This window comes from Sus scrofa, chromosome 3 (assembly GCF_000003025.6).
Source record: "Sus scrofa isolate TJ Tabasco breed Duroc chromosome 3, Sscrofa11.1, whole genome shotgun sequence".
In the NCBI taxonomy this organism is placed as follows: Eukaryota; Metazoa; Chordata; class Mammalia; order Artiodactyla; family Suidae; genus Sus; species Sus scrofa.
This window is the reverse complement of record NC_010445.4, coordinates 120,049,323-120,176,172: the sequence shown is the minus strand read 5'-3', so window position 1 is coordinate 120,176,172 and position 126,850 is coordinate 120,049,323. Positions and strand designations below refer to the sequence as shown.

Here is a 126,850-nt window from a genome sequence, read left to right as displayed (position 1 = left end):
CAGTCATCAAGACAGTGTGGTACTGGTACCAAAACAGACACACAGACCAATGGAACAGAATAGAGAACCCAGAAATAAACCCAGACACCTACAGTCAATTAATCTTCGACAAAGGAGGCAAGAATATAAAATGGGAAAAAGTCTTTTCAGCAAGAGTTTCTGGGAAACCTGGACAGCTGCATTTAAATCAATGAAACTGGAACACACCCTCACACCATGCACAAAAATCAACTCAAAATGGCTTAAAGACTTAAATGTAAGACAAGACATCATCAAACCCCTGGAAAAGAACACAGGCAAAACATTCTCTGACATCAACCTTACAAATGTTTTCTCAGGTCAGTCTCCCAAAGCAACAGAAATAAAAGCAAAAATAAACCAATCAGACCTATTCAAACTGACAAGTTTTTGCACAGCAAAGGAAACTATAAAGAAACCCCAAAAGACAACTTACAGATTGGGCGAAAATAGTTTCAAACGATGCAACTGACAAGGGCTTAATCTCTAGAATATACAAACAACGTACACAACTCAACAGCAAAAGAGCCAACAGCCCAATTGAAAAATGGGCAAAAGACCTGACAGACATTTCTCCAGAGAAGATATACAGATGGCTTTGGAGTTCCCGTCGTGGCTCAGTGGTTAACGAATCCGACTAGGAACCATGAGGTTGCAGGTTCGATCCCTGGCCTTGCTCATTGGGTTAAGGATCCGGCGTTGCCGTGAGCTGTGGTGTAGGTTGCAGACGCAGCTCAGATCCCACGTTGCTCTGGCGTAGGCCAGTAGCTACAGCTCTGATTCGACCCCTAACCTGGGAACCTCCATATGCCACGGGAGCAGCTCAAGAAATGGCAAAAAGATTAAAAAAAAAAAAAAAAGATACGCAGATGGCTAGCAAGCACATGAAAAAATGCTCAACATCACTGATTATTAGAGAAATGCAAATCAAAACTACTATGAGGTACCACCTCACACCAGTCAGAATGGTCATCATTAATAAGTCCACAAATAGCAAATGCTGGAGAGGGTGTGGAGACAAGGGAACCCTCCTGCACTGTTGGTGGGAATGTAAATTGGTACAACCACTATGGAAAACAGTATGGAGATAACTTAGAAAACTATACATAGAACTACCATATGACCCGGCAATCCTACTCTAGGGCATATATCCGGACAAAACTTTCCTTGAAAACGACACATGCACCCGCATGTTCATTGTAGCAATAATGAAACAACCTAAATGTCCATCAATAGATGATTGGATTAGGAAGATGTGGTATAGATACACAATGGAACACTACTCAGCCATAAAAAAGAATAAAACAATGCCATTTGCAACAACATGGATGGAACTAGAGACTCATACTAAGTGAAGTAAGTCAGAAAAAGAAAGACAAATATCATATGATATCACTTATATGAAATCCTGCTGTATAGTACTGAGAACTACATCTAGTCACTTATGATGGAGTATGATAATGTGAGAAAAAAGAATGTAAGCATGTATGGGTGACTGGGTCACCTTGCTGTACAGTAGAAAATTGACAGAACACTCTAAACCAGCTATAGTGGAAAAAATAAAAATTATTATAAAATCAAATTAAAAAAATAAAATGCTGAAAGGAGGATAAAAACAATAAAACCTATTGCAGAGTATAATACATAGAAATGAAAAATACATTTTCAGAGAAGCACACCAAAGGCACACAAAATAAACGGAAGCAACATGTTAGCATTGTTTCCGTGTGGAGTTCCCATTGTGGCTCAGTGGGTTAAAGACCTGAAATTGTCTCCATGAGGATGTGGGTTTGTTCCCTGGCATCACTCAGTAGGTTAAAGATCTGGCGTTGCGGAGTTCCCGTCGTGGCGCAGTGGTTAACAAATCCGACTAGGAACCATGAGGTTGCGGGTTCGGTCCCTGCCCTTGCTCAGTGGGTTCACGATCCGGCGTTGCCGTGAGCTGTGGTGTAGGTTGCAGACGCGGCTCGGATCCCACGTTGCTGTGGCTCTGGTGTAGGCTGGTGGCTACAGCTCCGATTCAACCCCTAGCCTGGGAACCTCCATATGCCGTGGGAGTGGCCCCAAAGAAATAGCAAAAAGACAAAAAAAAAAAAAAAAAAAAAAAGATCTGGCGTTGCCCCCAACTGCAGAAGAGGTCATAGATGCAGCTGGGATCTATCTGGTGTTGCTATGGCTGTGGTTTAGGCCAGCAGCCACATCTCTGATTCCACCCCTAACCTGGAAATTTCCATATGCCCCAGGTGTGGCCATTTAAAAAAAAAAGGAATTGTTTCCGTGGACTGTACCACAACGTCTTATCCCCAAACACAGTGGCTTAAAATAGAAACAATCATTTTCTTATTTGTCAGGCTTATGTGGGTCAGGAACTTGAGAAGCTTCACCTGGTTGATTCTGGCTGGGGGGTCTCAGGCAGCTGCAGACACAGGATAGCTTGAGCTGAAAGAGGTCCTAGGGGCAGCTGGGAGCTGATAGAGCATCTCTCTTCTTCCAGCCTCAAGGCTTCTCCACATGGGCTCCTCTGTGCTTCCACGCAGCATGGCGGCCTCAGAGCGGTCATACCATTTACCTAGGGTTCAAGTCGCCAGTACAAGTATTCCTGCCAAGAAACTGGAAGTTTCATAGTCTTTTCTGACCTGTTGGAAGTCAGGAAGCAGCACTATTGGTCACAAGAAAGCCACAAACCTAGTCACAGTCAAGAAGGAAATTTGTCTCTATGTCTTGATAGGTTACTGGCAAGGTTCTAGAAGAACACCTGACAGGATTAATGTTGCTTGGAAAATAACACCACACTCTGCCCTGTAGCCACAATTCACGCCTCTTTCACATACAAAATGCACTTAACCCCTCCCAAGCAACCATTAGAGCCTCATACCATTGACCTTAGGGGCAGCTTGAGGCCCCAAATCTCATCATCTAAAGCCTCCATGATGGGGTTCGTCAGAGCCAGCCCACTGAGTACCATTCTTTTTGATCCCAAAGCCTGTGAGCCCAGTGGATAGTGGATAATTATTCTCCCCAACACACCCCAGGACACTGGGATGGCAAAGCATAATTGCAATAGACACTTTAAAAAAAAGGAAGAACCAGAAAGCTCACAGCAGCCTCTAGTTCGTAGCAATTCTGAAATTCAGCCATTCAGCCAGGTACACCTTAGAAGTTCCCTTTTTTTTTTTTTTTGTCTTATGAGGGCCACACCCCTTGGCATCTGGAAGTTCTCAGGGGTCTAATTAGAGCTGCAGCCGCTGGCCTACACCACAGCCAAAGCAACACCGGATCTGAGCCCTGTCTGCAACCTACACCACAGCTCACGGCAATGTCAGATCCTTAAACCACTGAGTGGGGCCAGGGATCATTGGTTTGGAGGGTCACTGCCTCCTAACCCCCGACACTGTTCAAGGGCCCAGTGTATTCTCCTCAGCAAGTTCCACTGCCTCTACATTTCCAGTCTGGACCCTTTTCTCCCCACCACTCTAATCCCAGTCACCATAACCTCTTACCTGGATCACTGCAAGAGCCTCCAGCTTGCCTCTTTCCATGTCTGCCCTACTCTAATCCAAACCTAAGCCACAGCGGTCGGAGGGCTTCTTTGAAGATGCTTACCAGACCTGGTCTGAAAACCTGCCCAAGACCTCAGTCTTGCTTCTGCCTGCCTCTGAACCTCATCCCACAGGCTCACCAAGCTCTTGGGCATGAAGTTCATTCTCACTTTAATGCCTTTGCGCTTATTTCCTCTGCCTTGAACTGTTAACCCTACATCTTTCCATAGCTCTTCTCTCACTCGTTCTGGGTCTCTGCTTAACCATTACTCTGCAGTCTTTCCTTAACACTTCGTCCAAAATGCCACTCCCCTCCCAACTCCTTACTCTGCTTTAGTATTCACAGCAATTACCATATGGCACTATGTTTCTCTAACTAGACTTTAAGGTCCATGAGGGCAGATTCCATATTACAGTAGGATTCCCAGTGCTTACAACAGTCACTAGTGGAGTTCCTATCACGGCTCGGGGGGTTAAGAACCCAACTAGTATCAGTGGGTTAAAGGATCCGTTGCTGCTGCAAGCTGCGGCATAGGTCAAGGATGCAGCTCAGATCTGGCGTTGCTATGGCTGTGGTGGAGGCCGGTGGCTATGGTTCCAATTCGACCCCTAACCTAGGAAACTACCTATGCTGTGAGTGCCATCCTAAAGACACACACACCCACAAAGTCAATAGCACATGGCAGGAACTCACTCATGTTAACGAATTACTCTTTATATCCTTAAACTGAAGTAAAACTAGGCAGCAAAATGATTAGTGAGTATTCTTACGCCGCTTTAGTTCCTATGGATTCTATCCAGAGCCCTAGCCAAAATGTAATAGGCCAGGTATCAATATTATATATAATTAAGCAAATTTCATTTACTGACTCAAAGAAACAACTGACTTAAAGAACAAAACATGTTCCAGTTAAAAAACATAGGCATTTAGTTCATGAAATACTCCTAACTGCTTAAACTTTTGGAACTCTTAAGTTTCAAATTAATTCTTCTGAAAATCTAAGTTAGGCAAAATATAGGCCTCTATGTAGATGAATAAACAAGTCATAAATCTCACCAGGAAAGTGACTCAGGATGTAATAATTTGTACTCATTTGTACCACATCTAACTTGTACTCAGAAAACTTAATCAGGCACTCTGGGTCACTTGTTTTTCACCATAGTCAGCAACAACTCTGATCCAATTTGTGAGTCCCAAGCAATAAAATGGGGACATTTTGATCTCTCTCTCTCTCCACATGTATGTGTGTATGTATAATTTACCCAGCCCAGACATTCTGAAGATATGCAAAAAGGCACCAGGGGATGAGAGTAAGGGAGGAGGGGAACTGTGGAAAGTACTTAAGAAGGCGATGCCTGAATCTTTAGTGTTGATTATCAGTATGAGTGACAGTATCATTTACATTTTGGCTTACTAAAACTAATTACATTTTGAGAATGATTTTAATCATGTCCACTCCAAAGACCTAAGAAGATAGGATTTAAGAGCTTTTCTTCCTCGTTTCGCAGGACTCAGTTCAGGCAAAGCTATCCAGATTAGAAAGCAGGAGTGGAAGAGTGTATGAGGAATTCAAGTCACTATTCACAAACAGGCTCAATTTTGTCAGTATCTTCCCCAATTCACAAAAGCATGAACTTAAATGCATACAAATTTAAAGCTTTATTTTAGAAGTTAAACATATTTCAAAAAAGCAATCTTTGTATTCTAATTAATATAACCATTAATTAGAATATTGAGGATATTTTCACTTATGATAGTTGAAACCAAAATTTTTTGAGGCCAAAGCAATGAATAATCTTCAGCTCAACAAGAGATGCTTGGCTACCTGAGGATTCTATTTCCCATTCTGTATAAAGAACAACATTCAAAAACTATCACAAAAATTCAGACACCGAAATTATTTAGCTAATAAAAGTTTATGCATTTGGTATACTCTATTTCTTTTTTATATGAAAAAGCACATGTATGTTAAAATAGTTTTGATACAAATGAATTATAAATGTAAAAAAATCAGACTTTGTATTGTAAATGGAGGATGTTTAAAACATTCAGCACACATTTCCTCTTTCTGTAAATTTTTAATTTAGAAAAGCACAAGTTTTTGGACTTCACATCTGCCAACTGATCTCAACTTAAGACTAAATTAGACTCCTTCCCCTCATCAAAAACAAAATCCAGTTTTTCTCCATAACTATAAGTGCCGCTGCTTTTAAAATACTGCCTTTTTCTTAAAATACTTTCTTTTCAATTTCATAAATATTTATTGCTAGCAATATAGCAATTCTTCTTGTTGGGTATTCATGTCTTTTTAAAAAGGTTAGCACTACTCCTAGTATCAAACATAGAGAATACAAACACGAGTTCGACTCATACTTTCTTTAAAAAAAAGTTCATAAATACCACTGCTTGCAACAGGCTATATTTCATCATTCTAAGAAGCACACTTCTTAACTCTAACTCAGGATGTGTCTTATAACTGACATAAGCTCACCATCAGCAGCTGGGCCTTTGGCTCCCAGCTACTTCTCTGGTCCAGGGGGGCACTGCTTCCGCTGCTATTTTTCCAGCCCTTCTTCTCAGCTTGGTCTGCACAGTCCCTCTGGCCAGTGCCCTCTCTCAACTAAGCCAGAGCTTGGGAGGCCTTGGATTGCAAACTGAGGGACTTTAAAAGCAGGCCAGCATGCTGCAGGCCAGGGTGCACAAGTGTGTCATAACCCAGTTCCAACAGGGATGTGACACTTAGCTGGGTGGGCGATGGACTGAGAGAAAGGCACTGTCGCAGAGCTGGCAGTGCTTTAGTGTTCTGAGAAAGTGCCTTATAAAGGGAGAGCATCTTAAATGTGATGAAACACAGTAACTAAAACTACAGCTCAGTCTGTAGCTTCATCTCCAGGGTTCAAGGTGATCTGTGCAGTCTGACCAAAGTTCTTACAGTCCTGTGTAGACCCCTCATCATTAATAGGCACAAAACAGACACCAAATTCACTGTAAGCTGGTCCTCATGCCCAGCCCGCATGTGCACTGCCCCACCCCTGCAATGAGAATAATGTCATATTCTGGAAAAGCAAAACTAAATATAACCAAGTGCTCAAACTTTTATTTTAATTCTTACAAAATACTATAGAAATGAACCCAAACTAAACAGATATGTACATGTACATTATGTACAAAATTTTAAACTTCTGAAAAAGAATCTATAAAATAGATGGTTAAAATAAAAAACAAACAAACTTAAAAAGATTTAAAACCAGGACTATGAAATTGATTTTCTCAAAGTAAAGTAATAGTAATTTTAAATTGCTGGTTGTGGTTGATCTTCTAGGCTTATTTACATGTTTCATTATGGTTGGATATATATAGGAGTTTCTTTTACTTTAGAATATCTTCGGTTTCAGTTTACTTCATCAGATAGTCCCGAGTGTTTTTCCCTTTACACATCTTTCTATATGAGGATATGGCACATGAAGTCACAAATCAACTCCGGTCTTCTTCTTCCTCTTGAGACACAGGTCGGAAAGGCAACGTAGTTTGTCCTCTTTCAGGATCAGACATTCGAAGAATTCTAATCAGTTTACTTGGTGGAAGTGAACTAAAGGAAGCAAAATTAATTATTCCAATCTCCAAGGAAATTTTTTCACATTAAAAAAATTTCTGGGAGTTCCCATCATGGTTCAGCTGTAACGAACCTGACTAGAATCCATGAAGACACAGGTTCAATCCCTGGCCTCACTCAGTGGATTAAGGATCTGGTGTTGCCATGAGCTGTGGCAGACGTGGCTTGGATCCCCCATTGCTCTGGCTGTGGCATAGGCCAGCAGCTGCAACTCCGATCTGACCCCTAGCCTGGGAACTTCCCTATGCCACAGGTGTGGCCCTAAAAAGACCAAAAAAAGTAAAACTATCTCATGAAAATATAAATCTGAATGGCTGTGATCTGCTAATAGAGGGATATGTCTAATAACTGGAATTCTAGGAGAAATATAATTTGCAATAAGGAAATAATTTGTTTTCATTAAAAAAAATTACCTTCCTGCTAAATGCCATGGGTTTTCAGTTTGGAGGAAAAAGAAAATAATAGAGATTTATATATGAACTATTTCTAACCCTTATTCTTTTTGTCTAGCCAGGAAGGAATCACTTGGATATTTCCAGCCACAGTAAATTCCCATGTGATCAAGTGACCACTTCAGAGACAGAATCTCAACCTCAAGTGACACAGAGCCTGACTGACACCTTAGAGATACCCAATAAATGCTGACTAACTTCAGGGTAGAGTTCTTTATTTAAAGACTGGTACCTGTGAGTCACCAGGAAGAGTTAAGACTAGGGAATTCATGAATTGTTTCTTTCGTCTAGTAGAATTACTAGAATTACATTGGGTGGTTATGATAACCACAGAAGTCAGATTCAAAACGTAAGTATTAACAAGTCAGTAATCATATTCAAATGAACTTGCCTCTGTTATTACAGGAGAACACACAAAATTTTAAACATCTAATAAGGAAAAGGTACCTTAAATCTCTGGAACTAGTTTTGGGCTAATTTTTCTTTTACTGGTCATTTATGCAATTGCACTTTTAAAAATGAAGATTATGGAGTTCCCGTCGTGGCACAGCAGAAGTGAATCCAACTAGGAACCATGAGGTTGCGGGTTCAATCCCTGACCTTGCTCAGTGGGTTAAGCATCTGGCACTGCTGTGAGCCGTGGTGTAGGTTGGCAGCTGTGGCTCCGATTGGACCCCTAGCCTGGGAACCTCCATATGCCGTGGGTGTGGCCCTAAAAAGCAAAGATAAAGATTATAAAACATGCGTTTCCCCCTTTTATATACCCGACACATATATATGTGTATATATTCACAGCAGAGTTTTACAAAGTTACCTCATGCTTTGAGGAGTAAGCAAGATAAACTGTCTGAAGCGCTGGGAATCTGCCATCTTGAGTATCATGTCCATGGCAATTCTCCGGTTAACCATATCCTGGGGAACAGAGGCACAAGTCAGAGTGGCTGCCGTGTCAATCATGCTCTCATGAGAGCAGATTCTGCTGGTTATTACAAACCCCCTGAATTTTTATCCAGGGATCATCCACCATCCCATCTATGATGCCAAGCAATTCAAACAGGGAAGGATAATACCTAAAATAATTAGTGGAAAATAACTGAATTACAAATTATCTTCCAGGTAATTTCTATAGTCAAAGTATTTTTTTTTTGTTTGTTTGTTTTTGTCTTTTTTTGCTATTTCTTGGGCCGCTCCTGCGGCATATGGAGGTTCCCAGGCTAGGGGTTGAATCGGAGCTGTAGCCACAGGCCTACGCCAGAGCCACAGCAACGCGGGATCCGAGCCGCGTCTGCAACCTACACCACAGCTCACGGCAACACCAGATCGTTAATCCACTGAGCAAGGGCAGGGACCGAACCCGCAACCTCATGGTTCCTAGTCGGATTCGTTAACCACTGCGCCACGACGGGAACTCCCAAAGTATTTTTAAATATAGTTCCCTGCCTCAAATATATTTAACAGTTAATCAGGAAATAGTCAAAAGATACAACTAGATGTTACAGAATAAATCAAACTTGCACAGTAATAGTTACTCAAGAGAACAGCATCAAAAGTGACTAGCTTCAAACCTATTAAATTGAGCCTCTCCAGTATTCCCTCAATGATTAAGGTGCTGTAAAAACTCTGTCCTCCTTCGCACCCTCTATGGTGTGTGCAATGTGAACCAATGTGATCTTCCGACCAGGGAGCAGGATGAAAGCCTGGGGGAGTGGACAGCAAACAATAACAACAAGCAAGAGGAGAGGAAGGAGCAGAGGGGATTTTAGATGAGGAAGAGACAGAGGGCAGACAATGTGTAACAAGGAAAGAAGAATCACAGACCACTGGTTTCACAGGTCTTGGGGTTGGGAGTGGTAATCTGCCACTAATCCAGGAAAAGAAAGACTTTGAGTGGAAAACAAGTTCCGTCTGAGACAGGCTGAGCATGACATGTGGTTTGCTCATCAGGTGATGTTTAGCAGGCAGCTGGGCACATGGGTCTAGAGGGCAGCAGAATGAGATGCTCAGACTTGGTGGGTACCCAAATGCAGGCAGTAGACTTTGGGACTGCGTGCATGTGTGTGTGTGGAGGCGGGGTGAGTGGAGTAGGTAGAATATGATATCCAAGAACATTAACAACAAAGACGACCGCAAACATTTAAAGGTGCCTGGATTAGGGGAGGCGGACTGGCATGCTGGGAACAAAGAGAAGTGTGAAATGGGTAAGAAGGCACAGTTTGAGGGCTGGAAGATAAGTCTGTGGTGCCAAATCCTTTAAAGAATTCAAGTTCATTGATGATTTTTGCTAAACAAGTTTTGCTCGAGTATTGCCGTCTAAACCCAGATGACAGCAGGTTTAGTAACGAATGAGGCAGGAAGAGGTAAGGAGAATGATGAACAGCAAAGCGGGAGGACTTTCCATGTGCCTGCACACAGAAGCACATTTCCCAGAGCACCTCACTGGAGCCTCACTCTAAGCCTATGGGGTGGGTGATTCATAATCTTATTTTATAGACGCAGAACCTGAGGCCCAAAGGAGAACAGACACTTTATCCAAAGTCACTTGGATAACTGTGACAGAGGCAGGTTAATCTTCAGTTCTTTAACTTTCAAGTCCAATGTTCTTGCTCCCCCTTCTTTTGAAAAGTGTGGCTGTGCAACATGGGAGAGAACAAACTGGTGAGTGGTGAGAGCTGAAGCCAGGGTGGTGAGCTGGTTATACTTCCATGTTAAAACGGAAGAGGGAAATAAACTAGAGAAAAGGCTGAAATCTAGGACAGGGTCCCTGACAGTGTGCAAAGAATGGTAATTTTCTAGTTCTTCTCTACACTTAACACAGGCGAAGTGTCAGAGCAGGATCTTTTCTATTACGGGTAAAACTAATTCCTTCCCTAATTTGTATCCCAAACAATCAAAAAAAATTAAGAGAATTTAAAAGTTAACACTACCATGTAGACATCAAACTCATCCAGGCATCTGAAAGGAGATTCGGCAATGGACCAAAGAGAAAGAATGAAGCAAACCGTGGAAAAAGAACGTTCACCGCCAGATAAAGACCTCATGTCATTGAAAGCGGCTTTGCTTCCCTCTCCAGGCTGAACCTTGAATGAGTAAACAAAAAACAAAGTATAGAAAATCAGATTAATTTATTTACAAAAAAGATTAGCTAGCAATAGAAGGATGGATTTATAGTAAAAACAAACAAAACAAAATCACGTGGTGATGTGAAAATGACATCTATTCCATTTAAAATATTTTACAGTAAAACACTGAGCTGTGTAGGTGGGTTTTTGTTTTATTATAACATAATCAAATTGAAAACATTTCCTCACCATAACCAGATCTAACATAAATCTACCAAAATTCGAAAGGCTTAATAATAAAAGTGCCAATGTTTGGCAAAGGTTAGTGATCAAAATAAGTTATTTAAACTAGTTTTCCCATTATAGTTTTTTCCCCCCTCTCTAGCTTTATTGAGATAAAACTGGCATATAACATTGTTTAAGGTACACGGCATAATTTGAAATACATATACACAATGATTACCACAATGAGGTTAGTTAACACATCCATCAACTCACATAACTACCTTTTTGGGGGGTTGGTGGTGAGCATTTTTGAGATCTACTCTCTGAGCAACTTTCAAATGCACAATATAGTATTTGTACCGGCATAAAAAGAAACAAAGACTGATGGAAGAGAACCAAAAGCCCAGAAATAAATTCATGTATATACAGTCAACTAATATTTGACAAAGGAGCCAAGATACACAACAGGGAAAGGACAGTCTCTTGGATAAATTGTGCTGGGAAAACTGGATACCCACATGCAAAAGAATGAAACTGGATTCCTATCTTACACCACTCGAAAATCAGCTCAGACTGGATTAAAGACTTAAACAGAAGACCTAAAATTGTAAAACTCCTAGAAGAAAATATAAGAAAAGATCTATTTACCTTAAATACCTTGTACCCTATGATCATCCTTACCCATCTCCTCTATCCCCTCACTGCTGGCAAATACCATTCTACTCTGTTTCCATGAGTTTGGCTTTTCTAGATTTCACACATAAGTGAGATCATACTCTATTTGTCTTTGTCTGACTGACTTCACTTAGCAATGCCTTCAGGATTCATCCATGTTGTTGCAGTCGGCAGGATTTCCTTCTTTTTCTTATGGCTGAATAGTAATCCATTGTGTGTGTATGCACATATATGCACACATATTCATATATGACATACACACACCACATTTTCTTTACCCATTCATGTGTCAACCGACACTTGGGTTGTTTCTATGTCCTGGCTATTGTAAATAATGCTACAGTGAACATAGGGGTGCAGCAATCACTGAGATAGTGACTTTATTTCCTTTGGATATACATACAGAATTGCTGAATGACATGGTAGTTCTAGTTTTAATTTGCTGAGGAACCGCCATACTGTTTTCCATAGTGTCCACACCAATCTTATATTCCCAGTGACAGCAAACAGAGGTTCCCCTTCCTTCAAATCCTTGCCAGCATTTGTTTTCTCTTTTGGACAATAGCCCTTCTAGCAGGTGTGAGGTGATATCTCATTGTGGTTTTGCTGATCATGAGTGACGGTGAACACCTTCTCATGTACCTGTTGGCCATCTGTCTTCTTTGGAAAAATGTCATTCAGGTTCTTCGCCAATTTTAAAATTGGATTGTTTGTTTTGCTATTGAGTTGTATGAGTTCCTTATGTATTTTGGATATTAACTCTCTATCAGATACATGGTTTGCAAATATTTCCTCCTATTCTGTAGGCTGCCTTTTTTTTTTTTTTTTCTTTGGTCTTTTCAGGTCCTCACCCGTGGCACATGGAAGTTCCCAGGCTACGGGTGGAATTGGAGCTACAGCTGCCAGCATATACCACGGACACATACACACAGGATCCAAGCCGCATCTGGGACCTACACCACAGCTCATGGCAACACTGGATCCTTAACCCACTGAGCGAGGCCAGAGAATGAACCTGTATCCTCATGGATACTAGTCAGATTCATTAACTGCGGAGCCACAATGGACCTCCCTGTAGGGTGCCTTTTTATCAATTCTTTTGGTGAGCAAAGGCTTTTTAGTTTGATGTAGTTCTACTTGTCTATTTTTGCTTTAGTTGCTTGTGCTTTTCAAAGCCAAAAATATTATTGACAAGACCAATGTCAAGGATCTTCTTTCTTATGTTTTCTTCTGGGAGTCTTATGGTTTAAGTCCTTAATCCATTTCAAGTAGACTTTTATGAGTGGTTCTAAGACAGAGATCCAGAGTTCCCGTCATGGCTCAGTGGTTAATGAATCCGACTAGGAACCATGAGGTTGCAGGTTTGATCCCTGGCCTTGCTCAGTGGGTTAAGGATCTGGCGTTGCCGTGAGCTGTTGTGTAGGTCACAGATGCAGCTCGGATCCCACATTGCTGTGGCTCTGGCATAGGCCGGCAGCCACAGCTCTGATTAGACCCCTAGCCTGGGAATCTCCATATGCCGTGGGTGTGGCTACAGAGAAGACCAAAAAAAAAAGAGACAGAGATCCAGTTTTCTCAACACAACTTACTGAGGAGACTATCCTTTCCCCCATAATATGTTCTTGGCTCCTTTGTCAAATATTAGTTAGCCTTATATGCACAGGCTTATTTCCGGGCTCTTGATTCTGTTCCACTGGTCTATGTGTTTATTTTTATGCCAGTAGTTCACTGTTTTGATTGCTACAACTTAGTAACAAAGTTTGAAATCAGGACATGTGAAGCCTCCAGCTCGTTCTTTTTTCTCAGGATTGCTTTAGTTATTAGGGTCTTTTGAGGTTATGTATGAATTTTAGGATTGTTTTTTCTTTCTGTGAACAATGCCTTTGGAATCTAGATAGGGACAGCACCGAATCTACAGATAGCTTTGACAATATGGGCATTTTAACAGTTAATTCTTCTGATTCATATACAAGGGTTATCTTTCCATTCATTTTTATTTTTAATTTCTTTCATCAATGTCTTATAGTTTTCACTGTATAGATCTTTCATTTCTTTAAATTTATTCCTAAATATTTCATTGTTTTTGATGCTACTGTAAATGGGATTTTTTTTGTCACATTTTTAAGTGCCAAGATAACCTTTCATTACTTGAATTATAGTGACATCTAGTGGTTAAACTGCTTTAAAATTAATTACTGAAAGTCAAAAGATATAGGACCAACTTAAAACAGGCTCTCACGTGGCCAAAAAACAGCAGCAATGAATTGAAATGCATAAATTTAAAAAATTTCTTGAGGAGTTCCCACTGTGGCTCAGAGGGTTAAGAACTCGACAGTCTCCATGAGAATGAGGGTTTGATCCTGGGCCTTGCTCAGTGGGTTAAGGATCTGGCATTGGTGCAAGATGCAGCATAGGTCACAGAAGCAGCTCAGATCAGGTGTAGCAATGGCTGTGGCGTAGGCCTGCAGCTGCAGCTCTAATTCGACCCTTAGCCTGGGACCTTCCATATGCCACTGCATGTGGCCATAAAAAGAATAAGTAAATAAAAATAAGTGAGTGATCATGGGAACAATAAAAAAAGCGATTAGTGAGATAATGCTTTTATATGATTTCCTGAGAACACAGTATAAATGAACTTGGAAGGAATTCTATTTCATTTTGACAGAATTCCAGATTTTTTATACACACACACACACACACACACACGCGCGCGCGTGCACGCTCAGGGTGAAAAAACAGAGTACCAACCAGTTTTATCATGTGTTTTAACAGACACATTCTACAAACAACTATTTGAAAAGTTATATGGTTCTCAAATGAGCATTTGCTTATTTTTTAATCTTCTAAGGGTTATTTAAAAAAACTCTGAATTTAAACTTAACACTGAAATTTTATATTTACCATCAAAGTCTGAATCCTCTATGAAAATCCAAGTGAAAAGGCAACATTAACATAAGCAGCAAAACGCCAAGCCAAACCAACTCAACACAAAAAAAAGTCATCATAAAAGAACCAAGTTACAGAATGCAGTCTTTTGCACCAAAACTGCATTTTTCTATCAGTCTAATAAATGAAGCCCCAGATAAATCATGGAGATCTAAATTTGCTCCCTGGTTCTATTGGTAAATCTATCATGGGACTTCAGGCTCAGTTTTCTTGTTTGTAAAATGAAGACTACCTAACTTAAAAATTCTTAATGTAATAATATTCTTTTGATTAATGGGGACATTGATGGTTTCAGTTGTCTTGTATTGCTACAGTTCTAGAAACAGATTATCCAAACACCTAATACTTTTTTTTTCATTTTTATTAAAAAAACACAAAGCTTAGGTGTTCAGTTTAAATAACTTTGACATGTACATACACACACACATACATCCAAGTAACTATTTCTCAGATGAAGACAGAACATTTCTAGCATCTCAGCAGATTCCCTGTATCCTCTCCCAGTCACTACCAACTCCTAAAAGGTAACCACTATTATGACTTTAATCACCGTAGATGAATTTTACTGGTTTCTAAATAGTTCTGAAAAGTGGAATTGTTTTAATAGACCCTGCAAGACAGGTTTCCAGATTAGTTCTGCAATATTATACTTCTGTTAGCAAGGAATGAACCTTAAAAATCCACACACTCAGGAACACAAGGTATTATCAGTCTTGCTGATTTTGGTCAGGCTAACAGGAGTGTGATAGTAATTTATTATGGTACAAACTTGCATTTCTCTGATGATCACTGATACTGAGTACTTTTTCAGGTGCCTACTGGCCACTTGGTGTATTAATGAAGTTCCTTGGTATATTAATAAGTTAAAATTTATCTAATTTTAAATGCACTGCCATTCTTTTTCTTAATTATTATTATCTTTAAAAAATGTTAGATATGTATCCTTTTTTGTATATGTGTGTTGCAAACTATTACTTATTCTAAGTATTAAAACGGAAGTATAATATTTATGACAACTAAAAGTACTAAGCAAATATTCGAAAAGTTTATTTAGTGGGTAGTTGCTCTTGACATACTGACTACATGATTTTTAACGCTATATCCCACACTTCCTCCTTTAATTGCATGTGACTATGAAAGAATCTGCACGCAGAGACTCACAAAGTTGAAAGTGGTGGCTTTGTTTCTACAGAAGGGGCTAAATATAAGAATACCTTTCAAAATAAGCGGTACAAAGACAATCACGTGGGGTAGAATATTCACTGAGAATTTTTTTCTTGGTTTCCTATAGTGAGACCAGAGAATATGGACTTTCTATAATGTCTCACATAAATGCTGTAAGGATTATAAGAAAGAATGAGTGGCATGAAAATAAAAGGTAAATATCTGTCAATGAAAACAAAATTCCTAATTATCAGCATAAGAAAATAATGAAGTTGTATGGAAAAAAAAAAAAAAAAAAAGCTAAACTAGTAACTTCAGTCAGTAAAATTATTTAAATTTTGAATACTCGGCAAATACTATCTTAACAATAGGTTCTTCTATTTTCCCAATGACAACAGGGGTAAAAACTTACCCATCTATCATCAAAAAGAAAGGCGGCAGCTAATTCCCCAAATGATTAAATGCAAAGAGTTAGGATACTTACTGATATAGTAAGAGTTTCATTCTTGTGGTCAAAATTCATTTTTCCACAATAGGCCCGCTGAGATAATAAGTTGTCAAAGTATAATTTGCATCGTAAAGTCAAACACCTTGAAAAAAGAAATTGGGAACATTAAGAAGAATACAAAGATACCGAACTGTATATTCATCATGATCTTTTAAACAGCAATGTAAGACCGGACGAATATATGCCAAGATGTTAACATTGGGTGAATTTTAGGTGATTTTTGCCCATGTCTTTATATTTTGTTCATGTCTCCACATTTCTACCACCCCATTTCCTTTTATAATAAACATAAAGTAATTCCATCCCAGGTACAATAAAACCCATTATATTTTAGCCAGTCCACAGGAATCTACTGATTATTCAATGTATTTATATCACCCTATACAGAAGACATAAATCTTGTCCTTGAGAGGACTGCCCTCTAGAAGTGTCAAAGAGAATGATAAACAGCCTATTCACTTGCCTGTTTCCCTTTAACTTTATAGCAGCAAAAGGGCGAGCGCAATCTCCACATCACGTTGTGTCTGTGATACCTTACACGCTGCCTCACAGCGCAAACTCCACTTATTTATCAGATGGCACTCTGCTGTAAGGAAGACCTTTCTTGTTTTCCTCAATTATTTATTTACTTACTACCCTTCTATTTATAAAGATTTAGTCACAGATTCTTACTTTATTCATTGGGTTACCACCCATTACTGTTCTTATTAATTTGGGTCTTCAAATTGTCCCAGTTTTGCCAATGGGAGCTCCTAAAAGCTGCCTCTTACGCTCTTTCATCATGACTACATTTTGGGGGGGCACTTCCTTACTTTCTGGTGTATCAAGAGGCTCATCAGTACCTTCTCTGCTCAGATCTGATATCATCAGCCATTTTTCCAAGGAGCCTTGATTCCTTTTGGTGAGAAATGGTATTTAGAAAATAAGATCTGGGTAACAGGTGACTAGCTATTTTTCTTAACATCTTTGTTTCTTGATGAGTCTTAGGTTCTTTTCTTCAGAATAGCTATCATTTTATTCTTTTCCCTCTCAATTCCCTTTCTATACTGTATTAAATCTCCACATTAGAAAATGCCAAGAGCTTGGGTTTTCTTTTGCTGCCACAACAACTACTGCTAGCTGGTTTTCAGAATTTACTGTTAACTTTTCTACCTTTCAATACAGACATGTATTCTTCAAGTGCTTCCAGTCATGGGGTGTCTAAAAGAGACTGTCCATGTGAAACGGCAAGGTTATAGAGATAAAACTGTTAAAAATTTTGACCATTTTTTACTGTACTCCCAAGACTGTATAAATAATACAAAACATACCATAAACAATATAAATATCATATACAAGTATTATATATGATATATGTATATGTGTGTGATATATGTATATAAATATTGTATATGATATATGCATATATATGCATATAAAATATAAGCAATATAAAACACAGAGATAATAAACTATAAGACCAATGCTTTTACAGAAAATACTTTATATATATAAAATTTCTAATTAATGATATAAAAACAAATCTACTGCTTCTTGAAAAGGTATAGTAATAGGCATTAGATTTATTCTTCTGAGTGAAACAACTAGAGAACTGGACAAAATGTATGAAATGAGCTTTCAGACCCTGGATATCAGACACTGCCGGCAGTTCAGCCAAAAGGATCTCTGAAAGATGGGAAACAAACAGATCGAGCCCAGGGGATGTCCCCAAATTACTGCTTCTGTTAAGAGTAAAAGGGAGTGGAAAGCCAAGCAGAGCCTAGAGGTCTCCTGGTTTGAGAAGCCAGAGCTGGGGGCTTGGCGAGGCCAGGGCCGCTCCGGCTCAGGAAGCAGAGTCCAGAGAAGAAAGGGCAGCACAGAGAGAACTCTAGAGAACCCAGAGAGGCTGGGCGAGCCTCGGGCTGAGTCCCTTCCTCGTCAGTGCTGGTGTGAGGACACTGCCCAAGACTGGTAAGAGAAACACCCCAAAGCAGCAGAAACAATCCCGAGGTCACCCAGAGCCAGGACTAGTTCACATTCCCACAGGCACGAGTGGAATATAACTCACAGGGTATCAGTAGAGCACTCAGAAGAGCACGGGTTCACAGGTAGAATAAAATTGGTCCTTGACCAAAGCCTGCTCTGGTCTCACCTAAAAACTTAAAAGCAGCCTCAAAAGGATAAAATTAAAAACTCTTTAATTCAAGTCCTAATAACATGCTTATAAAACTGAAACACACATTTCAAAAACTAACCTACAGTTTAGTTAAGGAATATGGTCAAACATGCAAAGCCTGTTTCTCATCATGGCTTCATCTGACTTCCCCATATGTACTAGAGCTCACTAAAATTTTTTTTCCTATGGTCTTAAGACTGTACTTTTTGGTATAAAGGCAGATAAAATCATGTTACTAAGGGAATGCCATAGGGAAATTTGAGGTTAGGTAGAACGATTAGGGCTGCTTTGGATTCAAGTATATAAAGGGTCAACCCTGGTTTATTTCTCTTGTGATTTTTAGCTGGGATCAATCTATTCCTGTGAGTCTGCATGTTTCTGGGTATGTTGATAATATTGTTTCACTGATCTGTATTCATTCATTCAATCAATATATATCAAGTTCCTACTGTATTTCGGGCACAGTAGTAGGTACTGGGGATACAGCAGCAATAACAAAACAGATTCTGCATCCACACAGCTACAACTTTCCCGCAGATCATGGTAAATCAACTGAGAAACTAAACAGATCCCATGGAAACTTGCATCCCTCAAGAACATGCAATGTTCAAGAGTGAAAGAGGCTGTTTCAGGAACCAACGAGCTCCAAAGGAAGCAGAGTCTGAACAGCCATCCTTGAGTTTTCCAGTAATCTAATGTAGTGAAGGTTAAAAAAGATTGCTATAAACGTCCCTTCAAATCCAGAATTCTCTGGTTAATTTTAGGATCCCAGACACTAAACATTTTTTTTTTCCCAAACGAATCATGCAAGTTGTTTTAATTTAATATATTACTCTTTCTAAAGGAGAATGTGATTAACAACAGCAACAAAAGAGCCAAAAATGTAGACGTGGTAATATTTCTTAATGTACTTACCTTCTAAATTGTTGATATGTTTTGTATCTATGAGTCATTATTTCTTCCAGTAATTTAATAAACCTTTTTAAAGTCCTTACTTTGTTATCCAGATCAAGATAGGTTTCTTTTGCTTCTTGATACTGCCTATTTTATGAATAAAATATTAAGTAAATAAATACCAGTCACTGAAACATAAAGTAAAATCTCAAATACATTTAATACTACGAACAGGGAATGTAGGGAGTGCTGAGGGGCCCAGTAGAAGCAGATTTCATAAATCTCAAGACAAAATACGCTATTAGAATGACAGTGTATTCTGACTGGGGAGAGCTGTAAGACTGTTTGGGCAGAAACAAAGTCCAAGCCCCAGAGAAAACAAAGAAAGGGGGTGAGGAAATGCCCAAATGGGGCCCGGAGTGGCTGATCTTAAGAGAATGCCAGCAAATACAGACCTTCTAAAAAGGAAGGGATCACACTGGAAGGCGAGAAACATTCCCCTTAGTGACAGACGCCAAGCAGGAACAGAAGAACACAGGGTGAGCATTAGGGTCCCCCACCTCAGCCTCAACAAGGCAAGGTCAAAGAGGTCAAAGAAGCAGGGCTGTGGAGTGTAACAGCTCATTGCTTAGCAAGGGAAAGAAAGATCCTGATGAAGTATGAAGAGCAAAGCCTGGCCACAGCTCTCAGTTATCTGCCCTATCCTCCTTCAAATGTCAAGCCGAGGAAAATTCAACTAATTAAAAATATGATTAACAAAAAAAGCACAAGACATCCATACGAAGATATTTATAGGGGGGAAAAAAGGAGCTGGGAAAGAGCTGTGAAATTCTCCCTAAAGACAACAAAAACTTGTTAGAACAATGCTGCCAAAAGTAGATTAAAATTATAATTGAACAGCATAAATTAAAGCAATAGAAAACAAAACATGAGACAAGTGCTCCCAGGAAAGAATACCTCAAAGCAGAAATGTAAGAATAGATAAAGCTAACAGATAGGTAAAACAACAAAAAGTCACAACCAAACAAGAGGAGGAGAAGCAAAAACTTGCAGAACTGAAGTGGGGTCACTGAAGTGTAGACAAAACAAAAACAAAAACACAAAGCTATGAAGACAAAATGAGATGATGCATGGGGCAAACAGCCAACACAGAAAACATCAACAGACACAGAGATCAGAAATGAGAAAAGCAAACAAAAAAAGGGGAAAAAACAGATAGAATGGTTAGACAAAAGAAAACTAAAAGCAACAAAGGATATGCAACACTTGTATAACTGAAGACCTCAAAAAAGAAAACTAAACAACAGAACAGAAAATATTTGAAAATAAAAGAAAACATCTAAGAAACAAGACAAATCTACATAAGAGCACTGTGGGAGTTCCCACTGTGGTTCAGCAGATTACCAACCCAACTATTATCCATCCATGAGGTTGTGGGTTTGATCCCCGGCCTTGTTCAGGGGGTTAAGGATCTGGCATTGCTGTGACCTGTGGTGTAGAGATCACAGACATAGCTCCGAGCCTACACTGCTGCAGCTGTGGCACAGACTGGCAGCTGCAGCTCCCATTTGGCCCCTAGCCTGGGAACCTCCATATGCCATAGGTGTGGCCGTAAAAAAGAAAAAAAAAGGCAAAAAAAACGCTATGTATACCAAGGTTAGGATCAAAGAACTTGACATTATGGTTAAGTTAGAGAATTTAACATATGAAAATCATAAGTAGATACTCAAGAGAAAAAAGATTTTACACTAGGCTAAATTTTCTTTCAAACTCAAAAGTTAGAGACAAAAGAAATATAAATAAATGGTCCTTAAGACATGAAAAGATGTTAACTACATTCAGAAGTGAAATGCAAATTAAAATTACACTGAGGTATATATATATTTTAAAGGAAATATATCCATCAGCAAAAAGAATCTAAGAAAATAACAAACTATTTAGGCTGTAAGGAAACAAGCACTCATTGCTGATGGGAGTGAAAAAAAGGATAAGCCCTAGAAAGAGGAATCTGCCAAAATGGAGTTTACCCTATTAAAACACACACACACACACACACACACACACACACACACACAAAACACCTCTAAATACAGACAAAATGATGCACGTACAAAATTATTTCTTGTGCACCATTTATAACAGCAAAAGATTAAGTTAAAACTTAAAAACTCAACCATCTACCAGTAGGGGAGCGTTAAATACTGTGAAACACACACACACACAAAAACAATGAGAAAATACCTATGTAATGACATGGAAAGATCTACAAAATACATTATTCAGTCAAAGAAAGCAACCTCTCCTGGGATAGACCATGATGGAAAATATTAAAAAAAAAAGTATAGATGTTTATGACTGAGTCACTTTGCTGTATAACAGAAATTGGCACAATACTGTAAACCAACTATACTTTAATAAATAAACAAAATATATTAACAAAGAAAGTAACCAAAAACATTTATACAGTGTGCTTTTCATATCTGCAAGGATAAAAAATAATAGACACTCATATCTTGCATTTGCATAAGAAACACTGAAAGCATATTTAATAATTAGATAAGTAAAAGTAAAAAGCTTTTCATTGCCTGCCTTTTTATACTCTTCCCCTTTTCTTCCCAGTGTTTTTGAAAACAGTATCACTCCTCTTCCCTGCCTTGTTTTTTTGGTCTTCTTTAGGGCCTCACCCTCAGTATATGGAAGTTCCCAGGATACGGAGGTCGAATCGGAGCTGGAGCCTATGCCACAGCCACAGCAATTCGAGATCCAAGCCGTGTTTGCGACCTACACCACTGCTCATGGCAACACCGGATCCCTAACCCCACTGAGCGAGGCCAGGGATCGAACCCGTGTCCTCATGGATGCTAGTCGGGTTCGTTAACTGCTGAGCCATGACGGGAACTCCTCAAACTGGTGTTTTTAAGGCCCTTAACATAAACTGCCATAATGGTTTTCAGAAGGGCCTGTTAACAATAACATCTAACATACTATGTATTTTATATTTTCTGTTTATTATGGGTTATCTCATTTAATCTTCATAACTCAATATGGTAATTACTATAATTATACCTATTTTATAGATGAGAAATATAAGGTTCAGGGAGATTTTAGATAACTCTCCGAAATCACTTTAGTAGGTAACAGAATTGCAATTCAAACAGAGGTTCTCTTGCTTCAGAATCTGTGCTCTAAAGATACTAGAGCTTCCATTTTCACTAGTAATATAAAAATATCCATTTCACTGAAATCCAGCTGACATGAAATATGTTTTTTCATCTGTTTATACAAATGATTCCTAATTGTTTTAATTTGCATTTATTTGATTACTTGTGAAACTGAATATTCTCACATCTATGTGAATCTTATAGATAAAAAAATTGGCATTTATATTAAAATGTCATTCTATAATAAGTTCTGTAGTAATTCTGAAGGAAAAATAGTTTATTATTAATAATACATGTATGAAAGACTAGTTTAGCTATAACTATACACCAAAGCAACAATCTATCCAAATTTAAGATTTATACACAAACATTATTTTTTGTCTCAACAATATATATATGGATAATATCATAAAGTAGAAAAACTAGCCATCGCTTACCTCATTATTTCCTCTCGATCTCCATGACTAGCATGTTCTGCCTGTATCTTCTGTCTTAATCTATTAATTTCTTTGTCTAGAATTGATGCAGATTTTTTTACTTCTATCCGCTCTGGGCAGATTTGTCTTGCTTGTGACATTTTCTCCTAAGATAACAGATGTTTAACTTTAAAACTCTTCTTTGATATTACAATTCACTGTACTACTTGTGCCAAAATATGCAAAGTAAAATTCTGAACTTGTGTTTAAGAAATTTATTTTAACTACATTTAATATCAATGTCGTTTCTCTCAGCTTTATATTCAGAATACATTCCAGAGCCATCAAAAATCTTCAAGAGAAAATTGCATTAGTGTATACAACTTTAAGAATTTGTAAGATCTCCACAACTTACTAGCGAAACAAATGTCAAGCAGCAATTATGAAAAGTTTGGCATCCAGGGTCCTCAGGTCAGACACAGTTTTCCGTGCGTTTTAGTACCCAGTATTTATATTCACAGCATTCATATAGTAAATCTTAAACAGGCAAGGCAGTGGGTTAAAGAGTTTAAATTATTTTCCTAAGACAGGTAAAAGCAAAGCTATAGTCCATTTCCAACTGTGGCTTACAGTTGTCAGCAAGGGTTATCTAGAAAGTGGGAGCCGAACTCCAGCCCAGCTCACACCAAAGTTACTCAGAGGCAGGAGTGCCTTTTTCTGACATAAAGTGGCTATGCACATGCCAAGCTGGGCATTTAAAGAGCTCTTTTAGAGGATGGAGTGCCATTTTCCAAAGCACTCAGAGGCAGGAACTGCCACAGTCCTGTCTACATCTATGTCATGTAGGACTACGAAGCCCCCATACTTTGAGAGTCCCTAAGTCTTTCGTCTGTTTACTCACCTAAAACAGCTGTTACTTCATACAAAACAGACATTCATCAGATAACTCGTCTATGTTTGGAAACATGACATAAAGAAAAATACCTTAATAATTATGACTAAGGTTGTAAACGAAACATTAAAAAAGATGGATAACCTCTAGTTCTTTTTCTTTCATATCTAGCTCCCGTTTCTTTTTATTTAAAGTATCCAAATGTTCTTTTTGCTTGTCTTCATAATGCCGCTTCCCACGTTTTTGGTTATCCACTTCAGAATCGGCAAGGTTTAATTCATCCTGTTTAAATAAAACCAAAATAATCTATAAAGAAAAGATTGCTTTAAAAAATCATCAACATAGATATAAACTAACTGACAACTCAGTAAAGAGGACAGGATAATGCTGCTTAAAGAGGCAAGTGTTAAGGGGCTCAGGTCTGTGTCTCAGTAGAAGTGAGGTGTTCCCCAGATTAAGAAGTCACATTATCATCTTCTAGTTCTTAAATGAAGTCTCCGTTTATTATGACGTTTTCAACTTTATTTTGGTAAACAAGGTAGCTTCATGAGAAGCCACATTAGCCTGAAAAGACTTAAAAACAATGCAAGTGATAGAAGTTACAAAGGTAACTGACAGAGAAGCCAAAGGGGTCAATTACATCAGGAAAGATTTGTGCTGGTTAATCGTTTCTCCTAAGCAACTTTAGAAAGACTTGACTTATAAACTTGGATGAAAAGAACTATGGGTGTTGATGTTCTTTTCTCCACGTTTATCATGGTTTTTGCTTTGTCCTTGTATATTTAACAAATTAATGCCCAAGGTAATATCAAAGTTAAAACTAAAAAGGAACCGAAAGAGTATTTCCTGTAACTTCATTTTGTTGTTGAAACAGAGACCTAGAGATATTAAAAAGAGACAGTGGCATTCACCTTGGTTTTGGGGTGAGGACTAAAATGGATTAGATCTAAAGTTAAACTCTGTAGCCCTAAATCTGTAGAATTTCTAACCTTCAAGAAAGCACAGCCTTTAAAGAAATAGACTTAACGATTCACAATAGCCAAGACATGGAAACAAATGTCCACTGACAGATGACTGGATTAAGAAGGTGTGGTACATAATACAATGGACTACTACTCAGCCATAAAAGGGAACAAAATAATGCCATTCACAGCAACATGGATGCAACTGGAGATAATCATACTAAGTGAAGTCAGAAAGAGAAAGACAAACACCATATGATGTTACTTATCTGCAAAATCTAAAATATGGCACAACCCCATCTACAAAACAGAAAGAGACTCACAGACATAGAGAACAAACTTGTGGTTGCCAAGGGGGAGTGAGACAGACTGGGAGTTTGGGGTTAATAGACACAAACTATTACAGTTAGAATGGATAGACAACAAGGTCCTACTGTTTAGTACAGAAAACTATATGCAATCTCCTGGGATAGACCATGATGGAAAAGAATATAAAAAAAGAATGTATATATGTATGTATGTATAACTAAGTTATTTGCTATATAGTTATTTGCTATATAGCAGAAATTGGCACAACATTGTAAATCAATTACACTTTAAAAAAAAAAAAAAGAAAAAAAAGGCTAAGATGCTAGAAGGGACAGAATCATTTAAACATTTTATTCTCTTTGATGCCTAACTAATAATTTTAGTTATGTAATAACAATAGATAAATTGCTAAATACATATTATAATCACTTGTTGCATACAACCCTGTATCAATAAATTTTTAAATTATATTTAAAAAATATAAATCATTAGATCCTGGAATTTTTAAAAGCAGAGTCATCCTCAATCCAAACAAACAGTTATTATCTCTATTAGAAGCTGAGAGGCCCTCCTATTTCAATAATGCAGATCATCTATCACCATAGACTTGATGTGGGTCACACTCCCTGTACAAAAAATTTAAATTGCAAATAAAGCATTAAGTTTGCAGTGTAAATCAAAACAAACGGTTCAAAGTGAGAAAAATATTCCCTAGCCAAGATATCAATGGCTACATATTTGAACTGAGTATCCCACTCCTCAGCACCCCTCTGACACAAGATGAACAAATGTCCTGACAGCAAACAGGTTACATCCAGAAGCTGCTAATACCTCATGATGACAGTTTCTGAGGAGTTAAATTATTTTGTTAGCCAAATCTTCTTGGTCCTGTTGGCTAGTGGCATGTGATATTGCAAAGGAAGACCCTCTTGGCTCCTGGCTGACTGCATGCAGAGTCACTGCAGGACTCACCTCCCGGCTTTCACTTATGTGCAACCAAGACAGAGTTAAGATCAAGAATTACTGCCTTTTGCTCATATTTTCTGCTCTTGCACATATTTACAGACTCTCAATTCCAAGAGTTGCTTTAACATAGAGGTCCTTAAGAGGACAAAAAACAGCTTATTATTCGTTTTCTGATTTTAAGTTATCTGGGATAATTTAAATGTTAATTATTTTTCTACATTGTCTTAGCAAACTCCATCATTTTGATTTTAAGGTACCCTGTTCAATCCTTCAGTCATTTAATGCTTTTCCCTTCCTTACAACTTCATTATTAAAGTTTTATATTCTTCCTAATCAGTTAATTCACCAGTCTATTTTCCTATTTTTCATTCTCATCTCAAATAGAAAAAAACAAAACCACTCTGCATTATAACAGCAGGCAGGAATCACCACACTGTAGGAAGGCCACCACGAACAGGGAAAATTTGTTTCTATGCAGCTGCTCCTCTAACTTCCTTTAAGAAATTATTTTTTCTAAAATTGCCAATGGAGACAATTACAGTAAAGTTTACATGCACGTAAATTCTTTTAAACTTTTAAAATATCTAAAAACATTCTGATTCAAAGAGGGTAATTTTCCTGCACAATATTCCTCTCCTTATTAAAACATGCTATTAATTCTTTTCATTGTCTTATAAATAAAATTTGAAGTTCTGAGAATACTGAGCCAGTCATTTAAAATGAGAATAATAAGCTACTGATAGCGAAGCTATTAAACAACCTAGTGAAATTTACAGAATTTAATTGTTAAAATTTATTTCCCTAAATTTGGTTTCAAAAAGCATTTGTTTTCTTTTGTTTGTTCGTTTGTTTTGTCTTTTTGCCTTTTCTGGGCTGCTCCCACAGCATATGAAGATTCCCAGGCTAGGGGTCTAATTGGAGCTGTAGCCTCCGGCCTACGCCAGAGCCACAGCAACACAGGATCCAAGCTGCGTCTGCGACCTACACCAAAGCTCATGGCAATGCCAGATTCTTAACCCACTGAGGGGGGCCAGGCATCGAACCTGCGGCCTCACAGTTCCTAGTCGGATTTGTTAACCACTGAGCCACAACGGGAACTCCAAAGCATTTTTTTTTTTTTTTTTTAAAGAAGCCAACTGAATTCAGGCTGGAATTATAATGCAGGTATGTTAATAAGTAGGAATTGGGTGGCACTTTATTTCAAGTTGGCTTTTATATCAACTAATCCTTCAGCTATTGAGGAAAGGTGGGGTAAAAGTAGAGGCAAACACAGAAACAGTACAGACAGACAAGCTGTCCCAGACTCTGGTTCTAAAAGTAGAAACAAAAAAATCGCATAATAAAAAGGGAACAAAAGCTAAAATCTTCCAGGAGGACAGAAATTTAGCAATTTATTCTCCTTAAAAGCATTAGCAGAAATACTTAATCCTAATTGATCTGATGATGAAAATTTGGTTTTCATTGTAGTTTTGTATGATTATAGCTATATTTAACCATAAATTCTATTAGGGTAATATCTAGCAAATACACTGTGGATATAAAACTAAAACATAAAAAACACCTATGTCAGAATAACAATAATATATACCTTAAGTGGATCTGCTTGTTCTGACAGCTGATTAATTTTCAGTTTAATTGCATCATATTTGTTTTCTGCTTCTATTTTCAGACTTTTAAGATATTCCATATGTTCTTTTTGTTTTTCCATATTTTTCTCAACTGTTTTCATTTTCATTTTATTTTCATGAGCTTCATCTTCCTGGTAACATTTACAGAGCATATAAAATTAATTAAAATACTTAAGTTATCAAACAGAAAAACAATACAAACAATTCTAGAAAAGGAGACACTATAGGTTAAAGACAAATACAAAGAATATTAGGATATTTTCATACTCTTAATGGTAAATTAGGAAGTAGAAGAAATTAAGTTCAAAAATAATAAAGGATTACATTTAGAAGACAAACTGTGTGCTTGAGGTCATAATTAAAAGGAATAATCTCTATCTACTCACTTTTTCTTTCAAAATATAGTATATATAGATACCTATTTTCTGCCAGACAGAAGCTGAGTAAACAAAAATAAATCAAGACATAGTCCATACGCTTAAGAAATTTAGTCTACTAATAAAAGGATTTACAGCAGGAAAACACCAAGTAGAAAACCAGATCACTAATAAAAAATAAAGACCAATTCTCGTTGGATTAAACTCTATCGGTGCAGAGATTTTATCTGCTTTGTTCACTGTTGAGTCCCCCAGCATCTAACATGATGTGTGGTACAGAGTAGACAATTGATAACTATTTATTCATTTTAACAAGATTCTGCAATCTATCTAATTCACTACTTATAATAACTCAGGAAGCTAAGCTAAATGTCATAGAAAGAAACCTAAAATAAATTAAAATAGAGTAACAAATATGTGGGGTTTTTCCCCATGAACTTGGAAAAAAGAGAATAAGGCAAAGAGATCAACTACAACTGACTAAAAGATATCACTAATACTGATACTGATTAATTCTGAAAAACACTATGCTAGGTAGTTTGGTTTGAACTACCTAGCATACTACATTACTATTTAGATGCACAATTAAGCTTTGACAAAGTTTCATTTCATGTAATTGAAGACAAAACTAATTATTATGCACGCAAGCTATGTACATGCAAAATATTAAGGAACTCGAAGGCCATACACCAGGTAGTTTCGATCTTATTTGTAAACGGAGACAGCAATTATAAAAAGCAGCCTCAAGCAAAATGATTTTTTATAAAAAAGCTGACAGCAGATATTCTAAATCTAAATGATGGTTTTGTCCTTTAACATTATATTTAAATTGAAGAAAAGAATCTTACCAAGGTTGCAATATCTACAGACTGGTGCTCTTCTATATTCTCAAGTTCCCGAATTTCAGAAAGACATTTTCTGATCTTCATCTTTTGAAAAAAAAAAGTATTCAGATTTTAGTAACATAAAAACAAATGAGAAATAAAACCCTAAAAGGCTGTATTCACTGACAAAGTTCCACTGTTTTATGTTATAGAAGGATTCCACAGTTAATGAAAGAATACATTAGCATTAAGTGAACCAAGGGAAGTTATGTATAAAGCCTGCTTTTATCACTATAATTGCTAATCCTTTCCCATGCAAAGCACATGTAAGCCCTCCATCTTTGCAGTTAAAGTGATGGCAACGTTGAGTCCACCAAGAAAATATTTTCCTAAAACATCCAATCTCAAGTTACGGAAATACTACTCTACTCCAGTGGTTCTTAAAACCCAATGCCAGTAGCTCCTGGGTATCTCTGAAACTCTTTCAGATGGTCTATGAGGTCAAAACTATTTTCACAAAAACACTTAAGACTTTTTTTTTTTTTTTTTTTTTTTTTTTGTCTTTTTGCTATTTCTTGGGCTGCTCCCGTGGCATATGGAGGTTCCCAGGCTAGGGGTCTAATCGGAGCTGTAGCCACCAGCCTACGCCAGAGCCACAGCAACTCGGGATCCAAGCCGCGTCTGCAACCTACACCACAGCTCACGGCAACGCAGGATTGTTAACCCACTGAGCAAGGGCAGGGATCGAACCCACAACCTCATGGTTCCTAGTTGGATTCGTTAACCACTGCGCCATGATGGGAACTCTTTAAGACATTTTTTAAGACCACTTTTACTATCAATTTCTTCTATGTATACAGGAGGTTTATAAACTCTATGATATGTAACATTGCAACAGACTGATTACAGAAGCTGATATGCCAGTTCAGATGAATTTTATTAAGCCAGATATTAGAGATTTACAAAAATATAAAATGTCAATCTTTTTACTAAGTATTTTTGGTTTTGGAAAATACAGTTATTTTTCATAAAAATGTTAACACGTAATCTATTTGTGTTTTTTTTAATGAATTAATATTCTTAAGTTTTGCTTTAATTTTCAATAGTATAAATACCTATAGATAGAACCCATATAAATGAAAGCTTTTTTTAGACTTTTAAGGGGTTTGAGGCCAAAAAGTTTAAGAACTACTCTTCTAACTAAATGAATGATAACAACTTAAAAATAACTTGGATGTGATTAAGCTGAGAAAATGAAATGTCTTTTTACCTTTAATTCTTTATAATGCAGTTGACACCTTCTAAGAAATTCTTCATTGCGCTTAATATCCTTTTCAAGAGCACACAAATGTTGCTGTAAATTCAGTATCTGGGCTTTTTTATTTTCGACCTCATTCTCCAAGTCACTTAATTGAGAAGAGAAGGGAAAAAATACTTTAAATCTACTTCTAAATATTGTAAGTATTTAGACCTTTACAAAGAAAGGCTTATTTATAAAGGCGTGTTTGCAAAACCATATTCATTTACACCAGCTCTCTATTCCTACTAAGTGATTCATAACATAAAAACACAAGGATTTCAAGAAGCATCTTCTAAATTGGAATCATATTTTACTTATTTCATTGATGTGAAATGATTTGATTTATGTGTGATTTATGATATGATTTACGTGTGGTGGGCATTGTGTACAGTGATAGAATTAAGACATAAAGGAATCAAACAAAATGACAAAACAACGAGAAAATGAACCATAACATTAAAATGTAAACAGGACACTACTATATGCCCACAGTAGTATGGGAACCTAAGCCTGAGTCTGGGAGAAGTGACAACTGACTTGTGTTCTCTGAAGTTTTCCCCAGCTAGACCAACTAGAGAAGATAGAAAATACGAAAAGGCAAAGAGCAGTGAAAACAAATTAAACTGATAGTCAGCTTAACAGTTTTGTCTTTTGTCTTTTTGTCTTTTGCTTTTGTTGTTGTTGTTGCTGCTATTTCTTGGGCCGCTCCCGAGGCATATGGAGAGGTTCCCAGGCTAGGGGTTGAATCGGAGCTGTAGCCACCGGTCTACGCCAGAGGCACAGCAACGCAGGATCCGAGCCGCGTCTGCAACCTACACCACAGCTCACGGCAACGCCGGATCGTTAACCCACTGAGCAAGGGCAGGGACCAAACCCGCAACCTCATGGTTCCTAGTCGGATTCGTTAACCACTGCGCCACGACGGGAACTCCAGCTTAACAGTTTTGAATGTGGGGAGTGAAAGGGAAGGAGGGAAGGAAAAAAAAGAGTTGGAAGGTAAGGTCAGCAGATATTAGAGCCATAAAGCCTCTCCACGCTAGCAGAGACAGCTGTCTTTGGATGTGATCTTTTTCCTGCCTCACTGACTGATGCATGTGACTCACAAAATTGTGTGCCTGGTGGAGAAGAGGCCACTTGTGCAGTTAAAAGCAATTTTTCTCTGATGAAGAGTGTAGGTCAGCTTTCATTAAGATTCGAATTTCCCCACATTTTAACATCTCTGAATTTTCAAAACATCTTCCAGCCTGTGGTTCAACTAGAAGCATTTTTTTCTTTTTTTACTGATATGTAAAATAATAAAGCATGTTAAATTGGATGAACTATTATAATTGCACTACCTTGTAGAATGCTCAAATTTTTTTTTTCTAAATCAATAAATGTTAGCTGACTGAATGATAAACAAATGATAAAATGAGAAAAGGAACAGAGTAAATATGATATTTCTGGTAAAAATGGGGCCAGATGTAAAAACTCATGATGGCCCTGCAGGCTTTAATAATGAACATTTATTCTATCATATACAAATCTATACCTTAATTAACAAACAGTAATTTTGCTACACAAAAAAACAATTTACCCAATAAATAAACCTTGAAATCTAGAGCCATAAATTGCATGTTAATAAAACAATGTCAGTTATTTGGCAACAGCTACTAAGTAATTTAAAATTCCACACTCCCTTTGACTTAGTACTTTCACCATTTAGAATTTAACCTATGCACATATTTTCAAAACGGCCTGTGTCCCTCCACAGGGAACTGGTTAGTGAGATTACAATATAGCCATACCAAGGGGCAGCTCTAAATGTGCTGCTATAGAATGATCTCCAAGATAAATACTGAGAGACAAAGCAAGATACAGAAACCACGTGTGTACCGCTACACAGTGCAATATGAACGAACCATGAAAACATAATACTAAACTGGAATAAACTGGACATAAAACTGCATATTATGGGAGTTCCCATCATGGCGCAGTGGTTAATGAATCTGACTAGGAACCATGAGGTTGTGGGTTCAATCCCCGGCCTTGCTCAGTGGGTTAAGGATCCGGCATTCCTGTGAGCTGTGGTGTAGGCTGCAGACATGGCTCGGATCCTGCGTTGCTGTGGCTGTGGCGGAGGCCAGCAGCTACAGCTCTGATTAGACCCCCTAGCCTAGGAACCTCCATATGCCGCTGGGAGCAGCCCTAGAAAAGGCAAAAAGACAAAAAAAAAAAAAAAAAAAAAAAAAAAATGCATATTATGATTCCATTTATATGAAATATCCAGAATAGACTAATCCATAAAGACAAATTCAAGATCAGTGGTGGGGAGGAATGAGAGAATAACTACTGCTGGGTATGGGTTTTCGTTCTGGTGGGATAAAAAATGTTCTGGAATTAGAAAACAGTTATGGCTACAAGAAAATCTCTAAATTGTACACTTTAGAGTGAATTTGATGGTATGTGAATTATATCTCAATTTTAAACTGTTCTGGAAATATATATGAAACTGTTCTTACTTTTGAGAGAAAGATGGCACAGAGGGTCTCCCTTTTCATTGCATACTTTACTGTTTAAATTTTCTCACCATATGCATAAATTACTTCATTATTATTATTATTCTAATTGGCTGTACTCATGGCATGTGGAAATTTCAGGGCCAGGGATCAAACCTGTGCCATAGCAGCGACCCAAGCCACTGCAGTGACAGTGCCGGATCCTTAACCTGCTGTGCCTCAGGTGAACTCCAACTTATCTATTTTTAAAATGTCAAAAGGGACCATGGAGAAATGGATTATGAGCTACTTTCGTTTTCTAATTTATATATTTCTGTATTTAAATAATACCAGTGAATGTTTTTAAACTTCCAAACATCAGACAACTATCATACTGGTTCAGGCCCAAACAGATGATATAAATATCACTAAATATCATCAGAACTTAGTATATTTTCCATTAATACAGTTTATCAATGTGGAAAACAATTTTCTAAAAATTTTTTAAAAAACTAATGCTCACCTGGTTTTAAAACAAAAGCTCTGTCCACTACACACTGATGCAAATACTTTTAGCTAGGCAATTACTGACTTCAAAAGTAAGTATTAAGCAATTGCTACTAAAATGCTAGAACCAAGGATCCTGATTTGCTGATGATACACTGACAATCTTTCCCAAGAATGTTATACTTTTTAAAAGATTTAGGACACAAATGCATTTTTTGTTGAAATAAAAAGGATGAATTACATGGAGTAATACTACCATATTGCTTACACATTTGCATTTATGTTTGCCCTACTATATAATTTAATCCTGCCCATTTAAGAATTAGAAAGGCCTGGTTTAAGTGTCATGGTACAGTGGACAAAAATTTGTCACTTTACAGGGCACTTTTATACAGGCGCTTTCAAACGTCTATGGACTTTCATCCATCATTTCACAAAGATTCAGCAGCAATTTAAAATGTATGTTGAGTGCTGTTAACAGCAAGCTGCTGATCATTCAATAGTTTGCTGCTGCTAAAAAAGAAATTTTACTAAACTTTTGAGTATTCACTATGGTAATTTTCCTTTATGCTGCTCTCACCATCATACAAAAATGACTAATATTATTTGAAAACCAGCTATCTACTTCAAAAAACCTCATTTTTCTATCTACATATAAGCCATTTAGAATACTTATGCTTTTATTCAGTTTTCTGAGATAGTTCTTTTATTTAAGAACTATTTGAGGTCTCCTAGATCATTAATTCAGTTCCATCCCATCAACTCATCAACTGACAGTTCAGTTGGGAAAATCATGGTTTTTTTGGTACCAAAAATTCTTTTTGCATGCTTTTGAATCTCACGATGCCCAGCATTTTACTTTGTCTCCTCTAGCAGCCTATCTGCCTAGGCACGTGTTCTCATTGTCCCAACTGATGCTCCTTTCAGAACACTGCCACTCAAAGCACCAGTCAGAGATGTAACAAGGACCTTGGGCCAGAATGTAAACCAGCACACCTGTATTCTCACGGAGAAAAGACGACAAAGCTAAACAGTGATATAGCAACGTAACTGATGTATACGCTGAGTTAAACTTACCTCCTTGCAGACAGGTAATAATGTGCAGACCAGCTGGACAAGCCCAGAATACTGTTGTTAAAGTGACGATGGAAAATGACCATCAATCTAGAATTCTATATCCAGCTAAATGATCTTTAAAGATCAAAGAAGATTTCTCAAAATTCTTTACTGATGTAACTGCTAATAGAGTAATACGAATGAAAATGAACCCCCAAAGAAATAATGGGAATAATATAGAAAAGCTATACTGGACACCAACCTTATTTCAGAATCCACATCTCTGCTTAGAAACTTGGGTCTTGTATTTTCAGATGAATAATAACGCCCTGCAAAAACCTGATCACCATCAGCAGTAAAAGCTTCTCTACAGTTCTTGGGTGGCTTTGGAGACTGCATTACTGCACGAGCTACAGAATTATTCTAAAAGAAATAGAGGGGGAAATAATATTTTAAATTATGTCAAAGCATTACTGCTGCATGCAATTTCACAATGTTGCCTAACTTTAAGATTCAAGTATTTTTATTTAAACACTCAAATGAAATAATTCCATGAAGATAAGTAAAAGAATTTAAAAAACAATTTTCAAGATTTGAAGAATTAAGCTAGTAAGAGTTTTTAAAACATAGGAAACTGGAGTTCCCGTCGTGGCGCAGTGGTTAACAAATCCGACTAGGAACCATGAGGTTGCGGGTTCGGTCCCTGCCCTTGCTCAGTGGGTTAACGATCCGGCATTGCCGTGAGCTGTGGTGTAGGTTGCAGACGCGGCTCGGATCCCGCGTTGCTGTGGCTCTGGTATAGGCCGGTGGCTATGGCTCTGATTGGACCCCTAGCCTGGGAACCTCCATATGCCGCGGGAGCGGCCCAAGAAATAGCAAAAAGACAAAAAAAAAAAAAACCCCACAGGAAACAATGCTTTATGACAAACTGATACATTTTACTTGTAAATTCTAATACTGCTATCCATTTAAAATTTTAAATTATTTTTAAGTATCTTTTCACATGAAAAATGTTTCTGTAGAAAAATCTTTTCATAGAAAAATAAAATCTTATTTTTATTTTATTTTAAAAAATAAAAATCTTTTTCTAAATGACTTTAATACCCTAGAAAAGATGTGAGTGAATAGCAAATTCTAGTAAAATATTAATAAACTGAAATATGTAGGGAAAGCCTGGAAATGCTTAATATTATACTTCCCAGAGGAAGTAAAGGGGGGATTAGGCTTAAGTGAGGCCTAAATCAACCTCCCTTGGGTCAGACTTTTACAAGAGGACTTTATTATTTTCTTTCAAGTATCTGCCTAAAATACAACAGGGCCAACCCCACAAAAATTACGATATGAACTTGCAATATACAGACATACACACACTTGGATGACTGACACCATTATCTCTCAGTTACCATTATCAAGAAAAACGGACTCTGCCTGTATTGATTACAGATTTGTTTTGAATTTCCTTGTCTCTTCTCAGCAAATTTATGCCAACAGATGAAAACACAATACTGGTGATCTAATCTAACAAGTGCATAAAAATATACACACTGATGAAGAATAAACACTGATTTTACAGAGCTCAAAGTTTTAAGAAAAATAATTCATAATATATCAAGTAAAGCATGTGTTTAAAAACTATCATATAATAATATACAGTATCTGTAAGGGTAAATAAAAAATGGATTTGGTAGCCAATAAAGAATGAACTGAAAAACTTTATAGCATCATGCACCAAAAGAATATCATACATTTGTGAAATTATTTTACAAAGAAGAGCCAAGAGTTATAGTTCCCTGGGGCAGCAAATGCACAAAAAGTCAGTTCTGTATATTACTCTATAGGTTTTCCTATGAGGTAAAAGCACTGTGGCAAAAGATCAACAACTCTATGATGATATAGAAGCTGAACAGGAATTTATATAACCAATCTCAGTTTAGGAAATTTAACAATAACATAAAATACAGCAAGCATCTGGTCTTACTTTGATTAGCAGCACTGTCTCTATACCTCTCATGTCAATTAGGCTATTTGCAACAACTGCATTATCTATTTCTAAAGCTGTCAGAACCGTCGGGAACTCTGGATGATAAGCAGCTCTAGGAGACAAAAATATACAAGGATTAACTTAATCAAACTTTAATTATATATAGATTTTAAAACGAGTGAGGAGATGATAGGCAATAAGACATGGAAAATATGTGTTAATATTTGAAAACATCTGAAATAGGTTTATTAGCAAACATTTATATAATACTATGTGTGAGGCACTGGTTTAAGGACATTACAAACACAGCTGACTCTAGAACATGGATTTGAACTGCGTGGGTTCACTTCCATGCAGATTTTTTTCAATGACTATAGTACACACTGCAGGATCCTTGGGTGTCTGAATCAGCAGATATGGAACTGTGGCTACAGAGGGCTGACTATGGGACCTGAGCATCCCGAGACCCTGGTATCCACAGAGGGTCCTGGAACTAATCCCCCACAGATACAGAGGGATGACTGCATTAGCTCATTTATCCCTCAAAACAACTATTTGAGATAGATAATATTATCCTCTCCATTTTTTTTTAGATGAGGAAGCTTCTGAGATTTTAATAAGTTCCCAATATAGTAAAACTAAGTGGGCAGGCTAGGATTTAAGCCAGGCGGCTCAGCTCTAGAACCCAGATTCTTTTATATTTTTTGTCTTTTCAGGGCCACACCCTTGGCACATGGAAGTTCCCAGGCTAGGGGTTGAACTGGAACTGCAGCTGATGGCCTATGCCACAGCCGCAGCAGTGCCAGATCCAAGCCACATCTGTGACCTATACCACAGCTCACAGCAATGACCGATCTTTAAGCCACTGAGCAAGGCCAGGGGTGGAACCCACGTCCTCATGGATACTCATTGAGTTCATTACTGCTGAGCTACAACGGGAGTTCCTAGAATTCAGATTCTTAATCATTATGTCCTACTGTCTGTTATAATTCATAACTACAATTCCCCTAAATCTTATATTGCTATCATATATAAATGTAAAAGTCAATTAATTAAAACACATTTATTTATTTATTTTGTTTTAGGGCTGCTCCTGCGGCATATGGAAGTTTCCAGGCTAGGGGTCGAATCAGAGCTGCAGCTGCCGCCCTATGCAAGAGCCACAGCAACATGACATCTGAGCTCCATCTGTGACCTACACCACAGCTTTTGGCAACACTGGATCCTTAACCCACTGAGTGAGGCCAGGGACTGAACCCGTATCCTCATGGATAGTAGTAGGGTTCTACTACTATCCGAGCCACAAGAAGAAGTCCTTAAAACACATTTTAAATAACTTAACATTCTTACTGAGATGAGAAGAACTAAGTTTTTTATCAACACAGAAAAAATATGAGAAAAAATATTCTTTTTTTGGGGGGGAGGGGCTGCACCCTCGGGCATATGGAGGTTGCCAAGATGTGGTGGGAATCCTCAGAGGTCAAAGTGGAGCTGAAGCCGCCGGCCTACACCACAGCCACAGCGCCGCAAGATCCAAGCCGTGTCTGTAATCTACACCACAGCACACTGCAATGCCGGATCCTTAACCCACTGAACAAGGCCAGGGATCGAACCCATGTCCTCATAGATGCTAGTTAGGTATGTTAACCACTGAGCCACGATAGGAACTCCAAGAAAAAATATTCCTTTTTTTTGTTTGTTTGTTTGTTTTGTCTTTCTGCCATTTTCTTGGGACGCTCCTGCAGCATATGGAGGTTCCCAGGCTAGGGGTCGAATCGGAGCTGTAGCCTCCTGGCTACACCAGAGCCACAGCAACATGGGATCCAAGCCACATCAGCAACCTACACCACAGCTCATGGCAACAGCGGATCCTTAACCCACTGAGCAAGGCCAGGGATGGAACCTGCAACCTCATGGTTCCTAGTCGGATTCGTTAACCACTGTGCCACGACGGGAACTCCAAGAAAAAATATTCTTATAAATTGAAATTTGGGCACCCTAAGGAGATTCAATCTTTTAACTAAATTTAAGCCTCTGAGCTCTCAGTAGGACATTGATACCAAGCTACCAAGAACAGTAGGTATAGGAGCGACAACTGGCTAAGGGGGAAATGGCAATGGTGTTCTTAGGGATTTCTTAATTCTACAATTCCAAAGAGAAGAAATTCTGTATACACATGCTTTACACCTATTAATTACTTCATCACGTATTACTGAGCACCTACTACGTGCCAGACACTGTTCAGAGGATGAGGAGTTACCAATAAACAAAACAGATTATAACCTTCTCTCCGTGGAGCTTACATTCTACTGAAGAGACAGAAAATTAAGACAAAGTGGCGTACAGTGATTTTTCACAGGAAAAGTCAGGGAAAGCCTTACTAAGGTGACCACGGGCAGACACGTGACGGAATGGGAGAGTCACATGGGCGTCCTGAAGAGCATTCAGTGCCTAGGGACCAGCCATTGGGAAGGTCCTGAAAAGGGCTGTTGGAGGAGCCAGGGGGCTGGCTGCTGTGGGGGACGAGCAGTGTGGGTAGTGCTTCTGGACATGGGGACAGAAGAGTCAGCAGGAGGACAGATCATGTGGGCCCAAGAGGCTGCAGTAAAGCCTAAAAAGGGATGAGAACACACAGGGCACTTTGAGCTGGAGTGATGTGATCTGACCTTAACTCTGGCTGTGACACTGAGCATGTGGGTGGAAGGGAACCAGCAGCAGGAAGACTGGCCATTGAAAAACTCACCTGAGACGTAATAATGGCTTGAACCAAGGTGGTCACTGCGGAAGTGTTTAGATCCTGGATATATTTTTTTAAAGTACAGCCAATAGGATGTGGGATGGCAAAAAGAAGTCCAGGATGACTGAGATTTTGGCTTGAGTAACTGAGAAATGGAGATGGGGGTGACTACAGGAAGAGCAGGTTTTAGGGTGAATATCAGGAATCTGATTTTCACACATGTTAAGTTTCAGATGTCTAGTGGACATCAAAGTGGAAAATATAACTTGAATGTATTATATTCTGGAGTTCAGAGGAAAGAGTCCAGCCATAAACATAATTTGGCAATCCTCAGTGGACAGACTATTTTCAAGGCATGAAGCGGAATGAGCTCAGCAGGGTTAAGTGCTGGGAGTAGTTACACTTGGAGCAGAGGTCTGGAACCCTGACACTGGAGCTCCCCAAGTGAGGAAGAATAAGCAAGACACTAACAAAGAATACCTAGAGATTTGGGAAAACCAGCAGAGTGAGCTTCTAGGGAACAAGTGCAAAAAAGTGTCTCAGGAAGAATAAAATGATCAACTGAGTCACATACAGTGGCCAGGTCAAGTTAGTGAGTAGTATGGCAGGACCATAGGACCAAGCCAAGCAAGGCTCACTGGTGCCTTTGACACGAGCTTCTCTGGTATGTAGGAAAGGCAATAAAAACTTGACTGGAGCAGGTTCAAGAAAGAAGGGGAAGAGAAATGACAGACATAGACAAGTCTTTTGAGGAGCTTTTCCTATAAAAAGAGGCAGAGTCCAAGTGAAAGTAAAAACAAAGATAGGAAAGACTAGGGGTGGGTGCTCCAGAAGCAGCAAGCAGGTTCAATGAAACAAAGCAGGGGTGAAGGGTGAGAGGAGAGGGAGTGGGAGTCTGACACAGAGGGGACATGGTAGGAGAGGGTGGGGAAATGCAGACTCTGGCCAGTCCACCGACAGCACTGGTTTCCATGCCAGGAAGGAACAACTATTTTCGAGCAGGCACACACCACTGCTAGACAAGACTGCTCCTACCAGTTTGCTCAAAAGCGTCAAGTCACAACCACCTGGTCCCTTTGCCCTACTTGGCTGGGAGGCACTTCGTATTGGTTTATATTATAATTAGCTGCATGCAGAGAGATGCTCTACAATCAATCTAGAAGAAGTAAAAGTAGGAAGGAACAGCAGCAATAACATGTCAGTGATGAGACAAGGAAAGGACACTATGAAACAGGCTCACCAAACAACAAGTAGAAAGTCCAAAGAGGTCAGGAGGGACAAAGGAAAAACTGCACATCAAATTCCAGGCAAGCAGCATGATGAGCCTGACCAGTAAGAGGGGTTATTGGACAAAATGATTTGATGATCTGAATTAAGCTTAGAAGAAATGTTTAATAAAAATGCAATTTCTAAAGCTAAGTAAAAGGAAAAATACCACAATCAAATTAAATATAGAGGAGTTTCCATCATGAGGACACAGGTTCAACCCCTGGCCTTGCTCAGTGGGTTAAGGATCTGGCATTGAAATAACCTGTGGGGTAGGTCACAGATGTGGCTCGGATCTGGCATTGACTGGCAAGGCAGAGGCCAGCAGCTGCAGCTCCGATTCGACCCCTAGCCTGGGAACTTCAAATGCCCTGAGTGAGGCCCTAATAAAGAAAAAAAATAATTAAATATAGAAAAATGCTTAAAATTAAGCCTGTTTTCAATGTCTCCAAATACAGAAAGAATATGTACAGTCAAAAAGTGACTACAAACCAACAACAGGGCTGTGAGGAGAACCAAAGTGAAAGGAGTGGGAGATGAAAGCAAAGCCCACAAAAGTCTGAGAACATCTGAAAGGCAGGAGAACCAAGAAATAGTGTCACAGTAACCGAAGGAGCACAAGTTTCAAGGAAGGTATGTTTAATAGTATCAGATACCTAAGAGAAAGTAAATATGTATACAAAAAAATAAACATCTTTACACTGTATTTGGCAATAAGGAAAATAATCAGAGAATATAAGGTATATTTCGGAGGCCAGGTAGTAGTGGGTCAAAGAGTGCATACACAGTCACCCTAGGAAGAGTTTATTTGTAAGATGGGAGACACATCAGTGACTGAGGATATTGAAAGGGGAGAAAAGTCAATGCAGTAGGAAGTTTAAGGCTCAGGAGAGTTGAAATCACTAAAAAACATAGTTTGTGAATCAAGTATACAATTGAGATTCAAGTAGAATCATCTGGAAGAGAAAGAACATCTCTTCTGTTGAGATGGCAGCAAGAACTACAGATGCAGATGTGGTTACTGGTGGGTAAAAGCAAGCTGAGTAGTTCAGTAGCCTCTACTTCCTAGAAAAAGGGCAAACAGGCATCTTTATAGGAAAGAAAACTACATTTCTCTACATCTCCCAGAAAGCTAGGTACTTTCCTAGGTATGCTGGTTGAGGTTATCTAATTAAGTCTCATGTATATGATTCATTCTAATATTCTAGCAGTGTTTCGCTATTTTTTTCTACATTAAAATACCCAATTTTTAAATTTAGCACTTGAAACACAATGCATAATGGTAAAATTCTTCACAAAAAACACCCCTTCAAAATGCTGCGAGTTGACCCAAAAAATATCCTGTCAACACCCAAAAGGATTAGCATCCAACTCCCTCCACTACTGCATCAACTGGAACTTCAGCAACCTACTCTTAGAGCCAAACGTGGGCTTTGTCATCCCAGACCTGCTCCCAGTACATTCTAACGTCCTGTCCTTACCACAACCTGCCATCTTTCCAGGCTTATCATGCCTAGTAAATCTGTTCTCTAATTCATCAGGCCTCACTTTCTTTCCCATCTAGCCAATCACTGAACTATTTTCCCAACAGTACTTTCTCAGTTGCTTGCTTCTTTTGTGAGACTCACCCTCTAAAAAATTCTAATGCAGTGTTAATTTAACAATACACACTCTCCACTCAAATTTATTAAAAAACCAAACATTACTAATGAAAAATCCTGCAGCCACCATAAGTGTTTGAATCTTAAGGAACTTTGGATCAGCTTCCTCTCTCATTCTTCCACACCTCCTGGCCATCTCCTGAGGCCCTCGTTCTGAGCACACGAATTCACCTACTGCCAAGAAAAGTGACGTTACACTGTACAAAGTTCGCTCACCTTTGCACCCCTTCACAGGATTTTCTATAAGTCACTTGGTACTGTTACAATGGTGGCGCCAGGCATTCCTATTCATGGGAGTCCTTGCAGCAGTGCACAGAGCAGTCCGTGTAGCTGTCCAAAATTAGTGTTCTTGGTCCTCAAAGGACCAGGTGCAGGAGGATATATTCTGCATAGAAGCCAGTATCTCTCATAACCACCTCACATTTTCAAGGTCCCCATATGGAAATGCCCAATGGACAGAGTCACCATACCGGCATCCCACCAGATGTTTAGAGTTCTCCTAGTCCAGGTGCAACTAATTTGTCAGGGGTCTTTTATACCATAAGCAATGCTGTCTGGTGGCACAACTGAAATTTCACTTTTATCACATTTCAGAAACCTGGGATCAAAACTAGAAATTAACACAAGGTCAAATTCTCATGCAAACACATTACTACAAATCCCCACATACGTATTTCTAGCCTAAAAGCTCAAAGAATCAACAATTCCAAAATATAACTTATTAACTCCTCACTCCAGTTAGAAACCTAGCAGTAGCCCTCAATTCTCCCTTCTATTATACAGGTTATAGTGATTTTGCCCTAAATATCTTTTATTCTGTTCCTCACTATCAATAATGCAAATGATGGAGTTCCCACTGTGGTGCAATGGGACTGGGGCATCTTGGGAGAGCTGGGACGCAGGTTTGATCCCCAGCCCAACACAGTAGGCTAAGGATCTGGCATTGCTGCAGCTACAGCCTAGGTAAAACTACGGCCTGGACCTGGTCTCTGGCCCGGGAACTCCACATGCTGCAGGGTGGCCAAAAATAAAGCCAATGCTATTTTTTGCAGAATTAACTTATGATGCTATGCCTCCATGTACACTGTATGTACATAGGACTATCTGCCCAGAAGGCAATTAAATCTTTCTATCACTTAACAAACCCATCAATTAGACGACTGATCATTTATTCTCTTCTCTGATTTCTCCCCTAATTTACCTACTAACATTTAATTACTCCTCTTCTCAATTATATCTGCATCATGTGATCCAGTTTTATCAATGCTGACATAGAATAAATCAGAGATAGTGTTCATGTAAAAATTTACTCAAATGGGGGACATAGCATTAGATTTGACTGAAGAAAGGAAAAATAGAATTTATAAGAAAAAGTGGAAGTGGGAGCGAAGAGAAATTTTAAAATGTAATCTGGGAATGGAAATACATACATTTTAAAGTAAAGTGACTAGCTAGCCAGCAGCTAAAAAAAGGCAGTCTGGGTATGGTGCCCTTGAGAAGGCTTTTTTAGGGTCAGCAGAGAAAACAACCACAGCTCTTCAAGAATCTGTAAACCACGAGTGCCCAAGTTCTTCCTCAGGCCCTCCCTCTTAATGTGAGGAGGTCTGCACCGTCTCCCTCATCAACACAACTTCTAAGCCATAAAACATCTATTTCCCTGTATGTCTCCCACAAGAGACCTCGTGTTAAGGACCTCAAAGGCAGGGAGCATCTCTTACCTCCAATGCTCAGATTCAAATTAAAGACATGGCTTGATGGAATTTCACAAATGAGTAGTATAGATACGGTTAACATTTCAAATGTTCTCTTTCTGAGCTTGCACATGACTAAGCACAATCAGAAACAATGCTTAATTACTGATGCCTCACCTGTGTCTTACATCATACACCTCATTGCGAAATTCAGAAACTATTATCTGTGGCCGTGAGGTCCCTGGTGAATAAAACCTTTTCATCAGTGCCTGAAGCACTCTTTCATCAGCATGATTATGGCAACAATAGGCCTGCAGAAGTCCTTTTAAGCAGGATTCAATAGCCAAAGCAAGCTCAGGGTCCCGAAGACGAATGCAAGCTCCTACGAGTAAGAAAAAAATCATAAAAGGCCGATAAAAATTTATCTTGAAATATTAATGTGCTTATCTTTTATAGTAGTTCATAAATGACTTCAAAGTATAATATAAAGCAATTTAAATGATATTCTAGATCTTATTTTAACCAAATGGGAAATCTGCCCACTCCACCGGATACCCTGGGGAGAAAACCCACTAAATCCTGTGAAAAACTGTCTCACTCTAATGTAAATCAATAGTGTTTTTCCTATGTAGGTATATACTAATCCAGCCTCTGAATGGAGTTTTGAAAATCAACCCAAAATTATTTTTTTCTGTAAAACTGATTAGTATTGCAATTTTAGATTTAGAGAGGGGAAAAAAAATGCCTCATTTCTTGAAGTGGATCCCAGTACATATTTAAATGAACACACATTACTGCAATACCTAATACAGAACACAATACTGTACTATACAGCACATTACTACAAAAAAATTTGTATTTACACCATCATTTTCACCCAATGATGCACAGGATTAAAAGTTAACTCCTGTGAGTTGATTTTTTTTCTCATGTATATATGAGGACAATTAAATAACCCCAGATTTATAGTTGGAAGAGGACTTAGAAATAATGTTGTCCAACCTAAACAGAAACTAAAAAGACAAGTTATTTTATAAAGGTTACACAAAACTCAGGTAGTGATTGCTCTTTCAACTCTATCTTGACATCACCAAATTTTCCCAAATTACATGCAAATTAGTTCACTGATTTATTCATTTAGGAAAAAAATCTGAACCAGACTGCTCAACTCTAAAATACTTTTCCTAAGTTCTCTTTCTTTTTTGGCTATTTTATGCTTTAAAAATACAAAAGGAAAGTTACAAAGTTTAAAACAATTTTATCATTATTTCTTAAAATATGTACAAAGCCTACATATAACTATATGGTTTTTGATAACAGATTTTTAAAACTAGACTCAACAAACCCCTTCCTGAAAATAAAAATGTATTTCTAATTTTTATTATATCCTGACTAATTGGTGACAAATACCTAAAGGGCCTACAGGTTTATAGGTAAATTGCCCTCGTCTGTAAGCATTATCTATTGCTTCAAGAAGAGCTGGAACATTAGGGCCAAATCTTTTGAGTCGATCAGTTTTACTATCTTTCAATTCTTTCAGTTGCTTCTGATTATAATTCAGTATTTGCTTCACATCTAATTCTTCTCTCCTAAAAAATATAAGTGGAAAAACAGAACAGACATGTGATATGGTTACACAGAAATCTTCAGTCTTTTCCCCTAATACCTGCATACCAGTGAATGACACAGCTACTCTAAAAACTAAAAGCAGATTTCTTTATTTGAAAACAGCTATGTTGCCAGAGGAAAAAAGACTAAGCATGAAAAGAAATAGTGCAGTAGTGACGAAGAACTAGAAATCCCAGAAATTGCCCAACTCTACAACTATAAGAAGTCTTATCAGAAAAGTGATTTTAAAAGATTGCTTGTTATGAGGAAGAACAAAAAAAGCCATGTATTCACTTTTCAAATAAAGAGGAAAACTGTCTTATTTTCAAGTGGCCAAAAAAACCTAAGGATATTGACACTTACTTAATTCTGGTATGTTCTTCTTTGTCCTTTTCTACAGCTTGCTGAAACTGTTCAATCTCTTGATTGACTGAAATTTCTTGATCCTGTAAGGCCTTTACTCTCTCTTTTAACCAAGATATTTTTTTTTGCCTTTCCAACCGCTCAGGTTCCATAGACTGATCAGCACTAAAGAATAATTCAAAGTGAAAAATGTTAAATGAAAAACATAACATTTTAAAAACATAAAGCAATGTGATAAAATTCATTTAGCAATGACACAAAAAATAAAAAACACCATTTCACCTGGATTACTTTATTACAAAATGTGATAATGGTGAAAATTGCAGAGTAACTGTCTTACCTTTTTCTCAGTTCTTCAATTCTTTTGCAAAGCTGTTCATCATCTTTCTTTAATGCTCTATATTCGTTTAAGGAACGGTTATATAAAACCTAACAAAAAATTAAGACACTCTTTAGTAATATGAAAAACAAATACCTCCAGTAAGTCCACTTTTGCCAAATCTTCAAATCAGAGGTTGAATATATGCAGAAATATGTTTTCAAAACCAAGTGTATATATATATATATATATATATATACACATATATATATATACACACATAAGTATATATACACACACATATATATACATAAGTATATATATACACACACATATACATAAGTATATACACACACACACATATACATAAGTATATATATATACACACACACACATATATACACATAAGTATATATATACACACACACACACACACATATATACATAAGTATATATATATATACACACACATATATATACCCACGTGAAATCATTACATTTTTAAAATCTGAAAGCAACACAGATCTCCATTCAGATACAAAACCTCTACTTTTAGGAATAAATGAACAGTATATTTGACATGCAATTTCTAATACTGGAAAAATTTCTCTTACCTCAGCTTCATTATATACCCTTTTCTTAGACGTAAGATCTGCTTTCAATGCCAGACATTCTGGTGCTCGTGCATTTGTCTCTTGACTAATCTTTTCTAGTTTATCTTGAATATCCTTATATTTTTTTTCTGCTTCATTAAGTCTGACCTTTAAGAAAATAACATTGTTGGATTATTTTTTATTTTTCTTCAATAAACAAAAAAAAAATTTTTAATTATTATATATAGTTCATATCTCAAACTTATTTTGCTCTAACTAAACTCAAGACAATAACTATAAGTTTGTTTTCCATGTCTGTGAGTCTGTTTCTGTGTTGCAACTAAGTTCATTTGTATCATTTTTTTAAGACTACACACATAAGTGATGTCATATAATATTGGTTGTCTTCTTTTTTTTTTTTTCTTTTCTTTTTAGGGCTGCACTTGTCTTATGGGAAGTTCCCCAGTAAGGGGTCAAACTGGAGCTGCAGCTGCCAGTCTATGCCATAGCCGTGCTGGATCTGAACCGCGTAGGTGACCTACACCACAGCTTGAGGCAACACCAGATCCTTAACCTACTGAGCGAGGCCAGATCAAACCGGCATCCTAAGGGATACTATGTTGGGTTCTTAACCAGCTGAGCCACAGCTGGAGCTCCCTATTTGTCGTTTTCTTAGTTCATTTAGTATGATAATCTCTAGGTCCATCCATGTTTCTGCAAATGACAATATTTCGTTCTTTTTTATGTCTGAACAGCATTTCAGTGTGTGTGTGTGTGTGTTTCGGCTTTTATATATATATATGTGTGTGTATTCATTCACCTGTTGATGGACACTTAGGATGCTTCCAAATACACACTGAGGTGCATGTATCTTTTCAAATTAGATTTTATATCTTTTCTGGATATATGCCTATGGTGGGATTGCTAGATCTCTACAGCAACTCTATTTTTGGTGTTTAAAAGAAACTCCATACTGTGTTCCACAGGCTGCACTAATTTACATTCCCACAAACAGTGTAGGAGGCTTTCCTTTTCTCCACATCCTCTCCAGCATTTACTATTTATAGACTTTGTGATGACGGCCATTCTGACCAGTGTGAGGTGATATCTCATTGGAGTTTTGATTTGCATTTCTCTAATAATTTAAAAAGCTAAAATATATTTTAATGCCATGTTGAGTTATCCAACAAATGCGCTATCTTCTGGGAATACAAAGATATTGTAACAACTGTTAAAGTCACACAGTTGAAGAGACAAAATTTAGCAGAGAAACAAACACACAAATTGATCATACAGTTTGGATGCAATAATGCTTAGGTAGCACAGAGGAAGAACATATAGGTCTATCAGAAAACGTCAGAAATGCCTTCAAAGCAGCATCTGAGCTGAGCCTTGAAAGATTAATCAAAATGTACCAGGAAAAAAGTCAAAGTGCTACAGGCAGATGAAAAAGCATGTAGAAAGGCATTAAACCTATTTTAGGAATTAAAAATATTTCTGGAGCTTAAACTAAGAGGGTACTAGTGGGGGATGTGATGAAAGGGTGGAAGGGCCTTCAATTCCATAATGATCAGCTTCCAACTCAATCCCCTAGATAACAGCGAGACAAGATACGATCAAATCTGTATGTAAATCTCTACGTAATCTAAACGAACAATCACTCTGGAAGCACATGGAAGGCGAGGTGGAGGGAAAAGTTAAGGGAAATGATTTCAGTAAAAAGTAAGTGTAATATTCTGGGACAAGAATAATTAGGGACCAAAGGTAGCACTGACAATAGGACTAGATCAGAAAGGACAAAACGACAACTATTTAGATCAGTGATCAGCAAACTTTTTCTAGAAAGACCAGAGTGTATACTTCAGGCTTTGTGGGCCACATAAGCCTCGGTCACAGCTATTCAACTAGAAATGCTAAGTATGAAATGTCTAGAACATGAAAGTAAAGATGTGAAGAGATATATCTGAATCAAGTGCTCAGGATAAAAGTTTGAATAGGAGATACAAATTAGGGAATTGTCAATATGTAAGCTATTTAGGAAACGTGATATAAAATGATAGTACAGTTATTAAACTATTAGTTACTAATACTATTTTTAAAACACCATTAGTATAAGCTCCATTTTTTTTTTTTTTTTTTACAAAAACTGAAGTTGGTCCAGGTGTTACGCAAACTAAACATAATTCATCTATTTTCAGTTTTAAATGAGGTTAATACACATTTAAAGTCTGCGTTAGACATTAATTCTTCAGAAACTTCCATTTAATAGTTATTCTATAATCAGTAAACAAGCAAATACTCTATTAAAGGTTTTATGTAAGACATGGTGGGAAGGACATAAATATAAAATAAGATAGTCCTTACCCTACAAGAATTTACCATTTACTACATAGCGTGCCCAATACTTAGCTGGAAAATATACCTACAAAACTAAATTATCATCTAGCTTCATGACTGTCCCTTCCCATTTGAAAAAAAAAAAAGAACATTTATTACTCAGACTAAATTCCACTTTTAGATTAGGGGATATCTAAGGAAGAAAGTACGTCTCCCCCTATGACAAGCTAATAAATGAAACAGAGAGGAATTTAGTGAAAATATTCTCTCAGAAATGAAAATTTGAGGTGAGAGGTAGATGAGGCTGAATTTCCATTCACGACCTGAAGAGGGAGTAAGAAACTCAGTGCAGGGATCACTAAGTTAATGGGCTATTTTCATCACTTCTGTTATTTTACACATCATTCTATTACCTTTCAATGTTATAACCCTTAGAAAAAAGAGCTACCTGCTTATCCTAGGGGCAGACAGGAAAAGGCAAGGCAGGGAAGATTACACCCTCTACTACAACCAAGCCTGGGAGTCAGGAGTTAAGTTGAACAAAATATTAAGACATCCGTCAGTCATACTGAGTACATCGAAGTTCCTATAAATGAAGAAAAAGCTAGGAGTTCTACTTCTGGCAGGACAATAGAGGAGCTCCATAGTGGCGGCTACACAACCTTATGAATATACTAAAAATCACTGAACTATAAATTCTAAATGGGTGAACTGCATGGTATATGAATTACACCTCAATAAAGCTGTAAAAAAGAGAAAGAAGAGATGAATTTAAAGAGTGGGTATGCTCTATGGTAAAAAGGACCATGTGGAAACCGCCAACAGAAAATTACGGCATTGGAGTTCCCACTGTGACATAGCACATCAAGAGCCCAGAACACAGGGTTAAGGATGTGGCTTTGCCACAGCTGTGCTACAGGTCACAGCTATGGCTTGGCCTCAATCCCTGGCCTGGGAACTTGGCCTCAATCCCTGGCCAAGGATGTGGTAGAAAAATAAAAAAAGAAAGAAAAAAAATGACTGCCTTTATTTACCCCTAAACTAACTTCTACCTCTTTCCCCAAGTGGAAGACTCCAATCAGCTTCTTGAATAGTAGATAAATAAATAGTAGTTTCTACCTGGGCTCTTAGATCTCAGGTTGAAATCAACCTTAATAGACCTACCAGCTTATCTCACACATGTTCCACTAATACAAAATCCTCAGATGGGTAATCTTGGTTCTGAGCCCTGAAACTCAGTTCCCTGAAAGTTCCATTAGCAAGCTTTGGGCACCGGGTTCAGTTCTGAATTCAAATACTTTCTGATACTTGGGTTTAATGCTATTCTAGCTGACTATTAACCTAGCACCCTTTATTCTTCAGGCCATTTTATGTTTCTACTCCTCAATGAACCCAAGAATGAGAGCTTCATGGTGTAGCATCTCTAGTCAGTAACAAAGTACCATTTGTCTTTTTTTTTTTTTGTCTTCTGTCTTTTTAGGGCCACACCCGTGGCATATGGATGTTCCCAGGTTAGGGTTCTAATCAGAGCTGCAGCTGCCGGCCTACACCACAGCAACAATGCCAGATCCAAGCCGCATCTGCGACGTACACTACAGCTCACGGCAACACAGGATCCTTAACCCACTGAGCATTTGTTTCTGCTGTGCCACGACGGGAACTCCACAAAATCCTTTTTTTAAAGAGAATTGCCACAATAGTCCCTGCCTGAAAATTTAGATTGGCTTTACCTAAATAATAAATTCAAATACAGATAATTATGTACCTCAAAACTGCTTTTTTCGTACATCATCAATTGTACAGTATCAGCAACCTCAAATGATTCAAACTACTAAATCTGTATAAAAAAAAAGTAAAATAACCTGCTGTTCTTCTGTTTTTCTCTCAAGTCTAGCAGCACGATCTTCTCCAATTTTAATGTTATCTCTGATAGCATTCAACTGCTTTTCAATTTCATTGACCTAAAAAGATATTATATAGCAAACGACATATAATTAACTATAACCAAGTATATTTTTGTAAATTACAAATTTACGTGTATAAATAATTAAATGAAAATTACCACTGCCCAAGCCATTTCATGTTTCAAGTCTTCTAGATTGGTCTTCATTGTACTTAAGCCAGCAATACTTTGAAAACGTTCTTCTTTCTCCAAACACTGGCGCTTTAATTCAGTAAGTCGCTTAAAAAAAGAAAAAAGAATGTATTTCTTACCAACATTGAAAAGAAAAGACTTTCTGAAAATTTATTTTGAATATACTGCCTAAAGAAGTACTGACAGAGACCTGCTAGGAAAATGACTCCTTTAGCTGAAGCGAAAATCAAAAATTTTTGGTTCTTTGGTATACTTTTACTAAGTGCAATAATTTTGTTAATTTCTGCACTATAAAAATGGCCAGATACTCTTTAAGTGAAGATGAGCAAAAGAATAAAAGGTTCAAGACCACATAAGTAGAGACAAAACTCAGTCCCCCATTTTCTCTCATTTCCCTAACTGATAGACAGACGGAGCTGTTCTTCCAGAAGTATACCCAGGATCCATTCCAACAATATGGAAGGACAGAAAGAATTCATTTCTAAAAATCAAATGTTATATTTTTTCTTTTCTAAGTTTTCTCTTAATAAAGAAAGTCATCAAACAAAAACTACAGTGATGTATGAACAGCTTATAAAGCTGTATACCTGGGTACTTGGCTCCTCCTCTTTACACATGGTTGCCACGTCCAGCTAGGGTCTGACACTGTGGATCTTAGTGTGTTTCCCCATCCAAGTTGCTTTCCCATTCTTCAGGATAATTTCAATCACTTTCTTCAAACCTCATACACCCCACCACCCTAATCCCTCACTTATTCTTCCTGCCTCCTACCTCACAGAATCTAGAAGCTATCAGAAAGAAATTCGCCTCCCGCCAACTTTCAACAACCTAAAGTAGTCTTCTCTCCCTTCTGCTATAAAAGAAGAGGTAGCTTCATTATACCCAAGTCCAGTCCCTATCTCATACCTCTAGTTGGATCCTATCCACCCCCTTATGCCTTCTCAGGAGAGCTAAATTAATGGATTTTTCATCCCATCTTTTGATCTTTTTTCCACTTCACCCTCTTTACTGACTCCTTTCCAGTATCACATTTACATCTTTACTTACTTATCTTTCCTTCCTTACAAACAAAACGACCACTGTCCATCCCTGGGCACCACTTCCTCTTCTAAATCCATCTTCCCTTTCCATTCAAGGTTTCATGAAAATTATCTCTGGCTCTTCCGTTTTCCTCACATTTTCAGCCCCATAAATCTGGCTTCTATTTTCACTGCTGCCCTCCATGTCCCACATAACATCAGCCCAAATCATTTCACAGCTCCTCTCTCCATTTCTACCACCACTGCTCTAACTTCCGTCAGCATCATCTCTTTGGACAAGAGTAATACTTTCCTGGTTGATCGCTCTACATTTGTTCCTTCCTTACAGCAATTCACTCTCATCTGCAATGGAGGGATCTACTGAAAATACACTCAAGTCACCCACTTTCGTGTGTTCTATTGCCCTTAAGTTTTACAAGGTCCTCCACAATCTGGCCTCTTAACTGCCATTCTTGCACTTTCCCTCTACACAATGCAGGTTTTTAAAGCACCACACGCTCTCCTGCCCAAGAGTCTAACCATGCTATTTCTTGGAACACACTTCTCACTCTTACCACCTCCCGTGTGGCATTATTCGCCCTTCAGTTCTTAGGGTAGATATTACCTACCTAACAATGACACTCCTTCTGCTGCCCTTGCCTTGAAACTAACCCCATTGCTAGTACCCTATTAAGTGCTTTGCAACAAACTAATCTTTAATTCCTTTAGTAGTGCTCATCATACTCAATTATTTACTGTTTCCTGCTGAATAGTTAAATATATAACCCCAAGAATCCTCAGATGTACTTGCCATTATATGGCCAGGGCCAAAGCACAATGCTAGCAGGTACACTGTAGGACCTTAATATTTGATAAGTGAATGACTTCCCGTTTCTAATCTTCACATTCTATTTCTTAAAAACTATCCAAACCCACAGTTTTTTTCAAAAACTAAGTGCATTTAACTCATTAGTAAGAATGTTTTTACTAAATAAATATTACACATTAGAAACTCTATTATATGATATAGGGAAGCACTTCTCTCTCTTTTTTTGTCTTTGTGGGGCTGCACTTGCAGCACATGGAAGTTCCCAGGCTAGGGATCCAATCAGAGCTGTAGCTGCTGGCCTACACCACAGCTCATGGCAAGGCCAGATCTCCAACCCACTGAGCAAGGCCAGTGATTGAACCCGCATCCTCAGGGAAACTGGCTCGGTTTGTCACCACTGAGCCACAATGGGCACTCTTAGGGAAGCACTTCTTAAATTTCACAACCAATATATCTTAAATAGTTGATGGAAAAGTATACCATGAAGAAAGTGGGTGTTTAAAAATCAAGCTGTTTGAAGTAAATTTCTTCAAAGTCTTGATTTATCATTTTTAAAACAATAAATGTAACATATACTATGTACATTTGTTTGAATATGCAACTTTTGGGGGGAGGGGGGCAGTGACAATGCTGGATCCTAAACCTGCTGTACCACAGCAGGAACTCTTGAATATGCAAATACTTCTTTCCCCCAATAATAACACTGATACTCCAAGAAAATGTGCTCTACAAATTCTATGGCTTATAGAATTATGCTTGATGGTTATAGTGTACCTCCTTGAACGCTACCATATGACCCAGGTTTGAAGGAATACTGCGGGAAATAAAAATAAATATACTCATTTCGCTTTTTCATTCTTTACTTAATTAGCCATAAAACTATAAACCCAATTTTAAATCTATCCCTAAAAAAACCTGAAGGAAAAACGTCAGTGTAACATCTAATAAATCTGACTTCAGTTAATCAATATAATTCTTTTTCAAGAGAACAGGCTAAGAAGTGTTGAAAGTATATGATTGCATAAAACTGACTAAATGACAAAAGAACAAATTACAGAACCATGTAAAAACTGATGGGACTTAATACAAAGGATGAAAAGCTGAAATAGAAGTCTTATAATTCTGAGATTTCTGATTATGAGACATAAGGTTGTCTCTTTAGGAATCTGAAGAAAGCCTAAGAACAAAATACAACCGATATAAAAACAAATATAAGTAGGTCACACTGGCTTGAGCAATTTCAAATTCAAGCAAATTCACATGGCTACCAAGCTAGTGAGTACTTATGGGATAGCTGCTACCAAGCTGTCAGTCCTTAAAGAAGGTCAACATCTCACCAGGGTAGTGGAATATCTACTGCATATAATTACAAATGCACATTACATCTAATATCAGCTTGAGGCTTGTGCTCATTTTCCATCAAAAGAAAATACAATAGTTTTTAAACTATTTCCCAGTGGCGATCAGTGACACCGTATTGTGGAATCAATCAGTCATACTGCAAGGAATAAGTAAGTACTGCCCTGTCTTCTAGTTTATAGTCTAATAGAGGAAGTAAGATGTGGACAACTTATTATAAAACAAAAAAGTAAAGGCTAATAAATACCCTGAATGTGTAAACCACAGTTCCCAGAGTGCTATAAAATGTTACTCATTTTTCATAGTTACATAGAAATATTGGTATATAATTTTACAATACCATTTACCTGATAAGCACTCTAAGAAATTGACTCATCTCAAAAAATAATGGCTACAAACCTCTTCTCCTTGATTTATCTGCTCCTTTGTTCTCTCTTTTGTTTCCATAATATATGAATAATCTTCTTTCATTTGTTCAAGTTGGGTTGCTTTCATGAAAAACTATAACAACAAGAAAAACACCATTAGGAGTCTGTAAACTTCCACAGGACTATCAAAAAAAGAAGAATTTGGTCTCTAAAAACTTTTAGACCTTTTATGTATAAAGACATTAAAAACATACTTTTAGCAAGTGGACATAAACACAAAAGAACGTGTCTTATTTCAAACCCAAAATGTTCTTAACCTGCTATATTTATATATACATATTCATTTGCAAAAGTTCTTAAAACCCCATGAAAGAAAACACATTTGGTGTGATGGTAATACCACAGCGGAAGCTTACTTTCACTGTTCTTCCATTCTTTAAGCAAATATGAAAACAGAGAAAACATTCATATCCCTAATCTTTATGCATCATATATTTTTAGCAACGGAAATATCAAAACCCATTCAAAAGTTTCATTCTCTTGTATTTCCCTAAAGATTAATTTTAGAATAATTCATTCTCTTTTAGAATTAAAATCCAAAAAGTAAAAGCAAAGATTTACCAAGAAAATTATACTTCCATCTCACTTAACAATTTCCTAAATTAGTCCCTACAATATTACTTTAAATAGTGGCTTATGAAAAAATACTAAATATTTATTACATGACCAAAAGCAGTATTTGGTATATACACTTAATCTAAAAATGTATTCCTTTTTTAGGTTCATGTTTACTTTGGTGCTTCTTACTTTGTATTTGTCTCCCTCATTTTTAGACTGTAAGAACTGTTTGCTCATCTCTTGTGTTAAAACAGAAACCGGATTATCTACCTGAAACAAACAAACAAAAGATTATCTTTAAATATTTCATTTTAAAATATGCCTTAAAGAGAAATCAACTGAAATATACATCACAAGTATTCTATGGTGCCATCAGGAAGGCTAAGTACTAGCCAAAGTATTAGAATAAATATACAAAGAGAAAAATCTTAAAAATTTTTAATGCAGAGAAAATATTTCAAAATTTCATGATGCTAAAATAAATACTATGGGCACAAGCACAAGAACTCTCTATAGAAGTGTTTTTATTAGAAAGTTTTCCTATTTCCTTTATTTTATTTTTTTTTTTTTAAAGGGCAGCACCTGAGGCATATGGAGGTCGAACTGAAGCTGTAGCTGCCAACCTACACCACAGCCACAGCAACACCAGATCCGAGCCGCGTCTGCAACCTACACCACAGCTCATGGCAACACTTGATCCTTAACCCACTAAGCGGAGGCAGGGATTGAACCCAAATCCTCATGGATACTAGTTGGGTCTGTTACCACCGAGCCACAATGGGAGCTCCCCCTTTCATCTGTTTTATAGAACATCCCCCCAATGTTCCTGGTTAACCATCAGACCAGAGTTGGAAAAGCTCTAGCATGAGAGCCAGCTGACTTGGGTTCTTATTTGGGCTCTGTCTCAACCTCCTATGCAGCCTCAGGCAAGGCAGTTACTTCCTCCAACAAAATACAAAAAGTCCAACTTAGTTCTTTGTAATCAGAACTATAATGACAAGTACTGTTTATTCTTCATACAGCAATTCTTCAGATTTCCTATTTCCTGTTATTTCTCCGTGAGGATAAGGTAAATGAAATACTGGAGTCATTTCCATTTTTTGGAGAAGGAGTCATTTTAAATAAGTCATTGCCTGAATTACGCTACCTTTGGCTAACAAATTAAAGTACAATTAAAATAACAGTATGGTCAGAATTCAAATTACAGTTGAAAAACTTTTTTTAATCCAACTTGTTTCAAAGAGACTCAAGGTCATTTCTCCTGTATATCTTTGGTGTTAGTAACAAAGTAATTTGAATTTATGTGTTAAAAAATAAACCTGTTTGTAAGGTATAGAATATGTGGGACCAGTTTAAGTGGAAAAAAATGTTTAACTCTTTCATTTCAACATGTGTAAAATGCAGACTGTATTTTGTTTCCCATACCCATGGTTAGATTTTGGGTCTTCTCTTCTAAGATAATAAAAACATTTATGTAGTTATAAAGAAATCTGTACATACCACATTTGCATTACATAGGTAGACCAGACTCTGACTGCCACATGTTGTTTACAAGGCCTGCGTTGTATCTTAACTCCACACAGCCAACTGTCTTCTTAGAAGTAAGACCTAAAGCTCTAACTTTAATGACAGCCATTTTATCTCCAGATTAACAGCTTCATCAAAATTCATTTTCTTTTTCCTACATCCTCTGAAATGGGGTTCCTAGTTCCTACACTAGAGATTACTTAAAAACCTGGCAGCTTTACCTGGAGCAAGCAAAAGGCAAGCAAAACCAGGTAAACCTCAGAGAAAGGGTAAGGAGAGGCAAGGGGTACAAATAAAATCATTTACTTAAACACATTAAACATTCCTTCCTCCTGGTTACTATAGACCAGGACTATCCAACGGAAATATAATGCAAATCACACACATAACTAACTTTTCTAGTAGCTACATTAAAAACACAGACACAGGAATTCCCTTTATGGCTCAGCAGTCCCATCTACCTCATGCTGTATCCATGAGGAAAGCAGGTTCGATTCCTGGCCTCACTCAGTAGGTTAAGGATCTGGTGTTGCCGTGAGCTGTGGTGTAGGTTGTAGACACTGCTTGGATCTTATGTTGCTGTGGCTGTGGCAGGGACCAGTGGCTGCAGCTCCAATTTGACCCTACCTGGGAATTTCCATATGGTGCAGGTGTGGCCCTAAAAAGGCAAAAAAAAAAAAAAAAAAGAAAAAAAAAAGAAAAAACAAACAAAAAAACCAGACACAGGTAAATTAATAAGGTTAATAATATATTTTTAACCTAACACATCTAAAATATTATCATTTTAACATTTGTAATCGATATAAAAATCGCGTTACTCCTGTGCATTATGTCTTCAAATCCCAGTGTGTATTTCACACTACAGCGCATCTCCATTTGGATTACCCACATTCTGAGAGCTCAATATCCATTCACATGTGGGTAACAGTTACTGTACGTGTAACTGTAGCTCTAGACCTTTCGTACTTTGATCAACGACTTTGAACCGTTAGGTAACTGAATCATACAAGATGAGGAGTTATCATAAAAATCTTCAAATATCTCAAGAGAAAATAAACATGTTTTACACTCCCCAAGGAAGGGGGAGCTTGGAGAAACAGGCTTTATTCAACTTTTCCTCTTAATAAAAACTTTCTAACAATACAGCTGTCTAGAGAAGGAAGGAGAAGCCTCAGGCTGAGATCACGTACCCACTGAAGGTTAGTACCTGCCTTCAGTGGGTACTTCCAACAAGTCAGTGGGTACTAACTTGAATCAGTACCTACTTCAAGTACCCACTGAAGGCAGCCTGGCGGAGAGTCCACAAAGAGTACAGATAACGTGTGATAACTACGCCGGATGCCCTTTGAGATTGATTCTCCCAACACCTATGATTCCACAAACTCTAACTTTTGGTTTTCCTGATTTTGATTAGCAAATTGCCTTGCATTCCAATCTCAAATTTCTTTGCTGTATCTGCTTTTCTCCAGATTTTACTATTATTTTTTTAAACCTGTGTTGGCCAATATGCAAGCTACTAGCTACATACAGTATTTCAGACTTTAACATTAAGTAAAATACAATACAACATATCACTTCTCAGAGTTCCTGTCATGGCTCAGTGGTTAACGAATCCGACTAGGAACGATGAGGTTGCGGGTTCGATCCCTGGCCTTGCTCAGTCAGGTAAGGATCCGGCATTCCCGTGACCTGTGGTGTAGGTTGCAGACGCGGCTTGGATGCCGCATTGCTGTGGCTCTGGTGTAGGCCAGCAGCTACAGCTCCAATTCAACCCCTAGCCTGGGAACCTCCATATGCTGAGGGAGCGGCCCTAGAAATGGCAAAAAGAAAAAAAAAAAAAAAAACATATGATTTCTCAGTGACACATTTTAGATGCTCAAGAGCTATATATGACTAGTGGCCACCCCATCGGACATCATATTACAGAATATTTCTACCATCACAGAATAGTTTTTCTGGACAACTTGTTCTAAACTAAACTAGGAAAGAGACTCAGACTCATAATGGTTCTTTTTCCTTGGTGACTACTATTGCCATTCTTAATCCAGGAATAAGGCAGGGTGATACAATGGAGAGCGCACTGGACACGAACAGGTATCCCAAGGCAGGCTCCATCAGCAGCCATAGCTAGACAACTTGTAAGTGCTCATTTCCTTTGCTGGCTCCCAGTTTCCCACCTTCAAAATCAGGGGTCTGGATTATACAATCTCCAAAGATGATTTGGGTGCTAATATTATAGGACTATATCTGCTCTATTTCCAGTTACTCGGTCAAGACATCTTATCAGAATGGACTCAAGCTTCATTTCCAATAGGTTTGATGAATAACTCCAAAATAAATAGAGAAACGCTATCTCTATCTTTCTAGAATAAATTTCCTTTCCATAAAAATTTAGCAGCTAAGTTTAGGAATGCTATTCTGACTAGGCCAGCAGAATGCAAAAAAACTCTATAACATCAATTTTATTAACATAAACTTTAGCACATACTAGTGTAGACCAGATATTCTTTACTGTTCTGTCAAATCAAAGAGGATTTATTACACATGCAAGGTTCTTGAACTAGGACGTTTCAAGGAACTTCACTAACAATAGTTATATATATATTCTTGTGTGGTCAATTTACACATAAGAGGCCATTTAAATTCTTTCTACTCTATAAATGAAATAACACAAAAAAACCCAGTTGTATTTATTAATCTGAAACATAAATTTAGCAACTACCTGTATGTTAAAATGGTCAAGAATTCCAATCAGTTCTTCTTTCTTAGTAGAAACCACAGCACCTAGTTACAAGAAACATAAAAGGACCAGATTGTCTCTAGGGCAATAGCACATTTTTTAAATGAGCAATTATTATTATTATTATTATTTTTGCTTTTGAGGGCCACACCTGCAGCATACGGAGGTTCCCAGGCTAGGGGTCTAATCAGAGCTGTTGCCACCGGCCTACGCCACAGCCACAGCAATGCCGGATCCTTAACCCACTGAGCAAGGCCAGGGATCAAACCCGCAACCTCATGGTTCCTAGTTGGATTTGTTTCCACTGCGCCACAACGGGAACTCCCAAATGAGCAATTATTTATAAAAGTAAATATTACCTAGTTTCCCTGATGTCATTAAGAAAAGTACCTTTGCACATACACACTTCTGAATGAACTGGGGTGACATACTAGCCACACCGTAAGGACAGAGGAGGAAGAAGCACACAGATGCAGTGACAGTGTTTCTCTCTTCCCATAGTTAAACATTTTCTTTCCCTTCTCGTCTATCTCTTCAGTAACTCTTCGTTTCAGTAACCCACCTCCTCTTCCTTTACGTCCTTTTCCACCTTTGGCTAACCTTCCTTCCCGCATGTGATAGAAACTGCAGGTTCGTATGTGAGATCAAAATGATTTCAAAAGGATCCAAATTGTGCTAATCATGGTTTTGCTGCAGAATGCCCTGTGGTAGAACAACCTTGTGTAATGTATGTATGTATATCTGCATGTGTATGTATACATACATGCAACTAACCACTCCTCTTCGAAGAAAGAGGTTTCAAGAGATGAGAAGTGTCCTTTTGATGATACCTGCACAATCACTTGACTCTTTTTAGCTGGATGTTTACTAATACTTTAAGGAAGTGAAGAGAAACAAACCTGTTTGACTTCGAAGTTTATAAGATCGGCTCCCATCCATGCTGATGTGCTGTTGCACAATTATAGAGTCACCGTACACATTTGCTCTATAGGCGTCATCCCCTCTGTTCCTTAACGTTATCGAGATATCTGCCGAGCTACATCAAGAAGCTTAAGGTAAGTCACGTGAAGGTACAGGGCAATTACAACACTAGGTTACTATAATTTTCAAAACCTTCAAGTAATCTGGCTAATTCATCTGAGTAATAACTTTACATCAGTAACTGGTGGCTGACAGGCTATTATGGAATAATGTTAAAGATATCTGTCAAACAAACAAAGCTGAGAATAAGAGAAACTATTTTTTAAAAAACACCCTGACTTTTCTATCCACAGCAGAAACACCACATTGCACAAAATTCATTTCGATTTTGGTTACCTCACATCATGTATACAAGGCACCCATTTTCCTCTCAGCAATGTATAATATTATACTATTAATACTGCCTGACCACTCTAAATCATGTAATAAAACATCTTATGAAAAGCCTTTAAGAATAAAAAGTAAGGGTTCAATCCCTGGTCTTGCTCAGTGGCTTAAGGATCTGGCGTTGCTGTGAACTACAGTATAGATGGCAGACAATCCTGTGTTGCTGTGGCTGTGTTGTAGGCCGGCAGCTGTAGCTCCAATTAAACCTCTAGCCTGGGAACTTCCGTATGTTGTAGGTGCAGCCCTACAAAGCAAAAAACAAAAACAAACAAAAAAAGAGTGAATGCCAACTGAGTAAGACTCCCTTCTTTTTTAAAAAGTCAAATTAAGAAAACTGGTAAAATCCAAATACGGTCTGCAGTTTAGTTAATAATATTGCACCAATGTTAACTGCATAGCTTTGATAAAAGTACCTTAGTTATTTAAGAGGTCAACATCAATGGAAATTGGGTGAAAGGCATAAAGGAAATTACACTATCTTTGTAAAACTAAAATTATTGTAAAATCATGAGTTTTTAAAACAAACTCTAAGACAAAATCAAGTGGAAAGATGGTAACTCCTTGGAGCTACAAAGTTCTGAGGCCTCTGGGACTAGAGGACCCCACCTGGGTGTGACTTTCTGATCCGCAAGTACAAGGTCTGCAGACTCTAGAGAGAAGCCAGAGTAGAAAAGACAGGCTCCCGGGAAACCCCCTGGACAGACCGACAGAGATAATCACGGAGTGGCTGTGACTCAGACACAAGAGCACTTCCTTTACAGGCAGCAGGTCCACAGACCAGACACTAAGACATAAATGCCTGCACATGAAGACCCAGCGTAACGAAGACTTCAAGAGTAACAGCGAGCCAACATGTTCCAGAGGCAATGAGAGGAAACACATTCACACACTGCACGCCTGTCAGAGGAGAGCCAGGGGAGGGCACAACACAGAAGTGCAGCCAGAGAGGCCGGGAGGGAGACGTGCCAAAGGAAGGGAAAGGCAGACAGAGGCCTAGAGACAAAGAAAGCCAGAGACACGTGCACAAAAAGACCCAGGAACCAAAGACTTCTGGTTCTGAGTCACTGATAAGACCCAATTATACTTCCTCCCTGAAGCTTCCGAGATTCATCTTTTTACGCCTGCATCTTTATGATAAATCTCCTCTTCTAAAGCTATCCTGGTTGATTTGGTGTGTGTGAGTGTGTGTGTGTGTGTTTAATCAGAAATACCTAATTAAGACAGATATGCTCCTGAAAAGTTATAATTAATGAGACTGTTCAAAGCTCTGTGGGTTGACTCTAATGAACAGTCAAGGCTGGAAACTTTAATCAAGTCTGAGCTGGGAAGGGCAGCTAGCCTACAATATGAAGCAAAAAAAACACTGTATTTCATTAACTAGTATGATTACCTAGTATCAAGTAAATGTAACTCATGAAAACATTTTAAAAATAGTGATATCTCCCTGGATTAGCAAACATCTACTGTTATTTTCCTTCCTAGACACTCCCTGCTTTGAAAACTATCTTTAATACTGCGAGAATTTTGGAGGCACTGGCATACTATCATCACATGAATTTAATAAATATAAGGCAGGTTATTTATAAAATCAGGGCTCATGGAAAAAAACCCTCAAGATAACTGCTCAAAAAACCTGTACAAGGAGATGGGGATAACCTGAGCTGGGACAACTGCTCTCTCCTCAACACACTAAAATGACTGGTGCCGAATTTACAGAGCCCAGTGTCTGTAAATAGGGTAGACTCTTGAGTGAGAAAAGAGATTACCACTGAGAGTTCCTTTGGAAGGACAACACAAGCAAGCAGTGCCATAGTAAGAATGCAGGTTCATTCTCAATTCCAGAAGAATCTATCTGCACAGAGGTGACCTGTAACATCATACACTGGTGGGCATGAGGAACAAGGAACAAGCCACAGAAAAATATGATGCATGTGTTCCTTCTCTGGGTAACCGGCACATCTGCAACAAGTTCTGCAATGACTCACTCAATCAAGAATGTAGAGTGGGAAGATGAGTTTTCCTCTCTCCATAGCCCACTCCCCAGGGTATTAAAAACAGGACTGGTGCAAAGATCCCAATGCCACCAGGACTAGGATTAGGAAGGCCGAGGGAGGCAACAGTGACCTGACCCTGCTGAAGAACCTCAACAGCTAGGAGCAGGAGACCCTAGTCAGTGAGAGAGGAGGAGACATTCGGAGAACTGATACACCATGCCTGCACCTCGACAAAGCCTGGGTGGGTAATCAGAGGGCTGAGCCCTGGGGAAAGAGCCTCAAGGCACAGCTCTCTGGCTTCTCCTAGCTGTCTTAGGCAAGCATCTCTAAGAAGAGTTGTGACCCTCAACAGTGGAGACCCTCAGGTAGCCCTGAGCCCAGGTGCCACAAACGGGGAGTGCAATGCTTCAGATGGGGAAGAGAGAGTTCTTAGGACTGGCTCAAATCTGTGCCGGACTGGTAGACACTCCTCAGGAAAAATGGGAGAGCTGCGTGGATTTTAGAAGCAGAACAGAACCAAAAAGCTCGGTGAACTGATTCTGTAAAAAAAAAAGTGGTGACAGAATCAGAGACTATAAAATAAGGAAAATTCTGTGGATACCAAAAGTTTTAAATGAGGAAGGGAAGGACACGAGGAATAGTTAACGAGTTTGGGGAAGCTGGTTTTAGCTACTTTTTCAGAGAAGGTCAGTAAAAAAGGAGACTGAGCTCATGTTACAGCTTTTAATGGTTATTAACTCAGTTTAAAATATTTTAATGTTCCTATCTACAGGCAGCTGTGTCCTTCAAAGTTGGCGATTTGTGCAAGCTAGGCTTTTTCTTTCTTCATTTTTTTAAATGGTATTCCAAGGACACATCTCAGAAAGAAGTTTCTGCTTTGGTCCAGGTACTACCCAAATGGGGGAAAAAAAATGTTTTTAAATTTTTGAAACATAAAACATTTAATGGTACAGAAAAAAATAATTTCTTCCTGAAGCTTCTATTTGGAAGATCAAAGTGTTATCTGGTTAAGTAGACGAGGTAATTGGGCAAGTAAGGAATGTACAGGTAAGTATAATGAATTGAAACGGAGTAGGGACCATTAACTGAAAAGTGTTAAAATAACTAACTGTTGACTTCGACATAATTTTGTTTAGAGACAGTGGGAGAGAAGACTTTGCTGGGCTGAGACCCCAAATAAGATAAGGAGAGACAGAAAGTATGCTGGGGAATTGTTACCAAATAGTTCTTTCCCAAGGTCATACAGCACAGGAAACCATTTTCTGTGTATCTTTGCCTCCTGTCTCCTGAGTCTACCTGGAACCTTTGCTTAGGATTAAGAGTCCTAAAGTTTCTGAGAGATACCTAAGAAACCCACAAACCTGATTTACACCCTGTCCCCAATTTATTTTTTTAGAATGAAAATGGAAAATAGGGGGAGTTAGATGGATCTAACACTGAGCAGAAGGAAAGTCTGTCAGATGAAAAAAAGACATCATGGTTAATTATCAAAGTTCTAGAAGTTCTGGGCACTGGACATGGGAGAGAGGAATGAATAGCGGAAGCGGCCTCACTCTGGGAGCTGGAACAGCAGAGCTTGGGACATCTAGTTGCAAGGAGAAAAAAGGATCCCTTCAGTTATCTGATGCAGAATTAAACACAATAAGATCAGCCTGAAAAGAGCTCCTCAAGGGCAAAAGGCCAGGGGTCTATAATGAATGACACACACAGGGCAATGAGTATATATAGTTAGGTGAAGGCAGCTATAACAAAAAAAACCACAGAGGGCTGTCATATGACCATTCACCAAGGGAGACCTGTGATCGTAGTCCTCAAATCATGGACTTAGTTACTGGTGAACTAGCAGAGTAAAGGACATAAAATGCGAGAATGGAAAACTTTCTTGGAATTCTTAGAGAGCTGGAGGCAGAAATTCCATTTAGGGACGCCTTGGCTGGTCACCAACTCTGCTTCAGTCCATATCATATCTTACTGAAGCTGGGTTTGGATCAATAGCCAGGAAAGGCCAATGTTCACAAATATTCCTTTAAACAGAAATTCACAGATTTATCATTGCTCATTCTTCCAGAAAGGGAATAGAAACAACAGAGTTAGTGGGTACAGGCACATGGCAAAAACTGACACAAGTGTTCTGTCAGGAGAGATGAATAGGCAACAGGGGGCTAGGCTGGCAACACTGGGCAAGAGCAAGGAATGAAAAGATATGATCCTTCTGCTTCAGTTCTAGGAAGCCAATTCATTTCCTATAGTGTCAACATGCACTGGGAATCTAAAGAAGCTGCTTCTTACGAAAGAACTAAAAAATACATGTAAAGGAAGCACTTACTTCTGTCCATCTTTCACAAAACCTTTCAAAGAAGATCCTCGATTAGTAGCAATTGCTTTTCCACCAAGACCAACTATGAGAGCTGTCAGTACTGCACTCTTCCCACCTAAAGAAACAGGTGTTGAAGAAAATCACATTCATTACGAAGAGAGAGAAAAGAAAGGCTGATTCCTACAACTTGATGTAAAAAAATTTCTCAATGAAAATGTGAACTAGTCTAACCCTAAAATAAAGCACTATACTTCAATTATAATTTTCTTGCAGTGCCAAAGCAGCAAACAAAAACAAAAAGTTGTATCTATCATGAAGTATTTAGCTGTTGCTATTAGAAAAAAAAGGTTGATTCTTTTCCACCCTCAAACTCTCCTTCTATAATCATGCCTCATCAGCCTATTAAAACAACTTATCTTTCTAATTGCCCATATATATTTAACTCATTTTTATTACATTCTAATTTAATTAAAATCTACTTTTTCCATAAAGTCTCAGAAGTCAGAAACTATTTTTAACACTGAATGCAAGCTCCATTGGGACAAGACTGTTGTACGTTTTATTCAATGCTTTATCTCTGATATCAGCCCATAACAGGCATTCACATACTGGCTGACTGAATGAGCTTAAACATGAAAAACTATCAGTCATATACCCAGTGTTTTCATGTCATATTTTGACAATTATCATTCCTAATTGGAATATTATTAGTTAGCTCTTTGAATACTTTTTTACCGTAACAGACATAAAATATCACAAACTAAAATTCTGAAATCTGTAACAATTACCCAGAATATGGTAATCATTTTCTCATCTCCACCATCAAAGAATTTAATCAACTCTTATCAGCCCATCATCTTCCATAACATACTACAAATTAACCGAAGTACAGAACGGTTAACCCAATTTAGTTTCTGGAATGTCGTCCAAGTCCCTATCCTAATTCTCTCCTTTCCCTTCATTTCCAATTTACCGCCTCCACAACTTGCATTATATTAATAAAACTACTGTTTTAAAAGTTAAGACCTAACTGCAGAACCCACCAATCTGTCTTTACTTCTTGTCCCTTCTGATCTCCCTGCAGCACTGGTCCTTTTGCCCATTTTCTCCTGAAAACACTTTCCTCTTGACCACATAGAGTAGGAAAAACAAAGAACAACGACTTGGCAGACTCTGGAGCTACATGTACTAGCTTCATGTTCTAGCACTGCCTCCAGCTTGGATGCTGGCAAGCCTCCTGTCCCTCGGCACTGGCTCAGTGAAGCCTCCTCTCCCTCTGTACACCTCACACCTAGCTGGTCTCCCACCAAAGTTGCCCAACTGGTCTAACTCCTAAGTCTTCCTTCTTCTAGTCCATCCTCTGCCACGGGGCCAGTTTGTCCCACAGATCGTCACTATGTCATCTTTATACTCTCAAACTCTCACTGGTTCCCCCACTGATTTCTGAATGAAATCCCAAAATATTTGTCATGACATTCAAGATCTTCAACAACATCACCTACAACATGACTTTCCAATGTCAGCTCCTGCCCCTCCCTACCGTGTAAGCTGTGTTAAAACCATATGAGGCTGTTCTCCTCTCTCCACACACATCTGCTTCCACCCCCCCGACCATTGGTGGTGCACACTATTTGCCAGGAACATCTCAGCTTTCTCCTCCCCAATAAGATCTAAGTTTTCATTCAAGTACCACCACCAATACCACCTTCTCATAAAGCTTTTATTGGCCACACAGTGAAAATTAATTTATTTCATGTCTGGATCCCCATGGCTCTTTATTCTTGTTCTATTACAATGCTTAATAGAAATAAGACATAGGGCTGCTTCAATTGCAATGAGGACAGTTTGTCCACACTTCTATGATAAGAATTCCAAGTACACAGATTCAAAAGAATAAGCAGGAAATGTTTATCCCTACTGTATAATGAACCTAGAACTAAAGCTCATTAATTGTTTAAGGTGCAGACTGGCGGCAAATACTGAAAAAAATTCATGACCACACAAGAGGCCTAAAACTTAGATTTATTAGCACTAATAGACACCTGTTTTTTAAAAGTTAATGCATTCTATCTCAATGTACTGTTCAAATTCAAACAAGGAGGAGGAGCAAAAGCACTTACTTCCATTATTGCCAACAACAAAGTTGACATTAGAACCAAATTTAAAGGGTCCAAGCATTGAATGACACATGAAGTTTTTCAGCTGAATACTCTCAATTATTCCAACTTCTGCTGCAGTCTATTAATAAAAAACAATGAGAGAAAACAATCAGTCTAATTCACTCACTACAATCATCCAATCATCTGCTGGCAGGAAAAAGCTCAGCAGTGCTACCAACAAAAAAAGTTATAAAAAGTTTAACTTCAAATGTTAATTTCAACGATGAGTAAATGAAATTAAATGGAGAACTTACATGAGTAACTACTCATTCTCAAGTCCTTAAAGGATCTAATATCTGTATCACAAGGTTTCTTAGGATGACAACACTCACATTTTGAATCAGATCATTTCTGTTAGAGAGGGACTGTCTTGTGCACCCTGGGGTGTCTAGCACATCCCTAACCTCTCCTCACTGGATGCCAGTAGCACACCCTACCCACCCCCCGTCCCCTGTCCCAACCGTGACAACCACAAATATATCCAAACATTGCTAAATGTACTCCCCTGAGAGGAGGGGATATAATTTCCATATTACAAACAGGATTTTACATTTGATATGTCATGATTAATTACAGAAGGTATATAAATGTTTTAACCAAGAGTTTGGCACCGTAGTCTACCAAACTTCCCCATGTTTTTTTGAAAAACACTTAATGTCTCCAGCTTTTTTAATAGTTTATTTAAAAAATCCCTTGCAGAGTTCCCATTGTGGCTCAGCAGTAAGGAATCCAACCAGTATCCATGAGGAAGCGGGTTTGATCCCGGGCCTCAGTGGGTTAAGGATCTGGCGTTGTCCTGAGCTGGGGTGTAGGCTAAAGATATGGCTCAGGTCAGCAGCTGCAGCTGCAGCTCCAATTCGACCCCTAGTCCAGGAACTTCCATATGCCACAGGTGTGGCCCTAAAAAGCAAAAAAAAATTTCATTGCTCTCTTTTACTAGACACCAGCTTATATCCCTGTATGAGTAGAATACTGGAAATCATGGTTGAAGATTTTTTAAAGATACATTTTATTTTCATTGAATTGAAGACTCAGATGCAGTTTTAAGAAATAACACAGAGAGATCCTGGGCATCCTTTACCCACTTTCTGCTCATAGCAACATCTTGAAAAGTACAGTACAATATCACAACCAGAACATTCAGAATGATACAGTGAAGATACAGAAAACTTCCATCATCACAAATATCCCTTATGTTGCCCCTTTATAGCCAACTCACCCTCTCCTTAACCTCTGGCTCACTAATCTGTGCTCCATTTCTGAAACACTGTCCTTTCAAGAATGTTATGTAAATGGAATCATACAGAATGTAATCTTTTGAGACTTTTTTTTTTCTCTCACTTAGCATAACTGTCCATTGCTGACTCTATCAGCAGTTTACTGCTTTCCACTGCTAAGTAATATTTCAGGGTATGGCTGGAGTACAGTATGTTTAACCATTTACTCACTGAATCACAGACCCCTGGGTTGTTTCAGTTTTTGACTATTACAAATTAAACTGCTGGACTATTACAAATAAAACTGCTAAGAACATTAATGTATAGATTTTTGTGTGAAGATAAATCTTCTGGACAGATACTGGGTTACATGACAGGCAGTTACAGAAACTGCCACACTACTTCCCAGAATGACTGTATCATTTTTACATTCCCACCACCAATATATGAATGATCCAGTTCCTCTTCATCTTGGCAGCATACGGTGTTGTCATTGTTTGTTTGTTTGACTTTTTTTTGGTCTTTTGTCTTTTTAGGGCTGCACTCACAGCACACGGAAGTTCCCAGGTTAAGTGTCATATGAGAGCTGCAGCTGCCAGCCTACACCACAGCCGCAGCAACATCAGATCCAAGCCGAATCTGTGACCTACACCATAGCTCACAGCAATGCAGGATCCTTAACCCACGGAGCAAGGCCAGGGATCGAACCTGCATCCTCATGGATGCTGGTTGGGTTTGTTAACCACTGAGCCACAACGGAAACTCCTGTTTGTTCTAATTTTAGCTATTCTGATGGGTGTGTAGTGACATCTCATTGTGGTGTTAATTTGCATTTCTCTGATGACCAATGATGTTGAACATCATGTCATGTGCTTATTTGCCATCTATATATCCTCCTCTTCGGTGGTAAGTCTCTTTTTTTTTTTGTCTTTTTGCCTTTTCTGTGGCTGCTCCCACAGCATATGGAGGTTCCCAGGCTAGGGGTCTAATCAGAGCTGTAGCCGCCGGCCTACACCACAGCTCACGGCAACGCTGGATCCTTAACCCACTGAGCAAGGCCAGGGATCGAACCCGCAACCTCATGGTTCCTAGTCGGATTCGTTAACCACTGAGCCACAATGGGAACTCCATTCAGTGATAAGTCTCTTTATGTCTTCTGACCATTCTCAAATTAGATTATTTATTTTAAATGTTGAATTTTAAGAGTTCTTCATACAAACAAGATATTAGTACTCTGTCAGATATGTGGTTTGCAAATATTTTCCTCTAATCTGCAGCTTGATTTTTCATTCTCATAGCAAGGACCTTTGTAGAAGAAAGGTTTTTAACATGGATGAGGTCCAATTTATCAATTTCTCATTTTTTGGTTTGTACGTCTGGTGCCAAGTCTAAGAATTCTTTGCCAAACCCAAATCCAAACCCAGACATTTGATAGAATTCTCCAGTCAAACCAACTGAGACTGAAGTAATCTCTTTTAGAAGTTTTTAAATGATGAATTAAATTTCCTTAATAGTTACGGAGTGATTCAAAACCACTCTGTATATTTACATTGAATGAATTTCATGTTGAATGAACTGCGGCAGTTTATGCTTTGAGGAAATGGTCCGCTCCATCTAAGTTGTCAAATCCACGTGTGCAGAGTTGTTAGAAGTATTCCCTTATTATCCTTTTGATACTTGCAAGATCTGTGGTCACATCCACTGTTTCGTTCCCGATACTGGTAATTTGTGACCACACTCTTTCCCCCCATGTTAATCTTACTAGAGGTTGGTCAATTTTATTGCTCTTTTGGAGTCTCTCGTGGCACAGTGGCTTAAGGATCTGGTGTTGTTATTGCAGCACCTTGGATCACTGACACAGTGTAGGTTCAATCCCTGGCCAGGAACTTCCACATGCCATAGGTGTGACCACAAAAAAAAAAAAAAAAAGGTATTATTCTTTCCAAAGAACCAGCTTTTTGTTTCATTGTTTTCACTACTAATATTATCTAATAATTAACATAAGCTTCAAAATTAGTTTTTCCCCTAACCTCAGCTTTCTGAAAATCACATTATTTTTCATCTGCAGTCAGAGCCTTGGCTCCAGATATTGAATTATTAAGAGTATGCCACAGAAACCAGAGAGAAGAAACATGACAATCAAAAGACCTATTTTTGTAATTTTGTACTCACCAAAGTAGAGGTACCATTAGTAAAAGAAACTGTACATTCATCTTCATCACCATCTTTATCAAAATCATCCAACTCTTCTTGTCTTGGTCTTTTGGCATTTTCAGGAGAAAAGAAATTTCCTTCCTTTCTTTTGGCCATGAGGTCTAAACAAATATAATGACCATTAAGTAAATCAAGTATAGCATCTATATGATTGCTCTGTGTACATTAAACTTAACAAAATAAATCAGGCAAAGTGTAAGTTTCAGTACTACGCCTATTCACTTTAAAAAAGGTAAAACTATCGTTTGCATGAAGGAAGGGGGCCACAAGCCAAAGAGTGCAAGTAGTCACTAGAGGCTAGAAAGGAAGGGAAGCAGCTACTCAAGGACCTCCAGAAAGGAACACAGTCTTACTGCTACTGCTACCTTGATTTTAGCCCAGGCAGACATGCCAGACTTCTAACCTACAGAAGCATAAGATAATAAATTTGTTTTGTTAGGGAGTTCCCATTGTGGCACATTGAAAATGAATCCGACTAGTATCCATAAGGAAGCGGGTTTCATCCCTGGTCTCGATCAGGGGCTCAGGAATCCAGTGTTGCTGTAAGCTGTGATGTAGGCAGCAGACTTGTGGCTGCTGTGGCTGTGGTGTAAGCCGCCAACTGCAGCTCGGATTCAATCCCTAGCCTGAGAACTTCCATATGACTCGGGTGCACCCCTACGAAGCAAAAGAAAAAAAAAAAAAAAATTGTGTTGTTAAAAAAAAAAAAATCTGCTTATGCTACACTAGCTAATTTTATTTCAGAGTGATTCACAGACAATATTTTATTGATATGGACCTACCTAAGTGTTTTTAACTCCTAAATTCATAAAAAGCAAAAGTTTTTATTTGTGAAATTACAGTTTCTATAGAGATGGCATAATGCCTTCTGAAATTATTCCAGAGCAATCATGCAATTTTTACAAGTTATAAAGCAACAATGAATCATATAAAACTAATTTTAATTATTTTCCCAAAAAAGCATATTTGAAGCAGTGTTGCTTAGTACCAGCAGTGTACCTTAATTGTTCCCTAAATAGCCCATGCTGATTTCTTTTTTTTTACCAATATACTATAAAATGTATACCTAGAAAATTAACATATTTAAAATGATACAAGATTTTCTAAATATATGAATGCTGCACCTCAAGTCAAAGCTGATGGTCTTTGATTAGAATTACATGCTCTGACTACTCCAAATGTTGCTTTCATTTTTCTCTTTAAAATATACTTAATGATCTAAAATGATAGTACGTAATAACTGCTGAATAACTGGAAAGAAAAACCTATGGGGTAAGTAATAAAAAATTTCTAAAATACAAGCATATGAAAAATAGTTCTAGCCTCAACCCATTTAGGAGCCTCTGTACTACACCACAGCAGCCCTGTTTGTACCAGTACCTGGGCAGCAGTGGAAAAGTGAGATTTTCTCTTCTAGGAATTTGGACTGAAAGATTCTAGTCAGTCCTCACTTGAGGAGAGGGTAGCTCCATTTGATTACACGCACACAGGGCAAGAAAGCCAGTTTTAAGTGTGCGTGGGGGCGGGGGGAGCTCCCTGGTGACCTAGCAGGTTAAGGATCCAGCACTGTCACTGCTGAGGCTTGAGTCCCTGCTGTGGTTCGGGTCCGACCCCTGGCCCTGAAACATCTGCACACCATGGGTACGGCCGAAAAAAAAAAAAAAAAAAGAGTGTGTGTATGTGTTGGGAGGCTGGGGGCTGGCAGAAGTGGTGTTACAGTGACAGCATGAAGTAGATGTACGGGAACAGGTGAACAGTGGGTCTGGAGCAGGAATGAGAGGGAGAAGAGGAGTGAGGGAGAAAGAGACATTCATACAGTGTTTAATTTTTACCCACTGCTTTCCTAACTTATATTGACAGAACCAATTTTGCAGAAATATCAAATATCTATACTATTTTGGGGAACTATCTTTGTCAGGTTTCATTATATTAACACATGCTTCATTAAATGAACTGAGTAGTTTCCCCATCTTCTTAATGCTGTGAAACCACTACTACGGCATGACATTTAAATTTTTTTAAGTGAGAAAGAACTAAGCTTAAAGCTATTAGATAGTGGAGACTGTTATTTTCCAAAACATAAATCTTCATCTGTAGTCATGACTCCTTTCATGCGAATTCTATTTAATTAAATTTTTTCTCCCCAAAGTAGTTATTTGCATTTATCAAATCCTGTTTTTCTTTAATGAGAATATTTTCATGTTTATTCATATATTTTTATTCAGCCAAATATAAGAGATAAGCTGGAGTTCAGTCTCTAATTCTTTATCCCAAAGAGCAAGTGAAAAAAAGAAACCAGAGACTTCCACTTCTAGTAGGATGGAATAGATGTACTTTTTTTTCCCATTCCTCCTGCTGAATAAAACTACAAACCTTGAAAATTACTTACTATAAAACAAACAAAAGATGACTCCGAAAGACAATGAGGCAGATTGACTAGGAACCTCACAGCCCAAGGAATGACACAGTGCTGGTTCCCTCAGTTTTTGTTTCGCCTCAACTATCCCAGACTTGGAGAAGCCAGCAAAGGAGGAAAATACCAACAGGTGCAGGAGAAAAACAAAAAGGCCTAATGAAAGCTTGTTCTCTCTAGACCAAAACAAAACAAACCCAGGAAAAAGGAAACCTAATAAGACAGAAAACTTTAAGATAATCACCACCCTACTCCAGTCAAATACCGCTGAAAAAACTGGTGACCCTTCCTCTTTCTCCTCAATGTCAGCAAAGGCCATGTGGGTAGCCTGGGTCTCTACATCACTGGGGATAGAAGGAGGCATCTCAGCATCCCAACAGGCTGGTGTCAAACAAGGTTGTGCTGGCCATGTAGGAAGCCAGGACAACGGCATCAGTTGGAGATCACTTAGAGAACCTGGATGTCCACCCCCATCAGGGAGTAACAGGATGTTACTTACTCGCACTTCCCCTTGGATGGTGTCAGAGGAGGCCTTTACCACCACCCCAAGAGGTGAGGAGGCCACGCCACTGAGGAGCTGAAACTCCCACCCTAGCCCATCAGTCACTGTAGCTGTGCAAAGAGCTCTGGTGAAGTTCTAGATGTGAGTCTCTGTGTCCATGGCTTAAAGAATCCATAGCAAAGCAGTTCTCAAGGTTGTGGTGTCTTAAGAAGTACTAAGGACCTCAAAGAGCTTTTGTTTATATCTATCAGTATTTACCACATTATAAATTAAAACTGAAAAACTTAAAACAAGCAACACACAAGTACACATTCAATCAGTCTTCAGAGCAATGGCATCATCACATGTCCTGTAACCCCTAGAAAGCTCCACTGTACAGTCACAAGTGAATGAGAATGAAAAAAGCAAATAATATCTTACTACTATTATGAAAACAATTTTGATCTTATAGACCCTTTGAAAGAGTCTAATGGATCCCTGGACCACACTTGGCAAATTGCTACTGTAGGGGATACTAGAAGCATGTCCATGACTCAGTGCCCTAAAATGACAAGGCATAGCTAGCAAGTAATAACGTGAGGGCAGCAGAGAAGAAGCCAGCCACAGAATTAATGGTAGACTTGATATTCAAAGTGTGGCCCAAGGATCAGCAAGCAGCATCTATAGCTCCTAGGAACCTGTTATATATCCAGAATCTTAGGCCTCAATTTAAACCAAGTGAATCTAAATCTTCATTCTAACAAGGTCTCGGGTGACTCACAAGCACAACAAAGTCTGAGAAGAACTGTTGTAAACAAATTTAAAAACTCAGACACCATCCTATCCAAGGGCAACGAGGAACCTAATTTATCATGATAAAATCGAGTATCATTTAAAGGGTATATTAGTTAACATCCAAAGGACATTTCACCTAAACAAATGCCTTTTGAGACAGTATTAGCCTTATAGTCACAATTACATAATAGTCACCATTTTTTTTTACAAATAATTTAATGTTTATTTTGAGTCTCTTTCACAAGTAGGAATTTGAAAATCAAACAAAACTCTCAAATTATTTAATTTGCAAGAATTAATGTATATTAGTTCTGGTTTGTTGCTAATTTAAATTTCCTAGAAAACCACCAGACCATTATTTTCCCAAGACTTCCTCCTCTCCAACCTATACCTCTATTTCTCGACTACAATGATTTATTCTTTAGAGAAGAGCAGAGGTGAAGCATTACTTTTTGGTTTTTCCAACATTAAATACCCTTTGAGACACTGTTTTTTATTAATGCATTATCATGATCTTGCAGTTAGCAGACATTCAGGCATCAGCTAATTGATTTTAGTATTTTACCATTGGAAAATGGTAATTTTTTCTAGTAAAATTGGAGGGAGGAAGGGGCACGAAGGTAAATGTGATTAGCTTCTCACAATGAATGTAAGATTCTATACTACACAGAAGATACCATGGTACATGATGACGATGTTTTTTTATTTGCTGTGTTTAGCCTGGGATTTGCAGTTTGCTGTTAGGTTGCCATGGTAACTTGCATCTAACAGACACTGAAGGATCCTACCTTTTAAAATAGGAATCACTTTGTAATTTAATGACAATGGATTTTAAAAAACATACATGAATGCCCTGAGATTTAAATACAGGTACAATAGTAAAAATGTTTCTAACAGGCTAAAGAGACATATAAACAGATGCAAAGAAAAATACTTTAAAATATTCTGTAATACACAAAAATAGGAAAAAAGCTCCTTTGGGATTTTTAATACATCATCCATAAATCTCTTCACAGTCTTTAGTATTTATTTACAATAAAAAAAATTAAGGAACATATCATTTCTCCCTCACAGAACGCAAACTACATCAGAGCAGGAACAGGAACAAATATGTAGATTATCAATAAAAAATAAGTTCACGAAAAAAAAATCAATCACCAAGCTTCATTACAGCAAGTATGTACCAGGTAATTTGACAGAGCCCAAAAACATTTTAACAGAATTATAAATTTCTAAATTTTAAATTTTATTGTGAGTAACTAGTAATTCACACTTCCTATTAATATCAGAGTAGGAGCTAACAGTGAGAACAGTCATAACAGATTTGGGATTATCAAAAGAAAACAGTGGTTTGAAAAAAGGCAAATTGCTGCAGCTTCTGAATCTGCCATGGACTATTTACCTCATCCCCAATTCCACTCCTACCATCACCACAGAAAAATTCATTCTGCATTAAACAAGCTCATTTTTAGTGTACTGAATTAAATAAACACACTGCTTGGATTACACCATGAAATGATGAGATGCAATAAATAATAAATAATAAAACTGAAAAAATTCATTAGTCCACACATCAAACAATTCCAGATGAGCAAAACTGGGAAATACTAAGCACACTTCAGATAATAAAATTTGAATACTCAGATTTGTGTTTTTAAAAATTCCTGTGGCCTCAACATAGAAGAGAGAAGAAACAGAGTGAGAATAGGGGCAAAAGAGATCAATCTCTAAAGGGCGCTAAACAAAAGCAGTGGCGTGAACACCAATGTTCACTGCAGCATTATTTACAATAGTCAAGATACAGAAGCAACCTAAGTGTCCATCAACAGATAAATGGAAAGAGAAGATGTTACACACACAGAGGAATATTATACAGCCATTTAAATGAAATATTGCCACTTGCAACAACATGGGTAGATCTAGAGGGTTTTAAATGAAATAAGTCAGACAGAGAAAGGCAAAAACCCATATAAGCTCACTTACATGTATAATCTAAAAAACAAAAGAAACAAAACAAAATGAAAACAGACTCAGACACAGAGAAGAAAGGGATAGCTGGGGCGGGGGGGGGGGGGAAGAATAACTGAATGGGATTAAAAGGTACAAACCTTTCCTTCAATCTTCAACATCCTTTTAAGTATTGTTCTTCCTTTACAAACCGGGATGTTAAGTGTCAAGTTTAAACCTCAGGTGAAAGATACCCAGACTTATGTAGCTATTACGTAGCAGAGCCTAGATCCAAATCCAGGTTGTCAAAACCCAAAGTCAAACCTGATCTTTCATGTCCAGGTTCCTTCTGCCATGAACTAAGTTTAACCAATAGTTCAACTATTTATAGGTAGTGAAATTGACTATTAATCTGTTTATCCTCTTGTCCATCCTTTGATAATGTATAAGGCTACAGAAAGAATTCTAATGTGATGTATCCCTCTAATGTTACTCTTCAAGCCAATTAAAACGATGGGCTTGCTTTATAAATTTTATTGCCTTTAATTTTCAGAAACAACCTTCACTCTTAACCCTAAACACCAGTATCAGCAGACTGAGCAAATTTGGTAAGAAGGAAGGATAAATAATACATTCATTTTGTTTGAAAACACTGGGTTTGAAGTGCTCCTAGGATACTGAGATAGGCCAGTAGGCAGTAAAACATACCCTGCAGTAGATTTGAGAGTAGAGCTAAGAAAGCCACAGAAAGTATTTTGAATCTGGTCACCAGGGAAAGTGTGTTGTTGAGTGAGAAAGATGTATCTCATTAGCCAGTGAACCAAAAATACTAACATGAAGGTAAGTGTCTACTCTTGACTCTCAGTCATCTGGGGGGGGGGTTGTATTTGTGACATTTAATTATGCCTTAAATATAACGCATACTATTATGGTAAAATTTTGAGATATTAATTCCTGAAAATAAGCCAAGTACAGCCATGATTAATTTTCCTAACTTAGGTCTAAAAATGATAGTCAATATTTAGTCAAGTTTTATACAAAATTCTACATCCAGGAACTCAGTTAAATGTATTCAGTAAAATAAACTTTTGGGACTAAAACTGGTCTTTCGGCATAACCACTTTAATATGCCATTTGTACTGACTTTTTGCCAGGCTCAATTCTAATACTTCACACTAACCATAGGTAGATACAGAGATAAAATTATTACTCTCTCTGCCCCTTGCCCCAAGATATTTAAGAATGCTGTGAGTTAGGTACTATGTTAGCTTCTCAAGTTACAGAATAGGAACTGAAATTTGCAGAGGTGGTACCAACTAGTCCAGGGTCACACAACACTGGTTCTATCTTATAAACACAAGAACATATTTTAAAGCAATATTCTAGTAATCTCCAAACTTTTTTGCACTGATAGCCGTTCAAGAAAAAAAAAAAAACTGTTTAATACAAATTCCCCCAGAAAATTATAACTCTGCATACTTCACACAGTAAGAGAATGAGACAAAGTAAACCTAAGTAGAAGTTCTAAGACTCTCCCTCCCCACCCACGCACTCATGGAACGATCTGCAGGCCAATGCACAGGACACTGAATATTTTAAAAGACTACACAACAGCCGTCTAAAAGTCAGGGAATTTGGATTTTTTTTCTTTTGAACATACATTCTAGAATGACCGTCTTTCAAAAATTCGCTTTTAATCTCCTACTCGTGAAATACAGAGTAGTGAGCGCTCACATAAATTCTGTCTTCAGGGTTTAAACACCAAACAGTTGTTTTTCTAGGAATTATCACAGTATCCTCTCAAGCTCTATCAGTCCTACAGCCCTTTCTCCACCCTTGAGTGCTGACTGTGTTTCTCGATTCCCAATAGTGATTCTTTTCCAATTCATTTCTACAAGAAAATAAGGGAAAATAAATGCCATCAAACCTCCAAACACCACAACCCAATTTTTCTAGATAATGCAGTCTCCGTTTTCATGAAACTGGAATTTAACCACAAATCAAATTGAAGTGATATTTACACATCTCTTAAACATACTTAAGTTGCTACTTGTACGGTATCATCAGATTGTTAAGCGCCCAATTCTCCAACCCACCCTCACTCCTTTCCCCCTACACGCAAGTCAAAGGCAAAGGGCCATGTGGGGCCGGGAGCCGGGTCCCGTAGCCCGAGCCGGGATTTGCAAGCCTCGCCACTAGAGCCGCCCGACGGAGGGGCCCAGCGGACCCGGGCAAGTTTCCCGCGGCAGAAGGGACCCGTGTCGCCTGCGAAGAGAAGGCAAAGACCCCTGCCGGCCCATGGGCCAGCCCGCCCGGGCGCCAGCGACCCCGAGGACCTCGTCACAGCACCGCTGACCCGGCCGCCACCAGGTGGGCTGGGGGACGCCAGCGAAGAGGGCAGTGACTGGGAATGGATCCGGAGCAAGGGAGGACGACTGCGCGCGCCCTCACCCTACCTCAAACAAGTCGATGTCTCCCCTAGGAAACCGGTCGGCGGGGATGTCGCGGCGCAACAGGACGCTAAAGCCCCCCTAGGGGCGTCTCGGCATCAGCCGACCGCAGTTGGCGCGGCGGGTACGGCGAGCCCGCGGAGGGAGAAGGCAGGAGCCCGGACGCCCCGGCGCCCACCGCGGGACGCTCCGCGCCTGCGCCCCGCCCCCCCTCCCGCCGGGACTCCGCCCGCGCGTGCGCCGTTCGGAGTTTTCGCGCCACTGGAGCGTAAGAGGAGGGGACCGGAAGTGGCTCTGGGCGGATGAGGAAAGCTGGTAGCCGCGCGGTCCTCGGCAACTGCGGGACGCGGCGGGGGGGCAGGGCGGGCGATTTCCCTGGGTGAGAGGGGGAGAAAGCTCGAAGCCCCCCCAAACTACAGTTCCACGCATGCGTACTGCAGACGGCTGGGAGCCAGGAAAGCGGAGAGTGCGGCAGCGTTTGCGGAAAGAGGACTGTCACTTCCTGGAAGAGGCGGGGCCGCGTGGGAGAAGGCGCCGAATTCAAAGTGCTTCCAGGAGCTTTCCGGGTCTGGGTGCTAAGCCCTAAACGTTAATCTTTGCTCGGGAAAGGAAAGAGCAAGTTTTTCCTTTTCTTTCTTTCTTTTTATTTTTAAGAAGAGAAAGTTTAGAAATTTGGAGGCAGCAATAATTAAGATTCAGGCCAAACTGGCAAATGACGGAAGGGCGTCTTTCAAAACCCAGGAGAAAGGGTTGTCCGGGGTAAGTCCCGCAGAACCGTGGTGAAACGGCGCCGCCCGGGTCCTTTCACTGGCTCCTTTACAGTCTGGGTTGGGGGCGAGCTTTGTGTTCGCGTCCCCGTCGCTCCCGCCCCTCCTCCAAAGACACCGTCGGCGGCTCTCTTTTGAGTCCATTAGGACAATGGCCCCGAAGCTCCCAGCCAGGATCTGGCTCTGCTTTCCGAGCCTGGAGACACCTCGCCCCTTTGGTTCTCCCCCCAAGCGTGGGAAGTGTCCACCGCGGCTCCACGCTCTCCCCGACAGGGCCGAGGCCGCTGGGTCCGGAATGTCCTTCCCCGGGGACCGTAGTGCAAACTCCCACGCCTGGTTCAAGGCCATCTGGGCGAGCTTTCATTGATCCTCCTAGGCACACTTGGGGGTGTTCTTTTTCTTAAGGCATTGTGGTTGTTTATTTACAGTCATTCTTTCCCTTGCGCGTTCCTACGTTTTAAAAGCTCTCAATAAATATCGGAACTAAAGAAGTTTAAGTTCCTTGGCTTAGCTTTCAGCGCCTTCTCAATGTGAAATTAACCTACTGCTTGTCTTTAGGTTCTTTACGTGCATGCTGACCTAGCTAAGTAAACTATTTTCTATAGTTCAAAAACCTTCCTTTCTGGATGGAAGCAAGTGGTATTTACGGCTACCCGAGAACACCCCCATAGCAACTGATGTCAAACTTTTGGTCTTCAGTAATGCAATTTCTGGAAAAAAATATTTTTTCTAAAGATAATCAAATACATGTTTCCGTTGTAGCCCTTGCACATATGACATAGTCAAAATAAATGAAAACACTGCATCTGGCCTAAGTGGTCCTTGCTGGTACAAGATGGGAAACACAGTTGGGAGGTTTCAACTTAGATGTCACTTTTTTTAGGAAAACTTCCTTGATGCCCTAGACTAGGTAAGATGCCTTCTTTAGATCTATATCCGCCTATAGTTTTCTAGCCTTCTATGCCTGTTCTTGTCACATCGTTATAATTCCCTTTTTATCTCTAATCTCACCCTACAGAAGTCCTTAAATGCAGGGCTAGATCTTTCATTTATATCTCCAGCACCAAGAAGAGTTCTGGTCAATAGTAGGCATTTAATAAGTATTTATTAACAAGTAAGTCTGGGTTACTTTATGCTTTAAAGTTTAAGCAAATTCGTGTGGAAATAAAGCAATAATAGAAACAGCATTAATTAGTGAAATTAGGTGATAAATCCTATATAATACAATCCTGAACTGAAATAAACTTTATACAATTTGCCAATCTTTATATGAAAATAACAGTCATCTACATGTGAATCGGGAAATTTAAAGTATTTCCTGTTTTATTGTTTAAAATTTTTCTTTCTAATGTTTTTGCTTAAAGCTAGAAAACGGTTAATAAAAATATATTTTTTCATAAATCAAACCATTGACCTCGTTTTATGTTCTTTAATTTTGATTCATTAGTGGAATTAGCAAGGTTCTGTGCTTTTCTCACCTCATTCAGTTTTATAATTAACCAATAAAAGCTTATTAGCTTTTAAGGAAGTTTTAGGAGCATAAATTGATTTACAGGCACCATATGGTTACATCAAAGGATTTGGTTTTGTTTTAACCTGAAGAGGATTCTTAAGCTTTTTCTTTATACTAGAAATTCATGTTCTTTCTACCAAGCAGTGATATCTGGAAGAGTGATTTTCTTCTAACACTCAGCTGTCAAAATCTGTGATGATATTCAAAGGATCTAATTTTCTGGTATAATACCTTTCATTTTGTAGATTGGTTAAATGTCTTCCCGAAGGCATATAGCTAGTCAGTGCATATCCAAGATCAAAATTCAAGGTTTTCTTTCTCAAGTCCAATGCTCTTTCCCTAAAGCAAATAAATTGAAGACACTAGTAGGCTATAAATTTATTTACTCTGGGTTGTTTTTACTTTTCTGATTTACATACATATTCTTGCATCTCATTATTTCTTAAGAATTATGAATGTATTAGTGGACTCTTCTTTTTGTGTGGAATATACATTGATTGAATGAACAGATTGATGTCAATGAAATCATTACATTATAAAAGATGGGTAATGGCTCACCAAATCCCACACCACAAAAAATTTCAAATTTCCCCCTATTAAAATAAAATGCAAAATAAAATTATACAGTTTGGGGTGAGTTCTCTACCTGCAGTATTTTTATATTTTACTTAATGGTTTACTGTTTTCAAGTAACCTTATCAGATTGATCATGACCCCATGCAAGAACCGTCTGTTCTGTCTTTGAGTGTAGTTGTACTTGAATGTCTTAAAAGTTGTTGCATTCTGTCCTGTTTTGGAACTTTAAATGCTTTTGTAATCTAACCATCACTACTTAATGTTACTTCAGATGAAGGGCTGGGAAAATGATAGGAATGGAAAACAATAGATCATGGAAATAAGCATTTTGAATTAACTGCTTTCTTAAAATATGGTGTTTTTTTTTTTAATAAAGTAGATATTTCATATAATTTTGCCCTTTCAAAACTATGAAGGTATTCTTTTAATATTCTACTTTTACAAGTGATTTTCAAAAGGAACTTAAAGACCTTAGGTTGCAGATCTGCTGAAGAGAATCCTAAAATCGTACTTTAAAAGAGTGTATTGGAGTTCCCGTTGTGGCGCAGTGGTTAACGAATCCGACTAGGAACCAGGAGGTTGCGGGTTCGATCCCTGCCCTTGCTCAGTGGGTTAACGATCTGGCGTTGCCATGAGCTGTGGTGTAGTTTGCAGATGCGGCTCGGATCCTGCGTTGCTGTGGCTCTGGCATAGGCCGGCGGCTATAGCTCCGATTCAACCCCTAGCCTGGGAACCTCCATATGCCGCGGGAGCAGCCCAAAAAATGGCAAAAAGACAAAAAAAAAAAAAGAGTGTATTACATTTAGGACACTTTGTAATTTTACATTAATATTTTTTGCATTTTACAACTGGCTATAAGATAGCACCATAAATGAAGTTATGTCACCCTTAAGAAAATTCACTATCCATTATCAGAGAGATGATTTTAATATGCTTTAAATTTCTAGAAGAGTTCATTCTGGCTTCATTGGGGAGAATGATTGTGTGAGGGTGGAGGGTAGTAAAATGCGGAAGCAGAGAGGCCAGTTAGGAGACTAGGCAGTACAAGGGGAGTAGCGTTAGAAACGGGGAATTGGGTTGTGTTTTGGAAATGGGGGGCTTGCTGAACAAGTTGCTGTTGGAGAGCAAAGTAAAGAGAATAATCAAAAATGACGGCTAGATTTTTGGCCTAAGCAATTGGGTATTTGGAAATGCCAAGTGGTAGAACAGTTTTGAGGAGAGATGGTGGAATTAAGAATTAGATGCATATCATTTATACATGTAACAATAAAGTAGGAGATCAGATGTTCTTATTTAGAACTCGGAGTTGTCAGGTGAAGGATAAGTATTAGGGAGGGAGACTGAAGAGAAGTTTCTTCATCGTGAGTCTTCAAAGTGGGCTGAGCAATAATATCCTTTCCAGTCTAGTTTGCCTCTCTGACTCTAAAAATAATCTTCCTCTGAGTCTTTCGGTGGACTTTCTAGTTCTTAGGCCTACCACCAACCCTTTAAATAATGTTGCATAGTTCTAATACATTATGTTTTAGTTAAAAGTAGTGAAGGCTTTATAAAGTCTTGGAGTTATTCAAGGTCTAGTGGAAATTCATGAATGCTAAGTTACTGGAAAAAAAAAAGAGAGAGACTCATTGTAGCATGTCAGAGAGAGGGACTAGCTCCTGAAAAATGTCCCCTTGGTTCCTATCATTCAGAGAAAAAAAGTGGAGGGAAAAAAGCATATGTCTTGATATCAGCAATCCTTTCATGGTTATGAAAGAAACTTAGCAGAGCATCACCACATTATAGGAGTATGCTTGCGGGCAAGAGAGATTCTAACCTTTTTCGCATTCATTTCAGTAGCTACGTGGAGACTCTAGATTGAGGAACCAAAGTGGTTTAAAAAACAGTTGGGTAAAGGTGGTCAAAATGTACAAACTTGCAGGTATAGAGTAAGTACCGGGGGTGTGATGTACTACATGACTAATTAACACCACTGTATGTATGTTATATGTGAATGTTAAGAGGGTAGTTCTCATTACAAGGAAAAATGTTGTTTTTTTTTTTCTTTTTGCATCTATATGAGGTGGATGCATGTTCACTAAACTTATTTTGGTAATCATTCAACTTGTATTAAGTTAAATTGCCATGTTGTACAACTGAAATTTAAACAGTGCTGTATTTCAATTACATCTCAATAAAACCAGAAGAAAAAAAAATTAAAAAAAATATGGTGACCAGAAAGCTTGGGAATGAAAAAGACTTTTTTTTCCCCTAGAAAATGTCACATCCTTAAGTAGAGAAGACCTTAGCTCAGAGATAGTAACTCAAATTTTGCTTTCTGGAAACTAACAGAGAATTTTGTCAAGGACTTTTTTTTCTTTTTGCCTTCATTGTTCATTCCATTTGTGTTTAAGCAGCCATTGTTACAGCTTTGTAGTCTTTGCCCCTGTCATCGTAAAGGAATGGCCAAGGTAGAGGTCCTAGTAAGACGTTAATGATATCTGTTCACCTACCAATGCTAGCTGTTCTGTAACATAACCACAGATGCTCATTCTTTAAACCAGACTTACTTCTAACCAAAGAAATTAAAATAACATGGATAATTAAGTTTTAAGTGTAATGATCTTGTTATATTAAAGATATTACTTGTGGGTCTAGTTAAAAGCCCTATTTATCTTGCTGAAGGGATCCAATTTGTGGAAATCTTAATGTATTAATAGAATCAGTTCTGGGCTTATTTTTTTTTCCAGGTATATCTGCCCCATTGAATAACGTATTCCACTAAAGTCTTTAAAAATGTCCTGAATGTGCTTAAATATTTCGAGGGTGACAGTTCTACCTCATCGATGTTTCTCTAATTTTTTTCCACCACCCTTCGAAGGAATATAGTTTACATCCCCAGTCCTTTACATAAATGTATGTTTGTATGCGCTGTGATAAACTACACCATACTATGTCAGTCTTCATTCATTACTATTCATTTATATCTGTAAAGTCAATTTATGTAATGAAGTCTTAGAGACATGGTAGGAAGGACTGAACTTTAGAGCTGGGAGGGCCAGCGAAAAGATGTGTGCCTTGCCTAAGACTGCACAACTTTTCCTAGGTATTCTGAAAGAAACCAGAAAATGTGAATCTCTCATCTCTAAAAAGCCATACTTGAAAGCAGCTCTTCTGTCCCTTTCCTGTTTGCCCATTTGTAGTCCCCTCTAACCTTGCAAGAACCTAATCATACGAATGACATCACTAAGCAATTTAACCTAACTCCTGATTGATGCTCTCCTGGATGCACAACATGCCTTGCCTACCTAACTTGTTGATTCTTTTCCTAGATTAAAAGAAAGCAGAATGAAGAATTAAGTAGTTAAAGAATGACTAGCTCTCAACCTCCAACTGCCCCTTTAGCAATCCTGCAGGCAGATCATGCAGGCAAAAGAACATGTGAAGAGAGAGTCAGCCAGCCTGTGTGCAATGGAGGATGATCCAGGACCCAACCTCCTGCCTCCATGATTCACTGACTTTCTCTCCCCCTTTTTCCTTTTAAAACCCTTCATGGCTGAGCAGAATCTTAGGAGTTAGTATCTAGATAGAAGTCTGCCTTCTCCCCAGTTTGCTGGCTTTTCTGATTAAAGCACCTTCTATTGCTGCTTGGCTTTCAACTATTGGCTTTTGAGCGGGTGAACAGCAGAATCTGAGTTTAGTAACATATTAAAGTCATATTTGATATTCAGATACTCATAAATTTGTAGCGTATTAGTTTTTAGTTGACCCATGAGCTGTATGCATACTTTGCTACTTAGTATCTAGGCAGAACATGAATCATCTAAAGATTACTAGTTTATTTGCCTAATAACCCTTTACAGATAAGACCACATTTTTAAGGTTTTTTTTTATTTGAAAAGTAATACAAGCAAGTGTTTAGTTTTAAATAAATAACACAAAGAAATATACTTTGAAGAGTAATTTTTCACATCCCTCAACCTCAGTCATCCCTAATAAATAACCTGTTTTCATTTTGCAACTCAGAGGCTTTTTATCAGTACAAGTAAATCTATCCCATTTTTATTTGCTGCATCATCTATTCCATTGTGTGAATATACCATAATTTGCTTAAAGATATGTCTTGTGGACATTTGGTTCTTCCCAGTATCGTCTATTATAAACAATGCTACAGTGAGTATCCTTGTTTATGAATCTGTAAACACTTCGGAGCATATCTTAAATTCCTAGGAGAGCTATTGCTAAATCAGGAGATAACTGCATTTAAAAAATTGACAGCTAGAGTCAGGATCAGATTTAAATGAATTAAGATCAGTTATGATAATGTTTCTCCAGAGAAGAATTGCTTAATTTCCTTCAATAACAATCCATACCAGTATCCTGTATGAGTCACAAATAAAAGGAAAGCACAATTATCAATAAGAACTTCCCCCTCAAACTTTCTGTAATTTACATGTTCTGATGGTTAATGCTTTAAGAGACTTGTTTCCTTTCAAAATACTCCCTTAGAGAATATATGTGTCTCACTCTTTCCAGAATTTAACTACAACTTTTCACTAACAGATAAAACCTTGACCGAATCTATGCCACAATGCCACTCATTCAATCAGTGGGCCTCCTCGATGTGACATAGACAATACTAACATTGGAACTACCTAATGCTTCTCTGCATTTAAATCTTTTTTTTTTTTCCTGAAAAAGTGATACAGCAAATGTTTGTGCAGCTCTTCATAAAAATGAGTGCACAAAATTGTACTTATGATAAAACTGGCCACATTAAGATTCAGAAAATCTCAGAGAAATGGCAGCCACATTTCTAGCATTTATTTTCATTGCAGCCATGTACAATTTGAGAACATTTGCTTTTACTGCGGACTATATTAAAGGGACGGACAATGCAGTTACATTTAAATAGAATGGCTTTGGATTGCGGTGATAGCCTTTTGTCTTAATGTATTTTTATTTCATACCTTGTGTTTTTGGGATGAATTAAGGTCGCTAGTCAGAGACTGAATCTTCAATACAAATGCTGCATAATATTTGTTATAGAATAAAACAAAGGAAAAGAGAAACATATACATGTTTGATAAGGAAAAACTGACCTATAGAAATACCAAAGCAGGTTACAATAGCAGAGTTTAAGTCAATTTTGTTTTTAAAATGTCGCATACACATGAAAGAGTTTAACATCAGTTTTCTTTGGATAGTGGAACTATTGGTGATATTAAAATATTTTTCTGGAGTTCCTGTCATGGCATAGTGGAAACGAATCTGACTAGGAAACATGAGGTTGCGGGTTCGATCCCTGGCCTCGATCCGGCATTGCCATAAGCTGTGGTGTAGTTCACAGACGTGGCTCGGATCTGGCATTTCTATAGCTGTGGCGTAGACCAACATCTATAGCTCCACATGGACCCCTAGCCTGGGAACCTCCATATGCCATAGAAAGCCCTAAAAAGCAAAAAAAAAAAAAAAAAAAAAAAAAAAAATTAAAAGACTTTTTATTTTCCCACAATGAATATGTGTGGCCTTGCAATTTAAAAAGTCAATACTCTTTTTTAAAAAATGATTACATATTCCTTCAACTCTGCATTTGCTGTCCCCCGACTCCACTCCCAATTTTCCATCAGAGTTTTCCTTCATTAATCTTTTGTTTTTTCCTTTTGTCTTTTTGTGTGTATGCATGCTTCCTTGCTTTTGTCTTTTTGTTTTTCCTGCTTGTGATAGAGGACTAGTCCTCTTCTCTCCTTAGGTATGTAAATCAAGGAGTGAATTATCAACAAGATAAATAGGCATTACCACATCCCTGGATTTTCAACTCATCTCTGCATTTGTTAGCTCTTATTATTAGCTGGAACAAAGCCAATTACCACCTTTGGGGGGGGGGTAATTTTTATTTTCCAAATTTCATTCAATATCAATGTGACCATGCGAAAAATTTTATTCCCAGCCACTGTTAAAGACAACGTGGAAAAGAAGAGGAAAGAGTGAGGAGGGACAAGGGGACCGTTGACATCTGGTTACATTAAATTTTAAAATAATTTTTCCAAAATATAGAGAAACCCCTATTTGGTGACATGAGCGGATTTTAAGGACAAATTCAGTGTTATTATCTGCTAATAATGTTTAATCTTTTAGTTACATCAGTATTTTTGACGTCACTAAGAGTATTTCCACCATTTTTAGTGTTTCCAGTGTTTTTGATTCATTCTGAAAAGTGGACCCATGAAAGAAATAAGGAGAACACATATCTCTGAATCACCCCTAAACTAGCTCAAAGTATGCTGTTTGAATTTCTGTTCTGAGCTTCTATGTCTTTTAACAATCTTTTGAAATGTGTGTTTCAAATAGTAGCAGATAATCACCAGGATGGGAGTGAATGACTTGTGGCAAGTTTTGGAGCCAGTTAAACAACACATCCACTTGAACAGTCTTGCTGGGAAAACTATTGCGGTTGATCTGAGTCTCTGGGTATGTGAAGCACAGACAGTCAAAAAAATGATTGGAACAGTCATGAAGCCCCACCTCAGGTAGAGTCAAATTCTTAGGCTAAATAGATGACTGCATAAACACTTGATGTATTGGTTTTATTTTCATGTCTTTTGTTACTGTTTTACATTTTGAGATTTTATAATATGTTAACATGTCTAGATATGCCTTCTTTAAATCGATGACTCATAAGTTTGTACATCTTACCACTTGAGCTTCATACTCACATACCTAGCTGCCTGTTTAACATATCCGCCTGCTAGAAATTTGAGAGCCAATCTTCTCCTGTTCTACCCCTCCCCACATCCAGGCCTTCGGAAATATTGCCATGTCTACTTCCAAAATACATTCTGGGTTCACAAACTTCTCTTGCAGTCCAGAAACACTACCTCAGTGTGTGCCAGCCTCTCTTACCTGCCCTGCTGAGATGAAATCTCTTCCTCCTCCGCCAAACCATTTTCCACAGAGCAATTAGAATAACCATTAATCTCCTTCGCTAAAAAAAAAAAGTGCAGTGGTTTCTCCAACCACTTAAAATCTTTTTTTTTTTTTTTTTTTTGCTTTTTAGTGCCACACCTGTGGCATATGGAGGTTCCCAGACTAGGGATCCAATCGGAGCTATAGCTGCAGGTCTACACCATGCCACAGCCACAGCAACACCAGATCCAAGCCTCGTGTGTGACCTACACCACAGCTCAGGGCAACGCGGTATCCTTAACTCACTGAGTGAGGCCAGGGATCAAACCCGTAACCTCATGGTTCCTAGTTGGACTGGTTTCCGCTGCGCCATGATGTGGAAAGTAACGCCACGTCTTTTCTATCAAAGGAAATCTTGGTTACTCCGTTTTTCGCTGGTTTCGGCCGAAATGCCCCTGCGACCCTCTTCTTGTTGACCTCTTTTCCACAATTTGTTTCAATTAGCCAACCGGGAAGAATGTGTGCCCTGACCTGACCAATGGGGAGGGGACAGGTAAATCACCTGCGTTAGGGATAAATAGGGGAGGGTCCTTTGTTCGGCACACGTGCTTTTTGGAATACCTGAGCCCTTGTGCAGAAGTAAAGAGCCTTGTCAAGACTCCTCCTTGTCCACGTCTCACTTTCCGACACTGGCGACCCAAGCCAGAGTTATCTTAATTTCCAACAATGATGGGAACTCCCCACTTAAAATCTTAGTATATAAAATGTTATTGCATATATAACTGTTTTGATACTAATGTTCCTGCCATTATGTCATACTGCTGTCTTGATTTCTGCTCTCAATATCTGATGATGAATGTATTGTTAATTTTCTATTTCAGAAACTTATTTTTTCGTATCTCATGTTTAACACTAATGGATGTGAAACTGGTGTTTGTCATGGAAGGGGAACCCCCAAAGCTGAAAGCTGATGTCATAAATAAGAGGAATCAGATTCGGTATGGGCCTTCTGGAAAAACATGGTCTCACAAAACAGGAAGATCACATTTTAAATCAGTCTTAAAGGAGGTGAGCATTCAGATCTGATTCAATAGTTCTGGTTTGATATGTTTTACTCAGATAAAACTTGTTCAATATCCTTAATACTAACTTTACTGTAAATAGAAGGCCAGTGTGGGTAGAGAAGAAAGTTTTATGTTTTTGAATAAAAGCCACTTGAGTTCAGATTCTAACTCTGGCATCTAGACACTCTCAGACAGTGGACAAGATTTTTAACCCATCTCAGCCTTGTTTCCTCCTCTGTAAAATGAGATTAGTAATAGTCTCCACGGTGAGAATTACAAAAAATGTATCTAAAATAACTGGTACATAGTTGGTACTTGATTTATGTTATGTTTTATGACATCTTTAGCACTTGAAGTCCCAGAATAAGGGTCTCATTAATTCATACTTTACTCATTCAGGACTAATGTTTATAGATAGAATATGTATTTGACTTCCCTTTTTAAAAATACTTATTGTTATGCAATATTTATATGTTATAAAATATATATTTTTATAAAAGTTAAGAAAGAAGAGAAATATTTAAGTAAAACAATAAGAAGCTGTTATTCTCCCCTTTAAAATGTACATATTTTTTAAAGTTGCCATAATAATGCACAAATAGTTTTTATCTTGGACTTCTTCCTTAATTAGTATACCCATATTTTTCTGTTGCTGTATTCAAAATCATAACTCGTAATGGCTGTATAACATATATAAAGCTATGAGTTCATTCCCCATGATTGTATATTGTATATCGTTTGCTTTTCAGTTCTTCTCTAGCATACATGAATTTATGATGATCATTTTTTTTGTGAACATAGCTTTTTCATATGATTTTAAGATGAAATTACCCAAGTGGGATTGATAGACCAAAGTTTAGGAATGATTTTATACGTCTTGCCAATGACTTTCTACCAGTACAGACAGAGATGAGCAATTTCAGTGCACTCACAAGATCATTGGCTATTAGGAGGTTTAGCCTTGTACTATTTAGTGTGCAAAATCAAGGATATTTCTTTGTTTATATAATACATATATATGTAATACATATGTAATACATGTTATTCTTTTTTCGCTTTTTGCTTTTTAGAGCCACACCCACAGCATATGGAGGTTCCCAGGCTAGGGGTCCAATTGAAGCCTTCGGCCTACACAGGATCCAAGCCATGTCTGCAACCCACCTCTCAGCTCACGGCAACACTGGATCCTTAACCCACTGAGTGAAGCCAGGGATTGAACTCTCAACCTCATGGTTCTTAGATTCGTTTCCATTGCACCACAATGGGAACTCCAATACATATTATTTTTTTAATGGTGAGGTTAACTTAATTTTAGTTTCTGTGGGGAATGGCAATCATCTTCTTTCCCCACTTATGTCTCGAGGTTTTAATTTTTCTTTTGTTCAAGCTCTTTATATATTAAGGATATAATCCTTTAGTCATATTTGCTTTGAATTCTTATCCCTATTTTTCTTTTTAACGGTTAAAAAATTTAATTTCTTTGAAAAGGCATTGCATCAATTAATAATTATTTTTCTCCAGAAAAATTTTGTCTAATATATATATTTGACAAAATTCATATAATTTTGTCAAATATATATATGAGTTTTGGAGCGATTGGAGGAGCTGCATTCGTGGCCTGTGGAAGTTCCCTGGCCAGGGATGGAACCCACACCACTACAGTGACAATGCTGGATCTTTAACCCACTGTACTACAAGAGAGCTCCCATGTCAGTTTTATATTTTTATGTGATTTATTTAAAAACTAATTTTCAGAGTTCCCCGTCATGGCTCAGTGGTTAACGAATCCGACTAGGAACCATGAGGTTTCGGGTTTGATCCCTGCCCTTGCTCAGTGGGTTAAGGATCCAGCATTGCTGTGAGCTGTGGTGTAGGTCACAGACCTGGCTTAGATTTGGCATTGCTGAGGCTGTGTTGTAGGCCAGTGGCTACAGCTCAGATTCAGCCCCTAGCCTGGGAACCTCCATATGCCATGGGAGTGGCCCTAGAAACGGCAAAAAGATGAAATAAATAAATAAATAAAAATAAAAACTAATTTTCAGTTAGTGACTATTGCACCTTAATGACTATCAATAATTAAAAGAAAATATCTGAAGTGTACTGGATTCTAATTATTCCTGGTGATACCTATGACTCACATACTTAAGGCATTAAATACCCAGTATACAGCAAAAAGACGTTTATGTCTTTTAGAGAAAACTGCTCTATTCCTATTTTGTTATTTCACTTACTGTGGTGTTCATGGCATTTTGTAATGATTCAGTGTTGTCCACCTGTTATGCATTTCAATGGCCTCTCATTCTAATCTATGGCCATCTTTTAGTTACATGCATGAAAAGCACATATTAGGCCTACAACACAACCTCTAACCCACATGATAGACGTAGGGTAAGGAAAATTACAGCCATTCTCATCACTTATCTCCCGCTGATTTTTGAAGAATTGCAATGACACGCACAAGAATTTAAAATAACTTAGCTCTTTTTGTTTTTTTTGGGAGGGATACTTTTATCTAAGGGTAAGGAAGAAACAACTATGGTGGTGCAATAAAGCAATACCTGCAACACAATGTCTCCCCACCAGAGTCCTGAAAAATGCCCTTTTTTCTAACATCGTACTTTGTCTTTTTGAACCTGGTCCATCTTGGGCAACATCTAGCAAAGGTTTTTATTATGTAATACAGCATGCAAGCAATTAATCACTTAAAGCGAAGAGGTGATAGGTATTCTATCTGCCTTTGGAAACTGTAAGTAAATAGCCTCTTTTCCTCACCATGCCCAATATTCCACAGTGATAGAATGAGCATATACTATAGGACGAGAAAGAATGCACTGGGCTATAAAGCTAAACCATAAGCTCCTCAGCTGGGTTGAATTCATAACCCAAAGAAAACTTATAGCAGATTATTTCTGCATCACCGGATTGATATAAACTGAGTTCCTAGGAGCACTCCAACAACTATTCGCATGAGCTTTCCCACAATATGAGAGTTTCATTGTACAGGGTTGGTAATAGGTGAACTTTAAGGTCAAGCCAAAATTGTGTAATAGCATCTTCTTTGGAAGAGCTCATGTTAGGTTGATCATCATGTGAGAATAATTATAAAAATGTTAATGTGATTAATTATTATTTAGAGATATTTCCAGAATCTTGAAAAAATAACATTAAAGAAAGCAGTGAAAAATGAATATCCATTACTTTTAAAAGTAATTTTTAAATAAAATTTTAAATTGAATATGGAATACTTTTTAATGGACATTAAAATTTTTAACTTCTCGTTACAGAAGATTTAAATCATTACAAAAGTAACTCATCACCAATCTTTAACAATTAATCAACTCTTGACCAGTTTTGTTTCATCCAGTCCCCCACATATTCCCGTACTCGTACATTATTTTGAAGCAAATCCCAGATATAATATTGTTTTACCCTTAATATTTCAGTACCTTACTCTAAAAGATAGAGGCTCTCAAAAAAGTAAATTACTACAAAACAATTTTTATTATTGCACCTAAAAGTTTATCAATCCTTCTTTAATGCCATAAAGTATTCAGTGTTCAGATTTCCAGTTGTTTCTTGAATATCATAATTTGCAAAATACCTAAATAGTTGCTATTAATATTTGTAATGTGGAAGTTAAACACTGGAAAAAAAATATTCTTAGATTTGTTGCATCTACTTTTTTCTTTTCAGTGTCTTGATATGCTGGAATGCCTAGGAATTCCCTGGGTCCAAGCTGCTGGGGAAGCTGAAGCTATGTGTGCTTACCTCAATGCCAATGGTTGTGTAGATGGCTGCCTCACCAATGATGGGGACGCTTTCCTTTATGGGGCCCAGACTGTTTATAGGAATTTCACTATGAATACCAAGGTATTTTTTTCTTTCTCTTTTTCAGCATTTGTTGTACAAACTTCCTTTTTAAAAGGGATTATTACATGATTAAATGAACTAAAAAGTGTAAAATGCTTACCATAGTGCAATTGCTAATAAAGCCAGTGTTTACACATTAAAAATGTCACGGCCAGTGAGATCCTGCTGTATAGCACTGGGAACTATATCTCGTCACTTATGATGGAGCATGATGGAGGATAATGTGAGAAAAAGAATGTATATACGTATGTGTGAATGTGTCACCTTGCTGTACAGTAGAAAATTGACAGAACACTCACAGCTATAAAGGAAAAAATAAAAATCATTTAAAATAAAAATAAATTAATTAATTTTTTAAAATGTCACTGCCAGGGAAGTTCTCTTGTGGTGTACCGGGTTAAGTATCTAGCATCATCACTGCAGGGGCTAGCAGCTTGGGTCGCCAGAGTGGCACAGGTTCAGTCCCTGGCCCGGGAACTTCCATATGCCACAAGAGCAGATAATATATATGTCACTGCCATATAGTTCATTCCCTTTGAAATGTGGATTTCTCTCCTAAAGGCTTGACCAGTTTCACATGGTTAATTCCAAGTCGGTTTCAATTATATACTATAAAATTGCATGTGATATGTATTGCATTAACCCAGAATTTCCACTTTTAGCAATCCTCAAAAACACCTCCCCATATGCAAGGAGAGGTATATGAGGATTTTAACTGCAGCATTGTTAGTAATCACAAAAGTTTGGCACCAAATGCCCATTGATAGAGAATGGCTAAATACAGCCAGGGTTCTCGGCGAGGAAAATACTACCAGGGGGCATTTTGGTTGTAACTATTCAAGGTTAAGGTAAGGAAGACTATAGGCATTTGGTGGATTGGAGCCAAGAAAACTAAACCTCTTGCCAGAAAATTCTGTTATCTCACTGAAAATGCTAACAGTGTCTCCACTGAGAAACACTGCCTTAGAGTCTTTCTAGTGTAATAGTAAGCAGTCATTAAAAAGGTACGTATTATTGGCATTAAGATATCTAGTTATATTAGCGGGCATAAAATATTGCACTTTTAGGAGTTCCTGTCGTGGTGCAGCAGAAACGAATCCAACTAGGAACTATGAGGTTACGGGTTCGATCCCTGACCTCACGCAGTGGGTTAAGGATCAGGTGTTGCCGTGAGCTGTGGTGTAGGTCGTGATGCAACTGGTATCTGACATTGCTGTGGCTGTGGCGTAGGCCAGCAGCTGTAGCCCTGATTAGACCCCTAGCCTGGGAACCTCTGTATGCTGCTGGTGCGGCCCTAAAAAAAAAAGGACAAAAGACCAAAAAAAAAATTGCACTTTTATATAATCCTATCTTTACTTTAAAATATAGTAATAATAAATCCTTGTGTGTGTCAAAGAAGATGTTCTTTTGAAAGAACATGCACCATGCTATTAATAATCATTAACTTCAGATGATATACTTACAAAAAATGTTTACTTTCTGTAATATACATTTTACAGTGTTTAATTTTGTAAGATGGAAATCTACTTTTGTAGATGAAGACAACATGGAAAAAAATGACTACTATAGTTAATTTTTTTTTCTTTTTTTTTTTTTTTTTTTGGTTTTTTTAGGGCTGCACCTACAGCATATGGAAGATCCCAGGCTAGAGGTTGAAACAGAGCTGCAGCTGTCACCCGACACCACAGCCACAGCAACACAGGATCTGAGCCAGGTCTGTGACCTACACCACAGTTCATCGCAATGCTGGATCCTTAACCCACCGAGCGAAGGCAGGGATTGAACCCACATCCTCACGGATATTAGTCTGTTTCTTAACCTGCTGAGCCATGGCAAGAAATCCTAGTAGTTAATTTTTAAAGCCCTTCTTGAAACTATGACTTTATTTCCAAATATTGAAGTGTTAAATTCTATGAAGATTCTGGTGATCAGGATAATTTTCCCATTTAAACTTTTAGAAGTAAACATTTAGAGACAGCCTTGACAAATTATTTTTTATGATGTTTAGTTTTTTGAAGACGATGCTAAATCTGTACTTTCTTCTAGGACCCACACGTTGACTGTTATACAATGTCGTCTATCAAGAATATACTAGGTTTGGATAGAGATTCTCTGGTTGGCCTAGCAATACTACTTGGCTGTGATTATCTTCCGAAGGTATGCTGAAATTGTCGTATTTATTTTCTGTTCATAGTGGCTTTTTTTTTTTTTTTGATAACTTACATGCTGTATAAATCTGAATATAACATGGTTATTTAAGTAAGAATCTAGTTTAGAATATTGGTATAATAAACTATTCAATAACTAATCAGCATTTCAAGTGACACTGAAACCTGGCTCATGGTGACATTAAATGTTATAAACAAGAATAGAATGACAACTAGTATCATGACTTGTATCTCAGTAAACCTTATGATAAGAGGTTCACATTCATGTTTGTCTACCTTCTTAAAGAAATATAGGAAGTTCCTGTTGTGGCTTAGGGCTAACAAGCCCAACTAGTATCCTGGCCTCGCTCAGTGGGTTAAGCATCCAGCATTGCCCATGAACTGTGGTATTGGGGCTCAGATCCTACATTGCTGTGGCTGTGGCAGTGGCCAGCGGCTGTAGCTCTGATTTGACCCCTAGCCTGGGAATTTCCATATGCTGCAGGTGCAGCCCTAAAATAAAAAATATGTGTATAAGAAATATAGGAATTACTCTTTCCTTGTATCATGCCAGTATTAGTTTCTATCACTGTCTGTGTTCCGCTTTAGAATCTCCATTGTAACTTTCTAATTATGCACATGCTCAGTGTTACTGTTTCTGTTGTTATTGTTTGTATTGCTAGGCAACATGATGGTTGAGTTAAGCCATTCATCTTTCCATGCCTCTTAACATTGCATTGCGTTTTGTTCGTAAAAACTTTTTATTTTATATCTTTAAATACACAATGTAATACTCTTAACAGACAGATGTAATAGTTAAGGGATGAATTAAGAATTACAAGGATAATCCCATTCTTAAATATGATGTTTAAAAATATGAAATGGCTTGTGTTGTAGCTCCTACTATTTTTACATAGTCCCATTATTGCCCTGCTGATCACCTTTGTATTCTTACTAAATCCCTCATTATACTGTAGACAATATCTGTAAGAGAAGTCTGAAGAAGGATGACTAAAATTTTTTTCATCAGCTTTTAGGAGAGGAAAATATAGTAGGATAGTACAATTATTAATTCTAATTTCAAATCTATGTCACCAGTGACCAAATAGAGCAGTCTTTTTTTTTCAACTAGTAAGAAATCAAAATATGAGAGAGAAAAACTATTAAATAACACAAAAATAATTATTATAATTCTCATTCTGAAATAGAAGATGCCTATTTCCCATATGTCATTTTATCATAATTAAAGTCTAAAATCAGCCCAGTGTTGAATGTAAGAAAATACTGGGAGTTCCCGTCGTGGCGCAGTGGTTAGCGAATCCGACTAGGAACCATGAGGTTGTGGGTTCGGTCCCTGCCCTTGCTCAGTGGGTTAATGATCCGGCGTTGCCCTGAGCTGTGGTGTAGGTTGCAAACGCGGCTCAGATCCCGCTTTGCTGTGGCTCTGGCGTAGACTGGTGGCTACAGCTCCGATTTGACCCCTAGCCTGGGAATCTCCATTTGCCACGGAAGCAGACCAAGAAATAGCAAAAAAAAATTTTTTTTTTAAATAAATAAATAAAATCTAATGTAAAAAAAAAGAAAATACTGCCAAACTTGAACTCACAGAAGCCAACTTTAGCTGCAGTGGTATTTCATTATACACCAGCCTTAGTTGTTTTGACCTTTTTTTTTTTTGTCTTTTTGCTATTTCTTGGGCCGCTCCCGCGGCACGTGGAGGTTCCCAGGCTAGGGGTCGAATCGGAGCTGTAGCCACCGGCCTACGCCAGAGCCACAGCAACGGGGGATCCGAGCTGCATCTGCAACCTACACCACAGCTCACGGCAACGCCGGATTGTTAACCCACTGAGCAAGGGCAGGGACCGAACCCGCAACCTCATGGTTCCTAGTCGGATTCGTTAACCACTGCGCCACGACGGGAACTCCTGTTTTGACCTTTTATATCCCTTGCCACCAAAACTTCTGTCTTTTTCTATTATTTCTGCTTAAGGATCTTTAAGAATCTGTACTAATGTGATTTTCCTAAAAAAAAAATTTTAATATATAACTAAATGCTAATGCAAGAATGGTGATACACAATACATCTTGTGATGTGTATGTTAAGAACACAGGCTATAGAGAGGAACGTGCTGCTGGATACTCTCTTATGTTATGAGTTCCCCTTGTAGTAGCTGAATCCAGATTGTAAGTGGGTTGGGAAGGGGAATCAGGTTAGAGGGGCGACCCTGTTGCTGGCAGGTACTTAGAACGCATGGGCAGTGGCTATTTATTAACCAGTTTGGAAGTGTTTTAACACTTGTATGTCTGTCCAGGTGCATATTGGCTAAAGAGCAGCCCTGCTTACAAAGACATATTCATAAACTCTTATAGGAACTGGAAGACTCAGTATATTTTTTGTGTATCGGAAACTTAATGCTTGTTTTAATTTTCTTAAGTTCAAGAGCTAATTTCAAGAAGTAACTTGGAATTCTCCTTTGTTATTATTATTATTATTATTATTATTATTTTGTCTTTTTAGGGCTGCAGCTATGGCATATGGAAGTTCCCAGCCTTAGGGTCAAATTGGAGCTGTATCCACTGGCCTACACCACAACCACAGCAACGCCAGCTCCAAGCCTCATCTGCAACCTAGACCTCAGCTCACAGCAACTCCAGATCCTAAACCCACTGAGCGAGGCTGGGAATTGAGCATGCATCCTCATGGATGCTACTCACATTCATTTCCCCTGAGAAACAACGGGAACGCCTCCTTTATTATCTTTTGATGTCTGGGGCTTTAAATATTAAATGTTCATATAATCAAATGAACATGTTTTTTCCTGATTTCAAATATACATAGTTAGCTCATATTAAAATAGTATCAAAATAATTAACATGGAAAATGAAAGCCCTCTAAAATTCTGTTCCGCTTTTTTCCTAGAATAAACACTGTCAACAATCACTGACTTTTTTGTTTGCATTAAGTTAATGTGCTTTTCATAGTGTGTGCTGTTCTGCAGTTTTGATTTTACATGTAACAATATGTCTTACATCTTTTCCCATCATCATTCTTTGAGCTACACAATCTTACATTGAATGTACCTCCCATCCTTCTCTTATCCTTTCCCTGGTGATTAACATTTGAATTTCTTTTCCTGTTTCTGCAAGGGAGTCCCTGGAGTTGGAAAAGAGCAAGCTTTAAAACTTATAAAGACTTTGAAGGGGCAAAGTTTACTTCAGAGGTAACTAAAAATTACTTTTCCTTATGACATTAGTCTTTTATTCTTGTTGAACTTAATAGTAAATATTACAAAAAGAATTATGCTTTCAAAATAAGTTTTTGTGTTTTTAAACTCATCTATATTTTTCATTTTAAATCACTTGTTTTTTATTTATTCTGAAGTTTTCCAAAGAAATCATGAAAGTATAGGTCCTAGGCCATACTTTGTTTTTTTGCAACATCATTATCTTACTACAAACACAAGCAGTAAAGATGTCAGATGCGTTTGTAACTATGGGCATTTGCCACAGGCTATTTTAGACTATTTTACCAATAAATAAAGGTAAGCGAACATTAAATTAATTTTATTTTAAAGTATTTTAATATAAATATTTTGGTATTATTTTTTCTATAAATGAAATGCCTGGTATATTGCAAATATATAAATAACACTTGATCAAAAATTTTACTCGATTACCATTTGTTCCATAGCCACAAATGTAGTAATACATTCATTCTAATGTTTAAGTTAGTGAATTAAGTTAATGAGTTTAAGATGCCTTGTTAGTACAGTAGGTAGTACCTCAGTCTCATCATTCTAATGAGTTTACTGTACAATTTGAGGATTCAAGGCAATTAAGATACAGAGCATATTAAAGTTTACAGACGATGCTGTTTCGTTTTAAAAGCATGTCCTTTATATTTACTTGATGAGAGCAGTCTTTCATAAAAATTAATATTGATGATGATAAAATGCAGAATGACTAGGAAGGAAAGGAACTAGGACACTAAGAAACTTAGTTTTTTTTTAATGTGACAAATTCCCAATTTAATTCAATCAACCACAACACTAAGAAACTGAAATAGTCTTGACCTTCAGTAAGTATGAGATAGTGAGTGTAAGAAAAGAAACATTAAGTGGTAGAAATGAAGAAAGGATGACCATGAGAAAGATTTCAAATAGCTGTGTCCTTTCCTATAATGCTTCTCTTTCAGCTGTAAAGCTATTGATAGATCTAAGACTTTAATAAATTCATTAGTAATCTCAGCGATGAGAGTTTTCCAAAGCAGAAAAGAAAAGTATACTTGGGCATGAGAGTGAGTTAAGGTATCATTTGGGAAGAATAAAATTAAAAAGGAAAAGTAAGCAAATATGGTTAACTACATAGTTAGCAAACAAATATGGCTAAGTACAAATCATTTTTATAGAAACAGTGTTAGCACTTATGTATTTTGACAACGCTTCGGAAAATGTTTGTCTTCACGCTTGAAAATAGTAAGATTACATTTTGTTGTAATTAGCTGTCATTCTAATTTTATTAATTCAGACTAACTTTCCCCCTAGTTATGTTTAATTTTTTGAGTTTTTATATTCCCAGGCTAGGCCAGCACCTTTGCTGCCACAGGAAAAATAAGTAGGCAGGTGAAAGGGAACAGGATAGCCTGACATTTGAGAGCATGGCATTTTGGTGACCTTATTATTCGTTTTTGTTTTTGTTTTTTTCTTTTTAAAATCATTTTCTTTTAAAGGTTTAATCAGTGGATTGAGGAATCTTATTCTTCTAATTCACAACCATTAGTTGTTAACAAATTGGCTCATTGCTCTGTGTGCTCCCATCCAGGTAAGAGGATATGGGGAATGCTATCGCTAGAGGATTCACGTCTAATCACTATGTTTTCACCTCTGTTCTAATAGTACTTTTTACATACCTACCTACCTCACCAGTTTGCAAACCCTCAGAGTCAAGAGTCATGTCATATATACATATACCAGACACTTCATAAGTATTTATTTAATGAAATAGGTGATGTAAATGATAAATACAAGTGCAGTTTCAAACTATATTATCACATTGCCTTGATCTTAAAATTACATTTCAATATAGAAATCCTTTTTAAGGAAAAAAAATACTGTACTGATAAATCTTAGGGGAAAGAGGAATTGAAACCATTTGTTGTTAATGTTAGTGATTTATGTTTATACATATAAAGAATTTTTAAATGTCCTATAGTGCACTTTCGTTGTGTGTGAAGATGGTTTTTAAAACTAATTTCTAATACACCATGTTCACTCTTATTGAAAATACCTTAGATCCTCTTCATCAGTCTTGATAAAAAATGATGTCCCTTACATGTCAAAAAGGAAACCAGAGATTAAGAGATCATGTTAGTTGATCTTGTAAAAGAAGTTCTGCTTTATCTATTTGCTTTCATGTGTTTTCATTAGCATTTTAAAAATTATAGATGAAATCATGGAAGAAGTAAATGTTTTTATAGTTTTTTGATACCTTATAAGTGATGGTTTTAGATCACTTATAAGGTATCCTTTATATTCTCAAAACAATACTGAAAGTAGTCACACTTCCCTTTTAGTGGGCAACAGAGCCCCAAACCCTGGCCACAATCATAATTTGTTTATGTTCCAAACATAGTTTAAAAATAGCTATGTAGGTAGCTGAGAGCCAGCCACTAGCAGAGGTAATTAACTGCTGTATTCTTTTCATAATCCTTTTTTTTTTTTTTTTTTTTTTTTTTTTTTTTTTTTTTTTTTGTCTTTTTAGGGCTACACCTGTGGCACATGAAAGTTTCCAGGCTAGGAGTTGAATTGGAGCTGCAGCTGCCGGCCACAGCCACAGCCACAGCCACGCCAGATCTGAGCCACGTCTGTTACCTACCCCACAGCTCAGAGCAAAGCGGGATCCGATCCATAACCTCCTGAGGAGAGCCAGGGGTTGAACCCGTGTCCTCATGGACACTAGTTGGGTTGGTTACTGCTGAGCCACAATGGGCTCCTTATTAAATTATTCTATTAACTAAATATTCTTTTTTATACTAATAATATCATTCTTTTCTTGTATACACAGACACTGCAGAGTCTTCCATTATTGATTACCATCAATATAGAATTTCATGTTACAAATTAATCCTTTCAGATACAAGTGTAATTTATAAAAATGAAAAAATAGCGTCATGTGATAACAATAGCTCAAGACCTACTTTATCCTAAGAATTAATATTGTATTCATTTCTCTATTCGACCTCAATGTATTGAAACCCTTCTACATGCTAAGCATTGTGCTAGGCAGTATTTATTTTTGAAAATTTGGACAAGGGCAAAAAGAAATTGTATAGATGGTATTTCTAAAAAGAAGTGAAGATCCTGCTTTTCGTGTGTCTGTAAAGGTTCACCTAGGGATCATGAACGTCACGGATGTAAATTATGTAAGACTGATCGATTCTGTGAACCGCATGATTATGAATATTCCTGTCCCTGCGAGTGGCACCAAACAGAATGTGGCAGGCAACTAAATGCAGTAGAGAACAGTATTAAGAAGTAAGTGGGGGTTTCTTGTTTGGTTTTGGTGCTCATTGTTTTCCGATGTGAACTATTAATACGCCTGTGGTTGAATTATTTCCACGTCGCTTTCCCCATGTGTACATTAATAATGTTCTACAAAATGCTTTTCTTAATTCTGTTCAAAAACAGACGATCCTAGAAGATAGTAGTTAAATGAAGTTGTAATGAGAAGTTCGATGACTGGGATACTATACAAGGACGGTTCTCATTAAATGAGAGAAGATTAGATGGGATGATTTTAGAGTGTCTAAAATTGCCTCATTGCCTTATTAACATGTATACAACTTATTTTCAGAAAAGCTTGCAGTTGTGAGGGATTCCCATTCCATGAGGTAATAAGTCATAATTCAACTGTGTGTTTGTATCAGAGGCTTTTTTAAAGTTTGAAGTCTAAACTGCGATTTTCTGTTTTCTTGCTAGGTTATCCAAGAATTCCTCTTGAGCAAGGATAAATTGGTGAAGGAAATCAGGTACCGAAGACCTGATTTATTATTGTTTCAGGTATCTGAAAATAAATTCTTGCTTTACAGTGTAAAGTTGGATATTAGGAAGATAAGGAGGGATAATCACTTTGATTGGTCTGAGAGGAGGTTTGAAATAAATAGCTCTTGAATGCACATATATTGTTCAGCATTTATTTCTAATCCTCATTCTTCTGCCGCACAGTAACTATACTTTGCAGGCCATAAGACAAATCACAGTTATGCTTTTCTTTACAAGATACCTTAAATACCATGTATGCATATATTATATTCAGGGATATGTTTGGGGAGAGAGGCTAATAACCAGAGAGTGTCAAGATCAAGCATGTTGTTATGGAAGACAGTACAGTTTACAAGGCCATTAATGTAATCATTATGTGACCTAAATTTAAATTTGGATGGTCTGTCATGTGCTGTGTGCCCCTGGATGTGTGTTTTCCTCAAAATAGAAATAATATTACTTATCTTGTGAGGTCACTATAAGGATTAAATGGGGTTATTTTTATTAATCCCCGGTATAGTAGCTAGAGAAACAGAGTGGTTCAATAACTAGTAACTGGCTTATCCCTTCCAACAGCAGTAGTAACAATGTCAACCAGCACTTAAAATTTGCTGTTATATTTAGCACGTCACTTGTAATCTCACTTAACTTCATAACCTGATGCTGGATTATATTGTACAAAGGGAAAAACTGAGGCTGAAAGAGGGTAAGTAATTTACCCAACATCGAGCATTTTGGCCATTTTCTGGCATTTCAACCAAAAACCTTCACGCTTAATCCTTGTGCAGTTTCCCTCCTTAGGAAGCTTGCTGTTCTTTCCAGGAATATTCTTGTTGATACGACTTTAATGTTAACTGTGAAGAAAAAGATAATATAGCTGGAGATTGCTGTTTGTCTCTAAGAGGTAACAAGGTCTTGTTTTATTTGTATCATGTTTACAGAGATTTACTCTTGAAAAAATGGAGTGGCCCAATCACTATGCGTGTGAGAAATTGTTGGTGTTATTGACCCACTATGACATGACAGAAAGGAAGCTTGGTAGAAGGAACTCTAATCAACTACAGCCAATTAGGTAATATAAAGAATTGTGTGAATAAGTCCCTGTGTTTTTATGGGAATATCTTATGATCTAATGTTTTCTGCATATATATTTTTTTTCTTTCTTTTTTTTTTTTTCTTTTTTGCTGTGGCATGCAGCAGCTTGATGTGGGATCTCAGTTCCCAGACCAGGCTTTGAACCTGGGCCACAGTGGTGAAAGCACCAAGTCCTAACCACTAGACCACCAGGGAACTCTCTTAATATTTTTAATAGTAGGATATATAGCTCCTTGTTTTATAATGATGGAGGAAATGTCTACTGGGATATTAAAAGCTTATTCAGGGCTTACTGTCAAGATAACATAGTTCATACTTTGATACACTTTTCTACTTTAAACACATAGTAATAATAGGCTATTTAAACAAATATAAACAGATACGCCTGGGCTTAACTACATAATTATCTCAGTGGGCCAGAAAGGGGACGAAAATATAAAGTGAGTGGAGGGCCTAAAACTCAGAACTGGTGGCTCTCAGTGAAAGATATGATTTTTCATCGTACTGTTCTTGCAGCTTTTCTAAAGGTTTGAAAATGTTCAAAACAAAAAGTTTGGAGGGGAAGCATTAAAAAAGATAAGCTGCAAAAGCATGACAATCTGAACATTCATCTTTCACGACAGTAGTAGGTGCCAGGAGATGATGGAGTAATAATTAAAAGCACTGAGTAAAAATAATTGGCAACCTAGACATCATTACAATTATTTACTGGTTGGTAAGGTATTTTCTTATGAAGACTAGGGATTTGCTGCTCACAGACCCTCATTAAAAGCACTGTTATGGAGTTCCTGCCATGGCTCGGCAGAAATAAATCTAGCATCCATGAGGACACAGGTTCGATCCTGGACTCGCTCAGTGCCATGAGCTGTGGTGTAGGTCACAGACGTGGCTTGGATCTGATGTTGCTGTGGCTCTGGCGTAGGCCTGCGGCTCCAGCTCCGATTCAACGCCTAGGTCGGGAACCCCCATATGCCGCGGGTGTGGCCCTAAAAAGACCAAAAAAGAAAGAGAGCTGTTAAAGGACGACTTCAGTAAGAAGAATAAGGGACTCAGAGGGAAGATGTGAATTACAACAAACATTGTGGTCAGCACAGAAACTGATAAAAACACGTTTAGCTACTTTAGTGAACTGACTGGAAAAAATATATAAATATCTTCATGATGCCTGATGGTTAATGTATAATGATGATAATAAATTAAAACTCCCAAAGCATGCATGTAAACATTTAAGGGTAACCACTAAAACCATCAGTTAAAATCTATACATAAAATAGGAAAGTAAAACTATCAAACCAAAAGAATATAGGAAGGTGAAAGGGAGAAATAACAAAGAGGAATCATGGTAATCAGAAACACAAAATGTACGAGTCCAGCTATATCAGTAATCACCATAAATGTAAGTGGATTAAACATTTATTAAAAGATATTATATCAGATGAGTAAATGAAATTCAGCAATATTCTGCTTACAGGGTACGTGCTGAATAAAGCTATATCATTTGAAAATAAACAGACTTAATTTACCAGGCAAATATTTACCAAAGTGATGTAGCAAAATTAACTGAAACAAAATAGACTTTAAAACATAAATCATTATTATAGAAAAGAGGAATACTGAATAATAGTGAAAGGAAGAATCTACTAGTAAGATCTAACAATTATAAACTCTTTATCTTTTAAATAAACTAGTCAAAAGAGTAACTATTGATAATTCCTCATAGTATTTTTAGAATATTATTAAATCAGAATAAAAATTAATGGAAATTGAATTATTCAATGTACAAATTGAAAATTTCCAAATAACTCATGCAATTTGACCTCATTAGATGAATTGCTTTTCAGAATTGTTAAAACCCGAATCAGAAATGGAGTTCGTTGCTTTGAAATAGAATGGGAAAAGCCTGGTATGTATGCCTTTAAGCAAAATTTATAATATTTTACTCTGTATGTTTAGCAAGTATCACATACATATTAAAACATTTGTATGTGTGTGAAAAAAGAAATGTATCATATACACCAAGGATTAATTGCATAGTTTACCTCTGCTATGTAAATAACATTTGACTAATAGTAAATATAAAAAATTTTCAGTAATTTAATGTTTTAAATTGACATTTCTTCTGTAAATCATGTTTACAAAAACAGTATGGAAATAGTATTGATTTATGTTTCTTAAGAAAATGCTGCTACAAATGGTCTGGTCATTGAATTTCATTGTATAGCTGAATCGAAAGAAATCAAGATTGCTGAATAGCACCTGGGGTACTACTCTTCTCCTTTACTCTGCTATTTTCATGGGAATTTATTTATTTTTTAATTCTTGTGGCTGTACCCGCAGCAAATGGATTGAATCCAAGCTTTGCTGCAGTTGCAGCAACTCTGGATGCTTTAACCCACTGCACTGGGCTGGTAATCAAACCCACACCTCCGCAGAGACATGAGTCACTGCAGTCAGGTTCTTAACCCACTGTGCCTCAGTAGGAACTCCCTCATGGGAATTTATAGTGATCAAATTACTCTTGTTTTCCACAGATGGAAATACAGTGTTGTAAAGCAAGATTTGCAATAAGTTAAGCATTTATGAATGACCTAGTTTACCTGATAAACTGACTTACCTGGAAAAGAATGTTTCAAATCTGTAATTAATACTGGTTTATTGTATTTTTAATCCTTTAGAACATTATACTACAGAAGATGAATATGGAGAACTGGTTCTACAAACAATAGAGGAAGAATCACTGTTTGAAGCAGCTTATCCTGAGATTGTTGCTATTTACCAAAAACAAAAATCAGAAATTAAAGGCAAGAAACAAAAAAGTGAGTATCATATCTGATAATTATTTATGCTACACACAAATGTTATACAAGAGCTACCTGTGCTATTGGAATCTATCTTGTCTAGATTTTTCTGAATGTTCTAAAGAGTAAGGATTGTACTCTTGCTTCGTTGTCTTAACATACTTTGTTTTAAAATCTGAAAGTCAAGAATAAACTATTCTTCTCTGTGTCTGCTAACCTGAGTGTTAACAGTAGTAATTGTACTAACCATTTATTGAGCAACTAATATGTATATGGTCCATATTTTGGACTATAAATACATTTTTTTAATTTCACAGAACTCAATGAGGAAATTATAACATTATTTTATAATAAAACACTCAATTATAACACTGTTTCCAAAAGAAAGTATTTTACCATATTTTATTGATAGCTATTTTGTTATAATTGTGTACAACATGGTTTTTAGGAATGTACTGAACAAAAGCAAAAATTGCTTATATAGACAATTTCTGATCCAAACTTTAGTTTGTTTACCCATATTAAAGAAAATAAAATAGATTTTAATTGTATTATATATTTTTTTCCTTTCAGGCATGAAAGTTAAGTCTAAAGGGAACAGTTTGCCAGAATCAGATGATATTATGAGCTTTCAGTCACACATGACTTTAAAACCTACATGTGAAAACTTTTCTAAGCAGGATTCCAAATTAGATTTGGAAACATCCCCTGATTCCGCATTACCCCAGAAATCTATTTCTGCATCATTGAGTGCTTTGCTTTTACCTGAAGATGCCCGCTGTTTGAATACACAAGAACAGTTAATATCTTCTCCAAGACCTTTGGCTAGGCAGCAGATTAAAGCTGTCAGTAAGTCTCTAATTGCAGAATCTAGTCAACCAAGTACCTCAACCCATAATATATCCGCAATTGCTGATCTGCACTTGAGCACCATTGACTGGGAAGGTACTTCTTTTAGTAATTCTCCAGCTATCTCCAGGAGCGCTTTCTCTCATGGTTTGAAATCGGAACCTGAAACAGCTATCCCGGATAGCTTTAAAAATATCCCAGAGCAATTGTCGTATGAATCAGAATGGTGCACCACAAACGTTAATAAACTATTGGATCAGGATCTTCAAAAGACTGTTCCTGAAGAGCACCTGCTTTCTGGTATTACTGATTTACATCTTCAGGATTTGCCTTTAAAGGAACGAATACATATGAAATCATCATATCCGCAGAATGTTGAACAGCCAGATGTTGACAAGAAAACTTTGTCCCTACTTACTGTAAAAGAACACTGTATTGCTGATAGTAGTTCTAAGTGTCCATCACATCTTTCAAAGGATCTTCTAGGAATTTGTTTGCAAAGTGAAACTGGAAACTGGAAAGTTCTCAAAGGAGACCAGCTGTTTCAAGAAAACTCTAAAGCAAATACTTCTACACTTTATTCTGTCAGTAATCCAATAGTAAAGACCTCCAGTGTTAGAACAGGAGCACCCAATACTGCTTCAGATCATAATAGAAAAGCTAATGTGCACACTGCTCAGAAAATTGTAATGAAGAAGAGTGTTTGCCTTGACAGACCGTCCTCTGATGAAGAAAGTGTCCCAGTGTTTGGGAATGCTAAGTCCACAACTCAAAAAATAAAGCAGAGTTCTCAGAAGCATAGCCCAGCCCAATTCAAGAAAAATGACACCAACAAATCAAGTAACCCTAAGACACGTATTAAAGAGACTGAACAGGGTATTCAGGCTTACAAAACACCTGGAAATGAAGAAAACTGTTGCTCATCCAAAGGTTCTCTGAGTCTTCTACAATGTCAAAAGGAAAAAGAAGACTCTGCTACTTATTTGGATAGTCCTCTTCCCTTAAGTCAGAGATTAAAACTAAGGTTCCAAAACACTTGAGAATTTAAAATAGGTATGACTTAGTATTCTAGTACTGTCAGCGTTAGCAGAAGTGGAGGGAAGGTATATAGCTAATGTATAGTAGAAAAATTTAATATAGTTGTGTACGTTGTGAAACACTTGCCATTTTAATTAAAAAAATTACCTAAACCTTTGGTTTTAAAAGAGTCTTCTCTAGTAAAAACTTCAGATAGTGTATATTTTTATATCATACTTTTGCCATTTTAAAAAACATCTCTATTGATTATGCTTTAGTTATAGCCTTAAGATGTAAGTAGTGGTAGACAAAGTAAATGCTCTGTCCATTTGCTCGTTTTTAGTCATTTCTTCTAAGTGATTCTCTAAAGCATTTTTGATATTCCAGCTTGTCCCCAAGAGAATAACTGTAATTGCCTACATTTTCACAATGTCTTCTGTTGTGCCTTTCTGAGAGTTACATTTTCTCTCAATGTGAAGATACTTTTAGTTGCTCTTCCAGTTTCAGTAATCTTACTCTCTTTTGTGAGGGACAAAGAAAAAAAGATCAAAATATGTAGTAAAAATCCATGGTTATAGTAGTTGAATAACTAGGAAAGCTACTTACATATCCCCAGAAGTTCACAGGTATGCCAAGTAGAAGAAGATTTGGAAGATAGACTGTATAACCCAAAGAGGATTAGAAACTTGCTGAATATGACACAGCTAATTAATAGTAGTACGGAAACCAGATTTCTTGCCTCTCAATTCATCGGTTTTTCTGTTTTCTTTTTCTTCTGTAGCACTTTTTCTTCTCTCCCTTTTGTTTTAAAAATGAATCTATGGAGTTCCCGTTGTGGAGCAGTGGTTAACGAATCCAACTAGGAACCATGAGGTTTCGGGTTCGGTCCCTGCCCTTGCTCAGTGGGTTAAGGATCCGGCGTTGCCGTGAGCTGTGGTGTAGGTCGCAGACGCGGCTCGGATCCCACGTTGCTGTGGCTCTGGCGTAGGCTGGCAGCTCAGCTCCGATTCGACCCCTAGCCTGGGAACCTCCATATGCCGCAGGAGTGGCCCAAGAAATGGCAAAAAGACAAAAAAAAAAAAAAAAAAAAAAAAAAAGAATCTATGTAATATTGACTTTAATACTTCTAAATACTAAGTTTTACATTAATTTATTTAGCATTCAAAAAGTCTAGAGAGAACCAGATTGGAAAGGAAAAAGTAAAACTGTTGCTACTTGGGAGTTCCCATTGCTACTTGGGAGTTCCCTGACTAGTATCCATGAGGATGAGAGTTTGATCCCTGGCCTCACTCAGTGAGTTAAGTATCTGCTGTTGCCATGAGCTGCAGTATAGGTTGCAGATGTAGCTTGGATCCCATGTTGCTGTGGTTGTGGTGTAAGCTGGCAGCTGCAGCTCCAATTTGACACCCTAGCCTGGGGACTTACTGCAGGTGCAGCCTTAAGAAAAAAACAAACAGGAAAAAACCGTGCTACTTGTAGGTGACAAGATCTCATATTTGTGAAGTTCTAAGGAATTCACTAAAAACTATTAGAGCTGATAAATGAGTTCAGCAAGTTTGCAGGATACAAGGTCAATATACAAATATCAATTGTACTTCTATATGCCTGCAATGAGTAACACTAAATGAAATTAAGAAAATTCTTTTTACAACAACGTCAAAAAGAATAAAATACTTTAGAATAAATTTACAAAAAGTGCAAAATTTATATACTCTGAAAACTATTGTTGAAAGAAATTACAGAAAATATTGTTGAGGGAGTTCCCGTCGTGGCGCAGTGGTTAACGAATCCGACTAGGAACCATGAGGTTGCGGGTTTGGTCCCTGCCCTTGCTCAGTAGGTTAACGATCTGGCGTTGCCGTGAGCTGTGGTGTAGGTTGCAGACGCGGCTCGGATCCCACGTTGCTGTGGCTCTGGAGTAGGCTGGTGGCTACAGCTCCGATTCAACCCCTAACCTGGGAACCTCCATAAGCCACGGCAGTGGCCCAAGAAATAGCAAAAAAAGACCAAAAAAAAAAAAAAAATTGTTGAAAGAAATTAAAGAAGATTGAAATACTATTGAAAGAAATTAAAGAAAACCTAAATAAATAAAATATTGTTGTAAGAAATTAAAGAAAACCTAAAGAAATGAAAAGATATCCTATGTTCATGGATCAGAAGACTTAATATTAAGATGGTAGTACTCCCCAAACTAATTTATAGATTCAGTGCAATCCCCATCAATGCCAGCTGCTTTCTTTGCAGAAACTGATGAGCCAGTTTGAAAATATACATGGAAATATAAGGGACACAGAATAAGCGAAACAATTTTAAAGAAAGAAACGTCAAGGCAGGACTTGCCTTTCCTGATTCTGATTTCAAAATGTACTACAAAGCTACAGTAATGAAGAATGTGTTGAATGGCATAAAGGTAGACACACAGATCAGTGGGACAGAATTGAATGCAGAAATATGCTCTTGCATTTACATCCAGTTGGTTTTCAAGCAAGGCAATTCAATGGGGAAACAATAGTCTTTGAGCAAATGGTACTGGTCCAACTGGATATCCACATGCAAAGAAAGAGGTTTTGATCTTGACCTCATACAGTATACAAAAATTAACACAAAAATAGGTCAAAGACCTAAAAATGAAGAGCTAAAACTATAAAACTTAGAAAAAAAATAGGCAAAAACTCTGACTTTGCATTAGGCAAGTGTTTCTTAGATATGACATCAAAAGCTCAGGCAACGAGAAAAAATAAATTGGATTTCATCAAAACTAAAACTTTTGTGTTTCAGAGGACATCATCAAGAAAATGAGGCAACCCACAAAAAAAAAATGGGAGAAAATATTTGCAAATCATAAATGGAGTAAAGGGGCTTGTGATTAGAGGGACTTGTTTAAAGAACACTTACAACTCAATAATGAAGACAAGTGTGGGTAAAATACCTGAATAGATATTTCCACAAAGAAGATTTACAAATGGATGAGAAAATTCTCAATGTCATTAGAAAAATGCAAGTCAAACCCACAAAGAGATACCACTTTACTCCTAATAGGATGGCTAGAATTAAAACATATAAACAAGTGTTAGCAAGGATATAGAGAAATAGGAACCCCCATAACCTGCTGGTAGGAATGTAAAAGAGGGCAGCCACTTTGGGAAAAAGCTGATGGTTCCTCAAATGATTAACCATCGTTACCGTGTGATCCAGCAAATCTACTCCCAGGTATATACCCAAGAGGAAGGAAGACACATTCACAGAAAAAACTTGTACCTAAATGTCCCTGGCGCCCTTCACAATACCCTGAAGGCAGAAACATCCCAAATGCTCATCAATTGATAAAGGGATAAACAAAACATGGTGTTTAGATACAATGAAATATTGGCAACAGAAAGAAAGGATGTACAATATGATAAATTTTGAAAACCTGCCACATGAAAGAGGCCAGTCACAAAAAACCATATATGATTCAATTTATTCAAAATATTTCAGGAGTTCCCATCATGGCTCAGTGGTTAACGAATCCAACTAGGAACCATGGGGTTGCGAGTTCGATCCCTGGCCTCGCTTAGTGGGTTGGGGATCCGGCATTGCTGTGAGCTGTGGTGTAGTTTGCAGACGCGGCTCGGATCCCGTGTTGCCATGGCCGGGGAATGGGCCCGCGGCTACAGCTCGGATTGGACCCCTCGCCTGAGAACCTCCATGTGCTGCGGGGTGCAGCTCTGGAAAAAGACAAAAAAAAAAAAAAAAATTATTTCAAATAGGCAAACCTATAATATATAGAAACAAAGCAGACTCAGGTTTGCCCAGAGCTTGTGGGAGGGAAGTTTAGGAAGGAGCAGGAAATGACTGCTAATAAGATGGCTTTTGAGGGGAGTGGGTAAATGATGATAGTGCTGATGACTGCAAAAGTTTGCATATACTAAACCATGATAAGTCAGATATGTGATCTAAATCACTTAAATGCCTGTTAAAACTCCTATTTGACTTTGCTGTAAACTTCCTCTTTAAAAAATTTCACAAATGCCCTTAAATAGTTTAGAATAATTATAAATGACATGAATTTACATATGAAAATAAGAAATTTACTTTGAGGATCTGACATTAGAAAAAGTTGACAATGCAGGGTAGTATGAGAAAAAATATACATATATATATATCTGGGTCACTTTGCTATACATCAGAGGTTGATAGAACATTGTAGATCAACTATGATTTAAAAAAAAAAAAAGTTAATGGGGCTCCCGTCATGGCTCAGTGGTTAACAAATCCAACTAAGAACCATGAGGTTTCGGGTTCGATCCCTGCCCTTGCTCAGTGGGTTAAGGATCTGGCGTTGCCGTGGGCTATGGTGTAGGTCGCAGACACGGCTCAGAACCCACGTTGCTGTGGCTCTGGTGTAGGTCGGCGGCTACAGCTCCGATTAGACCCCTAGCCTGGGAACCTCCATATGCCATTGGAATTAGCCCTGGAAGAGGCAAAAAGACAAAAAAAAAAAAAAAAAAAAGTTGACAATATGGTTACCTGTCGGGAGCCATGGGGCGCTCCAGTAAAGAAAACAAAGCCAGAGTCGGCACCTGCATGAGGCTTGTCTGGTTAGCAAAGCTACAGACAAGCTGAAGAAAGAAGGATTACAGAGCAATTCCTTGAAAAGCATCAGTTTCCTGAAAAATAAAAATGATATCCCCTAAAAAATATGTTAATCTATTTTTTCTGTGCTTATCCTTCTTTTTCTATCTTTGATTCACAGCTTTCTTACAGCTAAGGATTTGCCCTGGGTACGTAAAACACCTGAACCAAAACAGAGTGAAGTCATTTAAACAATGTAATGGGAAAATGCCTTTGTTTTGGAGTAACAATTTATGGCACCTATTTTGTAAGAGTATACAGGGGAAACTTATGATTTCAGTCCCTTTACATAAAAAGAAGTTTGGGGCTGGGAAAAGTGTTGTATGGCCTACAAATTGCTATTTTCTACAACAGATATATTTTTTATTAAATAACAGTGTCACCTGTAACTTTCATCCCTTGTGGGGGCACTTGATAATTTTTGGGTATAATACTCCTTTCTATTGAAATTGGTGATTTGGAACTTATGTAAGTCAGGACAATAGGTTAAATGCTTAGCTTGCTGGCGCCAAATAAACCGTAGCCTCAAGAATGTCATGAGCCTAAGGCTTTCATGCGTTTTTGTTAACTACATACACCTTTAGTTAAAGAATGTTAGGTATTATAGTTTATTACTTATTAAAGCTTTGTTCTTAATATAGAATAAAATAGCTACTGTTGTTGACCTTTTAAGAAAAATACAGTGTGAAACTTTAAATTTGTAATCTTGAAGAAAAATCTAAAGTTGAAAGGAACATGTTTTAACTAACCTTTTTTTGTATCTCAGGTGGAGGGAACAGAAAGGGCTTTAAATCAAATGTTAATGTCAAATCTTACACAAAACTTGATTGTGAAATGGTATAAAAGCTGATGCTTTTCATTTAATAAATTGGGTCATCTGCAGCATGCAGCTAAGATGTTGGCTCCAATTCTTTCCGCGCCGTTTGTAGCCCATCCTCCCCTTCGACGCTCCCTGGCTGCTGGGGCTGGACCCCGGCAGTTACCAAGAATATTTCCTCAATAAAATCACCACATCTTTTTTTTTTTTTTTTTTTTTTTTTGTCTTTTTGCTATTTCTTGGGCCGCTCCTGCGGCATATGGAGGTTCCCAGGCTAGGGGTCGAATCGGAGCTGCAGCCACCAGCCTACACCAGAGCCACAGCAACGAGGGATCCCAGCCGCGTCTGCAGCCTACACCACAGCTCACGGCAACGCCGGATCCTTAACCCACTGAGCAAGGGCAGGGACCGAACCCGCAACCTCACGGTTCCTAGTCGGATTCGTTAACCACTGCGCCACGACGGGAACTCCCCAAATCACTGCATCTTATAGTTCAGCCAGTTTTGAACTAGAACCATGTATTCTTAGTAATCTCCATTTTAAATGCCCATGTAATGTAAATTTTAACTTTTTTCAAGGAATTATGCTTTTGACATGAATTGGAATCAGTTACTGTATAAATATGTGTACAGCTTTTCACTAAGTCCTGAGGTTAGAGTTCCACAAAACCCCAGCACTGTGTATTGAGGATGAAATTTTATTTTGGAGTAATTAATTTTGTTTTGAACTACTCACCTAATCCCACACCCAGTCTTGACTTATGTTCTCAGGAATATACCTAAAGACTGAATTCCTTTTTCACTAGCTTTTTTTCTTTATTGAAGTATAATTATATAGAAAAAAATCCACTCATTTTAAGGGTCAAGTTTGATGCATTTTGGTGATTATATACAGTTGTATAACTTCCACCACAATCAAGATATGGAAAAGCTCCCTCACCTTAAATTTTCCTTATGCGCCTTTGCAGTTTGTAAGTCTCCTAAGCTTTGATCCCAGATAACAACCAATATGCTTTTCTCACTATGTTTTGCCTTTTCTAGAATTTCTGTAATTGGACCATATAGTATAGTCTTTGTATTTGACTTTCTACTTAGCACTTTTTAAAGACTTATCTATGTTTTCTATGTATTACTATCTTGTTCCTTTTCATTGTAGAATAGTATGACATGGTATTAAGATATAATTTTTAACTCATTCATTTTTAATAGATTACAATTTTTAATTCATTGCAATATTTTGTTGCCCTGAGTTTAATTCTCTGTGTCGCCACCTCTTATTTACTGATCGAGACTCAGTGCAAACAGTCTTCTCTAAGGAGGGCTTTAGAGAATTTATGGAACTCTTCTTCCTTTGGGCTTCTAAGATATTACCTATAGGCAGCCTTGTGTCGACTGATGTGCAGTCTTGTTTCGGGCTTCTGACTGTGAGGGTCTTGTATTCTGAATCTGTAGCACCTAGCAGAGGGACTGGCTCAGAAAGCTTTCAGTGAATGAGTGCTGATTGCCTGGTGATGAAATCAGGGTCTTAGTGCTTCCATTCTCTGTGGAGAAAGAACAAATCCAGTTGGGTCGCTCCTTGGGGACTAGTCCCCTTTGGTCATGTTAAGATGCCATGGTGATATGCCTTTCTTTCTGAAGGTGAGGGGCTAAATCACCTGCTGACTGTTCCTGTTGGGCCGCTAGCACTTAGGGTAAAACAGCTTAAATAATACCACTGAAGTCAGCCTCCTTTCATCTGCAGATTAACGTGGCAACGTTTATCACCTTCTTGGCCAGGAAAAGCTTTTATCGGGCTCAGCTAACAGCTTGCATTAGCCCCTTGCAAGGACTTGCCACATTGCCTTTAAACTGAGATGCTACAGAATCAGCCCCAGTGATAGTCCAAAAATGTGGAACCTTTTCTGATGATTGTCAGCATAGATAGCTTATTTAGCTCTGGGCCAGATAAATTCAAAAAATTGCCTGTCTGGCAATGGAGGTGCGAGTCATCAGCAAAGTAGGCTGTCCCTTCTGTGGGCAGAATGACTTTGGGTATTTTGCTTTTGTGTTTAGAAGAATTCTTTTTCTAAGCACCAAAGCATAACTTCTTTGATGGGGATTAAGGGATGGTACTTCCTCAGCATTAATTTGTGCAAGGCCTGAAAAGGACAATGTTGACCTCTCCAATGGCAAAAGGGCCTGTATGTTTAGAATTCTCTGATCAAAGACCTAATCATTGAATTCCACAGTGTTCCCGTCATCATAACTTAAATCCCTTCATTTACCAATCAACAGATACCCGCCTTTCCACTGTGAGTGAAGTCTGAAAGGGTCGTGCTTTGACTCTGAAAATGAGAAAGAGTGATTTATTTACCATCCATGTAAAGGTAGACTACAAATCCTTTGGCTCTGTCTTGTTTTCATTTAAACCAATCCTGGTAGCAGTAACAGCTCCAAGGTAATTATTATTGCTTAAATCATTTACATTTTTATTAAATTGAGAATGCTGACTCTGTGGACACCAGATGCCAGAAGGCTTATTTCTCAGGGTTGTCCAAACACAGTCGTCTCTCGTCCAGGCCCTGTGAAGGCCCCATGACTTCACAGCTGGGATAGTTCTATGGGAGGTGTCAAAGGCTTCGGTACAACCAGGTCGACATCCTGTGAAACAGACCAAAGGACATTTTCTTTAACCTGGGAAGCTGTGGTCTGAGTAATTGTCCTTGTTCTAAAGGACAACTTGCCCAGCCTTCAGCTTGCTTCCCTTCTCATAAGTGGGAATGATGTTTCTGCCTCCCTTTGCCTTCATTTACATAATGAGGACAAAGGGTTTTTGAGAGACATGTATTAATGCATAAATTTAGCATTATTTGTTTTGATGTGCTAAACCCGTCTATGAACCCCAGATGATGTCACTAAAATGTGTTCCACTCTAACCTGTATGATTTTTTTTGAGAAGGCAATTGTCTCTAGTTTACATATGAAGAAAAGAGAGGCAAAGCATGTTGGGTGCTAAACAGTATGAGTAGATTCACAAGTTACACAAAGCAGTTGTGAATCTTGGGAAAAGAGAAATTATATACATTGTTTTCTGTCCTCCCACTTATTTGATGCTTCAGAATCCATATGTATGGCCCCACAAAAACTCTGAAAGGTGGGCAATTTTATCCCCTATTTATAAATGGAGAATTTATCCAAGGTCAATATCTAGTAATGAGCAGGACCAGGATTTGAATCCAGAGCTAGTCCAGCTCCAAAGCTTCTTTGGCTAGAATTAAGGCTTCTATATAGTCCACACTTTTAAAGTTTTTGTTGTTTTGTTTTGTTTTGTTTTTTAAGCAACCACCCCTCAGAGAAATGCAATGACCTCTACTAATCTTATTTATAGGAAACTGCCCACAGAGTCAGAGTAGTTCAGAGTCCCAGAAAAGTCGTATGGTGAATATTCCAGAAATGATCACAGATGTTACTTTAATTTTCAAATTAAAAAATAACTATCACAGTTAACACTTGGAAAAGTGAGATATTTGGGGAAGTGAGGAAGGAGCAAAATGTGAGGAACAAGCAGGACACCAAATATCCTAGAAGTTTTGTCCCCTGCCTTCAAATCTCTAACTACTAAGGTCAGATGTCCTCAAGACAAGGTTGTCTGCACGTTCTCAGCAGAGAATCAGTGAAGAGTGTCTCCTTTTCAGCATTCATTTCTGACTTGAATCACCTTTGCACAGTGCCTACCATGGGCCAGATATCCCACTATAATGGAATCAGTTAAGTATATTTTTCATTAATCTTGAAAGCAACCCAAGGAAGTAAAGCAACACACCTGTGGTCACGCCATTAACACATACACTTCCTCCCAGTTGTGTTGCTACCTGCAAAGGGCTGGTCAATAGTCTCTTACTGGAACTCCTAAGAGTGCCCTCTAATTGATCTCTGCTTCAAAGCACTCATGCCCTTCATAGTGCATACATCAGCCAGATAAATAAAATAGGCAAATTGCTTTCTAACAGCCCCCCTGCAAAAGCTTTCCATCACTCTCAGTTTAAATTCCAAAGTCCTTGACAGAGACTATAAGGTCCTTGGTGGCCAACCCCTGCCTGTCTTCCTAACCTTATCTCTTGCCTCTTCCCCCTCGCTCACCTCGCCCCCGTGGCACTGGCTTTCTTTTGTTTCCTTAAACTCATGGAGTTCATTTCCATTTTCTGGCTCTTGAACTTGCTGTTCCCTCTGCTTGGACTTCTGGCAGATCTCTGGATAGTAAAGTCCTTAACAACATCCAACTAGTACTTCTGTGACCACACTAGCCGAGTAGTCACCTCCCCACTCCAACCCCCACTTGTTTTCACAAATTATGAGATTGTTTGTTTGTCTGTCTTATGTCATTGGAGTAACAACACCAGAGAAGAAACTTTGTCTTGGTCTTTGTTATATCCCCAGAGTTCTTAGCAGCACCTAACATGTAGCATGCCTTTAATATCCTTGTTGAATGAGTGGATAAAGTTAACCTTTGAACTCAAATCTTCCTGAAGCCCAAGCCCAAGCTTTGACTACCTACATGCTGCAATTTCTGTTGGAACTCATGAGATGGATTCAGTCCTGGTGAGGCTTGGTGCAGAACACACAGGAATAATACTTGGTCCGTCTCTTCAAGAAGGTTATAGCTTAGTTGTGCTACCAGACTCATCAGTTCTTAAAACAGCAGATCCTACAACTAGGTGCTGGGTGAAGGGAGTAACACCAGAGGATATCAGAATGCAGAAGAGAGCGGTCAGTGAGGACCCAGCAGATCCTCAGGGACTCCCTAGTGGGGAGTGACTTGACAGGAAGCTCCAACAGTGGGAGCAGTTTAGAGCTGGGGAAGGAAGACTATTAGGTTCTTGGATAAGACAAAGTCAGGTGAGTTTGTCAGGAAAGTCTCGTAAATGGTATGCGTTTTATGGCATCCCAGGCTAGGCACATCTGTTAGATCCTTTTGTCTTAAAAAAAAAAAACCCAAAACTCCCCTCACCCTTTGCGTACAAATAGGACTTCATGAGAAAACAAGGCCAGCAAGGGAGGAGGAGAGGAGGAAAGGAGTGAGGCTCCATGTTTCTGACTTAGGGTGATAGTTGGGTAGGGCATGTGTTGGGACTATGGACCAGGACCTAACACAAGGTGAATGTCACATAATCATTGGCTCTCTTACCCTTCAAGGTCTCCTCTGTAAGATCCACCTGGAATTCCATACTTTCTCCAGAAATCAATCATCAACAGGGACTCATATGAGGAAGCCACTTCTCTGGGAAACAGGGAGGACAAAGCTGCCCTGTAGTACCACGTATTCCCCGTGTGCGGGCTGCACAGAGCCCTGGTCGTTGGCAGATGCTATCCAAGTGTTTCTCAGAAGGCAACAGCTGCCCTTCATGAAGACTGTCCCTGCGAGGGGACTCTGCCAACCGCCAACCTCCAACCACAGCTCCCAGTGAAGTGAAGATAAGGAGATGCCTGAGGACTAGGTCACCAGCTGGTGAAGCTGACTTACTATGCTCAGAATTAATTCCATCTGTTCATCCATCCATCCATCTCATTCATTGAACAGGCAGATACTCTATGCAAATTGCAGGGGATATATTAAGAGTTAGACAGTTTCCTTGAGGAACTCACAGCCTGTCCACAAAGAAAACCATGCTTATGCTTTCAGGTCTGAGTCGAATGACATCCAGGCTTGGCCCCAAATCATGCCAAACCAAACCAAAACACACCATGAAGGGAAAGACTCTGCTTAAGCTTTTTGTCTCTCAAGCTCTTCCTGGAAAGGTGATAATGGAAGATTTGGTCCCAACAGGGTCACAGACAAGGGATTTGCATTTTAAAGTTTGACAGATATTTATAGACCTTTTGATCTCCTTTTCTCCTCTCTATCCACCCACCCCCAGCCTTGCTTGCTTCTTCCTTCCCCACCCCCCAAGTCCTCTGCATTGTACCTGGTACAAACTTGAGAAATGATGGCTCCAGGTCCAGAAGTTTCTATGGTATATGCCCCAAGTGCTATGCTCATAGTCCTATAGCGACTATTTATTGAATACTAGCTAAATATCAAGTACTTTCCTTAATTTCTAACACCCACAACCTCCCTGCAAGTTTTATTATTTTCCCTTTTTCTTGTTATTAAGGGAGGAGGAAAGTGAGGCTCAAAGAGGTTAAATAACCTGCCCCAAATCATCGTTAAGATGTAGTGGGGACAGAATTAATTCCTAGGTCAGCGTATCTCCAAACTCCTGATCTTCTCATTAAGCCAGCCTGACGCTAGTTGACAAGCCTGGTTATCATAGGCCACTTGGCTAAGATTCTTCTTGGAAAAGATCATCCTGCCTTCCAGTTTTCTTGCTGGTGTTCTTCTGGAAATAGCCCAATAAACGTCACAAATTGATTTACTCAGGACAAACTTGCAGCTGTCTTTCTTTTGCAGTTCTTCTTGGGCTCCAAGTTTTTCCTTTCCTTCTACTCATCTTTCACACAGACGTCTATGGCCCAACAGCTGCATGGCTTGGTCTGAAACTGTCCTCTGCAGCCCCATAGGATGTGCTGAAGGGAGCCGTTTTCTGCCCCTAAAGAAAGCCTGTTGCAAATGTTTGCTCAGAATTTTAGACCCTGACGTGTTTGTGGCTGGAAGGGATCCTAGAAAGCATCGAGGAAACAGAGGTTCCAAGAATGACTCGTGCCAAGTGGGTGGTGTGGAACTTATGAAAATGCATGCTCTGTATTTGCGATGCTAAAAATGAAAGTTAAGAGCCAACTCACATTAACACCACTTGCTGGGCGCTTTTGTCTTATTTAGTCTTCACTACAGCTCAGTGAGTTCCAGTGAATTATCCTCCATGTGTTACAGATGAGCCCTGGCTCAGAGAAAGGATGGAAGATTCTACAGTGAGTAACTAGTGGGACCGGGATCTGAACCCAGGCGCAGCCCCTTCCTTTTCCACGGCGGGTGGTGGGGTGTCCTGAGAAACACAGTCTCCTGCCTGAAGTGACTGGCCTGGGAAATGTGCTCCTGTGCAGAATTCAGAATAAAGAGCCCACAGAACAGAGGTGAATGCAATCATTTTGTGGATTTCTTTATTCCTTTTTAATTTAATTTAATTTTTAAAAATTTTTTGGCTGCCCCGAAGCATGTGGAGGTCCTGGGCCAGGGATCAGATCCCAGGCTTAGTTGTGACCTAAGCAGCGGCTGTGGCAACGTCGGATCCTTAACTCACTGTGTCCTGCCCGGGATCAACCTGTGTCCCACAGCTCCCAAGATGCCACCGATCCAATTGTGCCACAGCAGGAACTCCCTGTTTCGTGGATTTCTTGAGAGTTGAAATCTGTGATCTAAAATCACCTGGCACTCACCTCACCAGTCACCTGGTAGTCTTTTGACCAATAGGAAACAAAGACTGTTCGCCTACCTGCAGCCTTTCTGAGACTGTTACAAGTCAGAAGATTGTTTAAGGTCCCTTCTTCCTTGGAAAATCCAGCCCCCACCCTCAAAGAGGGGGCCTTGGAAGTGCCAAACTGGGCACCATAAGAAAGTCGTGGATGGTGCAGAGTCTTCCTGTTGAGCTTGAGAGATCAGGTTCAAAGCTCACGCTGCAGCTTCCCCACCTTCACCCCCACCCCGTCCCAGTCCTGAGAGGGAACATTCCTTCCTCCCCCCGAAGCAGTTCCTGAACCGCCTCCGGATGGTGCAAGCTCGGGCAGACTGGGAGTCTCAGGCATCCTCTCTGCTCTCTCCAAATAGATGCCAACCTCATGACAGAGGCTCCTGGGAAGGTTCCTCTCCAGGAAGAAAAGCTACAGAAGCAGAAATCTCCATTTCTGAGCACCAGGGGGGGATTCTGGTGTGGATTAGGCTGCTTTCTAGGAGAGTTCTTTTATTTTTTCTTTCTCTTTCTTTTCACTTTGGAAGTACACATTTTATTTTTTTTTAATTTTTTTCTATATTACCTTTATTTTTTGTATTAAAGTTAGTTGATTTACAGTATTGTTTCAATTTCTGCTCTACAGCATAGTGACCCAATCATGCATATACGTACATTCTTTCTCTCATATTATCTTCCATCATGCTGTATTCCAAGAGATTGGATGTAACTCCCTGTGCCGTGCAGTAGGACCTCATTGCTTAATCACTTTATTTTTATTTATTTATTTATTTACTTACTTACTTATTTTGTCTTTTTGCCTTTTCTAGGGCTGCTCCTGTGGCATAATGGAGGTTCCCAGGCTAGGGATCTAATTGGAGCTGCAGCTGCCAGCCTAAGCCAGAGCCACAGCAACGCGGGATCCGAGCCGCGTCTGCAACCTACACCACAGCTCACAGCAACGCCAGATCGTTAACCCACTAAGCAAGGGCAGGGATCAAACCCGCAACCTCATGGTTCCTAGTCAGATTTGTTAACCACTATGCCATGACGGGAACTCCTTAATCACTTTAAATGTAATAGTTCGCACCTACCAACTCCAAACTCCCTGTCCATCCCACTCCCTCCCCCGCCCCTTGACAACCACAAGTCTGTTCTCTGTGTCTGTGAGTCTGTTTCTTTTTGTAGGTAGGTTCATTTGTGCCAAGAGAGCTCTTTTCTGAATGATTTCCATCAGCTTTGCAGCTGTGGGTTCTAGTGTTCAGAAACACATGGATAGGAGATGATGCTGGTCCAGCAGCTTCAACTCTTACCCAGCAAGCCCTAGTCCAATCCTAATTCCCCCCGACACACACCTTTTTTGGCTGCACCTGCAGCATGCAGAAGTTCCTGGGTTGGGAGATGAACTCAAGCTATAGCAGGAACCAGAGCCACAGCAATCACAATGCCAGATCTTTAAAAGGCTGAGCCACAAGGGAACTCCCCCAATTGCTCTTAGGATACAGCTTATGACTCATTTCTACCAAAACATTTTTCTTGGCCATCTATTCACACAAACCTCAATTCTCTGACATGGGGTGTTCCCCTTGTAGCTTAATGGAAACAAATCTGACTAGTATCCATGAGGACACAGGTTCGATCTCTGGCCTCAAGCAGTGGGTTAAGGATCCAGCGTTGCCATAAGATATGGTGTAGGTCTCAGACGCAGCTTGGTTCTAGCATTGCTGTGGCTCTGACATAGGCCAGCAGCTACAGCTCCAATTTGACCCCTAGCCTGGGAACCTCCATAAGCTGTGGGTGGGGCCCTAAAAAAAAAAAAAAAAAGATATACTGACATGTGAATATAAGGAGGATAGACCATCAATAGTGTCATTTAGTTGTGCCTCCAGGGACATTTTTTATCTCAGTACATAAAGAAACTTTTCTGCATTTTGGTATCACCCATCCTGGAGCAAATAGTTGACCTGTTAATGACAGTGTCACTGATGGTCCTGACTTGGCATCACTTGGCTAGCTTGCCATGACATCTGCTCTTTCTAAAAAGCACTCCACATTGTTATCAACCCATCCAGTAGCTCTTAGCCCTTTTTCAGTTATGCAAAACCTTTAAGACTTTTGGCAAACTTTTACTTGCCAGTAAAATTTACGTGGGAATATACACGATTATTGTCGCCTGATATACGGTACATCCTGAAGCCCATTTCTGACTACTTGCACACTGCTAACCTCTGTTCTAGAAAGTGAGTGCCCTGGTCCAGGACCTTCTGGTTCCTGTGTGTCTCCAGAATGCAGTGGGGCTTCTGGTGTGTAATAGATACTATGGTTGGGGAATGCGTGTTGCCAGTTGAATGAACTAACAGATCTGGAATGGAGTTTGTGAGGGCAAAGCTGGCTTGGTGATATCCAATGAGAGAGGCCATTGCTCTTTTGGCCCAGTAAGAGTGACATTGAGGGGCCCTGTGCACAGCTCAAAGGGAGCCCCCAAGGCTGAACTCAAGTGGAAATGAACAAGGGCAGGACAAACAAGGCTGAGGCTGACCAGCATGGACCAGGGGAACACCTTGGGAAGGTGTGTGCTGCGTCAGGTCCAGGTAAATACTCCAGACCAGTTGTTCTCTCTCTCAGCCTTCTTGCGACTCATCTGAAGAATCTGTTATACACATGAATTGTTGGGCAGCACTGCCAGAAAGTCAGGTGGTCTTTGGATCACACTTAGAGAAAGAAACACTGCTATAGATCAGAGAGGGATGTGGGGGCTGAAGAAAGAAGTAAGGAAAATAAGGTTGTTTGGGAGCACAGAATCCCTCACCAGAGAGAGGTCAGAATAATCATTCTCCCCCCACCACACACACACTCCTCACCCTGACCCCTCTCTCTCTTCCTCTCTCTCTCCCATACCCTTATTTTACCTTCTCCTTTTAACCTACTGTAGCTACAAAGAGCTTTTGAAAGTGTGTAACACCCTGTTTAGAGTGATTGAATATTACTCAGCTGAGTTTTTTTTTCCCCCCTAGAATTACTGCTCTGGCAGAGGCTGGTCACTGCTGAGGCAGGAGCCACTCAACAGATACTTTAGGTGGTAATGGGAAGTGAAGCACAGCCCATGAGCCTCCCCTTCCCACAAGGGGAATCCTGCAGACCCGCCCAGGATGTGAGCTGGTTTTTCAAGCTCTGTAGTTCAGGTGCTTCTGCTTAAAGAACACTGAACAAGAACAAAAGATGCCAAGGCAGCCTCTAGATATGGAAGGCCCACGTTGGCACATTTCCCGTGTCTTTATAACACTTTATAGTATGACTCCTCTCCTCTTGTCCTCCAGCACTGTTCCATGGAAATATAATGCCAGTCACATATATAATCTTTAATTTTCTAGTAGCCATATTCTAATGGAAATAAATAGGTGAAATTTATTTTAATAATGTTTGATTTAACTCACCCTATCCAAAATGTTATTTCAACAGGTAATAATATCAAAAGCATCACCAAGATTTTTAAAATCATGATGAGTATTCGAAATCTGCTGTGTATTTTACACTTAGAGCTCAGCTTTGGTTACATTTCAAGTGCTACATGTGGCTACATGTGGCCACACGTGGCAGGTGGAGGCCACATTGGGTAGCACCGTCCTGGTTCTTTGACGGCAAGTCTATGATTTTGCCTCTAGGACCTCAGAAGCAGAGCCCTTCTCTGGACTCACTCAGTATAGGAGTTTACAAAGTGTGTGAGTCAATTCAAATGCAAATTCCTCCTGGAGAGCATCTTTTGGCTTTTTGTTTGTTTTCAGGTATCTCTGTAGATGAGAGTGGATAATGGGTACCTGAATTTCAGGAAAGGCAGAGACAATCCAGAGTAGGTGTTGAAGAGGAGTAGATGTTGGAAGAAACCTGGGGGTACAGGGCACTCATCGGTGGGAGCAGAAAAAGGCACAGTGGAGCCCAAGGGGCACACAGCAGGGTAACTTCTCCATCCAGCCCCTGGGATCCAACCTAGCAGACATCGGGATATGGTAGTTCTGAACCATGTGTTCAGTCTCCTTCTGCAGGTTAGGTCAGCTGCCTGACAGTATTACCTGCCAAAGAATTTGACTGAGGTGTAATGTGACCAGTTAAGTTTCTAAAACAGAGCTGCAGCAAGAATATATTCTCAGCAAAGATCACTCCCGAAAACAGGTTGAGCCCGTTTCTATTTTGGCCTCAGGCTTCCCAAGAAAGTTCACTGGCTTACTTCATAACTGGCCCATTGTTGGCTCAGTTAAGAGAATTGGCTACTACTTTTGTAAAAAGAAAAAAAAATTGCCTCCAAGGCCATACCCACAGATATATGATCATAGCTTTCCAGGAAACAGATATGTCATGAGGAAAGTGGAGTTCAAGCCCCTTCCCTAAGTCTTCTGAGGTCAAATCACTGACGTATAGAAATACCAGGACTGGAGTTCGGACCACCTCCACCCAAGCCTGTTGTCACCCTCAGTGTAATAAGTTTCAGTTAGGCATCTAAAGAGGACCAAACCCTTGGTTGGGCCATATGTTTTCTAGATAAGGTTTAGGATATGGTAGGAAGAGCCCAGTGTTTGGGGAGGAACACCCCATTCTCCAAAGGCCAGACCACCCATTTATTTGGAACATCTATTACATCAGAACTCTTCATTTGTACACTTCCTAAAAGGGCATTTAGTGTTTTATGCAAAGCACTGTAGCAAGTGGTTAAGACCTTGGACCATTAGCATGTGACCTCAAGCAGGTTACTTGACCTCTTTAAGCCACAGGTGTTTCATTGTGAAGTATGGATACTAACACTCCCCACCCCCTAGAGTTGTGTGTTGATTAAACCGTGAGATAAAGTACTAATCAAAATGCATGGAGAGTACTCCATCTATGTTCATAATGATTTGAAAATTCAACCCCACATAGGACAGGATGCTTTAAAGTAGAAAAATGAGTTTAAAAGAGTAGAGAAATAGATGTTTTTAAGCAAGTGGGCACTGAATACACATCATTACACAGTAAGTGATGGGCCATTGAGAGTAACTGAAGAAAGGAAGCCTCTCATAGTCCTCAGCTCATAGTCTAGTTGAGTGCCGTGTACCATAGGAGGAAAGCCTTGTGTTAGCCCACGGACACAGTAGACACAACCCCCCGCCACCAAGGGGTTGACTGGTAGTCAGAGTAGACTGCAAAACACCATTAGGATTTGGAGAGGCAATGGAACGGCACCACTCACCCCAGGCAGGAAAACTACACCAGCCAAGGACTAGCAGTGGGATGCGTGGCCTGTCCTCTATGGACAGTGAGAAAGGAAAGTCCAGACTGAAGAAAAGGGAGATAAAGTGAGGAGTGAATAGGTAGCTTTAGTGACAAGTAAGCTGGCTTAATGAGAATATCCAAAGCAAAAACAGACCAAGGGCTCAGGCACAGTCCCCAGAGTGTTGGAGAAAACTAAGATCTATTAGATGGCAACAGTTTGCATTATGGGGAAAAGAGGGGGGTGGGAAGGGGAGTAGGAAATTTATCTCCAACCCAGCTGTTTGTCCCTTCGGGCAGACAAGGCTCCCCAGGTCCACTCTTCAGCAGAGCCCATCACAAAATCTGATGATTGAAAAGGCTGTGCAGCCTCAAAGACTCTGCTTTCCATGCCTAAGAATGTCCAGGAAAAAGTCGAGTTGAAGACACTTACCTTCTCTCTGCCTGGCTTTCTCACTTGTACTTGCCCAACCTGGTCTTCCTTCAAGGCATAATTAGATTACATCTTCAGGATGCTTTGAGCTCCGAGAAGGGTATCATGCACGGACCCCCGGGTGTGGTTATTTCCGCAGATTCCATTTCCTCTGTTCTCTTTGAATCCATCTCCTGGTAACA

The 126,850-nt window shown here is 38.5% G+C and overlaps 2 protein-coding genes across 3 annotated transcripts; one reads left to right on the top strand and one right to left on the bottom strand.

Moving 5' to 3' along the window:
* Positions 5,199 to 78,812, bottom strand: SMC6 (structural maintenance of chromosomes 6). Its single transcript, XM_003125342.4, has 27 exons — positions 78,597 to 78,812; positions 70,463 to 70,605; positions 67,035 to 67,152; positions 64,924 to 65,029; positions 60,135 to 60,271; positions 59,218 to 59,279; positions 55,158 to 55,238; positions 54,382 to 54,483; positions 50,743 to 50,862; positions 50,543 to 50,641; positions 46,365 to 46,511; positions 45,772 to 45,860; positions 45,432 to 45,596; positions 44,871 to 45,049; positions 43,638 to 43,842; positions 36,103 to 36,217; positions 34,387 to 34,547; positions 30,055 to 30,190; positions 28,809 to 28,889; positions 27,544 to 27,714; positions 23,863 to 24,000; positions 22,848 to 22,993; positions 19,271 to 19,396; positions 16,177 to 16,282; positions 10,548 to 10,700; positions 8,438 to 8,535; positions 5,199 to 7,147 (listed from the first exon to the last, which is right to left on the bottom strand). Exons 2-27 carry the CDS (start codon positions 70,598 to 70,600, stop codon positions 7,033 to 7,035), a joined length of 3,294 nt encoding a protein of 1,097 aa, XP_003125390.1. The 5' UTR covers positions 70,601 to 70,605; positions 78,597 to 78,812; the 3' UTR covers positions 5,199 to 7,032.
* On the top strand, positions 78,868 to 108,381 carry GEN1 (GEN1, Holliday junction 5' flap endonuclease). 2 transcript variants are annotated; one of them, XM_005655263.3, is made up of 14 exons: positions 78,868 to 79,349; positions 87,774 to 87,952; positions 89,210 to 89,396; positions 93,086 to 93,262; positions 95,309 to 95,419; positions 98,557 to 98,630; positions 100,139 to 100,230; positions 101,792 to 101,942; positions 102,262 to 102,298; positions 102,387 to 102,467; positions 103,391 to 103,521; positions 105,386 to 105,447; positions 106,220 to 106,360; positions 106,916 to 108,381. In XM_005655263.3, exons 2-14 carry the CDS (start codon positions 87,792 to 87,794, stop codon positions 108,229 to 108,231), a joined length of 2,721 nt encoding a protein of 906 aa, XP_005655320.1. In that variant the 5' UTR covers positions 78,868 to 79,349; positions 87,774 to 87,791; the 3' UTR covers positions 108,232 to 108,381. The 2 variants fall into 2 exon arrangements, with proteins under 2 accessions (XP_005655320.1, XP_013843386.1); XM_013987932.2 differs by having other exon boundaries at positions 79,219 to 79,349; positions 87,777 to 87,952.

Bases quoted from the DNA above. Each gene is read 5' to 3' on its own strand.
- GEN1 (XM_005655263.3), top strand. From the start codon at position 87,792: ATGGGAGTGAATGACTTGTGGCAAGTTTTGGAGCCAGTTAAACAACAC. The intron at 87,953-89,209 runs GTAGAGTCAAAT...TTTCTATTTCAG, and splicing joins GTCATGAAGCCCCACCTCAG to AAACTTATTTTTTCGTATCT. The intron at 102,468-103,390 runs GTATCTGAAAAT...TCATGTTTACAG, and splicing joins CTGATTTATTATTGTTTCAG to AGATTTACTCTTGAAAAAAT.
- SMC6 (XM_003125342.4), bottom strand. From the start codon at position 70,600: ATGGCCAAAAGAAAGGAAGGAAATTTCTTTTCTCCTGAAAATGCCAAA. The intron at 45,050-45,431 runs GTAAGTGTCAAT...TATATTTTTTAG, and splicing joins GAAGAACATACCAGAATTAA to GAGAGAAGAATTAGATGTGA. The intron at 19,397-22,847 runs GTAAGCGATGGC...TTCATAAAATAG, and splicing joins GATCGAGAGGAAATAATGAG to GCAGTATCAAGAAGCAAAAG.